Below are 144,179 nucleotides of genomic sequence, written 5' to 3' on the forward strand. Positions count from 1 at the left end.
GTAAGTAGAGACAAGTTTGTGAAGGGCTTTCAATGCCATCCTGTAAGTTCAAATTTTATGCATCAAGTAATATTCTTCCATCCACACATTATCTCCTCCTGTGGCATACAGGCACCAAGATTTAGCCCTACATTACTACAAACACTGTAGTACCGTATCCAAAGTACTGTTCAGCTTAGGTGAGGGAAGAGAGGGGAGGTTTTAGTTATGTCTCTGCTGTTTGATAAGATACCAACTTAGGGAGGTGGATTGTTTACAATGTTGACTCAATAAGTTGAGTCAACTTATTTTTCCTAGGTTGCAGGGATGGGAAAGCTGACAACTTTTGGTTGCCTCCTTAAATACGGAGTAAAGCTTGTTTGGGTATGCACTGAGGTTGCCCACGGGACTAGGGAACATCTCAGATGGCCGGGGCAACTCTGGTTCTTGTTGCACAGAAGGTCTGAAGAGGCAAGACCACGCACTAGAACCCAGTGCCTTTCAATATTTGAGGTGCCTATGTAGGCATCACCTGGAGATCTTGTTAAAATGCAGATACTGATTCAGCAGATCTGAGGTGGTGCATTTCTAACACGTTCCCAGAGGATGCAGATGCTGCGGGCGCACTTTGAAACAAGGTACCGGGGGACGTCCAGAACGCGTTAGCGGAAGACAGAGGCCTGTTGGCCATTATCCCTGAAGGAAGAGGGACACTTGCAGTCCTTACGGGAAGGCCCTTCTGAAGTCCCCCAGAGAGGGGGACGGTGAGGGTGTGGGGACAAAGAGAAGGACGGCCCGGGCACAGCTGGGAAGGTGGCAGCGGGGGAGGGCGGAGGCGCCGAGGTGCGTCAGGTACGAGTGTTCCGGTGATGGCGGGCCCGCGCCGCACACGGCCTCGGGCCGCGGCGCATCTCCTCCCGCCCGCGGCGCGATTTCTGCTCTTTCGGCCCTCGGCGGCTCCCATCGCGGCTCCCGGGAGCGGAGCGGAGACGGCGGCGGCCGGTGGCTCCAGCGCGCGGGCGGGCGCACACCCACCCCACCGGCCCCGGCGCTCCGGCTCCCGGAAGCGGAAGGGGAGCGCGGCCCGGCCTGGGCGACGGCGGCGCCGGCGCCGGAGGAGGAGGAGGAGGAGGGGGAAGAGCGGCTGGCGGCCGCGAGAGCAGCAGCGGCGGCGAGAGGCGAGCCTGCTGGCGCCGGTGAGTGTGTGCAGGCGCGGGGCCGACGCGGCCGCCCCCACCCCCCCTCCGGCCCCCGCCCCGCCGGGCCCCCGCCGCCGCCGCCCGCCTCCCGCCGCCCTCACCTGGCTGCGCTGCCGCCCCGCGCCCTGCCCTTCCCCGCACCTGCCCCAGGCACCTGCGCCCCCCACTCCATCCCCCCCGCCCCCGCTCCGAACCCGGCTCGCCCGGGGCCCGGCGGGTCTCAGAGCGGCTCCCCCTTCCAGAACTGGGGGTGGGGGTGGGTTCCTGCTCTAGCCGAGGTGATTTGGGGTGGGTTTTTTTTTGCTTTTGCTTTTTAATTTATTAAATCTGTGCCCCGAGTTTCTCGCCTGTGAACCACAGTTTTCCTCTCTGCACGGATCCCGGGTTTATCTCTGTTATCGCAGCCTTTCATTCATTTCCAGATCACCGGCGCGAGGCTGCAGAGGACTAGCAGGAGCAGAAAGAGTTTGCTCCCTTATTGACCTTCTGCCTCCCTCCTCCCAGATCCAGGAGTGATTCTGAGAAAATGGCTTATGGATGGCAGCAGTTTGCACTTGTTACCATTTACTATAATAAATAGGTTGCTGGATTTTAAGTGGAGAGTCCATTTAAAAGTTGTGGTTTCTCAAGCTATATTTGGGTCACATTTTAAAATCCCTTGTGAGTCAGTGGAGGATGTCTGTATCTCTAGGGCCGAGCGAACCTGACCGGTTATTACTTGAAAATATTGCAGTTATAGCAGTCCATAAAAGTACAAGAGGAAAAAAAAATTAAGGTCATTGTGGGTGGGTCATAAATCATAGTGTAAAGTTACAGCCTAAAAGACTACTAGGGATAATGAAGTATACGTTAAAAAAGGTGATGTGTCAGATGGATCCTCAGCCTAGGATGCTAATATGTATGTATCCTTAAAAAAAAAATTTCACTACCTTCCTTGTAAAAATAATAATAATGACGAACAGTAATAGTTATTACTTGATGACTGCTTGGTATGTGTCTTCCTTGGCTTTTTGTGCAATGTCTTGTTAAATCCTCCCATTTCTTTAGATTTTACTTATTTTACAGATAAAATCCAGAGCGGTGTTTTATGTTGCTTTAGTTGTTCAACCTCTTAATGGCAAAAAGATTTTTGAGGAAGAGATGAGGTGAGAAATCAATTGGAAAGAAAGAACCAAATGAGATATAGTGTAGTGGAAAGAAAAACTAGATTCTAGACCCACTGCTGTCACAGTCTAGCTGTAGGGTCATGGATAGGTCAGTGATCCACCCTGTGTTCTCATCTATACAACCAAGGAGTTAGGCTAATTTCTTTAAGGCTCATCTTAGCTTTTCCATACGTATTTGGCATGTGCTACGTTTGTAACTAATTTAAAACCCTTTAACATGTTAAGAGTACATTTTAAACATATACCTGAAGAAGTATTAGGAAAATTATATCAAAATATAACAAAAAATGTATATTTCTATACTTTTGGAATAGTTTTGGTGTAGAATTCCTCAATTTGAATTCCTCACTTTGGATGTAAACCGATGGGATCGTAATTAGGTCCCTTCAAACCGTGGTGATTTCTGTTAAATGTAAAATACTTTAGAAGCTGTAGTTGGAATAAAAGAAATAGAGCATATTTTAAACAAAATGATGGTAACGGTGTCACACTGCCTACCTATCTCTGGGGTGTTTTATTTAATACAAATGTAGGTAAATGCACACATTGTAACCATCAGCTTAACAGGTAGATTCTAAAGAAGGAGTGATCAGTGTGAATCATGACATTTTTACTTATTTGCCCACTGCCTGATTTCTTTAATCCATAGGGACTGATTCAGAACCTGTGGAAAAGTGCATGGATAAAATCATGCCCTGTATTAGTGAAGAAACTAATTGAGAAGTCTAGTATTGTCTCCGTGGAGGTTTTTTTCTGGGATTGTAATTGAGTGTGAGTCAATGCAATCTTTTTCAGCGTAGAAGGCTACATAATGGTAGTATCAGTATTAACAGGTATAACAGGGAAGGCAGAAGAAAATCTACCTTTATTACCAGGGAGTTTTTCCTAAAGCTGAGTTTTACTTTTATATTAAGGCATGAAGGAATTTTATATTGCTTTAGTAAAACATTAGGTCTCAGATTCAGTTTTTCAAGTGCACTAAATATAAATGGCATTTTAACATCTAGTAGAATAATCAGTGCACTTATAGCTCTTATTAAAGCTGAAAAATGTTTGAACTATTTTGTATCAGTGAAAAATACAGGTAAGAGGCAAGAATAAATGGAAAAAACCCTCTTTATTGTCAGCATAGTGGCTTTTTTTCGTTATGAATCATTGGTAAATTTATGTAATGTATGGTTATTAACATAATAAAAAAAAGAATCATTGGTAAATTAAATAAACCTAGTTATTCACAGGTGTGAAGTAGCACTGCTCTCATCGGTAGCTACCTCGCCGGAAATATCTTAGGGTGATAGTGGTTTATTTACTTACTTCCCTCTTTTGATGTACCCTAGGGAAAAGACGTGACCTCTTCAAAGGTTTTCTTCTGCCTTGAGGCCTCCTCTTGCCCTGTGCTTTACCTCGGAGGTAGATTTACCTCATCCCATTTAAGAAGCTGACTGGGCATCTGCTCTCTTCACCTACTGTTGATGCTTCCACAAAAGGGCATGTTGGGTAAAAATGAGTATTTTGCCACTCGCTGATTAGTTTTATGTTAGTTCCAACTTTAACGTGCTCGGGTGTGATCTCAGCCAGCCTTCTGATTTTAAGCCTTTTATCCATAATTATGGAATGAATAACTTTACCTCCTGTAGGATTTTCAGCTTCAAGCAAGACGGAGTAATGATTTCTTTCAGTATTATTGTTCTTAAACTGTGCCTGCTTTGGTAAAGCCTGGTGTGAAGGAAATCTGATTTAGTATTCTCTCTCTTTTTTTTTTTTTTTTCAATTTGTTTTGGTGGAAGTGGGTACTAGAGGTAGGTAGCTAGTTTCCCTTTCCCCTTGGAAGAACGTGTCAGGTTCGTGTCCAGGAAACGCCAGAGCCTCTTCATTTCTGGCTTTTACTTTATCTGAAGGTTTTTCCTTGTGCTGTGTTTGAAGCAAAGGTTATCTGTTGCCTTCTGTCCCTACTCTACATTCAACTTTAGTTCTTGCCTTTCCTGACTCTCTCCCACAACATCCCTGCCTTCCTCAGTGAAGATTCCAACGTAGACATTTTATACTGACTGAAGCAGTATTTGGTACCTTTAATTCATATCATCCCACACCTTCCAAGCTATTTTTATTTTCTGTTAGGGAATTCCGATGAAGTGTGTCACTGCAGTGCAATATTTTTAATAGAGGTATTAATTTACATTTATTTTTCACTCATGAAGCAGGTACACAGAGGAGCAATGTCTTATGTTCAGTTTTGCCTAGAATGTAGAGTTTTTTTTTTTTTTTTTTTGGATGTAGTGATTTAAAGGCTTGTTCTAGAAGTGGGTTCTTGAAACCATTGATGGTGCAAGTATGTTCTGCTTTGACACTTTGCCCACCCACATTTTCACGAAGTCTTCCTGGAGAACTCAGCATTGAGTCAAAATTCCCTACTTTCATTGTGTATTTTTCATTAGCTTCTGCAATCAGGTCCTGATTTGCTCGCAACCGTGTTTTAGTCCTTAACTTACCAGCCCTTCTGCTTTTCCTTGAAAGATTTTGGTTTACAGGTTTTAGTTCAGTCCGTCTATTTTAGATCAAATCTCTATTTTCAGTTTTCTGCTTGAAGAGACCCCATGCCAACACGTGCAAATAAAACTTCCCTCTGTGCTCATAGTATGATAGCAGCTGAAAGGCTGGGCTGTGGGAGGTTTCTCATCCCTGACAAGTGTTCTCAGACTTTAGTGTTAGAGGAAGTAGAGCTGGGGTGTGGTTAAATTGTATCACGACTTTAAAGATAGGGACCCAGAAACACTGTTTGATTCTGGAGTTTGCAGGATTAGATGTAAAATTTACCTTTGTCTCTCTTCCTCTCCTATCCCCCACTCCCCTTTAAAGTTACTATTTTGGGAGTTGCTTTTCATTTGTCAGGCAGTTTCTCATTTAAGCATGACAACAATTCCAGGAGTTATTTTTATCACCATTTTACAGATGGCTAAACGGAAGCTTGAAAAGAAACGGCAGCTTGGAGGCTGTGTCATAATTTGAATGTGGCTCTCTTTTTTTCATATCCCCACAAGATTAATTTCCTACTCTGTTGAAATAAACTGAATACCTATGTGATACTTTAAAAATTGAACTACCCCCTTGGCTAATTATTAGAGACAGCTACAGCCTGATATATTTTTAATCTTTTTAAATTTATATATATATATACTTAAATGATTTATTTATTTTAGAGAGAGAGAGAGAGAGCAGGAGCAAGGGGAGGGGCAAAGAGAGTGTGGAGCGTGATTCATGGCCTATCCCAGGAGCCTGAGATCATGACCTGAGCCGAAATCAAGAGTCAGCTGCCTAATCATCTGAGCTACCCAGGTGCCCCGGTAGCTTGGTATCTGAGGTAGAATTATTTATATTGGCCAATTTTCAGAGTAGATAACGTCAGAAGTTTAAATATGTTTAAAAGTATATAATTATAACTTCATTTTAAGGTGCAATTAGAAGTTTAAATTTTATATATCCATATATTAACTGTTTTGGGAACTTTGTGGAATTTTTTTTTTTTTTTTTTTGGTTTGCCCTGTGAATTGTTGATTATATTCTCTCAGACATAACAATGTTAAAAATATTTAATGGTCTTATGACCTTTTATAGTTACAAAACTTTGGATATTCTTCGTTATCCCAAATTTACATGGAGTTTTAAGCCTAGCATTGTTTCTGTACCTCATAGGTGAGATTTGATTCCATGATGTCGGTGATGCTGCTGAATTTGATAAAATGGGCATCCCGTTGTAAATGCTATGCTTCAGTGTAGCTCTAATAACTGAAAATGTAAAGTAGGAGTTTTCCTTGAGTCCAAGCCAGTGAGTGACCGGGGTTTGACTCATAGACGTTTGACTTGGGCTATTACCTAATAATACTGACAGGAAGTACTGTTTTGCTGAGACATCAGGAAGCCACCCTGGAGACATCGCCATAGCAGGTTATTGACTTTGGCTGTCTCAGACATTTTGTTGTACTGCATTTAATTCTGCTTGTGATTTTTTTCTAGAAGAAGAAGATGAATTCATTCATTTGCTATTAGAGTAGCAGCTCCTGTACTTTGTCATTCCATATTTTGTCCCTAAGAAATCAAAGGTGCAGGCAAGGAAAGCACTGTAAATTAGCTTAGAAAGTTAGAGTAGAAACACATCACATTTGACAGTCCAACAATCAGGGCCATAGAAAAATTGACGCTGGGAGAAAATCCAATTAAAGAAGTGTATAAGGGGAATGAAAATGTAATGCTAAGGATTTTGATACATTTCTCACATCCTTAGTATGTAATACTTTCCTTTTGCTGTGGTGAACAGTATGCTTAAGAAACTCGTAACTTGTCCTTCATTTCCTGTCTCGGAGAATGGTACCACCCTTCACGTAGTCCCTAAGCCAGAAACCTGCAGTCTGCCCTTTGCTTCCAATTGATCACCAAGTCCTGTCAGTTTTCCTCACTAAATTCTTAATCTGCCCCTTTCCAGCATGTCTTCTGTCCTAAGTATTTCTTCTTTACCCCTGTTCCCCCACACTCCCCTTACAAGTCACTACTGTTTGGTCTTCCCACATGCCCTCATTTCTCACCTGGCTAACCAGTAAGCCTAGCTTGTTTTGTGTAGTCCGTCTTGGAGCGTTATCCATCCACCCAGGTCCATCCTTCATGGTGTTGCTGTTCTTTCCAAAATGTGAACTTCATCATGGCATCCTTCCGCCTAAAATCCTGCAGTGGTTTTCCACTGTGTTCAGTGCAAAGTCCAAACTCATTAGCATAGTTTAACAGTGTTTTTCCCTCTTAGATTACTCTTTTTGTTGTGGGTCATGGAATCCCTTTAGTGGGCTGTGACCAACATCTATTTTTATTAAAATGAACTAGGATAAAATAGAATAACAGTATCAGAGTACATCACATGTAGTAAGGGCAAATATTTCATTAAACTTTTTCAATGATGTATTTCATTTAGTGAGTATAGAACATTCTCATATCATATATTTCTGTATGTACTTGGTAATGTTACGAAGTATATTTCTTAGAGGTGGGTGTATTCAAAAGGTTAAACATGTTTTATCCCATTCTTCCATATGCAATGACTAGTAATTTCAGTTTGCTTAGGGTTTTCTCTGCCTGCTTCTATACTTTTGCATATTTCGCTCCCTTGTTCAGAAGAGGCTCATTCGTTGACTAGCTAACTCACAGGTTTCACTCTCTCCAGAAACCTTTTCCTGATGGCAACTCACCATAGGAAATACCTTTTGTACTACAACCTAGTATGCACGTAAATATTCCCATAACTGAAAAAAGTTCCATGAGCCAATACCCTTCCTATATGAGATGCATTCCTGCCGTCTTGCCCTCTATCTCACCTTGTCTTACAAAGGTATTGATCTGGTCTGTTTACTAATCTGTCTTCACTGAGGACGGGGCTCATCTCTTTTTTATCTGTATCCTGTGCAAAAGCATAGCATATAGTCAATAGATGCTAAGTGAATTAATAAAATACATAATCAGTGTATATGTTATCTGGAACTCTTTATTATTGTTTAAGCTTGGACTGTAGAAACTAACTTTTATGGTTGATTCTCTTAATGGTTCATTACAGGAGGATAGCTTTTTTCCTTAAAATATTTTAAACTAAAACTTGCTTCTATTTTAAGCTCTTTAGTTTATGTTTATCAACTGTGATGGGACAGTTCCAGCCTCACATCTTGATAGACATTACATTGCATTTTGTCCCATCAGTCATCTCAGAATCTGTTGTCATTTTGTGATTTGTGGTCAGGAAGTTTGATGAAGCCCAAATGTTGGACATACAATACTAATTTGATTTTATGGGAACTGGGTGGTTTCAAAAGAGAGAACTTTCCTGTATAATGGTAATCAAATGCAGATTTTGGGGGGATGTGGTAGGATATGAAAACACAAAATCAGGTGGAGTTGGATCATCTTATTTTTGAATTTAAAACTTTTGTAATTGACATTTTCACAGAATATTTAGTGGCTTACAATTTTTATCTTTGTAAGAGATCATTATTTGTTAAACCATTAATAGATTCTCATGGAGAACTGTTATTGAGGAGAGATCCATTTGTTGGGATGTAACTAAAAAAGGAATGAATCAAGATAAAACCTCTAAATGCAAGCACCAGAAAAATTACAACACATCTTGGTGAATTTGCAAGTGGTAAGTCTACATTTAATTTTACATGGGAATATGTTTCTGTATTATGTGGCATAGGATCCTTAAAGTCTTATTTTTAGATGCATTTAACTGTTATCCATTTGCAAAAAAAGATAATTGTAGTTACATTATGTTTATTTAAAATTTTTCATATTAAATTTTAACTAGACATTTCTTAAATAAGAAATGTCTTTTTCCATAGAGAAAAATAATCTGTAAGTAATACAGATTTCAGGAACACAGATCTGATGTGGCTTTACAGCTGATGCTTCTACACTGCATTTTAAAAAATACTAATTTTAAATGCACTTAATATTAGGGTAATAAATATAGCGATAAAGAGAGCTTAAATTAAACATCTTGTGTACAAGGTTGTAGTGTCTAATCAGAACCCCTAGGCAATCTTTATTTTTCAGTTGGTTGAAAAGAATTTAGAAGTACGTATGTTTATTAATAAACTTAGAAGAACACATAATCCATACGTGAGATGTGAAAGCTTTCTTTGCACTGCTCTATCCTTCCTCAGCCCAGTGATAACCAGTCATGTTAACAGTTTGATGGGTATGTTTTCTTCTATACTTTTTTTCCCTGTACATATATAGAAATTACTAATACATGTTTTTTTAATAAAAAAAAGCATGTTATACAAACTTTTCTGTAATTTGCTTCCCCCTGCAACATTTAATTATGAAAATTTTAAACAGAAGAGTTAAAAAAATGTTATGGTGTAACATCTGAATACCTATCACCTAGATTCTACAACTAATATTTTATTAAACTTCATGACATGCTCAACCATCTCTCTGTCCATCCTTCAATCCACTTTATTTTTTTTGGATCCGTTTCATAGTAAATTGCAGACGTTAGTACATTTCCTCCTTCCGCCCCCTCCCTGATACTTCAGCCTACATATCATTAGCTAGAGTTCACTGTTGGTTTATAGGGTTTTTTAAAAGGTATATTTACATACCATGAAATGCACCGTTCTTAAGTGTACATTTGCCGACTTTCGACAAATTCACAACCTGTGTCTCAAATTCCTATCAAGATAGAGATCTTTATGAGGGAACCAGAATGTTCCCTTATACCTTTTCCTAGTCTCTCATTATCCTCCTCTCCAGGAAACCACTGTTAAGCTTTTTCTCATAACCTCCTTTCTTTCATTCAACACTACGTGTGGGTAGCCCTATGCAGATTTAGATCTACCTCCTTTCTCTTTCTCTCTCTCTCTCTTTCTTTCTTTCTTTCTTTATTTCTTTCTAATTGCAGTAGCTTGGAAATAACTCTACACCTTGGATGTCTTATAATTTGTTTGGTCATTCCTCTCCCTCTTCATGAGCACTGATGTTGTGCCCAATTTTTATGATTACAAAAAGCACTGTGTGGAACACCTTGAATGTACATGTACCTCCACACTCTAATGAGTACTTTGGTAGCTCTTACTAGAGGTAAAACTGCTGGGTCAAATAGTTTGTCAAAGGGTCAGAGAGTTTGACTTTTTAATAGCTACTGCTACATTGCCATCTAAAGATGATTGTATCAGTGTACATGCATCGCAGTAATGGGTGGGAGTATCTTTTTCTCTGTGCTCTCTCATCACTGGGTAATCTTTCCAAAATTTTGTGAGTACAAAGGATGAAAAAACATACCTAGTTATTTCACATTTTCCTAATCAGTAATGATTAGCCATTAAATTTTTTTTCTTTCTGAATTGCTTCTCTGTGTATTTCTTTTGTATGCCTCTTACCAGTCAGATGTTGTAATGTTTTTTAAAAGGGATACTTTGTCTTTTACCTTTGTTTTTGGTATGTTTTAGGCTTCAGAAATTTTAATCTTTATGTGGTCTTGTTTGTGAAGGTCTTGTTTGTGAAGGTCTTCCTCATTTTGAGGTTATAAAACCACTTGCTATTTTCTTGTACTAGTTTTGCTTTGTATTTGGAATTTAGAAGAGGAAAATCACCGTGAACTGAGGTGGCAGGAAAAATTTCATCTGGAGAATGAGATTCAAATTGACCTTGAAGTGTGAATTGAATTTAAATAGAGTAAGCAAAATGGTAGGGACATTTCAGATAGGAGGAATGAGAGAGGGAATGTTTTTTTCATATTCATGGAACATTCGTAAGACTACTGGCTGAGGTGGAGAGTCATATAAAATTAAGTTTAGCGAGAACATTTGGCTCGATTTCTTGTAAATTATCTTGGCTAATTTTTATCATTTTCTAAAAGCTGCATTTTGATTGTATAGTTTTCGGTCCTATAATAGTTTTCCATCCCTTTCTTTTCATAGTGATTCGAGTTTTCTTCCTGAAGAAAATACATGGTAAAATTTAGTGGCCTAAAATGGCAAGAAAGGAAAGGTCGTTTCCTCCTAGAATAGTTTGGATACTGTAAATATTTATGTAGTCTAGTTTATTAAGAGTTGAATGATATCTTTAAAAAAAAAGTTGGTGCTGTAGTAATTTACATCATTAATGAAGTTAGTCACGGCACTCAAGTAGAGTTACCAGATAGCAATCTTAAAAAATGTTGAAGTACCAGTATGTCCACTAGTTACATCAAAGTTTGAGTTATGAACTCACCTTTTAATATACAAATTAGCATGTTAGAATCTCTGGCTAATGAAAGTATTTTACAAATGCCACCCTTAGGACCGAGTAGCAGCGCTGTGTTCAGTTTGGTTGTGGCTCAGGATGTGTAATAGTTTCTGTTCAGCCATAAGCCACGCCTGGGAGATATTAACTGAGTGGAGTGATCCCTACCACTCTACCAGGTACGTGTTTCTGGTTGTAATCTGATTTGGAGCTCTTCGAGGACTACTGTTTGCTTCTCTACAGTCTAGCCATAAAGCTTATGTGGCACCAATTTTCACTCACCAGGTATTTAAAAAACAATTCAACATCTTATTTACTCATTGTTTTATTTTTCTATTCTTTGCTTGCTTTTCCTTGGGGATGCTTTTTGTTTTAGAGCCTGTTGTCTATATCTGCTCACATGCAGGAAAATCAGACACCCTTAACTATGCTTTTCGGTATCTAGTATTCTTCAGTTGTGAGGAATCTCCGAAGAAGAACTTGTTATTCTCTGGTAGAGGAGGATACAAATAGAGTTCAGAAACATGAATGAGTGATACTTCTGCTGCTTGTTTGAATGCTTTTCTAATATTAATAAATTTAGAAATAAGTAATGAAATTACTCTGTTCTCTGTGATGATTGGAATTCATAATCTGTTTTTCAGTCCTGTCTGGAACTGAAACATTACAAGAAAGAAGGTACATGGAGTTAATAATATTGAACATGTTGAGAGACAGAGCCTTCTGTCATTTCTTTTGGCACTTGATGGTTGGCAAGACTGTAAAAAAAACATTCTTTTTAATGTTTCTCATTTTAGCTATGTAGACAGCTTATCATTTGTATTTGAGCTCCTTTAGTTTTTAAAACAATGATACCCAGTAAATTAAATAGCATACTTTATCCTCTGTGACTTTCCTCCCTTTAATGATACTGATAGGTCTTGTAATTTTCTAATTAAAAGGTAATGAAGTTCAACTTTTACTTTTTTAAAGGCCTAGGCACTATTCCTATTTTAAAATTCGTACATAAGTACTAATTTAGACCATATCTGATTTAAACAGTTGGGTGGTGTTGCGTTTGAGTTCTTGTCTTTTTTTTTTCTGCTGCTCCAGTATTTGCATGTTCTAAGGATGATAGGATCAGGGTATTACTTTAAAATTAGCTAATCCTAAATCTTTTTTTTTTCTTTCTTTGTTCCGGTAGCTTTGTAGCTTTAAAGAACATTGGCAGGGCCTCTAAGGGACCGCACCCTGAGGCTCTCCAACTGATGATAGTGAGGGATAGAAGATGAAACTCTCCGAGTCCTTCTGGACTCTTTCCTCTGTAACCCCTAATATCCAGTCAGTCAGTAAAACATACTGGTTGATTGTAACTGTTTCCTCAGTTGATCTCTTCTAAAACCTAATTTTGGCTTTTGTCTTTCCTTAGCTTAACTGATCTTTAATTTTATCCTCGACACCAGAGCTTCAATACTTTATTTAAAGTATAAATCTCATTATGTTAACTTCTTGCATCAGTAGCTTTCCAATGCCAAAGAATGAAGTCTTAGCATTCTAACGTGGCATCTTAATGTCTTTCTCACCCCTCACTCTCCACTGTGAGCTTCATGACTTATGATGGCAATTTGTAATACCTCCTACAATTTTTACTCTTGTATACCTCCTGCTCTTCCTTCTGTTTACAGTATTGTTGTCACTTTTCTTTGCTTGGATAACTTTTGCTTGTCTTTTAAAGCTGAACTCAGATTTCACCACCTAGAGGAAGTCTTGCCCTGATTTAACGAGTCCTGATCCTCCTCCTTCTGGTGACATCTTGTCCACATCTCTGGTACTTAACAAGTTGTATTAAACCCATTTTTCTGACTCTTTTCCCCAGTAGACTGTTAGTTACTTTAAGCAAAGACCACATCTCATTCATCATTGTATCTATAATAACTGGTGTGTTAATGGCGGCTCCGTGAATAAATTTGTTGAACTGCATTCAACTCATTGCCCTAACATGGAAGTCTTAGGGAAGCTTTTGGATCAGTGGTTTCTAGATACCAGTGTGCTCTATCAGAGAAACCTGGGGAACATTTTAAAACATTTTATTGGTTTTTGAGCTGTTATTCCATAAAGAATTATGATTCAGTAGATCTGGAATGGGACCTGAGAATAACATTTTTAAAAAGCTCCTCAGTTGATTCCGGTTAGCTTACAGGTTTGAGAAACACTGTCCTAGTTTGTTATTGTATTATTCCATTTTATTTTATGTAAAAGGTGCCCCCTTGACCTTATAATTTCCTGTTTAAGCCTTATAAATTATATCTACGAAGGTAGGCATATATCTTAAATCACCTTTTTTGGTACCATAAATATAGAAGTATCAACTTTAAGTGTCTCACTGGAAGGTCGATTAGCATTTTGTTAACACTCAGTGAAAAAACTCCATTTAAACAGTAGTCTTCTTGAATTGATAGTAGTAAGATTAGTTGGGCTTTGTTCTGTGAATTTAAATATTTTTGGCAATTTGTGATTATGTTCCGCTTTTTATTTTCCAAAATGATTAGGCATTGTATTGTGGTTTAAAATTAAAATCAAACAGATCTTAAGTGTACAGCACAGTGAATTTTTACACATGTATATACCCATGAAACACCACCCAGGTCAAGATGGAGAACAATTCTAGCCCCTCAGAGTTTCCCTTATGTTCCCCTCCCACCACAAGAGGACGGACCACTGTTTTGACTTGTATGACCATCAGTTAGTCTAATGATTAAAACTACTAAAAAATTTTGCATGTATCTTTTGATATGTGTCATTTCTCTTGGGTTTACACATGGAATTGCTGGGTTAAGGACAGACTTGTGTTTAGCTTCAGAAGGTATTGCTAATTTATCCTCTGTGATAGCAATTCATAGTAAAAATTGGAATTAAATGATTTGAAGCCTCTGATGAAGTTTGAATATCTTGAAACTTCTCTTTGTTTTGCAATGTGTTTCATTTTGTCAAAAATATCCAAAGAAAACTCGGCGTCATTTTATAGTTGCCAGTAATATAGTTTTGTTTCAGTCAAATAATTTTTTCTACGTGAGTAATTTTTTTCTTTGTCACCTCTCCTTAGGACTGTCTTTCCTTGTGGGTTGGCACGCAGTTGTAGGACTGCAGAATGGGTCTCCGGATTCACTTTGTTGTTGACCCACATGGTTGGTGCTGCATGGGTTTGATTGTCTTTGTCTGGTTATACAATATTGTTTTAATTCCCAAAATTGTCCTCTTTCCTCACTATGAAGAAGGACATATTCCAGGCATATTAATAATAAGTAAGTTCCTGATCTTTATTTCTTTATACAATTAGTTTTCTCATTGTGAATATTTTTGGAGTATAGTAGTATAGTATCACTATGATAACTTTTCTTTTAATATTATCGGCACTATTAATATTAAGTTACTTACTAAATTAGGGAAGTTTTAAAAAAGACTGGCTTTTATAGATTTTGCAGGGTTGGGTAAATGTAGCATCTCCATAGCTCTGCAAAATATATACAGGTCGTTTTGTTTAAACCGAAACTGGCACAGTAGTGCTATTTTGTGTGTGTCTGTGTGCATTTTTAATGTTTCTATTATGTACTTATTTCAAATGTGGAAGGAGTTTTAAGAATGAAGATGATATACATTACTGAGAAATGAGACTTTCATGATGCAAAAATTACTAATTATGACATTGATTACGATAACACTTTGAACTTCTGGATAATCATTTTCTGCTGTCGTTCATTTGGTGATGGCTTGCTTATGATTAAAAGAATAAGATTGAAATGATATATTTTACATGTATGTGGCATTTAGAGTTTCCTTGTACGTTATGTCATTTTGGCCTCACAAGGGCTGTGGGAAATATCTCTGTTATGCAAGTGGTAAAACTGACCAGTACCATGCAGTCATTCCTGGAGTTAGCACTCAAACTGAGTTTCCTCTTACTGGTGCAGGGCCTCCCCCCTCCCCCGCCAAATGCCTATCTTTTTTATTCATTTTAAAAGGTAGAATTATAATGAATGAACCTGTTTTTCCTTACTGCTATTTTTCTAGTTATTCTTTTAGAAACTCAAAATTTCTAGATTCTTTATTTTCACATTACATCAATATCTTAAGCTTTATTAAAAGGAGCAATTGAATATCTCTAACTCAAAGTAATTTTGGAGATAGCCAGTTAGAGGTAATGGAAAAGTTTAATTGTAGAATGGGTTTTAAAATGCTGCTTTGATTCTGTCAAATATAGTACATGTAGTAATGAAAAGGGAGCCCATTCATTTATGCCATTATTGACAGGGAACCTCTGTTAATAAAAAATCTGATTTATAACAAGTTTATCAGTTATTATGCAAAATAATATTTAAGTTAATATGTACGAGATAGTCCTCTTGGCAGTAGTATTTGATGAGTGAAGTGAATATTTAATTATTTTATTTAATCATTTAATTTTTCCATTTTAGTTTTGAAAATTACTTATTCTGATGGCATTAATTAAAACATGCTTTTAAACTTTGAATATGCTTTTTGATAAAGTGTTTTGAAGAATAAATGACAGATTTTATTTACTTAACTTTCTTATTTATTTCAAAGTGTTCTATGGCATTGCCGTATTTTGTCTGGTTGCTTTAGTGAGGGCCTCATTTACTGATCCAGGAAGACTCCCCGAGAACCCTAAGATTCCACACGGAGGTATGGCACTCTTCAGATTGATCACTTTTGCTCTCTCGGCATTATTACCTTTGTGAATGTATTTTATAGCCTTTAGTATGTATTCATTATATATGTTCTCTAACACCACTCTCAAGTCTTTTCTCCGATGTTTCCTTTCTAGACTTCTTATTTTTTTTTATTATTATGTTATGTTAATCACCATACATTACATCATTAGTTTTTGATGTAGTGTTCCATGATTCATTGTTTGTGCATAACACCCAGTGCTCCACGCAGAATGTGTCCTCCTTAATACCCATCACCAGGCTAACCCATCCCCCCACCCCCTCCCCTCTAGAACCCTCAGTTTGTTTTTCAGAGTCCATCGTCTCTCCTGGTTCGTCTCCCCCTCCGATTCCCCCCCCTTCATTCTTCCCCTCTTGCTATCTTCTTCTTTTTTCTTTTTTCATATAATGTATTATTTTATTTAAAATCTCAAATCCCAGCTGACTCCTGGTATCCCCCACTCTCTTCCTCTTTGTAGTTTACTTGTTTTTCTTGTCTCCCACTCTAGACCTATATAGCCTCTGTGAGGGTGTTGATTTTTTGTTTTGTTTTCTTCGTTCAGTGCTGTATCCTTAGTGCCCATCTCTGTCACTTAGTAGATGCTGGGTAAATGCTTGTTGAATGATACATAAGTACCTGATATATTTTTATTTAATAAAGGGATCTTTTTGATGGTCCCCTCTCTTGGTGATATTATAAATTACAAATAGAATATTGCTTAGAGTAAATATTTGTAGTCTAATGATACTATTGCCTATATTTTTCCAAATTCTAACAATTCAGTGAAAAATTTGAAAGCTTTTTATTTTAGTGTCAATTGAAGGTAGTTTTGGGTCACCTTATTGCACAATAACCATTTGAACCACAAAAATGAATTGAAAATGTATTGCTTGTTTTATTACATGCCAGGTATAGTAAACCTCAGGAACTCTCTTTCCTCAGTTTCACTTTCGGATCATTTGTTCTATAAGCTTTGAGAACTCTCTGTACTTTCTTCTAAGGAGACATTCCTATGACTTCGTTGGGCATTAGAGAATCAGAACACTTTCTATAGTACTACAGTGTTTTCCAACCTTGCTGACATTAGAGTCACCAAGGGAGCTTTTAAAAATCTCAGTGTCCTGGGGCGCCTGGGTGGTTCAGTTGTTGAGCATCTGCCTTTGGCTCAGGTCATGGTCCCAGGGTCCTGGGATCGAGCCCCCCATTGGGCTCCCCGCTCTGCGGGAAGCCTGCTTCTCCCTCTCCTACTTCCCCTGCTTGTGTTGTCTCTCTCACTGTGTCTCTCTCTGTCAAATAAATAAATAATTAAAAAAAACAACTCAGTGTCCTGATCCCAATCCCATATTAATTAAATCATAATGTATGTAGGTAGGAGCCAGATATCAGCATTTTTCAAAGATTCCAGGTGATTCCAGTGTGTAAAAAATTGGGGAACCTATTAATTCCTTCTGAAATTAGATTAGTGGCAAGTCACTAAGGGAGTGAGTCTCCCTTGAGTTCCTGAATGTTGTTTTTTGAGACCCATCATTTAGGGACATACGTGGCCTTGCAAGTTTAATGATTAAATGGGAATGATAAGACACTGATGTTTATGTGACTGTAGAAGTTTCTCAGAACTGTGTCGAGTATTTCATTTCTGTTCACTTAGAGAAGCAGCATCACTGTTAGTTTTTGTGTGTGTTTGGGCGGGGGGTGATGGGTGGCAGTCTGCAGTTTGTACGGAATCTCTTTTCTCAACTAACCTAACCCAAAGAAAGGCTCTCTAACACATTGGTGGATGTATTGCCTCCTTCATTTCTAAAGCCCAGTGTTTCTAGAGAATTAGGGAAGTAACCTTTTCCTAACTCAGGACCATGTTGTGATAAGCACTGGGTTGTATACGCAACTAATGAATCATTGAACACTACGTCAAAAACTTAATGTTGTACTATATGCTGGCTAATTGAACATAAAAAAAAAGGACCCATTTCTGATAAAATCTTTAGTGTGCAGTGGTCACTCAGATGCCTACATGTATTAGATACTGCAAATCAGTGAAAGGGGCCAAGAAAGAACTATTTCATATTGAAAATCTCATATCCAAAGGCAGTAGCTGCAGTGAAATTGTCACGTAGTCCCGGTATTCATAGATCTTACAATTTTTAAAGAGAAAACAGAGAATTACAGTTTTTAAGAGAACTTTTGTGATTTAAAAAAATTAACAAAAAAATTAAACCTTTAAAAACATTGGTTTTAAGTGAATACTAAAGAAGTTGTGTCTGTAGGCCTAACTGAATCTGCATTAAACCACCGTGTTACCTTTAGCTTATAGACCCTAGTGATGGAAGACTCCATGGTATCTTGCTGCTGTTTGGATGTCTGCATTCTTTATGATCTCAGTTGGCATCTGGCCTAGTTTTCTTCACTGAGTCCCGAAGACTTAACCTTTTGCCCAACTGAAAAAAAAAAAAAACAACAACCACATTCATTTATTGTATTTTAGTATTTCCAAAGTCTTTTACTATCTCCTATCATTTGATCCTTATGGTAATTGCATGAGGTAGGTAGACTGAATAATCAAGTGTAGATTGTCCTCTGTAGGTCACAGAGCAGGTTGCTGTGACACCCAAATACTTGGCTCCCTCATCTTTTTTACCATGCATCTATATAGAGGTTAATAATTTTAGCCCTTTATTCACCTTTGCTCTGATTCTGGGGAAAATTGAAGTCATCATGTGCCTCGTGATGCTGATTATTTTGTAAATATGGTTTTAACTTAGTAAAAAATAAAATTTTAAGAGTAAAAAAAAATAGCATGACTGGAGAGTTGGGGCTATAAGAAGTGACATTTATTCATCACTGTTTTAAGGTTGAGCAGTTTCATATAATTGAATTCTTTAGGAAAGGAAACTTAAGCCCCTAATACTTTTGATTTTAACCATGTTTTAATTGAATTACTCTGAAATATTTTACATGACTTTCTGTTTTTTTTTATAATAGATTTTAGATAAATTTAGTATCTATGTGACCTGCCAAATATATGAGGCAGTTTGAATATAAGAGGAGGTTCTGCTGTCCCACACAAAGATCCCCAGAATTTGACTTTTATAAACTTTTGGGGATGTAGATGAAATAGTCAAGTGAAATCATTAAATGTCTATTTATATTATTCATATTAATCCCATGCATGCTTGAAATATAGAAATATTACTTTATGTCATTTTCAAGTTTTATGAAATGATTTTATTCAGTCTCTTAACTTTAAAAAAAAAAACAGCTTTATTGAGTATAAATCACATGCCATATGATTCACCCATTTCAGATGTACAATTTATGGCTTTTAGTATGTCCACAGAGTTGTGCAACTGTTACCACAATCAATTTTATGAATGTATGTACGTATGTATGTAGGCTCTACGTCCAACATGGGGCTTGAACTAATCCAGAGATAAGAGTTGCATGCTCTATTGACTGAGCCAGCCAGGCATCCCACCCCAATCAATTTTAGAACATTTTCTTTCTTTCTTCCTTTCTTCCTTCCTTCCTCCTTTCCTTTCCTTTCCTTTCCTTTCCTTTCCTTTCCTTTCCTTTCCTTTCTTTTTCTTTTTCTTTTTCTCTTTCTTTTTCTCTTTCTTTCTTTTCTTTCTTTTCTTTCTTTCTTTTCTTTCTTTCTTTTCTTTCTTTTCTTTCTTTCTTTTCTTTCTTTCTTTTCTTTCTTTCTTTTCTTTCTTTTCTTTCTTTCTTTCCTTTCTTTCCTTCCTTCCTTCCTTCCTTTCTTCCTTCCTTTCTTCCTTCCTTTCTTCCTTCCTTCCTTCCTTCCTTCCTTCCTTCCTTCCTTTCTTTTCTTTTCTTTTCTTTTCTTTTTTCTTTTCTTTTCTTTTCTTTCTTTTCTTTTCTTTTTTCAGATTTTATTTATTTATTTGACAGAGAGAGAGAGCACAAGTAGGGGGAATGGCAGGCAGAGGGAGAAGCAGGCTCCCGCTGAGCAGGGAGGTGGTTACGAGGCTTGGTCCCAGGACCCTGGGATCATGACCTGAGCCCAAGGCAGACGTTTAACCGACTGAACCACCCAGGTGCCCCTAGAACATTTTCATCATCAAGCTCTTAACTTACATGTTTGACTTCAGTGTTTTTTGTCATCATTGGAGCCATTTTGAGTAGAATCACCCTGTTACAGAGCAAAATCTTCCAAGTTTAAAAAAAAATGTAGTGTGTTTAAAATTTGTGTGATAACGTCCGTTGAAATTGTAACCTGAGTGGTAGGGACACGTGCTATTAATGCTCAGGGTCATGTTTTCACTTGTAGTTTTGCGCCCCTCCCCATTTCTTACATTGCTTTTTAAAGGAGATCTGTTAGAGACTTACTACCATTTATTTTCTACATTGGCAAGTGATTCTGTCAGGGAACCTCTGTGAAGAGCCAAACGTATTGATTTTCATAGTTTCAAGTTATATTTTTCTCCCTAAAACATTACTTTGTGGTTTGAAATACAGTAATTGAGAAGACCTAATAAGTCTTTTAAAAGTCTTACTTAGAAGGTGATTCCTTTCTTTCTGAGGGATAAATAAAACAAAACCAAATCTTGCTTTTTTGTTTATTCATGCATTTACAGCATTAAGGGGATCCATGCAACACAGTGGCATACTGTTTACCTAAGTTACTTACTTAGGTGTACCCAGGCATTTATGGGGTTTGTCTTCTTTTCTTTGTGTTTTGATTTTTTTTCTTTAAAAAAGTCACTTTTCTATTTTCCTTTCTTTTAAAATTTTTCTTTGCTTTAAAAAAAGTCAGTTGTCAATTTTTCTATAGCTACCATAAATTAGCAGTTGAATTCTCTCTCCCATGGGCTTTTTTTTTTTTAATTTAAAATTTTTATTTTCATCACTTACAGATGGTATTTTGCCTTCTGATTCCCCCCCCCCCCCCACAGGCTTTTATTTTATATTAGATGCTAGTACAAAAGTCTTCAGACATTAGAATATGTCAGTCACCAAGGTCACATTTGGAAAAGAGCAAGAAATGGTTTCTAGATACGTAGGGTAGGTTAAGATGGATGGATTTTTTTTTTCTTGTTATATGAGGCAAAAACATAGAGGATACTTTAAATTTCTAGGTATTTAAAATAGTGATTTTTTTTCTTTGTTCTCTAAACATATAGGTGTGTGTGTGTGTGTGTGTGAAAATGTGAGATTTCAAAGCTATTTTAGATACTTGTATAATATCTTAAGTTTAGCCAAGGAATGGCTCAAGCTCTTTCTTTAAACAAATTTGTGATCCAGACCATAGATTGGCAAACTCTTCTTTACGGTACAGGTCCAGATAGTAAATATTTTCAGCTTTATAGACTCGTACAGTCTCTGTCACAGCCCCTCAGCTCTGCCATTGCAACCCAAAAGCAGCCATAGATAAAACATAAATGAATGGGTGTTCATTTGAACTGTGTTCAAATAAAACTTTTATGTATGGACACTGGAATTTGAATTTCAGGATTTTTACATATCACACATTCTTATTTTCAATTGTTGAAAATTGTAAAAACCATTCTTAGCTCATGAGAACAGGTGGTGGCCTGGATTTGCCTATGAACTGTAGTTTGCCACCCCGTGATCTAGACTACACAATTACAGGCTTTCTCTCACTATAACCAAATGCTGCCTTCTTTTCTGAGGACACAACATTTCAAGTGTGAAATAAAGAATTTTACTCTCTAGAATATCATATGCTGAAATGTATTTTTATATTTATTTATAAATATATTTTATACCATATATTTATACCATATTTATATTTTAAGGCACTGGTTTTTAAAAAAACTAAAGTTTTTCTGTTGTCTTTTAATGAAAATTGGCTCATCAGGGGGAGTCTGCTTCCTGCTCCATTCCTTGCAGTATGTGAATTCAGAGTTTTAATGTTGGGATGTTTGGGAGCATCTCGCTAAGTGGGAAAAGAGTAATCTGCTTGTGACATTGTATTGTGCTACATATGAAATGAGTTTTTGTTTCAGTTACAGTTAAATAATACTAATTTAACCATCTAAATTAAACTTTAATGTTGCTTTCTCACATAAGTTTTTATTAAAATAAGAACTGTAAGTAAGAAATGAAAGAGGATCTTAACTCTAGGAAACAAACTGAAGGTTGCTGGAGGGTAGGTGGGTGGGGGAGATGGGGTAACTGGCTGATGGGCGTTAAGGAAGGCACGTGATGTGATGAATACTGGGTGTGATATGCAACTGATGAATCACTAAATTCTACCCCTGAAACTAATAATATAGTATATGTTAACTAAGTTGAATTTAAATAAAGAATTAAAAAAATGAAATTTTAAATGCAAAAGTCAATTTCTCACCTTTAATATTATTGGAACAATTAAGTTGATATTATTATTGATTTCTTCTATAGCAGAATGTTTTCCTAATACTTCACTATATAAAATTCCAGTATATTGATTTTACTCCTGGTCATTAAATTAAATTAATGGAATTAAAATAAGGTATCTTTTAGAAAATTGAATACTGCCTACTATTATCTTCTTTTACTTATATTTAAAATCTTTAATTTTAAATTTTTAAAAATTCATACTTTAGCAGGCATTTAGTGACCACCTACTGTGTGCCAGGGTCATACTTTGCATATATGAATATTCACTCAATTTTACTATTACTATGCCCATGCTTTTAACAAGGTTAGTGTAGTTTAAATGTAAGTGATGGAAGGTTTAAGAATTTTGTAAAAGTAAAATTCCATTTCAACAAATGTTAAAGAGATACATTCTGTATAATAAAGCAGTTGTCTTGATAGATGACTTTCATATAGTTCTCATAGGTCTGATTAGAAAAATTTATAGTGAAAATAAATGACTTTTTATTTCTGTAAACTTAATGTTTTTAGCACAAAACTTAAATGTGTGCTCTTTAATTACAAGGTAGAGGAAATTGCTACTTGGTTGTAAGAAAGAGTTTTGTAAAGAACTCCCTTATTTCCATTAAATAATAATTTTCTTGTAATCATCTTTACTTCTGAAATCATCCTAATACCTCCTATACCATGTGAAACACAAAATTTTCCTACCCTCTCCCATAAACACTCCTAAATGAATTCACTGATATTAAAAATATAAAATGGTTAGGGGGTGGGAATGCTATCTCTGTTTTTCTAATGAGTTTATAGGATTGATTTTTTTTTTTAAGCTTTTATTCATTTGAGCGAGTGAGAGAGAGAGAGAGAGTGCGTGCGTGAGCACAAGCTGGGGGAGGGGCAGAGGGAGAAGGAGAAGCCGACTTCCCGCTGAGCAGGGAGTCAGATGGATGTGGGCTGGATCCCAGGACCCTGAGATCATGACCTGAGCCAAAGGCAGATGCTCAACCGACTGAGCCACCCAGTTGCCCCTATAGGATTGATTTTTGACTTCTTAATCAATGAAACTAGGATTCAGAATTATTTCTTCTTTAGAGTCTTTAGTAAAATTCCTAGAAATTAATTTGTACATAAAATTCTGTTTTAATATAATAATTTGGTTGTGCTTTCGGGATTTGTCATTAAATTTCACTTATAGCAGGTATGTCCATAACCCGAATACATTATTTTCTATCCCTTAGTTTGACTATTAATGGTGTCTTACTATTACAGTGTTTAAAATTAGAAATGTATAGAATAAGACATGAATAGAATAGAGAAGCAATATTTATGGCAAATTCTTTTACAGTGAAGATGTAGAAGAAGAAAAATCTTGGACATATATATCGAAGACCTCCTATAAAATCTAAACTGTTGTTGCTAAATTTCAACATTACTCATTTGCCTTTATTAAGTGGATTTTAATTTCCTTCTCTAGAACGGGAGTTCTGGGAATTATGTAACAAATGTAATTTGATGAGACCAAAGCGTTCCCATCACTGTAGCCGCTGTGGCCACTGTGTTAGGAGAATGGATCATCACTGTCCATGGTAAGAAACTTATGATTTACTTTTGAAAAAAAAATAGTGAAAAATAAATCTTAGTACGTAGCAGATTTAAATAAAAGTTATATTAAAATCATGCAGTTTTCAAAAATCCTTCAGTAAGGATACTGTCAGGTTCTGTCAGGTTCTATCAACTGCCAAAGTCATTTTTGCACAGAGATCCTATCTTTTCTAACAAAGAGTATTTGAGCAGAAAATTGACATTCAGTGTCAATGCACCCAGGTGTACAAGAGAACTAAGGTTGTATTAAATGAGGCAATGTGTGTAAAGCATTGTAGTGTAGCATCTGACACATAAAAAGCACTTAAATAGTAGCTGTTATTGTCTCTAACTGTAGTAAATGGTATACATTGCATTGTTGATATTTCCCTTTCCAGTTGTTTAATTAAAGAATAACACATCTCAGATACTCTGATAACCTCATTTCTCCTCCTGTAAGCTTTTTTCAATATTATGTATTGGACGCAGGTATTAAGATTCCCTGCAAGCTGGATGTAAGTGGCAGTTAGCTGATTCTCCTGAACTGGCAACATTTTCGGTCAATAGGGGGCTCTCTTGTAATATTTTTAAAAACAGTTCTGTTGAGAAATAGAATTTTGAAAACAAATGCTGTGAGAATTCTGCATTGTATCTCATTTCAAAGCTGTCACAAAAATCTGTGAACAAGATATTGTATTTAATTCTGTTTTCCTAGCATGAGATCTCTGTATAAATATTTAAACTAGTATAGTGTAGCACTTTGTAAATATATCTAAATACATATATATTTATGTTTGTACACACATACATGCACATATACAGAGTTAACTGCATAATAGGCTTCTTAAATTTATAACTGCATTTATCTATAGTTGACTCAGTGGTGGTGTTTAGCTTTGCTGGATGATGCTGACCAATTTAGAGTTCCCCATATTTTCTGATAACTTACTCTGATAGCACAAGTTAGTATTTGCAGACTTTTAGTGAAAATTTGATTTTTACCATAAACTGATTATTTAAACAGAAGGTAATTTCCCGAGATTAGGAAAAATAAAAGCGTTTTAGATAAAAGCACTTTGTTACTATATAAAAAAAGTTTAAAATTGTCTAAGTCCATTAATGGGATAGTATAGTGTATAATATATAGCCGATGTTTAAAAAATGTGCCTTGAATTTAAACAGATTAATTCTCAAGTGATTTTCTAAACCTGAGTGATCTGCTTACAGTTACAATAGTAATACATTAAAAAACAAAAGGCTAGGTAAAATACGTATTATTAGGCAAGTAGTAACCACACTGAAAAACTCAATTGTATAACCTTTTTTTAGAGTAATGTTTCTGATTAAGAATATAATAAATGTTCATGTTACGGTTGGATTTTGATACTTCCTTTTAAAAGAATGCAAGAGTTTAAGCTTAAAAAATAATCAACCAGGAGATGTTATGGTACTGTGGAGATTAGCGACATTCTTTCTTTATTTTTAAGGAATAAAGATTAACTTGGTGACAAAAAATATGCTATTAATCTAAATTCTAAGATTGGGCGGTGAGCTCTGTTTGTTGGCCTCTTCCATGGTTTTCAGCTTCTCAGAGTACTTGTGGGAAGAAAAGTAGAAGTAGAAGGAGGTGGAGGTAGGGTAGGACGGTAGACCAGAGGCCTTAAACAGATCGAGGGACTTTCGTGATTGAATTCCTTAATAGGGCATTGCCGAGGTAGTCAGAGGGTGAGGGAAATAGACAGTGTGAATTGGAAGCAAGGAAATTTTTTGATATTTCCAGAAACTGCATTATCTTAACTGCCTAACAGCTTTAGATTTGGAGGTCAGTTCTCAGATCACCTGGAGATTTTCTCTCTTTCTGGCTTCCTGAGTAGTTTGTTATTGAGAGAACTCTTACATATAGACTGAGTACCTTTGCATTTCTCAAAGCTCTCTGGTTAAGAATGCCATCATTAAAGCGGGGCGGGGGGAGTCAAGGAGGATGGGACAAGGTTAAGTCCATGAAGCCATAGCTGTTGGAGAGTATGTTTGAGTGCACATGTGAACACACTTCTGTGAAGGCCCTGCTTGCAAGTCGCAAAACACAGGAACTTTCGTGTTTACAAAGCATGAGCTCTTACGTTTAGGGAATGCCTCTTTGAGTTTTGCATTTACTTCTATGTCTGATTTAAAAAAAAATAGTTAATGATACACCTTTGAAACAACAGTTTGTTAGGAATTGAACCAGCTATATCTTTTTTTCCCGAACAATGGCAGTATAATGCTATAGGGAAATGAAAACATTTGTGCAAGCTAAGTTCTAGTTTTGAACTAGGGTTTTCTGCGGGAATTATAAAATATTCTGAAAATTTGGAACACTAAAATTTTCAGCCTGCATCAGCCTTGAAAATTTTAGGATTACCACGTTAATTATTTTTCCTAGCTATGATTCACTGTTGTCATGGTGGAAGTGTAGCTCTAAGAATTTGTAAATACTTGTGGATATATATTTATTTTCAGCGACCAAGGATAGAATGGAAAAGTAAGACAAATCGGGAGTGCTTAGCAGTAAGGTCAGAGTGGCAGTTTTCAGTCTTCTTACTTCGAATCATTCAAATTGCTCTCCACAGCTGGGATGCTGTAATGGAAGAGCAATATCTAGAAGAAAGTTCTTGTTCTCTTGGCTACTGTCGCTTCCTCTGGCAAGTGTCTTCACTCCTTTGTTCCCGTTTCCATACCAATGAAACGAGGAGACTGCCATCTGCTCTTCCTGCCACACCGGGTGGTTGTGAGTTGAAGACCGATCGCATCCATGGACTTCCGTTGTGAAGTAGAAAGGGCTTTCCAAATGTGAGGTGGCATATTTAGCGTATAGCTGTTCCTGTGTGCTGTTGGCTTGTAGGTTGAAGTGCCATTAGCATAGCTCCGTAAAGTCAAGCATATATGAAGTTGTTTGTGTTTATTTTCAGTTTTCCCGATCCTGACGTGAACATCTTATTAAAGTTTAAAATACCGTTTCTGTTTTCCTTTTTTCTCCAGGATTAACAATTGTGTGGGTGAAGACAATCATTGGCTTTTTCTGCAGTTGTGTTTCTACACAGAACTTCTTACTTCCTACGCACTGATGTTTTCTTTCTGCCACTATTATTACTTTCTTCCAGTAAAAAAGCGTAACTTGGTAAGAAATGATTATAGCCACTAATGTTAGAACGACGGTAGCATACAGTTATTAACATGTGGTTCCTTTACGTGCAGAAGATTGAAAACAAAAAACAACAAAAGTAAACGCCAAACTTGGTTAATTTTAAAATATATTGGGATTGAGAAAGTAGACCTTCATCTGACGTTCCCTTTTAACCAAATCCATTTATGATTATATATTAGGGTTGAGTGACTTTCTTGAAAAAGCAACATGTTAAATCTTTCGGTATATATGTTTTGGTTTAAAAATACCTACAACAATGAGAGAGTAAGTGAAAAATGCTAACTTCTTGTTTCCTTTCAGGAATAAAAATAGACTTAATTTTTTAAAGGTTCTCAAAGGAATGTTAAGTTTTTGAGAAAAGGGACTTTTCTCCCCTGACTTTTAACAATGAAAAGAAGAATTTGCAGGGTTCTTTAAAAAGTTGTTGTTATATATACTGTTGGAAACAGTGCTTTTCCCATTTTGTACAGGAATAACAATAGATCTTAGTTAAGACTTGTCCCAGATTGGTGATGTTAGGGGTGGTTATGGGAGTAAGAGCAGTGGCAAGTTTTCAGTACTTGACTATATACGTATCAACACCATGCTGTTGGGCATGCTGTGGGCATGTTGTTTCCATTCTCACTTTAATGCACACAACAACCACATGAGGTGCGGTACACTTTTCCTCCACTTTTATAGATGAGCAAAGAGACTAATAGAGGTTAAATAGGTAGCTCCTGAAGGCACAAAGCTAGTAATTATTCAACTGATTTTAGTTGTAGAGCTGGGATTTGAATCTGATCATGTGTTTTTGAATCTTCTGTGTTTTGTGTGTACAGTTGATATTCAGTCTGATCTTGTGCATTATTTGGACTTGGATTTTGTTTTTGAAATACCGTGTGTGTGTGCGTGTGTGTGTGTATAAGTCAGAGAAAGAGGCAGACAGGCAGACGGAATGGAAAGAAAGCATGCACAAGAGTGCCTGTGTGTGTGTGTGTGTGTGTGTGTGTGTGTGTGGAAGGAGGGTAGAGTGGGAGCAAGTGAAGAAAGACCAGAATCCTTGATGGAGAAGGGGGATTTTTCTTTCCTATTTGTATCATTTTATACTGTTTAAATCTTAAAAATAACAATCTCAGTGGTGGCACATATAATTAAATTTTGGAGTAAGGGAGTGAAGGGCCTTTCTAAAGAATAAGGTTGTTAAGTTCTGTGTCTTTAGGTCATTTTTGTATATATGATCTTTTTTTTTTTTTTAAATTTATTTATTTCAGACAGAGAGAGAGAGAGGGAATGCATGAGGGGGAGGAGCAGAGAGAGAGGGAGAGAGGACCAAGCACACTCCTCCCTGAGCACAGAGCCTGATGCAGGGTTTGATCTCATGACCCTGAGATCACGACCTGAGCTGAAACTAAGAGTTGGATGCTTAACCAACTGCACCACCCAGGCGCCCCTATATATGATCACTTTGTATAAGTAAAAGAGGATATTTGCTGTTGTTGCTTGGCTGTGTATATTAGTTTGGTCTTGTGATGATTATGCTTATTAAATAAAGATTGAGCAATTAAAATTAGATACTAATAACTGAAAAAAGTTTAAAAGGGAGAAGTTTAAATATGGATGTTTGACATTTTCACACTGAGAATTTAGTGCACGCTAGTACTGTAGTTTTAGAAATGTTTTATCTGAGGGCTCCTGGGTGGCTCAGATGGTTAAGCGTCTGCCTTCGGCTCAGGTCATGATCCCAGCCAGGGTCCTGGAATCGAGTCCCGCATCAGGCTCCCTGCTCCTTGGGAGACTGCTTCTCCCTCTGCCTCTCTCTCACTCTCTCTCTCTCTCTCTGTCTCTCATGAATAAGTAAATAAAATCTTAAAAAAAAAGTTTTATCTGATTTATAGATTAATTTCTGATATAATTGGCATTATAGTTAGAAGATGTAAAAGGTTGAACGTATTCCCGCAAGAGTAACCTGTTTCAAATAATGGGGCCTAATAAGAAAAGCATTAAAATAAAATTGCCCAGTAAGATTAAGGTCATACTTTTTTAAGGAGAGAGAGAGATACAATTGGTGATGTTAATGAAACTTAATGGAGGTTCTCTAGGAGGAAGTGCATTGTAGTATAGTGAAGGGATTGGCAATTTGACCCTCCACCTGTTTTTATTAATAAAGTTATATTGAAACAAAGCTACTCTCATTTGTTTCCATGTTGTCTACAGTTGCTTTTGGGCTACAATAGCACAGTTAAGTAGTTTTGACAGGGTCATATGGCCCGAAAAACCTAAAATATTAACTCTCTGGCTCTTTATATTGAGTTTGCCAACCCTGGTAATAGAATGATCTTGGCTTTATAAACAGACACCCCTAGGATCAAGGCCTGGCTTTTGTTTTTATATGTATAACCTTTGACACCAGGTTTAACCATTCTGAATTACAATGTTCTCTTCTGGAAAATGTGAATAATAAGAGATTAAATGAGATAACACATGTGAAAGTATCTGATATGTAATAGATGTTCAGTTTATGTTACGTTTGACTTTATAAAAGCTCTCAGAAGGAGAAAACAGCTTTTCTTTGACCTATTAATTTTTTTTAAAGGTGATAATATTTGAATCCTTAGAAATATATATATAAATATTATATATTATATGATTTTATTAAATATATATTTACGTGCATACTGAATGTTGACAAAACACCAGCAGAATAGTAAATGTTTAAGAGATTGGGGCGCTTGGGTGGTTCAGTGGGTTAAGGGTCTGCCTTTGGCTCAAGTCATGATCCCAAAGTCCTGGGATTGAGCCCCACATTGGGCTCCCTGCTCAGCGGGGAGTCTCCTTCTCCCTCTCCCTGTCTCCTCCCCCTGCTCATGCTGTCTCTGTCTCTCTCCCTTTCTCAAATAAATAAATAAAATCTTTAAAAAAAATAAATGGAATTGTTTTCTTAAATCTCTTTCTGATAGTTTGTTATTAGTGTATAGATACACAACTGATATTTGTATATTGATTTTGTATCCTGCAACTTTACTGAATTAATTCACTAGTTCTGACAGTTTTTAGTGGTCTTTAAGTTTTCTGTATATATCATGTCATCTGCAAAGGACAGTTTTACTTCTTTTCTAATTTGGATGCCTTTTATTTTTTGTCTTGCCTTATTGCTCTGACTGGCAGTACTAAGTTGAATAAAGGTGGTGAAAATGGGCATTCTTGTCTTGTTCCTGATCCTACAGGACAAGCTTTCAGCTTTTTATTATTGAGTATGATGTTCCTCTGGGCTTGTCATATATGGCTTTTATTATGTTGAGATATGTTCCTTCTACGCCTAATTTAAGACTTTTTATCATGAATGGATGTTGAATTTTGTAGAATGCTTTTTCTCCATCTGTTGAGATGATCATGATTCTTTCTTTTTTACCATTCTACTAATGTGGTGTATCACATTGATTGTTTTGCAGATATTGAACCATTCTTGTATCCCTGGAATAAAACCTACTTGATCATGGTGTATGATTTTTTTAATGTATTGTTGAATTCAGTTTACTAATATTTTGTAGAGGATTTTTACATCTATGTTCATTAGGGATTTTGTCCTGTGATTTTCTTTTCTTCTAATGTTGTCTGATTTTGGTATTAGGTTAATGCATGTCTTGTAAAATGATTTTGAATGCAGTGTAGCTGCTTCTGCTTGCTTTTGGTTTCCACTTACATGGAATATCTTTTTCCATCTTTTCACTTGCAGTCTGTTTGTCCTTAAAGCTGAAGTGAATCACTCGTAGGCACCATATTGTTGAGGGTTTTTTCTTTAATCCATTCAGCCATTCTTTGTTTTTGATTGGAGAGTTTAGTCCATTTACATTTAAAATAATTATTGATAGGCATGCACTTAATATTGCCATTTCGTTAATTGTCTTCTGGCAATTTTATAATTCTTTGTTCCTTCTTCTCTTGCTCTCTTCCTTTGTGATTTGATGATTTTCTATAGTTGTGTTGTGTAGGAATTGCTCAGCTAGTTTATGGATTTCTTTCAAAGAGAATTGTTCCATATGTAGCAGTAGATTCAGTGTGTCTGTAAAAAGAGTTGAGTTCAGGAGCCTTGTATGTCACCACCTTGGACTGGAATTCCTTTTCTTTTCTTTTTTTTTGGTCTTTGTACTTTAGCAGTTATTCTGTGATGTGCTTCATTGCTTTCTTTGCATTTTTCCTCTTTGAGAGAGTTTATATAATTTCTTGAATCTCTGGCTTGATGACATTCTTAAGTTATAAACATTTCTTGGCCTATGTTACTTCAAATATTCCTTCTGTCAAACTTTTCTTTTGCATTTCTGATATTCTGATTTTATGTACATGATTTCTTTTTTTTTTTCTTGATGCTTCAGAGTGGATATTTTCTACTGACCTTTATTCTGGTTTACTGATCAGCTCTTCTGTCTAATCTGTCAAACCTTCTACTGAGTTACTCAGTTCTATTTTTCACTTTCAAAATTTTCATTGATAACTTTTTCATAGATCACTTCTTTAGTGAAATTCTCCCATTTGTCATCCATACTTTTGAGCATTTTAATTAAAGTTATTTTAATGTCTCTGTCTGTCAATTTCAGTATTGAGATCTACTTATGGGTCTGTTTCTGTTGACTTTTTTTTCTGTCTCTCTTAGTTTCCAGATAGTCAGTCCTTTCTTCTGACACATCTGATAGGTTTTGTTGGATACCAGGCAATTTCTATGACCAACTGTAGATAAGCTGGTTGATTTTTTTTTTTTCAAGATATGATTTACTCCTTTTTTTGGATAGGCAATAAAGAGAAGGCTCATCTTGATCCAACCAAGGGTTTGTATGACAAATATTCCTAAGGTTAAATAACAGAACATTGGTCTTAATATAGCATTTCCTTTGAACATGACATTTATTAACATTTATTGAAGTTTTGTAAGGATTTATGATTACTGGGCTTTGTCTTTGTGAAGGACTACTTTCAGTTTTCCTTCTCTTATGATGTAACCCTTCATGAGTCTCAGCTGAAAAATTTAGGTGTTTACTGTGGATCGTGCCTTTTCCTTGTTCTTTCCCCAACTCTGTGAGATTACAGACAGTTCCGAGCCTCTGCTTGTGCTTGACCTTTCATACCGGGTATGAATTGACAAGTGCCTTATGGTAAAAAGCAGTGCAGAATGTAGGACTCACCTTAGTGCGTTTCTGTGCTCTTGGATCTTGGCCCTCTAAGCCTTAGCTAGTTTGGCTACTTCCCAGTTGTCTTTAGTCAGTTGTTTATTTATTAATTAATTGGATTTTATGTGGCTTTTAGTAGTGTTCTTATTGAGGGGCATCTCATAAAACTTTCCCCCAACAGATGACATTGGCAGTAGCATTTTGTTTAAAAATCTTTCCAAGTGATTTTTTTTTTCCAAAGATTTACTTATTTTAGAGAGAGAGAGAGTGAGCAGGGGAAGGGGCAGAGGGAGAGAATATCCAAGCAGATTCCCACTAAGCTCAGGCTCCATTCGGGGCTTGATCTCAGGAGCCATGAGATCAGGACCTGCGCTGAAAATGGGAGTCGGATGCTTAACCGACTGAGCCACCCAGATGCCCCACTTCCCAAGTGATTCTAATCTGTGTTGCCTAACTTTGCAACTCCAGGAGGCAACACTCATGTCATAGTCTATAGAAAAGGTATCCTATGGAGTTGTGTAGAAAGTGCAGCTCTAGCCATAGGGTTTGAGAACTGTTGTGCTGTAGGAAATGAGGCTTGGGATGGACTTTAATATAGGTAGAGATTAACCAGATGAGATGGAGGCAGTCGTTGGACAAGAGAACAACTAAAGGTTAGAGGCAATCATTGAAATAATTGGTTTTAAGGTCAAATCTGTTCTAAAATACTAATATACTGTCTAGCAAATATTTCTAAGGTGAAATAGAACCTTGCTCTTACTGTAGCAGTTCTTTTAATGACAACATTTACTGTATTTTTTTATAAGGTAGAAAATACAAGTAATTTCAGTACAAAAGTCACCATTGTTACCATTGACACTTAAAAAAAATGTTTTGTCATGGAATATTCTTCAAACAGCCCTGCCCCCTCAATTTTTTCCCAAGTTTTTGCCTGTGTCTTTTTTATTTTTCTCTAAAACAAACAAAACTATAACCAGCTCTTCCCTTTGTGTGGAAAGCTCGCCAGATAGTGTCAGAAACATGTTAATTCACATTGTTACCCTTTCAGTTATTTGAGATATGAAATAAAGATCCCCAGATGTCCCTGATTATCTTTGGCGATTGTATTAATGATGACTCTGCATCTTTCTTGTAGAGATATTAGCACAATTAAGGGATGCCATGGACTTTGACCAGGTTCTTCTGTCATTCAAAGGAAGTGAAAAAGCTTTAGTCTGTGTTCTTTATACCCTCTCAGGTTGGTAGATGGCAGCATAGTATCTTTTCTAGCCAAATTCTAAGGCCAAGTGCTTGTTCCCTGGGTGGGAAGAGAAAGTGTTAACAACTCTTCCTTCAGTTTTTGTTTCTTTTGTTTGTTTGTTTTTAAGGTAAGAGCGTTTATTCATTAAACAAAAGAAGAAATGGATTGCCATTTAAACTTTGCTGTAATGGCACTCAGCCTGTATTCAGTAGAAAACTGGTATATTTTCGTTAAGCTCAAGGAAAAGAGAGAGAAAGCAAGCTGTTCACAAACTGGGAAGTAAAGGGCTTGGGACCCTGATTTGCTTCCATTTCTCTTCTCTTAGCTTCCTCTTGTCAGGTCTTTCTGGGCTGGATTGTTTTAACCGCTTTGCAGTTGCCCCCCCCCCCTTTTTAGAGTAACTTAATACTTTTTAAAAAATTTCTTCTTATTTTTTACTTTCAAAATATCCACCTATCATGAACTTTCAAGGATTTATATATTTTTACTATGTGAGATTTTGAGGAAATATTTCACATATCCTTTAATGAGGGAAGGAGACGTATAGGAGATAAGGAATTTATTCATCACAAATCAATGCCCAAAATAAGGATATATTTTTAAGCTGTAGATATTGATATATATTCTAAGTTTTATACTAAAGGCCTACAGACCTAAAATGAATAAGTATTACTATCTTCTTTGTAAACAGTCACTAAAATAATCTCAAGAGTCTCAGTATAAAACAAAAATACATAAATGGAAAAACTGTAGAAACTTAATAGGTATCTTTCTAAATAAACATGGATAACTTAAGCATTTTTAGTTAGAATCACAGAATCCAAAATCAGTAAAGATCATAGGCTTTGAGATATTTGAATAAGTTTTTCAAATGTTAGATGTCAGTTTAGTTTGACCATCATTTGTATTTATCATGCCAATATAATGTTAAATTTTACTTTTTAAAACCCTTCTTGAAACTAATGTCTTATTTTAAGTAGTTACCGGGATGAAATCATTTTAAAGATTTTAAGACTTTAATTGGCAGTGATTTGGCATTTTAAATTAATAAAATAAATGGATATTAAAGAAAATTTTCATTGACCAAGGTCCATATTTGACTATTTTCCGCATAGTTATTTTAAGTATTTATAAGCAAATGCCTAGTCATTTGGTCTATTTTTAAAGTATAATAATGTATTTCATTTTATTGTTTGCTAGCTTACCAAAAGTAATAGTAGAAAATTATAGCTGTAAAATTAAATATGAAGGAAGGTATCACTTTACCTAGTATGCTTTTAAAAATTTATTATTCATGGATTCATGAATATATCATTAGTCATATTTTTCATGAATTTTACTTTCTGTTATTCTTGATCTGTAAGCATTTGATTAGTGGAAAATGCCAACTCATTTAAAATACCTCTGAGAGGATAAGTAGTATGGTTCCCATTGTACAGAGAAGGTGACTAAGAGTCAGAGAGGCCCCAAACTTGTCTAGTTACCACTTGGCAGAGCTATGATTTTGACCCATTTCTGTCTGTCCCTGAGTCAGTGTTCTTTCCATACTACCAAGATGCTATTGTACTTTTTGTATTTTTCCCTAGAGTGATTTTTTTTTTTTTTAAACAATATTATGGTCGCATTGTTAATTTAAAAAAAAATACAGATTTTAAAGAAATGCTAAAGCATCACAAAAATCTGTGTTTTAGGGAAAGCTCATTGAATCTCCTGATTGGTGAATTCATACTTTTGCTGTTTTCATTTTTCACTGAGGCAACCTGTTTTTAGTAGCTCATCTAATATGAAGACTGTCAAAATAGACCTTATTAAAGGCATTATAGTGGTTTAAATATTTTTAAAAATATGTACTTGCTGGCAATCTCATATTGTAGGGAATACTGTCTCTCTAGGTGAGAAAATCGGAGGTGGTTTTCTTTTTGAAATAAAGAATTCATAGCTAGTAGTATAGAGATTTTGTAGCTAATCATTTGTGTCATACCACGTTTGTTCTAAAGTGACATCTTTTAAATTGTTTTTACATGAAGTGGATTCAGATAATTTGTAATTGATTCTTACATACCTGTTTTTTTGTGAAGGCCAAAAACCAATATATTAACTGCATTTAAGGCTATAGGGAGAGTGGCAGAAGGGGGAAGGAAGGGAGAGAATTTCAAAAAGTACGTGCTGCCAATATTCAGAAGAGGAAAATAAATAATGTTTAGCAGTCCAGCCAACTCTTCAGCTAGGAAGATACATTATTATTATTCCAACTAACTCATATCTAATAGCGTTGCTAAGGATTTGATGTCAGATATAACAATGCCACGGAATTAGTTGTGTAGCTTTTTGGCTAACAAAGAATAGAAATAACCAGAAGCTTTGATTGGAGGTAGCTTCGAATGTTGGTAAATCTCTATTCTTTCTATATAATCAATCTTTAAAAGTATTTCAGACTTTACTCAATAACCTCTGTTTTTTGGTATTTATAAAGTCATTCATTTATTTATCACGGTCACTTTAGAATGGATAGAATCACTGAAATATGTATTTAACTTTTTGGATTTGGGAGAAAAATAGTTGAGAATAGGCAAGAATAGTGTGGAATTAAGAAAAAATGAAATGAAAATTATTTTTAATGCTAATATGGTGGTAATTTGGCGTTTTTATGCGTGTATCCTGAAATGGTGGTGGAGATATCATCCCTTGGTAATTTTTTTTCCTTGAAAGTAGTGGTGTCAGATATATAATTAGTTTATATTTGTAGAAAAAGAAACAGTTTAAGAATACCCTATTATTGGGACACCTGGGTGGCTCAATTGGTTAAGTGTCCTGACTCTTGATTTCAGCTCAGGTCTCCATCTCAGGGTCCTGAGTTCAAAAAAACCCAAAAAGAATACCCTATTATTCTAACAATTGTCAGTTGAATGTGTCAGTATATCCCAGTGCTTTTAGTGATGGATAGAACATGGAAACATTATAATAAGTCTTGACCTTGCCCTGCAATACCAGGTCTCCTGAATATATGTCTTCAGTAAATTTGTTTATATAGCTAATTATTTATGAATATTACAGCATTAAGCATAAAAGATTTAGCAGTTTTTATTTCTCTCTGAGAATGGTTCAGTCACTTTGAGTTTAAATGGTTACAGCCTGGAAGCAATTTTATTGTCTCGCTCATTTTTTTTTTTTATTTTAAGATTGAGTGATTGATTTTAGAGTGAGAGAAAGAGTGCACGGGCCTGGGGAGGGGCATAGGGAGAAGGAGAATCTCAAGCAGGTTCTGCACCCAGGGCTTGATCTCATGACCCCAAGATGATGATCTGAGCCAAAATCAAGAGTCAGACACTTAATTGACTGGGCCACTCAGGTGGCCATCTCACTCATCTTTGACCGAACATCATAAGTTAAATGGTAAGTATAGCAAGAAAACATGGTATCTTTTTTTTTTAATTCCTCCAGTTTTTCTAGAGTTTTTACTACTGAAATATGGGAAGGCAGACAAAATGGTTTTTCTAAAATATTTTACCCTCAGCCATGAAACTGGCAGTCAGGTGCCAGTGCAGTTTGCTCCCTAAGAAAACTGCAATTATATCTTTATCAAAATTTAATGTGTCATCCTGAACCCTCAATGATAGCCATTAGTTAAGTGTGATTGATGATTTTTTTTTCATTTAGAACATTAATTTCCATTAGAATTTAACAAAACTGAAAAAATGCATTTTACTTGGGGGCTGGACGTGAGAGAGGGATGTACAGAATAGTCCTATAACTTCTTTGGGATATTATGATCAAACTTAAACTAAGGCTCATTCCAAAATGTTCTGATAACCATACAGATGTAACAGGATTTTATTTTATGCAAGAGTAATTGCCGCAGGAATCTTAACTTCAGCATGTGAAGTTGGTTTTGAAGCCATTTTGAAAATTCAAATCTGTATGCTTTAGATATCTCCATTGTGATATAAGCTATTTCATTTTTGAAAAATAGAGGGAACCAAATCCCTTCCAGCAGTGCAGTGGGGGAGGGAGGGAGATTTTGTCCCTCAGAGGACATTGGTCATGTCAGGAGACATTTTTTTGGTTGTCACAGATCTGGGGAGTGCTTCAGGCATCTAGTGGGTAGAGGGCAGGGATGCTGCTAAATATCCTACAAGGCATAGGGTAGTCTCCCCAACGGAGAGTGATTTAGCCCAAAGTATCAACCGTGCTGAGGTTGAGAAACTTTTTAGTAAGAGGAAGATCATAAATACCTCAGATCTTGTTAATTTTCAGATTAGTCTCATAAAAACACAGAAAACTACTTGAAATAATGGCTTATAAATAAAGATTGCTTCCTACTGATGCTATAAAAACTTACATTTTATAATAATGTAAAATTTTATTTGTGAAACATGTTTATTTTATTTTTTTTTAAGATTTTATTTATTTGAGAGAGAGAGAATGAGAGCCAGAGAGCACGAGAAGGAAGAGGGTCAGAGGAAGAAGCAGACTCCCTGCTGAGCAGGGAGCCCGATGTGGGACTCGATCCCGGGACTCTAGGATCATGACCTGAGCCAAAGGCAGTCGCTTAACCAACTGAGCCACCCAGGCGCCCAAAGCATGTTTGTTTTAAAAAATTACTAAAAACACTCATTTAGCCATTTAACAAATATTTGTTGGGTGTCTATTGTGTGCACTGTTCCCTAATCTAGGCTCTGAGGATGCAGCAGTGAATAAAACCCAAGTTCTTGCATTAAGGAGGTTATATTCTAATTGGAGGAGACAGGCAATAAACAGATATATAACATGCAAAAAAGTATTATTAAGTGTAATACAGTTGGGTAAGGGATAGAGATTAATGATTGATAATACAGTCAGAGAAGGCCTTTCTCAATAGTGACGCTTGAGCAGAGACCTCGAACTCAAGCAAGTCACTGATATTGGGAGGGAGAGCATTCCAGTGAGAGGAAAGAACCCGTGCCAAGTCCCCCTGGGGTGGGAGTGCACTTGATATTGTCAAGGAGCAGTAAGAAGACCAATCTACCTTGAGTGGAGCAAGTTGGGGAGAAGGTAGGAGGAGCTGAATTGAAAGCAGTGAGGGATGGAATTGGAGGTTAGAGATGGGTTCTTTTTTTAGGATGTTTGTGGTCAGGACTTTGGAAGGTTTTGAGCAGAGTTACACAAACTCATTTACATTTTAGAAAGAAAACTGATGGGAAATAAATTGAGGGAGGACAAGCATGGCAGCAGTAAGACTAGTTGCGAGACTATTAAAATGTAGTCCAAACATGAGATGATTATGGGAGTGGTGGAAGTGTTGAGAAGTGGGCCATTATAGTTTGAAGAGCTAAAGGATTTGGTGATGTTTGGATGTGGGGTATGAGGTAAAGTGTGACAAGTCGAAGATGATTGCAAGGTTTCATGGCCTGAACAACTGGAAGAATAGACATATCACCTCCTGAGATGGAGAAGCCTGGAGGAAGAGTTGGTTTTAGGAGGAAGTTAACGATTTTTGGTTTAATGTATTTACTTTGAGATGCCTATTCCATATCTAAGAAGAGATGTTAACTAGACAGATGCAGGGATCAATTTCAGTGGAGTGATGTGAGCTATAATCTATGCACTTTCAGCATAAAGATGCTATTTAAGGCCATGGGATTTGATAGGAGATTTTCTAGGGAGTAAGTACACATAGAGAAGAAAAGAGGTCTGAAGACCAACCCAGGGCACTCTTGAATTTTAGAAGACAGAAAGATGAGGAGGAATCAGAAAGGTGACTAAGAAGGAGCAGCCAGTGAACCAGGAGAAGAGTGGTGAAAGAGAGGGTCAAGGAAGTTGATGGTGTACTGAGGGGAAGTTATAGCAGTGTACTGTGGCGTATAAACAGGGAGTCAAGCGAAAGTATTGGGGGAAGACAGTAATAGGTAGTGAAATGGTGGTTGCGTCAACAGATTGGAGGTCCCACTGACGTTGAGAATTTGTTAGCATTGATGGCCTACAGGGAGTTAGGCTCCAAAGGTAGGAGGTAGGTATTCAGAGTGTGCTGTGCTTGAATTTGCATTTATGTAACGGGTACAGTTATAGGAAACGGTATTATCTAGGATTTAATCAAAGAATTTGGATCGAGGGGCGCCCGGGTGGTTCATTAGTTAAGCATCTGCCTTCGGCTCAGGTCATGATCCCAGGGTCCTGGGAACAAGCCGCGCATCGAGCTCCCTGCTCAGTGGGAAGCCTGCTTCTCCCTCTTCCACTCCCCCTGCTTGTGTTCCCTCTCTCGCTCTGTCTCTCTCTGTCAAATAAATAAAATTAAAAAAATAAAAAATTGGATTGATTTTAGATTAGGATAGAAGATAAAATTGTTGAAAGAAATGAGTTCAAGGAATTCACAGACACAAGTATTAATTAGAAGACTTACTTGCTAGATCGTAAGTGGCCAGATTCAACTCTTGGCTTATTTTCATTTAGCTTGCATCAAGAGGTGATGCCCCCACTGCTCTCTAGTTTTATAACATTTTGGAAGTTTAATTGATAGCATTACAAAAGATTGCCAGATAGGAATGTAGGAGTATTATTCCGTGCAGGCACCCCTCTCTTCCTCTGTTGGTTTGTGGTGTGTGTGTGTGTGTGTGTGTGTGTGTGTGTGTGTGTGTGTGTGTGTGTGTGTGTACATGTTGCCTGTGTGTTTCTTTTTCTGTGTTTATCTACACTATTGCATGTGTACAGCAGTCTCTATAGGCAGGGCTCTGCATCTTCACATGTTGTGGGGAGGAGACTCTGCTCTTTTGTCTAGCGTTCTTCCTCTTTTTCATTGATTCATTCAGTAAATACTTACTGAGTACCTGCTGTGAGCTAGAATTGGTTCTAGGTTCCAGGGACTCATCATTGAACAAAAAGGCAGAAGTCCTCATCCTCAAGAAATGTACCTCCTGGGGGGCGCCTGGGTGGCTCAGTCATTGGGCATCTGCCTTCAGCTCAGGTCATGATCCCAGGGTCCTGGGATCGAGCCCCGCATTGGGCTCCCTGCTCAGCGGGAAGCCTGCTTCTCCCTCTCCCACTCCCCCTGCTTGTATTCCCTCTCTCGCTGTCTCTCTCTGTCAAAAAATAAATAAAATCTTAAAAAAAAAAAAAGAAATGTACCTCCTGCTGAGCGAGTACATGTACATATTCCGGCAGGAAGTACATAAAGAAATAGATATATATTGGGTGGAGGTAGGTACTAGGGAAAGAAATAAAATAGACCAAGGAGATAAGGAATGCTGGGAGTTTCTGTAGTTTGGTCAAGGAAAAACAAGCAAATAGGCTCCAATAAAAATAAGCAAATTGGGTCTCTAATAAGGTGGTATTTAAGCAGAGACCTGAAGAAAGTGAGGAAGCAAACATGGGTATCTGGGGAAAGAATTTGCCAGGAAGAACAAATGTAACAGCCCTGATGTGGGAGTTTGCTTGATGTGTTCAAGAAATAGCAAGGAGATCAATATGGTGGGATCGGAGTGGCCCAGGAAGAAAGCGGTAGATGGGATCACAGAGCAGTGGGACTCCTCCTCTCTCCTTTTTTCCTTCTGTCTCATATCCTTTCCTATAACTTATTTGACATTTTTTGTCTCTCCTTTCATAGGCCATATGTAACCAAATTTTATTTTCCACTTTGTTATATGTATTTTAAAAGAGTTTTGTTTCTATTTATGAAATCAAAGTATTTTTATATTGTATTTTTCAAGGTCACAACTTTCTTCTCAAGTGTAGTTTAATTTTTTGTACCTTCTATATTGTAAAACACAGAGGAGTGTACACAAATAAAAACAAACAGCCCAGTGAATTATCACAAATCCTCTTTGAGCAATTCTTATAAGATTTATTCTTTTTGTTATTAGACATAGTTCCTTTTCATTGTAATGAATATCACTATAAATTTATTCATGGTGCAGTTGACCCTTGAGCAGCACAGGGGTTAGGGGAGCCGACCCCCTGTGCAGTTGAAAATTCATGTATAACTTTGACTCCCCCAAAACTTCACTACTGATAGTCTTACTGTTGACTGACAGCCTGAGCAATGACATAGTCGGTTAACACATATTTTGTATAGGTATTATATACTGTATTCTTACAATGAAGTAAGCTAGAGAAAAGAAAATGTTATTAATAAAAGCATAAGGAAAAGAAAATACATGTATAATATAGGGGAAAAAATCTGGATATAAGTAGACTGGTGCCAGTCAAACCAATATTGTTCAAGGGTCAACTGTATTTCATTTAATTTAAGACTATCCATTCTATTGATGGACATTTACATTATTTCCAGTTTGGGGCTGTTAGAGATGATGGTGCCAGAAAGCAGCCTTGTTCATGTCTCTCCTGTATATGTGCATGTATTTCCCTTGACTTATAGCTAGAAGTGATAGTGTTCAAAGGATATATCTGTGTTCCTTTAGATACTGTTATACAGTTTTCCAAAGTGGTCCTATGAATTTAAACCCCCACTAGTAGAGAATATAAGTTCAGAGTACTTCACAGCCCCACTAATACTCGTTCAGGTCTTCTTTTTTCTTTTTTTAAACATTTATTTGAGAGAGACAGAGATAGAGAGAGCATGAGTGGGAAGGAGGGGGAGAAGCAGACTCCCTGCGGAGCAGGGAGCCCGCTACAGGGCTCAATCCCAGGACCCTGGGATCATGACCTGAGCCAAAGGCAGCCGCTCAGTGGACTGAGCCACCCAGGCGCCCCTCGTTCAGGTCTTCTTAAAGTTAGCCATTTTGCTGGAGATGAGCAGTACTTGATTGTGTTCTCATTTGCATTTCTCCAATGACTAATGGTATTGAGCCCCTTTTCATATGTTTACTGACCACATGAAGAGCCTATTTTACACAGTGTGCCTGTGTAAGTATTTTGCCTATTTGGTGGTGGTGGTGGTGGTGGTGGGGTGGTTATTTGACTTTTTTTTTTTTTTGGTAATTGTAGGGCATTTTAGATTTGAACTCTTTTTTGAGTATGTATAATAAATATCGTCTGCTCTCTAGTTTACCTTTTCTCTGTTGATGGTATTTTTTGATTAACAGAAGTTTTTAATTTAAATGTACTTATCAGTCTTTTCCTTTTTGGTTAGTGTTTTTTGGGTTCAATTTAAGAAGTCTTTTTCTGTCCCCAAATCATCAATATAATTCTCCTACGTTGTCTTCCAAGTATTATATTTTTTTACATTTCCACCTGGAATTGATTTTTGTGTCTCTCATGAGATATGAATCAGGGTTTCATTTTTTTTTTCCACAGATGGATAGCCAGTTGATTTAGCACCATTTATTAAAAAGATAATTCTTTCTACTCTGCAGTGCCATCTTTGTCAGAAACCAAGCCATATATGTGTGTATCTGTTTCTGGTTCTTTGCTAGTCCGTTGGTCTATTTGTCTGTCCTTGTGGTTGTACCATGTCATAACTATAGTTTTATAGCAAATCTTGTTATCCAGTGGAGACTCTTCTTTTTTTCATTATTTTTGCTCCCTTGGGAGCCTTTTTAGACATTTTCTCCCCTTCCCTCTATGAAATTAAACACTAAGGAATAAGATTTTGTCAGGTAGGTTTGATTTGTGTATGGCCACAAAACTATTGAAATAGGTGATTTTTTTTCCCCCGGGAAGAACCAATTTTCTCCCTCCTTGGGGGCCATATTACCTATATTGAGAATGCATGCAGTAAGCCAAACCCTCCCACCTTTTTCTTTTTATATAGGAGTGGTATGTATTCGTTGTGTTTTGTTCATTCCTATGAAATTTAGAAACAGCTTACTTAGCAATTTGTACAAATCAAAGCAAAGTAAAATTAAAGAGAAACTGCTATCAATAGACTATATGCTGTGCTGGTGGGGGATTTTTATTGGGATTGTATTAATTTTATACATCAGTTTGGAGAGTTGAATATCTTTAACAGTACTGAGTTTCCTGATCATAAGTATAGCTCTAAGAAGAAAATTGCTTCAGGAAGGAATTGGAACCAGGATGAGTTCTATAACCATGAGTGAGTAGTTAAAACTTCTGCAAAGCATATTCACAGATTTACCAGTGAGTTCTGGCTCTATCAAATATGAAAGGAAACAATAATTCTAGTCTTATACAAACTCTTTTTAAAAAGAACAGAAAAAGAGGGAACCCTCCCCAGCTCATTTTATGTGTACAGCATATGCTGAATATATAACTTATCAAAGATAATGAAGAATGAAAGGAAACTATAGTCTGATTATGATCATAGATAAACAACTTCTGCACAAAATATTGGCAAACTGAATCTGGATATATATGTAACCAGCCTGATCAAGTTGAGTTTATCTTAGACATGAAAGGCAGTTTTTACATTAGAAAATCAGTGTTGTTATCACATTAACAGATTAGAAAAAAAAATCTTGTGTATGCCGACAACCGTTTAGACAATGAAATTAATAGCAAAACCATTTATAATAGAATTAAGAAACAGGAAGTTCCTGAATTAAATATGGCCAAAAAAGTATAAGACCTCTGGGGGGAAAATATGAAGCTTAATAGAGAAAATATGTGTGTGTGTGTGTGTGTGTGTGTGTGTGTGTATCTGATTGTGTACTGTAACTTGAAAGACTTAATTAAAATTTTTCTGGAAATACACATGGATATCCATATAGTAAAAATAAATTCAGACCCCTGTATTTCACTGTGCGCAAAAAGAATAAACATCAATTCCAGGTGGATTAGTGACCTAAATCGGAAAGGCAAAGCTACAGAGCTTTTAAAGGCTTTGGATGATAATATAGAAAAATGCCATTATTACCTCAGGATTGGGAAAGGTTTTTTAAACAGGAAATAAAAAGCACTAAAGGAAAAGATTGATAAATTGGTCTACATTAAATTGAAGCCCTTGGAGTTATCAAAATATGCCATAAAGAAAGTGAAACGGTAGACTCAGAGTAGAAGGTATCTGCAATATACAACTAAAACTTGGTAATATCCAAATGGTATGAAGAATGAGTAACCTTTACCTTCAGGGTAGGGATGAGGGAGAGAATGTGATGGGGAAGGAATGCACAGATGAAAGCTCTGTATGCTGTCAAATGTTCTCATTCTTGAGAGGGTGGTGTTACTTTTCTCTAAACTGAACTTACATCTTATGCATTTCCTGGATATAAGCACATTTCTTAACAAGAAATGGGGAAAATGAAAATGATAAAGGAATACAGTTGTTATATCCATTTGCTAGGGCTGCCATAACAAAATGCTACAGACTGGAAGGCTTACACAACAGAAACTCATTTTCTTGTGGTGCTGGAGGCTGGAAGTCGAAGAGCAAGTCAGCAGGTTGGGTTTCTCTGGACACCTCTGTCCCAGGCTTGCAGATGGGCCACCTTGTTGCTGTGTCCTCACCTGGTCTTTCCTCTGTGCTTGAGCTGTGTCTTGTGTTTCTCAGTTTCCTCTTATAGGGACACCAGTCAGATTGGATTAGTGCCAGCCCTAAGGGACTTGTTTTAACTTAGTCTCCTCCTTAAAGGCCCTGTCTCCAAATACAGTCACATTCTGAGGTACTAGGAATTAGGACTTCAACATAATGGGTTTTGAGGGAGACACATTCAGCCATAACGCTGAATATGTAGGAAAGATCTCGAATAGCAAAAGGGTTCTTGTGATTTGGATAAAGTTTTCCAAGCGAATCTTTAGATCCCAAAAGTGCTACATCGAAAAAAATGTAAAGTGAAGATGTTGTGCTCTGAAGAACTTTGCTAAATGACCAAGATTTGGATTTAGTACTGAAGATGTTCAATATGTGTGTGTAATCTTGGAATGCAGTTATGTTTTGAAAATGTTAAGAGTGATAAAAAGAAATTTCTCAAAGTATTTTACTGTTTTACACGAATACTCTTAAATATAAGTGTGCAACCTGGTGAATAAATGTAATATTAGAATTAGATCTTACAGTCTCATCATCCTCAACATTTATAAATTCTAGGTGGCAAAATTTGTTTAAGAGCTTTTCACTGGGAGAAGAGAAGATGCTTTTTATTTGGTCATATATGGTATATTTTCTACACCAAGCTCTACTATTACACCAAAAGTGCATTTCTTTTTTTTTTTTTTTAAAGATTTTATTTATTTATTTGACAGAGAGAGACAGTGAGAGAGAGAACCCAAGCAGGGGGAGTGGGAGAGGGAGAAGCAGGCTTCCCACTGAGCAGGGAGCCCAGTGTGGGGCTCCATCCCAGGACCCTGGGACCATGACCTGAGCCGAAGGCAGACGCTTAACGACTGAGCCACCCAGGCGACCCCCATATGTGCATTGCTGAAATTCACCCTACTCTGTAAAATTATGCAGTGAAAACCACAGAGCTTATGGGAAGATGGAGGCACAACACTCAGAAACTTTGTCAGTGACACTCAAAAGGGTCAGAACCTAATACTATCAGCAGCACGGTTTCACACATGTTAAATAGTTGAGAAATACATAAATACGATACCAAACTTGACACTTTACCTTAAAAGAGACCTGCCATGTTGTTGTGGCAGTGGGCAAGAGATGGGTTACAGTAAGTGATGTGCTGGGAAGTAACAGAAGGAGAGTCATCTGAAATCGGAAAGGTGTAATAGCAGATGTGGATGAGTGAGGCTTCTAACACAGAGGATCAGTTGTGGTAGTCGATAGGTGTTCGGGTGTACGCATGTGTTTTGTGTATTCCCAGAAGCCTTAATTTAGCTGGGTTCAGTTTTCTGTGTTCATCTAGGGTTTCTTGCAGATGAAATCACAATAAGCAAACACAGAATTCTTGCTATGCTCAAGTTGTTTAATGTATGGACCACGTTGGAACAAATTTGTCTTTTCAAACAGCATTATAGCAGAACTTACTGCACTTAATTTTTTTTAACTTTTTTATTATGTTAATCACTATACATTACATCATTAGTTTTTGATGTAGTATTCCATGATTCATTGTTTGCGTATAACACCCAGTGCTCCATTCTGCACTTAATTTCTTGTATCATGCATGGCTCCATCTTTTCATCTTTACATGATTGGTAAGGACTCTAGACTCTTTTCACTGAGCATTTGAAATGACTGCCTAATATCTGACTGCTATACAGCACCGTAAGTGTCTTGGTGGAGTTTAAGTTTTTCCAAGCCAATGAATTGAGCGGTTTGGGCATAGACTCAGATTTCTGCTTGAGTCTGGTGGATAGTCACTGTGATACATCGAAAAGCATCAGTTCTGGGCGCCTGGGTGGCTCAGATGGTTAAGCGTCTGCCTTCGGCTCAGGTCATGATCCCAGGGTCCTGGGATCGAGTCCCGCATCGGGCTCCCTGCTCCTTGGGAGCCTGCTTCTCCCTCTGCCTCTCTCTCTCTCTCTCTGTCTGTCTCTCATGAATAAATAAATAAAATCTTCGAAAAGCATCAGTTCTTTTGTTTTAAGCAAGCTCATTATGTTCAGTGACCTCCCTGTTTTTCATGTTGCTACCAGGATACCTTTAAGCCTTAACCTGAATCACTGTTAAAAAAGCATGTGGGTGGTTATGTTTTGGGGGTCCTTCCCATTCATCTGTTGCTTCTGTCCACTGTGGAAGTGTTATTGCAGAGTTTAGCCGCTGTAGGTTTCCAGAACTCCGTGTCACTCCTCTAGTCTGTCTGCTTGGTAACAGAGTAAATGAAATGCTTCTTGTTTGCCTGTCTTTCCACCACTTTCTTGGGTTCACTTTTAAGACACTCATTTTTATGCCCTGAGACAGGAAATCAGCTTTCCCTCACAGCATTTACATGTCTCCTTCCTGTCTAGGCATTGCTTGATGTTTCTACAGTCTTCTGCATATATCCCTGGTAGAACATAGATCACACTGTTTCGGAGTTTCATAAAATTGGGTTCTCTCTCTAAATAAGCTGCAGTTTTTTTCAGGGTATGGACCATATCTTTCTCATTTTTACTTTTCTATTACTTAGCGCAGTGCTTGGCGGTGGTGTTTGAGTGGGTGGATGGATGGATGGATGAAGTAGGCTTAAAGAGAACGTGTCCACACTATCCTATCATTAATATTTCCCCCTTATTTTGACTAAGTCACATAATCTCTGGGTATCTTGGTCACCTGAACTTTAATACTATGAGTCATGCTTGTGCATTCAAACTCTTTAGCAGTATAATAATAAAATTTCCTTTTGTGTAACCAAAGATTATATATGTTTTGTTTGTGTTTTCTGGAGGTTTCTGTTTTGTTTTTTGGTTTTTGCTACAAACAGTAAGTGTGGCTAATTTGCAACTTTAGGATTGGGGTTTTTCGACACAAGAGTAGTAAAAATCCTATTTTTTGGCTTGCTACTATGAATTAAAAACAATTATTTTTGAAATTTTCAAATATTTATATAGTGATTAAGTGGAATAAACTCAAAAGGGGGAGAGTATTTTTTTAAGAAAATAAGGGGCGGTGTTATGGGTTAATTCTTGATGGTTACTGCAATTATAAGTAACTTTTCAATTTGTTTTTAAGTCTGTCTTCTCTCTTCTTATAGGACCTCTTTGTTGTTAGACATGAATTGGCCATAATGAGACTAGCTGCCTTTATGGGCATTACTATGTTAGTTGGAATAACTGGACTTTTTTATACTCAACTAATTGGCATCATCACAGTAAGTATATTTTTTAATGTAATGTATTTATGAACACATTTGCTAATTATGAACTTAATTCTAAGAAGTGACAAAAAGTTTAGAAATGAAAGGAGAAAATTACCACATAGTCATTTATATATTTTCATTTCCATATGCCTGTGTAATTTTAACATAGTTAGAATCAGTGTATAGAGTATATATTCAGTTTTGCATCCTGCTTTTAAAAATTGGCATATTTCCATATGCCTACAGACTCCATGTTTACAGTTTTTAATAGTTGGATATACTCTGTTTAGTGAACATACCATATTAACACTTTGCCTTTTGATCAGCATCTAGTGTGTAATCTTTTTTTCTATATTACAAATAACACTACTTTGACCATCTCTTTTTCCTCTTTAAACAATTTAAGACTATTTAAGATAAAATCCAAAAAATGGAGGTGCTGGTTAGAAACACTTTATTAGTGATTGGGTCTTATTTATTTATTTTTTTGCATGTATTTATTAGCCAAATGGGATTTATCACAACAGAGAAGTTCAAAAAGTGAGAAAAATTATATTGAGTAAGGATTTAAAAGTTTGATAATATTCTACATTGTAGAAGATGTAGGCTAAGGTTTTCTCATACATCGTCGATGGTGGTAAATTGGCATAACCTTTTTGAAGGGTTGTCAGTGTGTATTAAACCTTAAAAGGCACAGTCATTTTGATCAACCTCTACACATTTGTTTTGTAGAAACTGTTTATTGACGTGTGTAAATAATCATGTGTGTTATAAAAGATCCCCATTATATTATGTATAGCATATGTATTGTGTATGTAAGCATAAGTGTTTACCAGAATATGTTCAGTGAAAACAATGTATAGTGAGAAAAAAATGTTATCAAAACTTACTATAAAGTAACAGTAATCAAGAAAGTGTGCTACTGGCACAAGGATACACATATAAATGACAATAGAATTGAAAGTTCAGAGATATATGTATGTGAATATAGTTAACTAATTTTCAACAACGGTGCCAAAACTATTCAACGGGGGAAAGAAAAGTCTTTTCAATAAATGCTGCTGGGATAACTAGATATACACATGCAAAAGAATAAAGTTGGACCCTTACCTCACACCATATACATAAATTAACTCAAAATGGATCATAGACCTAAATGAGGATCTAAAATGATAGAACTCTTAGAAGAAAACATAGGAGTAAATTTTGGAGTAGGAAATAATATCTTAGATATGACACCAAAAGTGCAAACAACCAAGAAAAAAATGGATAAATAAAACTATAAACTTTTGTGCTTCAAAGTACAAGATCAAAAAGGTAAAAAGGCAGCTCATGGAATGGGAGAAAATATTTGTAAATCCTATATCTGATAAAGGGCTTTTATATCTAGGATAGAGAACTCCTGTAACTCAGTACTAAAAAAAAAAACCCTAATTAAAACACGGCCAAAGGATATGAATGCACATTCATTCAAATAGGTTATACCAATGGACAACAAATACGTGAAAAGATGCTCAACATCATTGGTTATCAGGGCAATAAAAATCAAAACCATGATGAGGTACCACTTCACACACACTAGGATGGCTGTAATAAAAAAAGATGGTAACATAAGATTGGTCAGGACGTAGAGGAATCAGAACCCTCACACACTGCTAGTAGGGATGGAAAACAGTGCAGACAGATAACAGTCTGGCAGTTCTTTAAAAAGTTAAACATGGAATGATCATTTCATTCAGCAGTTCCACTCCTAGGTATATACCCAAGAGAAATGAAACGTATGTCCGTGCAAATATTTGTACATGAATATTTATAGCAACATTATTCATACAAAATAACCTCAAACTGGGAGCAATCCAGGTGTCCGTTAGCTGATGAACGGATATACAAAATGTGGAATATCCACATAGTGGGTCTTATTCTGCCATAAAAAGAAGTAAAGGACTGATACATGCTGTAACATAGATGAACCTTGAAAACGTTATGCTAAGTGAAAGAGACCAGTCACAAAAGGCCCTGTATTTGTGATTCCATTTATATGAAATGTCCAGAATAGGCAAGTCTGTAGAAACAGAAAGGAGATGAGGGGTTGCCTAGGGGTGGGGAGCTAGATACAGGTAGTGGTGACAAGCCTCTGAATAAAACTGGAAGAATGCAGTCAGAAATGGAGGGAAAACATATTTCTTGTATAACCTATGTTTGCATACTTTATAAGGTACTCATAATAACCTTTCCTCCCTAGGTTTTATAAGAAAAACATTAAACACACAGGAAATTTTAAATTTACGGTGAATTACGACCACAATTAACATTAGAATACTTGCTTTATCATGTCAAACTGTCTATCAATCTATTACGTGTTTCAATAACATATCAAAATAAATTGCAGGCAGCAAATTGTTCACCATGCAAATCATTAATAGAGCTCAATGCTTGTTTACATTTTTTTTCCCTTCATGTTCTTATTGGCTGTTCATGGAATGTATAATGTCTGTTTAAATTATTTTTGTTACTCAGCTTGAAATATTTTCTAATATCTCATGACTTCTCTAATGATGATAAATAACATGGTATTAATAATAGTGGTGAAGATGAGAGTAGGTCTTTGCCTAAAATCTTTTCTCTACTTTTATACTAATTCATAATTACTTTATAGTCTGTCTATAAGTCATGTCAGAATTGCCAGATTATACTTGCATTTTTTGAATTTTCACTTTTGGATTTACCAAAATCATTGGTATATATTTGTATCTCCTGGAATAAGAATTCTCAGATTTTTTTCGATTTCTCATGATGAATGACTGGAAATGGACATTTGGGACATTGCTGCTAAGAGTACAAGTTACTTATAAGGGCTGTTGGGGTTTATAGCTGGGGGCAGCAATTTCCTTCTCACCCAGCAACCTCAGAAGCTTCAGAGAGAGGAGTTTGGCAGCAAAAGCTTCAAAATCTTTAAGAATCCCTGCTCTAAAATTTGAGTGTTCACTTCTGAGTTGACCCTAAAATTATTTATTGAATTTCTTGGTTTTTAAAAGATGTGTAATACCAGATTCTGTTCTGACTCTATTCCATATTGCCAACATGTTAATAGTTTTCAAATTGCAGGATTTTTTATTTTGCTATAATACTGAACAGCATTTCATTGTCTTAAGATGGGGAGGTTGGTTCTGATGTTTTGCTATTTCTAAAACTAAGTAGAAACCACGTTTGTTCTATAATGCTTTCTCTAAAACTTTCATTCCTTTCTGTATATATATAGTGTCCTCTCAGAATACTCTGTACTAGACAGTTCTGATGTCTGTAGAAATTATACATTCGTAAAACATTCAAAAACGAATGCAGTGTTAGGGGAAAGTATACCTTTGTTAGTCCAGTCTTTGCTCACTCTACTTCCTCTTGAATCCAAGTGCTTTGAACAATTACAGCAAATTTCAATTCCATTTACCTGGGCTTTCATAGTGACCTTCTATCATCACTCTTTTTGGATTAAAAAAAAAAATTCTTTTAAGGTTTCCAGAGTGCACTCCTCCTCACATTGATTTAAGGCTCTTTAAGGCTTAATTATTTAAGGTTGTTAAACCTCAGTATTAATTTTAAATCCAATGAATTATTAGTATTTAAATAAAATAAAATATATTTTAATTAAGTTAAAAATATAGAGATTTTGCTTACTTTTTTTAAATACAGTATGCTTGCTGTTTTCATTTTATGAAAAAAATCAGACTGTCCACAGGAAATTTCACACCTGGGCATGTTTCGGTCATAATTTGAATCCATGCATCTCTCACAATGTGAAAGAAGTGATGAATTTGTTAGGTAGCATAAGAAAGAAAAAAAAAAAGCATAAGAAAGAAAATTTCTCTTAACACTGCATTCTTTTTTGAATGTTTTGCAAATGTATAATTTCTACAGACATCAGAACTGTCTAGTACACAATAAATTTAATCCTTCCACTGAAGTCTTCCTCCTTCCCCTATTCCTGCACCCAAAGACCAGGAGGCATTTTGGGAAAACACTGGTAGGGGTATTATTTCATTATATAAACTATGTCATTACATAACTTGAATATAGACCTATTAGACAACAAACAGGCAAAACAAATGCTGTCTTTTTTAGGTTTAGATTGAGGCTTTGAGGAAGCAGCACACCCATTTTCAGTAATTTTTCTCCCATTATTCTTGGAATAAATAAATCATTTCTCTCCACTTGAGAGGGAAGATCCTGTCTTCTTATTGATAGTAGAAGGTAACAGGATAATCACAGTGACGACTATCTGATATTTCAGATTTAAGCAAGAGCAGATTATCTGTGACCCAGATAAAATAACTAGAAATTAAATTTAAAAACGGGATTTCTAATCTCATTTCCAAGGTTAAAAGATCTCAACTCAACCAGATGTTTCTGTGGAATAGACTAATCTTAAACCCAATTTTAAAGGATTACCTTTGATTACTTTTAGATTTAATTTTAGACATATGTTTAAATATATGTTTGTACATTTTTACTAAAATTAATATTGAAGTTAAAATGTTTCCAAAGCAACCTGCTTTGAAGTATTCTTTATTTAGGGAACAGATTATTCTAATTACTCCTTACTTAGCCTGCTTAGCCTTTTTCTGTTTGTTTCCGAATGAAATGGATAGTGATGTTATTAATGTAATTGATGTTGTCAGAATTTCTCATTGAGCAGTAGTTCACACACAGCCAAGAATAATGTCCATTCTGATGAGCACCAATACTAATGGTGCTGGATGACTGTGTTAGTCATGTTTTCAGTCCCTGGGCTTGGGGAGAGTTCATCAAGAAGCGCTGTAACAGCTGGTACAGTGCCTTCTGGTGAGCTTCTGACAGTGAGCTATTGTGTACCGTGACAGTGCTCTGACAGTTTATCTAGATTTTGTATACAGGCATTTTTGTTTTCTGGGCACCGTGGAGTTGATATAATAGCTTAAGCTTTTGATGGAGTCTCTGGAGCATAGTGCTTTTCTCAGTTGTGGTGAGGTTGAGGGTAGAGTGGGGAAAATGTATTTAGCTGTGGTTTTCTGCTTTAAATTCGCAAAGAAAAAAAATTGAGTTTTTGCATTTGGTCTCACAGGTACTATTGTTGGACTCTACTCGAATTACTAAAGATAGCTTGAAGTAAAGCTTTTCAAATTAAAAGGAGGAAAACATCCCTCCCCACCACATACTGACTCATGATTACTTAAATAAATACAGAAAGAATCACAAATGCAGGGGTGACTTAATTTTAACTTGGTTATCTTATGCAATGAAAAGTATCTTATGTTCAAAATGTTCAATTAGTTTAAATGAGATTATCTATTAAATAGCATTCTCATTAATCAGACAATTAGTGGGCTTACCTGCCTTTTAATATGTACCCAGAAATATAGTCCTGAGATTATTAATCCTTATAATTAAATTTTGCCGAGTATCCCACTGAATCAATGTGGTGAATTAACATCATTCAGTACAGTCTCTGTACAAATTATGTTTGGTTTACTCAACTCCCAAATCAGCATTGCAAATATGGAAATCATTGCTAATTATGCTGAGCCCAGCTCACTTAACATTTTTATGAAGGGTGCTCTGTATGGCATTTTCTTTTCTTTCCTGAATTATATTTTTTGTTTAAGAAAAACAAAACGTATTTCTAATAGAATAATTCTAGTTGTAATATTTTATGAAATATCTTTTCAGTGGCTTTTAAAAACCTAGAAAAATCATTAAGATTTTAAGTGCCATTTCTTATATGCTTTTAATATTATACACAAATATTGGCTAATTAATATTTCTTTGAACTTTGAATATGTAGAGAACCTTATAGTACCTAGGTTCCCCTTTGCCAAAGAATTAATAAGTTACGTTGCATAGTAATATAAAAGCATTCTTTTAAAAAATGCCTGCTAGCATCAAATTTATTATGTGTGGGATTGGATTGCTCTTTGGCATAAACTTGTTCCTTTGTGAAAAATCTATTTATGTTGTGTCATCTCTCTGGCTCAATGTCATAACCTCCTTGTATTTTTGATAAAATTACAAGTAATTACAAACTATTTAAATCTATTGCTAGAAGTTCTTCCATAGGAATACTGCATTTTAATTTTCTCAAAGCATTACTGATTGCTTGAATGATTAAATCGATGCTTTTTTTAGTAAAGAAGCTAAACATGTAAGAGTTTTCATTTTACTTGCATTTTTACCCAAACATTCATTTTATTTTCTCATGTTCTGAATCTACATGAATTTTTTATCTGACTTTAAAACATTACCATAGGATTGGAGAAAATACTGAATCCTATATTTATAGTTAACTTGTAGATCTTTCTCATAACAATTCATATACTTCTCTGTCACATTTTGTCAGTGTATTAGTTACTCCCTGAATCTTAGCCAGAGAGGCACATCAGCCCATCTTACCAGTATACTGGTAACCAAAAATCTTATTGAAAGTATAATTTTGTATTAAAAATGTTTAAGAGTAGTTGACCTGGAGTGTTGATTGGGAACATAGTTTCCAGCTGTTTCATACGTTTAGGTTAAGGCTGACTTAAACAATGTGTTATTGTATGTAACCATTCTCTCTGGCATTCTCTGTGTATTTCTGTTGGGTTATCTTGTATACTTGACTGCTTTCACTAGACTGTAAGCTCCTTGATGCTAAGGATTGTGTTATCATAGGTCCGTAGTAAATTTTTGATAGATGGATAAATGAGTAAATGAATCCTGGCTTATGTGCATAGTACTTATTTTTTTCAACCGAATTGTGAGCCCCTTGTGGACATTGGATTTATCTGTGTAGTCTCCCGTTGTCCTTGTCATTTTATCTTTCATTATAAAATCCACCTTTTAGAAGTTATATTCTGATGTAATTGAGATACTGTATCTCTAAGCCCTCTCAAAAAAAGAGTATAGTAGGAAGCAATATCAATAAAAAGCATAGCAGGCAATATCAGTAAAAAGTAGGACTGCCATTTATTGAGGAGTTATTAAGGGTTCTAACATATATTAACTCATTTAATGCTACCAAAATCTATGAGTAAGGAGTTATTATTTGGAAAACTGAGATACAGAGTTTTAGTAACTTTCCCATGGTTTTATATAGCCAGAAAGTGGCTTGATGAAGAGAAGTACAGGAATTATTTTGGAAAGAGATTTTCAGTGACTATACATAAAAGCTCTACAGCTTTCTCACTTTGGTTCCATGACTGATTAAATGTTTATGTGAACTCCAGGTCTCCAATAAAAGAAAATAGCTGGTCCTCTGTTGGAGATAGATGCTTAAAAAACCAATTATTTCAAATGAGTATAGTGAGTCCTGGCTTCAAAGGAGGAGAGAGAGCTGTGATTAACAGGAAATGTTCTCTCTTTGGATTGCAACAAAAAAATTAAGGAATCATGCTAGTTATGTCCATGTTCAGTGAGTTTCGTGCTGCGAACATATATTGAGTACCCACTTGACACAACATATGCTGCTGGGTGCTATGGAAAATAACAAAGCTGCTGTCCCTACATTGATAACAGGTGCTAGGAAGTCAAGCAAAAGTCTGTCTTAGAATTAATAGACATTAGTAATAGATAAAACAGGTATATAATCTCTAGTTGTGAAAAAAAGTTCCTGAGCATTTTTTTTAACTCCAGATTAAATCAACAGAATCACTGAATAAGGTATGTGCAACAGAGTAAAGTAAGAATAAAGAGTGATAGGCAGTCATCGAGGTTAGATTGGACTGTCTTTGTGATGGAATGCTCTTAACTTGCATCAGGTTTTCAGTTTGGCAGGTCTAGAAACTCCATTTTGAAAACGTTTCCAGAGTTAGATCCAGAGGCAGTGACTCTTAATTTCAGACTCCAAAGCGATAGTCGTATAAACCAGATTGACTGTTTATTCTCTTATGTGCAGTAGTCAGGTGTGCCAAAAGGACTTCCCAGCACATTCTTTCTCCTGTACAACAACATATATGGCAGTGTTGCTTGGTGAACTCAAAGCAGGATGAGTCAGTTGGATGGATTGTATCATCAAGCTGTCTATTCCAAGAGGGCTAGATTCTCAAGACTGTTAACCAGGAAATGTCTGGTGATAAATTCTTGCTCTCTGGTTCCCACTCCTCCTAATTTTTCTAACAGACAATAAGTAGTTTCCTCTCCCTTTCTGTTAGGAACACGCCCCCCCCCCCCATTCCAGATATAATCTTATTAGTTAGGATATTTTAACTTATCTTCTTAGACTGAACCTGAAAGATCATTTCTTAGGGTAAGATCAGCCAGCAGGAGAAGATAAAGTATCAGTTGATAAAATAGGCAAGGCCCATGTAGGTCTTGCTGTTTCCGGTTTATTCTTTTTTAGAAAATAAACTTTCAGTTTTTAAAATAAGAAAGCAGGGGCGCGTGGGTGGCTCAGTTGGTTAAGCGTCCAACTCTTGATTTTGGCTCAGGTCATGATCTCAGGGCTGTGAGGTCGAGTCCCACATTGGGCTCTGTGCTGGGTGTGGAGCCTGCTTAAGATTCTCTCTCCCTCTTCCTCTGCCCCTGCCCAGTGGCTTGCATGTGCTCGCGCTCTCTCTCTAAAAATAAAATAGGAAGGGATTTTCATATATCTCTTAGTTAGGCAGATGGATGGAAGTCTTAGATATTTTGGTCATTAGACCCATCATCGTGACATAAATATTTTTCTGGAGGTAAATTATCCTGATTATAGACAACATACTATAAACACTTTGTTTCTTATCATTCTTTGAAGGACGAATTTTTCTGGATAGCTGAGTTTTATGTATAACTGAGGATTTATAAATTGTATTTATACTCCTTAAAGATGGCAAGTATCTTTATTGGTCATTTCCTGATGGTCACTAAAGGTATTGAGTCTTTTATGCTGAATGAAATTATCTGCACCAAAACCTATTTTAATTATTTTTAGTGTGTTTCTTTCTAAAATAGTCCACATTTCCCTGCTTTGCAACATATGCAAAAAACGTATATTAAACCTCATTTGCCACTTTGGGCACTAACTTGTGGTTTTTCAGTGTTCTGCCATTAGTAACCCTCTCTCCTCCTCTGGTTTGCAGTTCCTGTTGTATTTACTAATGTGATAGCATGTTGACTTGTGTTGTTTCTGAGCACGTTCTATAAGTGCCAAGGACGTGTTTGTGCCATGTTTGACTATTCAAATACAATTTGTATTTTTTTTCTTATAACAGTATTCTTGATAGTTGAGTTTCAGAGAGATAAGCATTTGCTATTTCTAGAGGGGACAAAAAAAGCCTTTCCTGGCTAGCCTTACAAATCCTGTTCATAAAGTCATGGTAAACATCACATTCTTTGATAGAATAACCATCTGTTTATAATGACTTAACAGGTACTATTCTCCTTATTTCTTGAACCAGATTCTGGAAAGATGTCAAAAGCACTTGGAAGTAAAAGCTTTTCCCACATGAAGTCTAAATCCAAAGTCTTTGAAGTTGATTCTTTTATTGCCACAAATAAGTACCTCAAAGTTTTAATCAAATTGTAAATTTATGCATAGCAAAAATTTACTATAATACTAGGTGTACTAGTCTGACTTTGTAGTTGTCTTTCTTACCCCGACATAGTTTGTATTATCCACAACTGTGATTTGAAGCCATTTACTTGCATGTCCTAAGAGCACTTACAGACCTCTGTCCTGTCTTTTCCTTTGCCTGGTTGCACAAGCTGCCTTCATTGTTTGGGGGCAATGTGTCGCCCATCAGTGCTAAGAACCGTTCAGATTACTTCATTCACTTTCTGTACAGATGTGGAACTGAGGCTCCACTTTCCTCTAAGCCCATAACCAATGTTCTCATGTATTTGCAGACTGTGTTGTCACAAAGTAAAACGTTATTTTGAGGAAATAATGCAACAGAACTGAGAAAAGTTAATTATAAATAGACTTGTCATTGGACACCATGAATTTCAAAGCCTGATAGGAAAACTAATGAATATGGAATATGTGGCTAATCTACAATCTTGTCACAAATTCCCAGGAAATATGGAAATGAAACACTGCTGTCGGTGACTTTGTCATCTAACAAAATAGATTTATTTTCTCGTATGTGGGCTGTTCATACATTAAGAACTTAATAGTGTGAGCTGTTGATGTAACTGCTGTAAGGAGAAATTTTTAAAGTCAAAGTGTTTTTTTTATTACTACCATTGGAAGAGAGTCTGCAACCGAAGTTCTTGGGATTGGAGTTGCCATCTCAGATATCTGCATGAATCATAGTTCTGTTTAGTAACAGTGTAGTCCGCCTGTCATATGTGAGCAAGCTCTTCAAGTAGAGGATAAGAGGAGGAAAACTTCTGTCACGTCCTTCATATATTTAAAAGAACATATTTTCTTTTGTAGTACTTTGAAATGTGTTTAAAATGTAAATATATGTCTAAAATAAGATTGTGTGATTTGTGTTTTGATTTTTCTGGCTATTAACCATCACAGCTTCTCAGCCTAGCGATGGATTTTCTCTTAATGTAAATGAAACCAGCATGTCTAAAAACTGTCTTCTCTTTGTTGAATTGTTTCGCTTACATATTTGTGTTAGAGCTTTATAGAAAACATATAATAAGAAATTGTATTATTATGAAGTTACTGATTTTTCTGTTAAAAAAATAGTTTCATTTTACTTTTCAGAGTAATCGATGCTGTAATATGGCAGATGCATAGATTGCCTTGTTGGATTTGTGTTTGTTTATAGAAATCCAGAACCAGTAGCCCTCTTTGCCTCTTGGCAGTTTTCTGTTCATTAGTGCCTTTAATTCGTCATTTTGATATTTATTTTTTAATGCATATTCACTGACAGTTGAATTAAAAATAAATCGTAAACTTTTAAAAGAATTATCAAAGAAAGCAAGTGTAATAGAAGGTTATATTTTAATAAAGTGAGACTCCTACAATTTTTGTGAGGTTTTGTAATTGAATAATTTTTTTGGCACAGTGTAATGTTCATTCTGTTTTTGTCAAGGTGATTTCAGCAATGTATGTGGTAATTTAAAATTCTTAGTACCTGTATGTAAACTGCTTAAATCTTTAGAATATTCTCTGAATATGATGAAAAGCCTCATAAAGTAGATATAGGATAAAGCCTTGATAACTTTGTTCCATCTGAGTATAATTTTTCTTTAATTTTCGATAGGATACAACATCTATTGAAAAGATGTCAAACTGTTGTGAAGAAATGTAAGTATAAACGTGAAGTCTGTAGTACTTTTTATTTAAAACTGGAAAGAGTGGGCCACATTTGAAAAATGTGTGCATGCAGTGGAAAGATAACATAATGATGGCTTTTACTCGGGGCCCTGTCTTAAGGCCTGAGCTAGACAAGCATAATCCAGTCTTCCAGTAGGGGTCTTCAAGCCATGATAGTTTTCAAACAAAATAAGTACTGATCCTTCTTGTTCCTTGTCTAACTAAAGTAAGTTAAATTATTTGTCCCGAAAGTACATCAAAAGAGATTTGCTACTGTGTTGTTGACACACATTCTGTTAATCCCGAGATTCTCCTCTGCTTCAAAAGTTGCCCTAGGTTGATTGACGACACAGATACAATATCTGCTATCCGGAGTTAAAACTCAGCTGCATGCCATAATGAAAGAAAAGCTGTATTTGTGATGCTGGGACACAATTCATCAGAGTCCAGTAATGGATCCCCAGCCAACCTGTATTGTTTTAGCTGACTGAAGTACGCCGTGGGAGTGCTGTCTTTCACTAATAATGCTGTCTTCTGTAGATCGAGGCCCCGAAAGCCATGGCAGCAGACCTTCTCAGAAGTTTTTGGCACTCGTTGGAAGATCCTGTGGTTTATTCCTTTCAGGCAGAGGCAACCACTGCGAGTTCCCTACCACTTTGCCAATCACGTCTAAACAGATGGATGGTGGGCACAGATGGGTCCTCCATGCTGGAAATGCGTTACAGGTTTTCTGATAATAGAACTATGACAGTCTTCAAGTCAATTAAAATCCACCCACCAATCTTAGGCATCATAATGTGCCCCAGGCTTTATTTTAATAGTGATCTTGATCTGTTGTGGGACTAATACGAGATCTATATTTAAGTTTTAAAGCATGTTTACTTTCAAATTAGCTTTCCCCAGGGATTTCTTTAAATGCTTTTGTGATTAGACCCCAAAGGCAGTGATTGAAATAAAATAATTGTACATATTTTTTTTTAGTACCGACAATGTTACAGATTTTAATTTATGGGAAATTTCAGACGTTTATTTAGATTTTTTCACTCTTAAGCAGTACTAACCAAATTTGAATTTAATTCTTCGGGTTTACAAAAGTTGATACATCTTATATTATATGTAAATTTTCTTTTTTCAAATACATCATAATTTAAATAGCAGTACTGCCTTTTATATGTGCTGCAGGATTTTCTTAATGCAGTATGGAATTGAACAACAACAAAAAACCAAAAACAACAACAGAAAAAGGGCAGTGTTTTCTTAGAAGTAGCTCTCTAATGTTTTCTGTTTTTCTCTCTGCCAAAAACGAATTAAAAACACCACTAAAATAAAACACCAACTACCTACCTTATTTTAAAGGGAAGGTGAATTTTTTTCCATATTAACTTTCCCACTTCTTTTCCCTGTACTGATGTAATTATTGGTTGTTGTTAAAGTAATTGCTCCAAGGCAGAATTTTTGACCACACGGGCATGTATTCTGTTTTACCCTAAGATTTTGATGAGCAAAAGGGTAGAGAATTTGCAGTAATTCCCCAGGTACCTTTTCCAGTACAGTTATATTAGAATGCATATGTTTTTAAAATGCTAGTGTACTACATAGTGTACAATGTACAATATAAGGAGGAATATTGTGCTTTTACAACACACACGTGGATATATATACTTTTTACTTTTATTTACCTACTAGTCGGTCCAAAATTACACATTGAAGGTTTATATGTAATAGATATTGGCCAACTAAGTAATGAAATTTTATTTATAGGAAGTTGCTAGTAAAAGTAAGTAACCTTTGTGTACCTATAATCACCCAAATTGAAATGAAATTTTAATCGGCCAACTGTAAATTTGGATTGAGAGACCTTTTGTTAGTAGCTAATGTTAAGAAATGACCTTACAACAAGAAAACGTAATTATCTATATTTATCATTAGCTTATACAAATTTAAGTTGCAATGGGGATGGTCTCTTGGAAAGCATAGAAGATTTGTGTGAAAAGACATTTAGCATGCTTTGAAAAATTCAGCTTTTACATTTTTTTCCATTAGAATACTGCAAAATCCATATATGTTTTTAGAAAATGTATGTACTCACAGTCTTTGCCTTGAAGAGAAGATTGAAGGGGTCTGCTGTTCTTGGAGCATATCAATATTTTCCTTTTAGTTAGTTTTGAGAGTCAGGAGTCACACCTGAGAAATCATGAAACCGAACATTTCCATTGTCATCCAGTTAACTATACTGTAGTTAGTTCTTTCAGGAATTGTAAATATCTTCTAAGATAATTGAATAAGCTGTTCTCAGAGATATAAATACCATGTCTTTTATGTTCTGACTGCTGCAGTGCTTTATTAAAAATTTAGAAGTGGCAGATGAAAATATTTATTGGTGCTGATAAGATGCATAGGAAATTTAATACGAGAAGTAAGTATATTTATAGAGCTTAATGAACCACAAAATTAGTATGTTCATGTCAGGCAATTGGGTTGGGTTTTGTACAAGCTAACATATTGACCAAATTCGGTCTGGTGACAGAACTGTTATAGGGAAGTAATGTGTAGATACATAGATGGGTATCAGTCAGATGCCTTATGCTGTATACATTCCTGTCAAATGAGAACCTTGAGAGAAAGCAAAGCCAACTCTAGACCCCCCACTAAAGAGTTTTATGGACATACTTATACTTCATATAGTAGCAGTAGCTACCTTAAAGGTACACACCTGGGAGGTCCTCAGTGCCAGCCTCTGCCTCAGCAGTGAGAGCCAGAGGTGGTCTCTTTCCCGCTCCAAAGGTGGTTTTTGTTTTTCCTAGATACACCACTTCTAGGCACATTTTCTTCCGTTCTTTCTCTTTACCCTCGGTCCTGATCCCGCTACTTGATTCCTCTAAGTTACTGGCATACGAACTGATACACTCGGCGAGGCATATATTTATTCTGTTTGAATGGCAGAAATGCTATATATCGATCTATTTATATAAGAATCTGTATTAAAGCATATCTCTACATATACTTACGCTGTAACTTTCAGTATTCCCAAGTTAGCACACCTAACCGGGTTTATAATTCTTGTGCCAGGACTTGAAGAAACCAACTGGCAATTTCCTAGGGAGTGCATGAAGTCTAGTTGTGTTCCGGCTGCGCCCTCTTTTGGCTAATTGGGGTAATTATACTGGCTCTAGAGATTTACTGCACCACAATTAATTGTATAGCCTAATTCTGAACATGCCAGAACTTAGGGGGAGTGTATGTACAAAAATGTAAGGGTTTATGAAAATCAGTGTGTTCCAGTTTATCATGGCAACGTCTAGTTCATATAAGTGTGATAACTAGTTTGCTTCATTCATGTATATTCTTATTTTTTTTTTTTTACTCTCCATTAGAAATTTCTATCAGATCAGGATAAACAAATGTAAACCACCTCATGAATTTTATTTTAAACCTTTACTTTGGCAGATTAAGTCCTTAGAATTAGGAAAGCCATTACCTAAAATGACCAGTTTATTACAAACCACAGAAACTTATTGTAGTTACATCAGCAAGCAAGTACCTAATGTGTTTTAATGAATATAGAAAAAAATACGTTTAGTTTTTTTAATCTCAGTTTTGGAATGACTTTTGTTTTTTTGACTGATTCTACTGCGTTGAAAAAAATAAGAGATTAATAATTCTTTCTGTACTTTTCTTCATTCTTTTTTAACTCTCCTATTCAGAGTTATAGCTGTAACTTTAGTAGTCTTTGTGTTATGTATTTTGGATAGCCGTGAAAATAAGTAATGATGTTGAGCATTAGAAAATAGTTATGAGCAGTGGGATTACTGATGTGATCTGTTTGTTGGAAGAAATATTTCCTTACAAACATTCCATTTTGTTTTAAGCAAAATATATGTTAAAGGATGCTTTACATCAGCCAAGTTTGTAGTTGGGCTTCTGGAAATGAAAGATTTTTAGCTAGATGCTCTAGCTTACACCTCTCAAACAATTATATTTGTTGTTGTTCTCTTCTGCAAACAAACATGTTTATGGGCCCAAGATTGCAGGCAAAAAGTGACTGAGTTCAGAATCCCTCAAACAGTAGGCATTCGGTTAAAGAGCTTTTGGTACTTTGTAACTAAGACATATAGTTTTAAAATATGTGAAGGTGTTCATTATAAGAAAAATACTATTTTGCTTAAGAGTTGTATTAAAAATATTTGTGGTTAACATAAGAGATAGCTGTATTTAACATTTTAGTTAATGTATTAATCTCTTTTCACAGAGGAAAGCATAGTTTACTTTTAATAGTAATGGAATTAGAGCACATAAACATAGATAATGTTCAGTATAACAACTAAGCTAAAAGTTCTGTCAGACTGAACATCAGTGAATTTTTGTTAATGCTTAGAGGTATTTTTCTCTAAGGATGCTGGCTAGTTATAAATATTCATCATCAGGCTTTTTCAAGTCACTTCATAAAAGTAATTACTTGAAGGTGTGTTTCACCCAAAAGGATATATTATTTCTTGAGTGCTAATCATAAAGACTTAGGTTAGAATAACACTTTCAACCAGGAAATGTGAAGTAATTTAGACTATGGCCACACAATTTTCTATGTATTAGACCAGAGGGCAGTTTGAGTGTTCTCACATATGTTGCTATAAAATCAGTGTGTCCAGCCCTGGTTTACAATGGCATTCATGTTAACAGAGCTGCTAGTCTCTGCCTGGACTTTTTTCTAGTCTCTAACTATTTCCCTTGTACTTGATGTATTATCAATAGATTATCCAACTCAAGTTTACTAAACTATTGCTGCTTCATTAAATAAATTTTTGACATCACCTCTAATATATGTAGATATACCTAGAATTTATTTGGGAAAGCTTATACTTACAAGTGTTAAATAATTTACTAATAGATACAAGTATTAGATTGTTTACCCAACCTACTCTTGCTTTTGAAAATATAAGTATTGGCAAATGTAGTTAGTCATATACATTTAGTATAGTCTACTTGTTAGTGTTATTAACCATATGATTAACAGTTGAATGAGTATTATTTAATGTCCACATTTGTTACCTTTTACTCTAAGAATCATCCTCAATTTATCTATAAATCAAAAATTTCATTATGCTCTGAATTTAGCCGTTCTCAATTGAATTCTAGAATATCCTATAGTAGAATGTGAGGAAGTAATAGGAGCCACTTGCTTAAAGTAGTTTGACCCCATGTTGTTATTTTATACATCAACCAGTATTTGACATTTCTGCTGCCTTTGGGACGATGATGGCTTAATTTCAGGAAAGTGTTTTCTCTGATGTCTCCTTTCATTATCGTTGTGCAATTTTTAACAACAAAATTTACTTCATTTTTGTCTGTTCTTCAGATGTTGTAATACTTCCTGCTAGTGCTGATTTGAAACAGAAATAACAGTGGTATTTACAGTTCTTCAGTTGTTGATATTGCCACCATTTTCCATTATCATTATATATATTTTTAATATTGTATGTCGTTTTCCCCTTGTTCACCATAGAGGGCAGGTACAAATGAGTAGTGAGTAGCCAAAATTGGATAGAGAGAGCAGGGGCATTTACAAGGATGGAGAGGAGGCTAGACAGGACATGGATAAGCAGCATCTCAGCAACAGGGTTGATGGGCTACAGTCTCTGTGACATCAGGAAACTCCCCCTGGCTGCAGTCATTTGAGCCTTATCTCTTGTTGATACCATTTTACTGTAAGGGTTGCTACTGCACGTAAGCATTTAGTTAAGAGTCATTTTATTTATATTGCTGATTCTCATCAGTTGGCTAGATGCCTTTGAGAAGTGATTTTAAATTTTAAATATCATAATTATATAGCATAGGCTCACCTGAAGTGTTATGAATAACGTGAAAGGTGCAGCTGTTGAATGCAGAGGAGAAATGAATAGGTTGCCGAAAGTTTGAAAAGACCGGGTCCTTTTTTACAAGCCTCCTGTTGCAGAGAAAGGATACTAAGTATTCTAGTAAATTTTGTCACCAGAGGAAAAATCAGCAATTTGTGTATAGAGGATGACTTTCACTTTAAAATGTGGTCTGTTTTGGAGTTCTTGATTCCCCGAAGGTCACCTAACCTATTGGTATCATAAATACCTGTCACATGTGATGTGGTGCTCACCACAGTCATTCACCACTTGGATCTTTGTGGTATTGATAGCTTTATGTATGAACAAAGATGTGGACAAAAGAGCAACAACAGAAGGTGTGTTTCTTTTTGTGGTTTTGCTTGCCTGTTTGACTAAGTACAGGGTTTAACTGCATAGGCTGTTAACTAAAGGGCACGATGGTCTGCATGTTGCAACTCTGTGCTCTTGCCAGTGTGCATCGGGTGATCTTTTAACCTACTGGTGCCTGAAGTTAGCAGTTTACAACCTCAACAACTAAAACATCCTGGTGCTACTAACTTTAGCATTGAGTGACATTTTTAATTCCTGTACCAAAGAGTTAACTTTTTTTTTTTTTAATTTTTGGTTGACTGAGACTTCTCTCATCCTTGTGAACAGTGTTCCTAAGAACAATTTTGACGAACACATCTTTGTTTTTGCACACTGCTGCCGCCACTTAATTGGTTTTAAATGTCTCCCATTTGGAATTTTTTTTTTTATAGTTTGGCATATTAGTATGGTTTTTCGTTCTGCATTTTAATATAGATTGGCTACTTTAAAAGGTAGTTTAATAGATTGAGGTTACAAAAGATAATTGAACACTTTTCACAGGATTTTTTAATTTTGTTTTTCTTTCTGCAGGAGTCAGTGAAAACTAATAAGAACTCTCCTTTTATTTCTATAAATGAGCTATATAGCTTATTGAGCCCTTTTAATGAATGCTGAAACAAAATGCTAAAATGAAAAGTTAAGGGTCCATTCTGATTATAAGTGAAGAATCCCGCGTCCGTGTTATGTGTGAGGATGGGGGGGTATGTAACCCTTAGTGGGACTAAACAATGATGTTGCCATTTGTCTCTTTTGCAAATAAAGATAAAATTAAAGAACACCTTTAAAGATATATATGTGTATACACACACATACACACACTTTCCCAAGAGGAAATGCAGATGTACCTTGATTTAAAAGCAAAACTACTAATAGAAAATTGAACTTCACCAAAACACACACAAAAAAGAAGTCTGGAGGTTGTTACTCACTTAACATAAAAGTTAGAATAAGGTTATTTTAAAAGCTAATTCTGCTTAGTGGTTCATTTTACCAAAAAAAAGGCCGGGGGGGGTGGAGAAAATACCCTTTAGAAATACTTGTGATTGTCCCAATGTCCTACTGCTGTGTATACTAGTCTGGTTCCTTATTTTTTTCCACAAATTTTCAAGACACTACCTTAGTGTCCTTAAAACTGCAACTGAAATGGTTAAAATTTCTGGCAAGAAGATAACCATTCATGTACTGGAAAAGTAGACAATCACATTTGAGAATGTTTTGCATTGTTTTCAATCAACTGAAGATGTCTCCTTGAATGTAGATACGCTATATGGTTTTGCAGTGATTTCTGAATGGAAAAAAAGAATCAAGTCTGTAACTTAAATGAAATATGACTTAGGATCATTTGAATTATATATAGAAATATGTATGTACATGCCATTCGAGGTAAAAGGGAAATTTGTAAGCAAAATGGAAAGAAGCAACAGTATGTCTCTCTCTAATTGTCAACAATATATTTCCTAGATTCTGTTGCTGCAATGTTGGTTCTGAGTCTTTTGGCTTGTTTATGTATTATTTAAATTAATGTGGCTGAGTGCAGTTACTTGTTCAAGTTATTGGTAGTGGATAGTTCACCACTCTCTGTTGTCCTCCAGAGATGAATATTAAAAAGAAGTTCTACTTCAGCATAGGTAGAATGAAGCAACTAAGATGACATGATGGGGAGAATTTCCTCCACAATCAGAGATACTCAGACAAGTGAGTTGCAAGTCTAACGTGGTGGGGACGATGGAATAGGGGGCGGTGGGGTAGGCTTTGGGAGACCTGAGCACGGATGACCATGCTTGTATGGGCTGTGTGTCCCCAGAGTAGGCTTTTTAAAAAATCTGACTGGCAAGATTGATGAATGGGCAAAATCTGTAATATCTGGGGACTCATGTCAACCTCTAATTGTGTCTAATGTTCTATCCCTACAATAAAAGACTTTTAATAGTGGTGTGTTCCAAGTGCCATATAAAGATCCTGTTTTTAAATATGTCAGGTATGTTTTCATTCAGTGCATATGTTTAAAGCGGAGGGCTGTTCTGCTGCATTGTCTATTTTACCTTGTCTGGTCCCTCAAGAGCATTTAAAGAAAATCTTCACTAACATTTCTAGTACTAAGGGTAAAAAGGAAAATAATGGTTGAGAGATATGAGACTAGATTGAAAAGAGGGAGGAAGATGACAAGCAGGAGCCATGTATCTGAGATATACTTGTTTAAATGAAAAGTCTACACTGGTTCTTAAAATGAAAAACCATGTATCTACCTTAACAATTTTTTTAAAAAATACATTTTAGTGATTTAATTTTTATTCATGTAATATTTGTTTTTCTTTGCAGATTGTTTTTAATTTAAATTGTGGAATTTTTACTTCTCTTGAAATGTATTATGTACTGTATTTTTAGAAATCTTATTTTTAAATAAATATTTTTTAAAAACCTAGGACTGTTTTTCTCCCCCACCTCTTTATTTATTAAAAACAACCCAAATTCTAGGTTCTAGCACCAAGAGTGTGTGATAGGCCATTTCTTTTAGTTTAATGCAATTTGGACAGGTATTCCTAATTAGTAGCCCTTTTAGGATATTGTTCTACCATAGTCTCAAAATTCATTACACATCAAGGAGAACTAGGTATACATACCAGGACTGAAACTGACAAACACAGTATTCACAGTCAGACATTTTTGTCTTAGAGATGACCCAAATGGCTAGATTCAGTCACCCAATTTATTTACCATTTATTGTGCCAGACACCATCTTATAGAAATATTTTTTTCTTTGAGGAATAATTGACATAACATGCAGAAAGTTTATGCATGTAGGCATTTTAGAGCTAGGGATATTGGATTACTTAAAGCCTTTGTTCCCATGGAGTTATAATCTAAGAGTTTATAGATAGCTTTTTGTTGACAAATTTCCTGAGTCTCAACTAACTGCTCTATTGGCACATGCAAGAAGTCACAAAGGAGAAGTGTATATTCATGAATATAAATTGGTCAAAAATACCATCTGAAAAGACAAAGCAGTTTGTCTTAGAAACTGAAGGAATATGAACTGCCCTGAGACGGAAAGATACAGGCTTAACTTTATTTTTAAAATTCTTAAGTTTTTATTATCAGAAAAGTTATGCTGATAAATATTCTGGGTTTACACTTAAATGACTTGGTAGAATTGCAGATAAAACTAAAATTGCTGCATTGGCAAATGAAAGCAAATTCTGTTACACTCTGACAAACTCAAGGATTCTAAAACTTTAATCTTTCTTTTTCAGTTTCCTTTGCTCTAATTCTAAGCCACATTTATAAAAATTGTGCTTCCTTGGTGATGATAAACTGTAACGATTCTCTATCTTTTTGGTCCTAGGACTCCTTTAACACTCATAAAAATTATTGCAGGCCTCAAAGAGTTTTTGTTTATGTAGCTTGTCTTAATCACTATTGACTGTTATTAAAAATTAAAACAGAAGTATTTTAAATGCTTATTTATTCATTGGGATAGCAATAGTATACTCATTGCATGTTAATATAAGTAATGTATTTTTAGAGACTTGAGTTTACATATTTTTTTGGAAAACTTTAATATCTGCCTTCATAAAAGAAATTTGAGGCATGCCTGGCTAGCTCAATCAGTTAAGCATCTGCCTTCGGTTCAGGTCATGATCCCAGGGTCCTGGGATCGAGTCCTGCATCAGGCTCCCTGCTCAGCGGGGACTCTGCTTCTCCCTCTCCCTCTGCCGCTCCCCTGGCTTGTGCTCTTTCTCTGACAAATAAATAAATAAAATCTTTTAAAAAACATTTGAAATCGCATACTGTTTCTGCATTTAATCTGTTGCATTGTTATTTGGTTGAAGTATCTAGAGAAGTCTGGTCTCATGCAAGTAGTATAGTTGTGAAAAAGATGAATATTTTAATAGTTTTTTCAAGTGGCTGCATATTCTTCTTTGATACTACACAAAAACTCAACAATTGATGGTTTCTTAAAAGTTTACTTGCAATGTGGAACCAGAAAGAAAACAAAACTTTTTTTGAAGTTTTTAATTCCAGTTAGTTAATATACAGTGTTCTATTAGTTTCAGGTGTGCAATATAGTGATTCAATAATTCTGTACATCACCCAGTGCTCATCACAAGTGCACTCCTTAATCCCCATCAGCTATTTCACCCAGCCCCCGCTTACCTCCCATCTGGTAACCATCAGTTTGTCTGTTTATGTCCAATGCCCATTTCTTAAGTGGATTATTTGTTTCTTGGGTGTTGAGTTTTATAGGTTCTTTATATATTTTGGATACTAATCCTTTATTAGATATGTCATTTGCAAACATTTTCTCCCATTCCAAAGATTGCCTTTTAGTTTTGTTGATTGTTTACTGTGCAGAAAACTTTTATTTTGATGAAGTCCTAATAGCTCATTTTTTGCTTATGTTTCCCTTGCTTAGGAGACATATCTAGAAAAATGTTGCTGTGGCCGATGTCAGAGAAATTACTGCCTGTGTTCTCTTCTAGGATCTTTATGGTTTCAGGGCTCATGTTTAGGTCTTCAATCCATTTTGAATTTATTTTTGTGTTTGGTGTAAGAAAGTGGTCCAGTTTCATTCTTCTGCATGTGGCTGTCCACTTTTCCCAGCACCATTTGTTGAAGAGACTGTCTTTTTCCCATAGGATATTCTTTCCTGCTTTGTCGAAGATTGTCTTATTTCTGCGTTTTCTGTTCTCTTCTATTGATCTATGTGTCTCTTTCTGTACCAGTACCATACTGTTTTGATTACTGAAGCTTTGTAATATAACTTGAAGTCTGGAATTGTGATGCCTCCAGCTTTGCCTTTCGTTTTCAAGATTGCTTTGGCTATTCAGGGTCTTTTGTGGTTCCATACAAATTTTAGTATTGTTTGGTCTATTTCTGTGAAAAATGCGGTTGGTATTTTGATAGGGATTGTACTGAATGTGTAGATTGGGTAGTATAGACTTTTTTTTTTAAGATTCTATTTATTTATTTGACAGAGAGACGCAGGGAGAGAGGGAACACAAGCAGGGGGAGTGGGAGAGGGAGAAGCAGGCTTCCCGCCGAGCAGGGAGCCCGATGAGGGGCTTGATCCCACAAGACCTGAGCGGAAGGCAGACACAACGACTGAGCTACCCAGGCGCCCCTGGGTAGTATAGACATTTTAACATTATTTGTTCTGCCAGTCCATGAGCATGGAATGTCTTTCCGATTCTTTGTGTCATCTTCAGTTTCTTTCATCTGTATTTTATAGTTTTCAGAGTGCAGGTCTTTCATCTCTTTGCTTAGATTTGTTCCTAGGCATCTTATTATTTTTGGTGCGGTTGTAATTGGGGTTGTTTTCTTAATTTCTCTTTCTGCTGCTTCATTATTGGTGCATAGAAATGCAACAGATTTGTGTACATTGATTTTGTATCCTGTGACTTTACTGAATTCATTTATCAGTTCTAGCAGTTTTTTTTTGGTGGAGTCTTTTGGGTTTTCTATATATAGTATCCTGTCGTCTGCAAATAGTGAAAATTTTACTTTTTCCTTACTGATTTGGATGCCTTTTATTTCTTTTTGTTGTCTGATTGCTGTGGGTAGGACTTCCAGTCCTATTTTGAATAGAAGTGGTGAGAGTGGACATCCTTGTCTTATTCCTGATCTTAGGTGAAAAGCTCTCAGTTTTTCCCCAGTAAGGATGATGTTGGAGGTGGGTTTTTCATATATGGCCTTTATTATGTTGGGGTATTTTCTCCCTCAATCTACTTTGTTGAGGATTTTTTTTTTATCATGAATGGATGTTGTACTTTGTCAGATGCTTTTTCTGCATCTTTTGAAGTGATCATATGGTTCTTATCCTTTCTTTTGTTGATGTGCTATATCACGTTGATTGATTTGTATATGTTGAACCAACTTTGCAACCCGGGAATAAATCCCACTTGATCTGGTTTTGCAATCAGGGTAATGCTGAGTTCATACAATGAATTTGGAAGTTTTCCTTCCTTTTCTGTTTTTTGGAATAGTTTAAGAAGAATAGGTTTTAATTCTTCTTTAAATGTTTGGTAGAATTTGCCTGTGAAACCATCTGGTCTTGGACTTCTGTTTATTGGGAGTTTTTCGATTACTGAATCTATATATTTGCTGGCTATCAGTGTGTTCAAATTTTCCATTTCTTCCTGTTTCAGTTTTGGTAGTTTATGTTTCTAGGAATTTATCCATTTCTTCTAGGTTGTCCAATTTTTGGCATGTAGTTTTTCATAATAGTCTCTTATAATCGTTTGTATTTCTGTGCTGTTGGTTGTTACTTCTCCGCTCATTTGTGATTTTATGTATTTGAGTCTTTTTGCTTTCATAAGTCTGCTGGCTGCTTTATCCTTCAGGCCCAAATTCTGCAGAAGTTCTTTTTCCCTGTTATAGGCAGTGTTTGGTCCCTGGTGTGTTTTAACTAGGTGTGCTCTGGTCTGCTTATGAAATGAGAACTGTTGTCACTCGCTGCTGGAACCGAGGCTCCGCAAAGCTCGGGAGGCGCAGGTGTAGGGTCCAGGAGATGCGGTGTAGATGGGGGTTTGGGCTGGTCTTCTGAGGGAGGGGGTCTGCCACACAGGGACTGAGAGGCAAGTGTGACTGGGAAGGGCAATTCTTCCAGAATTTGTGTGTGTGGGTGGGGGGTGCTTGGTGTAAGAAACTAGGTATCGCGTGTCTGCACTGAACTTATTCCCATAGGTGTTTCTGTGCTTATGCTGAGGAGCAGGGGAAGGAAGTGGCACCTGCCAGCTCCTTTGTTCCTAGGGAGTCTCTCCGTGAAGGCTGCCTCTCTGGGACATGCTCTGAGATGAACAAATGACGTCCCCACTGTGTGGCCAAGGCACTCTTCAGATGGCTCTTTCCACACTGTATGCCTGCGAGCTGTTTGCCCTGCCTTCTCTTCAAGAACAGCTCCAGTGCTCCTTGGCTCTATCCAAGCCAAGCTGGTTGACCTTTAAACCTCCAGGCTTTGAGCCCCAAGAACTCTGCGAAATTCAGACCGTCTCACTTTCTAAGCGAATTGCTATTTGGACTCATTTTCTCTGTGTGCTCCCCTGGGTGTCGGGTCTGTCCTTTGCCCTTCTCTGCAAGTGCAGTTCCCTCCCCACCGCAGAGGCCATGATCTGTTTCCCAAACCGAATCTGTGCATTTCCCACCCTCTTCAGTGTGGTCTCTTCTCTACCTTTGGTTGGGGAGTTTCTTCTGTCAGTCTTCACGTTGATTATCTGGGATATTTAGGATGATGTGATAGTGATCTAGTTGTATTCATGGGATGAAAAGAGCCTAGGGTCCTCCTATCACACCACCATCTTCCAGACTCTCCCCAAGAAACTTTTCATATTTTGTTACATTAAAATCCACTGGTCTCTTTTTTCCCTTTGGAAAGTTCTCTTAACCCTACATGATTTTGTGATAGCATTCATTGGTCATTTGGAAAATACTGAAATCATGCAGATCTTCCAAGTGTTGACATATTTCATTCTATAAAATTAAATTAGATTAAATTAAAAAAAAACTTGATAGTACCACTGGCCTTGTCAGAAAAGTAAGTACTGGAAAGCTGTTAAACTCATAATAATACATTACATTTTTTAAAATTCTAATTTTTATCTGAAAACTTGTATTTTATTATTTGTAACCACATACTGTCGGTAGTTTTCCTTGAAGGGACAGGATCACTTTGCTTAGTTTTGAAAAAAAAATGTGAAATACCTACATCTAAAAGAGCATAGTCTTTCAAATAAAAAAAATAGTGTTCCATGCAAAAATGGCTAGTTCAGCTTGCAACTCAAACAGTTGCACCAGTGCTTTTCCTCAAGAATAACAATCATACTTTGAAATGCAGGTGAAATCCTTTATGTGTACCTCCCGTGTTGTCAAATGGAATATTACAAAAGTACTCCAAGATTTAATAAAATTAATCATTTTTACTGATTCACCAAGGATACTTTAAAGTGAAGCTGGCTTATTCTCCTTTTTAAGCAAAGTTTATCTGAATCTACTTAATTTGGCTCTGTTTAGGGAAGAAAGCAATGGAGGAAGATAGGGTAGAATATTATGCATTTGAGACTCAAGTTCATTTACTCTGTATTTGATAAGTGAAAAGGAACAGGAGCTGCTTAAACAGAATTTGCATTGGTATATTCCTGCTTTTGAAACACCTAAAATATAGCATCCTTAAAGATTTAACATCTATTTAGTCCTGTTATAAAAAGACAAAAACTCAAAATGCATGATAGTATCATATTGCAAAACCATTTGAGAAGCTGCCAGATACTGTAGATGAACAAATCCATACAAATGCTTCTCTAGGCTGACCAATTACCCATATGAGCAGCAATTATATTAGCGTGCAAGGGCAATTGGAAGGAAAATTAGACCCTGTGGACATCCAGCTGAGCAAACAGGACTGAGGAAGGATAGAGGATGTGTTTGAAATTAAAAAAAAATACATCTAAGCTAACTTAAAAAAATATTTGTATCAGTTGCAGCATATTCTTTACATGTTCTCTGGTTGCTTAGTATTTTTCAAATTAGCTCTATTCTACAAACAAAACAAAAATGCCTCTGCTTAGATCAAAAGCCCAAATAGCAATGTGTTTTGCATGTAAAAAATGCCAGAATAATTCAGGAAATAGAGAACTTGGAATCTACAAATCCAAACATTCAGATGCTACCATACATATGCACACACAATTGTGGCATGGTCTGGATTATATTTATCCTTCTTAATACTGCAATTCACTATTTTTTTATTTTTATTTATTTTTTTAAAGATTTTATTTATTTGACAGAGAGAGACACAGCGAGAGAGGGAACACAAGCGGGGGAGTGTGAAAGGGAGAAGCAGGCTCCCTGCTGAGCCAGGAGCCCTATGTGGGCCTCGATCCCAAGACCCTGGGATCATGACCTGAGCCGAAGGCAGACGCTTAACGACTGAGCCACGCAGGCGCCCCTGAAATTCACTATTTTTTAAAAGATTTTATTTATTTTATATATATAGAGAGAGCGCACAAGCAGGGGAAGGAGCAGACAGGGAGAGAGAGGGAGAGGGAAAGAATCTCAAGCAGATTCTGCACTGAGCGTGGAGCCTGACACAGGGCTCAATCTCATTACCCTAAAATCGTGACCTGAGCCGAAACCAAGAGTCGGAGATTAACTGGCTGAGCCACCCAGGAGCCCCTGAAATTTATTATTTTTATAACTAAAAGTGTTCCCTACTTCTTAAGATTCATGGCAAAGACTGATTGAAAATTTAATATGATGTGGAGCTTTTATAGTTTCACACTGAAACTATGGGTGGCTAATCCTTGATGAGTAAGTAATGACCATCACACTAATGAAAGTTGTTCCATAAATTGTATAAGCTGTGTAACTGTAGGCCAGATAGCCTCATTCCTTTGAGCAGGTTTGTACTTTAATGGCAGCTAGAAATAACGGATATCAAAGTTTTTTGGGTGGTCAATACTTCTTATAACTTGATTTCTGATTTAGAGAGTTCTTAAATGTTTGAAAGCATCTCAAATATTCTCAATATGGAAAAGTACCCACAGTGCAGAAAATAACAATCCATCCAAAGTGCTCTAATTTTTGCCATTCATTTTCCATGTGCATTTTTTTATTTTTGAAAAATCTCAATAATTTGGGTGATCACTGTGGTAGGGAAGCTCTAAGAGGGCATCCAGTCAGCCTCACTTCTTGGTATTCAAGTCCTTGTAGAATCTCCTTTCTCCTTACAGAGGTAAACATTATTATAAAATCTATTATTCCAGTTGTGTTTTTATACTTGTATATGTGTAAACATGAAAAATATTTTATTCTTTGGTCAATTTCTTAAATTACATAAACCTCCCCACAGCAATCCCTGTCTTTCATCTCTGCTATTTCTTTCTCCACAGCATTTATCACCACTGGGAACAAAATGTGAAAAATCCTCACTCTCACTCTCCTCCCAAAGGTAGCTACTGACAATACTTTGGTGTCAATCCTTCCTTAGCCCTTCCTTCACATAAATATATACATATATTTATCACATGCATGGTTGGTTTGGTTTTCAAGGGAGATTTCTACTAACTCTTGTGTGATTTGAATTTCTAACTTAATATGTCTTGTGATCATCCACATCAAGACATATAGTCTATTGCATTCTTTTTTAACTTTTCTGTAGATTTCACCATAGCAGTTTCCTATAATTTATTTGACTTTGCCTCTACAATGAACATCAACTATATTCCTTTATTTTTTTTTTTGCTATTAGTAATAATGCTACAGTAAACACATTTGTACAATATCTTTGTGCCCCTTTGCTATTATTTCTTTAGGTAGATGTCTAGAAGTGAAATTGACAAATCAAAGGATGTGCTTATTTTTAATTTTGATAGGAAATATCAAATTACCTTCCAAAATTCTTTAATTTATACACAACCTCACTTGATACCATTAATCTTTAAGGTTTTTGTCAATCTAGTAGAGGTGAGTGCTCATTTTTTTCTCTCTTCTCCAGATTCCGTACTTATGAAGTTTGCGTGGGTTGTTTACTTCTCCTTATTGAATGTTATTCTCTGTATTTTCTGGGATATTATCTTTTTAAATTTATTCAGTGTGTTTCTAAATTTTAGCTCAGTCTCTTGTTTTTCTTTATAGTGATTTTTCCTGTAACTATTGCTGTGTAACAACCCCAAACTTAGTGACATAAAAGAACCAACCATTCTTTTATGGTCACAGATTCTGTGGGTCAAGAATTCAGAAAGGACACAGCAGTTTTTCTCTGTTTCATGGTGTCTGGGCCTCAGAAAGACTTGAACACTATGAAGGAGTCTATCACTGGAGATTGCAATTAACTAAAGCCTCAATTTACTCACATGTCTGATGGTAGATACTGGCTATCAACTGGAGCCTAGCTGGGGCTGTCATCAAGAACACCTCCATGGGCCTTTCCATATGTCTCGAGCTTCCTCACAGCATGGTGGATGGGTTCCATAAGAGAGTGGCTCAACAGAAACAGGCAGAAGCTATATCATTTTTGGTTCCTAGCCTCAGGACTCATAAAGCCTGCTCAGAATCAATGAAAGAGAATTTAGATTCTAGCTATTGGGAAGAGTGTCAAAGTCACATTTCACAGGAAAAAGCATCTTAGTTGGGAGATACTGTTGAGGACATCTATGGAAACAAAACTTGCCACAATCATTGTCTTATGGAAGAAGTAAATTATCTTGAAATTTAGGGGCTCCTGGGAGGCTCAGTCGTTTAAGCGTCTGCCTTCAGCTCAGGTTATAATCTCAGGGTCCTGGGATGGAGCCCCACATCAGACTCCCTGCTCAACAGGGAGTCTGCTTCTCCCTCTCCCTCTGCCGCTCCCCCTGCTTGTGCTCTCTCGCTCTGTCAAATAAATAAAGAAAATCTTTTAAAAAAATTTATAATCTTGAAATTTATCATTTTCCTTAAGACTTCTGGGTTTTATCTTATGTTTTAAAAAGGCTTTCCTAAATGAAGTTTACATATTTCTCTTTATTTTTCAAAAAAAGTTAATAATGTTGCCTTTTTGTATTATGCTGCTAAATCCATTTAGAGTTTATGAATATAAACTCCAATTAACTTTAATTTTTGTAAACTTCAAAGTTTTTTATATACTTCTATAAACTTTTTTTTGTAATAAATGTGTAGTGGGAGACTAAGTTTAAATTTTTTAGGTGTACAAAATGTCACCAACACATTTTTTTTTTTGCATAGCTTATTTTTTCATATCTGATTTGTAAGGTCGCTGGTGTTCTAGGAGGTATGTTGTATGCATTTAATTCTTCTAATTAATTACTGTTAAAAATTTCAGAAGCATTCACCAATATTTTTCTAATTGTAAACTTTATGTAAGGAATACCCCCACCCATTTGAGACAAAAACTTCTCATATTTTTGTTTTCCAGAACTTCACATAAATGGAATTATACATATACAGTATGTTCTCTTTTTTTAAAAAAAAGACAAGCTTCTGCTCAGCATAACGTTTTTAAGATTCATTCGTGTTTTATCAGTTGCTTTTTCTGTTGTTGCTTTTGTATGAGTAATCTTCAATGTGTTATCTATTCTACTTCCTGAAACAGTTATGAAGGATTGGTATTGTTTCTTTAAATATTTGATAAGGGGCACCTGGGTGGCTCAGTTGGTTAAGCATCTGCCTTCGGCTCAGGTCATGATCTTGGGGTCCTGGAATCGAGCCCCGCATCAGGCTCCCTGCTCAGTGGGGAGTCTGCTTTGCCCTCTCTCTCTGCCCCTCCCCCCTGCTCATGCTCTCTCTTAAATAAATAAACTCTTAAGAAAATATATTTGATAAATTTCACCAGTGAAGATAAATGGACCTGGGCTTTTCTTTGCTGGAAGATTTTTAATTAACTCATTCAATTTGTTAACTTGTTATAGGTCTATTCAGGTTCTTCCATTTCTTCTTAGTTTGGGGAATTTATGTCTTTGTAGGAATTTGTCTATTTCATCCCAGTTGTCTAATTTGTTGGCACAAACTTGTTCATAGTATTCCCTTAGAAGCCTTTTAATTTCTGTAGTGTCAGTAGTGATGTTCCCTTTTTCATTCCTAGTTTTGCTAATGGGCTTCCTTTTTTTGTTTTGTTAGTCTACTTTAAGGTTTGGCAATATTGTGATCTTTTCAAATGACGTACTTTTGTTTTCATCAATTTTCTCTATTTTTGTTTTCTATGCAAGTGTTTAGAAATTTCTCAAATTTATTTCTACTGTAGGTTTCTACTTTAATTCCACTGTCATTGAAAAATACAGTTTCTCAATTATTTTAATTTATTGAGATTTATTTTTTTGTCCTAGCATGTGATGTCTCTTGAAGAATGTTACAAGTGTGTTTGAAAAGAAGGTGTATCCTCCTGCTGGTTTGGAGTAGTGTTCTATAACTGTCACTTATGGCAAGTTGGTTAATATGTTTTTCCAAATCTTCTATATCTGTAGTGGCTTTCTGTCTAGTTCTTCTCTTAATTATTGAGATTAGAATATTACAATTTCTAAATACTGTTGAATTGTATATTTGTTCTTTTAATTCTTTATTTTTTGCTTCATGTATTTTACGACTCTCTTGTTAGACGGGTATAGATTTGTAATTGCTAGAGATTTCTGGTTGTACACCATACTGTTTGGTTTATAACATAGATTTTATATATAACATATATAGATTATATATATGTATGAATATGGATTATACATACACACAATTGCACAAAGGAAGAGAAGAAATAGACTTATCCTGGGACAAAGTTTCTGTATCTTGCTGGAATTAAGTTAGTGTTAATTCATAATAGATAGTAGTGAGTTACAATGGAGATTCTAATCAGTGAAGTAACCACTAAGAAAATAATCCAATAAAATATAATTTAAAATCAGTAGAGGAATTAAAATGGTACACTAAAAATATATATTTAAGACAAAGAAGGCAGTAGGAGAGGAATAGAAGGGAAAGAAGATATAGAAAACAAGTAGTAAAATGATATATATAAATCCAATTATATCAATAATCACTTAAATGTAAATAGAATAAAAACTCCAATCAAAATGTACAGATGGTCAGACTGGATAAAAAAAGCAAGATCCAACTATACACTGTCTACAAGTGATAAAAGACATAAGTAGACTGAAAATAAAAGGATTATAAAAGATAGACCATGCAAGGAGTAATCAGAGAGAGCTAGAATAGCTGTAATGATATTGGACAAAAGAGATTTTATACCAAGAAATGGTACTAGAGACAAAGAGGGATGTTTTATAAAAGAGGTGTACTGAGTAGTCATGATTTAATAATATTGGTAAGTTTTACTGCTTCATGAAGGTTTTCTCAAGTGGGACTGACTTTTTTTCCCTGCAGATTTAATGAGGATGAACAATACAATGATTACTAATACAGTGTGTTGTTCTGTCTTGATTTCTGCTAAAGGGCCATAGACCATGGATTTAGAACTGCTGATTTAGACCATTTTTACTTAACGTATTTATCATTATGGTTGTGTTGAAATCTAACATCTAGCTATTTTTTAAAAAATTATTTGTCCTATCTATTCTCTTTCTGTTTTCCTGCCTGTTTTGGATTAATTTAGTATTTCTGTAATACTCCATTGTATTCCCACTATTGGTTTATTAACTATACCTCTTTTAATCTTTTAATGGTTTCTCTCAGAACTACAATATGCCTCTTTAACTTTCCAGTCTATTTTCAGATATTATTATTCCATTTCATGTATAAAGCAAAAATCATATAACATTTTGTTTCCATTTTCCTCTTCTTTCCTTTTGAATGTTGATGTCATATATTTACTGGTACATGTGTTACAAAGCTCACAATAACATTGTTATTACTTTTCTCTCACCAGACAATTATCTTTTAAAGAAATTTAAAAATAGGAAAAATATTTTTAAAATTTGCCCATCTGCTTACCATTTCTGGTGCTTTTCAATCCTTTTTTTAGATCTTGGTTTTATGTATATCTTTTTCCTTCTGTCTGAGAATTTCCTTTTACATTTCTTGTGATTCAGGCCTGCTGGTAATGAATTCATTCAACTTTTGTTTGTCTGGAAAAGTTTTATTTCACCTTCATTTTTGAAGGACATTTTTGTTGAATATAGAATTCTAGGGTGGAGGAATTTCTTACCTCACTTTTCTAGTCCATCATTTTCTGACATGCATATTTTCTGGTGAGAAGTTTGTTGTAGGTCTTCATTTTTGCCGCCTCTACTCAATGTATCATTTTTTTTCTCTTGCTCTGTCTCATTTAATGGTCCCTTTATCTGTGGTGTTCAGCATTTTAATTATGATGTGTCTTGGTGTGGTTTTCTTTGTGGTTATCCTATGTGGGTTTATTGAACACCTTAAATCTATGAATTTCTTCTTTTCATAAATTTTTTTTAAAACTTTGGCCATTATATCTTAGAATATTTTGTCTACCCCATCACTTTTAAATATATGCTATAACACTTGACTTTGTTCCACAGGTTACTGAGGCTAATTTCTCTGTTTCTTTGTTTTAGTATTCTATCTGTCCTTCTGTTTGAAAAGTTTCAATTTTGATGTTTCAAGTTCCTGGGCTTTTCTTCTATAGTCTCTAAGCTACTTTTAATTCCATATAATGAATTTTTCATTTTAGATCTATTTTTTATTTCTAGAATTTATATTTGGTTCTTTGTATCATACATTTATCTTTTTATGGGGTACATGTTTTCCTTTAAATATTTAAGCATGATTATGATAGCTGTGTTTTAAACGGTCTGTGTTTAGACTTGTCTGTTAATTCCATCATTTCTGACATTTTTGCATCTGTTTTTATTGACTAACTTTTTTCCTCATTATGAGTTACATGTTCTTGCTTTTCATGTGTCTAGTAATGTTTGGTTAGATATTGGACCTTCTGAATTTGACACTTTTGAGTGGTAGATATTCTTGCCCATCTTTAAGAGTGTTAGACTTTGTTGTGATGGGCAGTTAAATGACTTGCTGACCAGTTTGATCCTTTCAAGGCCCAATTCACCATCTTTTCCCACTCACTTCCTAGAACCCAAAGAACGCAGATACTCAGCTGGCCTGGTGCCTTGCCAACTTTTAGAGGAAAGATTATTAATCTCTTGGTTAATGAAAAACAGGGGTGTTGGAAACCCCCAAACTTAGCTAGAATTTCTTTTAGGATTTCCCTTCCTTAGTTTCAAGGAGAACAAATGTCAGTTACCCTCCTCCATGGGGAAGGGAGGGTGGGTGTTGCCTCTTTCTCTGAATATTCACCCAGAGGCCACACTTGCCTGCCAGTTCTGCCTTTATATCAATTGGGGTACTAGAGTTTGAGGTGGGGAAGACAGAAATAAGCACCTCTCAGTAAACCTAGGACATTTGGGGCCATTACTTACTCCATTTGTTACGATTCCAGGAGAATGGGGAAAATTCTGTTTTACAATGACAATAGTAATAGCCAGAAACTCTGCTACTGGTAGCTAGCAATTACAGGATACTTACTTTATGCCATACATGGTGCTGAGGGCTTTATGGGCATTAGCTTCTCGAATCCTTAGAACAAGCCTCTGAAATTGTCCCCCTGATTTCATCTTTATAGACGAGAATATGAAGGTCCCTCAGCTATTAAATGGCGGGGCCAAAATTCAGATCTAGAGTCTGCATTTTCTTTTCTTTTTTTTCAAAATGTTTTATTTATTTATTCATGAAAGTCAGAGAGAGAGAGAGAGAGAGGGGCAGAGGCAGAGGGAGAAGCAGGCTCCTCGCCTAGCAGGGAGCGCGATGCGGGACTTGATCCCAGGACCCTGGGATCATGACCTGAGCCAAAGGCAGACGCTTAACCATCTGAGCCACCCAGGCGCCCCTAGAATCTGCATTTTCTAACCACTAGTGCTATTTTCCCCCAGACTGTGCATTTGGCTGTTGTTGTCAGTGATGCTATTGCAAGTTTCCATCTTTGGTTGTATCTTCGTATGTATCAATGGGAGAAATCGCTGGGAAGCACTGGTGCTGTTAGAAGCCCTTTTCAACCAACAGTCTCATTCTTCCTTTGGAGTCTTTTTAACTTTAGGATTCTGTGATTTAGACATAAATAATAAATATGGTTTAGCAGAGGGTCATAAAACACTCATTGATTTACTGCCAACTTTACTCTAGGTCCTCGTTTCTTTGATTCTCTTAGGGAATAACTACCTCTTTGGGAATGAATTTCCCCATGTGGATTTGAATTAATTCCCTCAGGCCACACAATTGTAATCTGGAAGAGTTCATTTAGCAAATGGCACCCAGCTTTTCTCACCCTGGTTTGCCAAAGACAGTGTGAGGCTTTGTTTGAACACAGGCAACGGTTCTGGACAGCAGATGTTTGCAAATACCATTTGTTTAATTGCTTAGGCACTTGATAATATATTTTTCTCCTAAGCTGTGGGAAACACATCCTTTATCAGCTTTAAAACAGAGTGCAACTTTGGAGGGCCATTCTGTCTGTCTTTTTTCCTTGTGCATTGGTCCAGACGGATTGAGTGAACAAAAAGAAGAGAAAGGGGAAGCTGTTGGCAGTTACCCTCGACTTTGCCTCTTATTGCTAGCAGCAGCGATATAGAAATGAGTACCCTTTCCCATCCCACTCCCCACCCTCTGAAATAAACCAGAAAGACACTCACAACTCACAAGCTGAGAAAACAGTCAAGAAGAAGGCTCACATGGCAGCAGTCCTCCCTAGCAGCACATCTTGCTGCATCCGCAGTTAGTCAGTGTCTGGGTTCTGGCACTTTCCCAGGGACCTGGCATCGCCTTATGGCTGCCATCAGCTCTAATGGGACGCGTATGCGGGCGCAGTAAGAGTGCCGGGCATGGCCTTTCCTTCTGTGCACAGTGACTTCAGGCTCTTCTGTGGAAGCTTTGACACTTGCACCTTTGAGGATATGGGCGTGGGGTCAGTTGGTGTAGGTTTCAGATGCATTGCTGGTCTTAGATGAGGCCCACAATAGGAAATGAGGTTCTCCAGAGCCTTCTCCCATGATGTCGTGTAGCCACAGACTCTTCCTGCCTAGAATCAGTGTGCCAAGCCTTAGCCCTGTTCTCTTCCACCCTTAAAGAATTCCCAGAGATGCCTCCCAAACCATATACAGCCAGAACTCACTTGGAGGGTTTGAGTCAGTCTGTCTTGATCTGGACTTGAGAATCTGCATCCATGTATCAATCCAGTGATTCAGATCGTATAGCTAAGGTTGAGAATCCCTACCTTAGTGCTTTCTAAACTGGGGCACTAAATGCATCATTTGTATGTAACAGTAACAAGGAAATTCTGTAGAGCCAAGGTTCTTAATCCCAGCTCTGGCACTTGTTAGCCGTGTGATCTTGCACAGTTAACCTTTCTGTGCCTTATTTTCATAATCTCTGACATGGGAATGATAATTGTACTTACACATGTGGTGGTTGGAGGATCAGATAAATTAGCACATGCAAAACCCTTAGAATACAGTCCCTCAATACGTTGTTGTATGTGTAAACTTATTTGGAAGAAGAAAATGGCCATATATTTGCTTTGAGGCTTGTTTGGTTTGAATCTGGTTGGAAATTGCTTTGTTCTACATCTGCCTGACCATCACCACGTCTGAGCATAAAGAGAGCTATGGAGCTGTAGAGCTACTTTGTGGTGCCAGATTTTCCCTTTAATTCTTGCTGTAATTTTTGTCTCTCTTACGAACTTTTTCAGAGAATCCAGTTTTAATAAAGAGTTAATTATATATTTTAAATCTCTGAGGTGATTTACTTTTGGCTTCTTCGGGACTCAGCCTGTTAGCCAGATAAGGCACTAATCCCCTGTGAAAAATACACATATTCTGGGCACATATTCAGTATTTTTTTATTTGTGAAGATTTTTATTTATTTATTTGAGAGACACACACACACACAGAGAGAGAGAGCATGAGTGTGGGGAGGGGCAGAGGGAGAGGGAGAAGCAGGTTCCCCACTGAGCATAGAGCCCCACATGGGACTTGATCCCAGGCTGCTGAAATCATGACCTGAGCCAAAGTCAGATGCTTAACTGACTGAGCCACCCAGATGCCCCACATACTCAGTATTTTTAAGTTCAGTTAACTTCAACAAATATTTGATATGTTTATACCGGGCGCGAGGCACTTTTGGGAAAGGGAGGAAATAAGAGAAAGGAATCTGACATTTATTAAGCAGCTGCTTTATGCCAAATACTGTACTAAGAACTTTATAATCACCTCATCTAATGTTTGTGGTTGCTTTAGTTAGCTGTGTTTTATAGATAAGGGAACGGGGACTTCATAGAATTCATTGACCTAGTATTTGAGAAAATCCAAGGCTCTGCCATTACTACTTTTCCATACCACCTGAGAAGGTTCAAAGATGAGGGTGGAACAGGATCATACCTTATTTATACAGCATGTTATTGCTTATAATCCTATGCACACCTACATTGTGCACAAGGACTCAGATCCCAGAGCGGCTCACTGTCGTGTATTCCATGTTACTTTCACAGAGCTGATAATCACCTGCGTTTGGGGGTTACTTGATGCTAAGGGAGTGCTTTTGTCTTACCTCGCAGGATTGTTGCAACAACGCCATGAGGGAAGTAATAACAATCATAATGATGGACAATATTTAATAAGAACTTATCATCCAGGTCAGCCTGCCTCTGAAGCCCAAGGTCTTAATCACCATTACACTATCTCATTATCTGCATTTTATGAATGAGGATACCAAGGTTCAAAGGAGCTATGTGACAGCTGGACTGAGAATCAAGCCCCTCTCTTCTGATGACATGTTTGTGATCAGTCTAGTAAAGAGGACTAAACAGGTATACAAACAACTATACTACAAGGCAGAATATGAAAGGAAATAGGAAAATGACAGGTGTGCAGTCTGGTGGGGTAAGGAGAGGCTTATGACGGAAGCGAATGGAGTCTAATAAGATGACTAAGATTTCTAGAAACAGAAATAACCAGGAAGGATATTTGATATGAATCCAAGAAAATGAGTAGAAGTAAAAAACATGGAATATCCAGAAAACAACAGATACACTGATATAAATTCACCATAGGATGAGGTACACATAAAGGGTGCTGGAAGACTGGGTTAGAAAACTATGCGTGCTTGAATGCAGGAAGGGTTTGCTCTTACATTGTTGGAGACTGGGGAGCCATTGAATGTTTTTGAGCATGGAAAGTGTCATGATCAAAGCCACAATAGGAAGATCATTGTGGCGGAGAACACTGAGACCAGGAAAAGGCCGTTATAATAGTTGTTAGTATAGAAGGAGGATCTGACCCAGTATCGGAAGTGTGGGAAGGGAGAATTCAGGAAAACATTGCCATGGAGAGTTGGCAGAACTTCCTGACTGTCCAGATGCTGGGGCCACAGAGAGGGAGGCAGCAAATATAGTTCTATGTTGGCATCTAGGTCCCTAAAAGAACTGTGTTGCCGTACATGAAAACAGGGAATTAAGAAAGAAGAGCTAATTTAGAACCGGGGGGGGGTGGTGGTGGTAATTATCTCAGTTGGAAATAGGGCACTTTGGAGTGCAGGCAGGTTATTAAAGTTGAAATACGTCAACCTGCATAGAAAGTGATGCAACCAAATACTTTAGTTGAAGGAGGCATTCAAACGAAGGTGATCATGGGTTAGGTCATGGAGACAGCAGGTGCAAAAAGAGAGGCAAGGCCCAACCTTTGGAAATTCCTACACTGAGAAGGCAGACGGGTGCTGAGGAGCTCTTAGAGGAGGTAAGGAAGTAAGCAGAAAGGCAGAGGGAGAACGAAGTTCGAAGACAAGGAAACCAAAGATGGGAGTGTCTAGAAAAAAGAAATGACTAACAGTAGGGAAATGGGACAAAGAAGCTGAAATCAGAAACAAGATCCTAAGAGCAGGTTTGATTCCAGAGTGGTGGTGAGTAGAGAGGGGTGGGTGGTAAGGGAGCCTAGACGACAGGGTTAAGAAGTGAGTGTACTAGATCAGGCAGAATGAATGGGCCGCTAACTCTCCCACGAAATTTGTTAACGAAAGTCAAGAGACAAGATCAACTCACTCCTGTTTTGGAATGTCACTTGGCATAATGCACGCAAGTCAAGGAGGGGCGGTGGGTAGTAACTTTTTGTATATGGATCTGCATTTTTAGGGGATTTGGAGAACATTTTTTAAAAAGTGTTGGGAACCAACATGAGAGAGACTTCTATAAGGCAGTTATTCTAAAGAGGATGGATAAAAAAATACAATATCACAGGATGGAAATGAACTTGCAACTTAAGAAGAGATCACAACTTTGGTTTTTATACAACATTCCACTAATAATTAGAGAGAAAACTACAGCCTCTGGGAGAAAAAAAAATTCAAATCATTTCCAACCCAGAGACCGAGTTTCTGAAAACAGCTAGTAATGCACCTGGCTACACATGGTCCTTATCTTGTAGATAAACAAGACAGCTTCCTCAGAGAGACACAGTATTCAGTGTTCTCTTAGTAAATGCTTCATTTCAAAGCCTTCATCTCATATCTCCCAACAGATTACAACAAAAGGACAACATTCTTTTGTTTTCCCTTATTATTTTTTGCAAGTTATTTTTGCATGTTACAGTGATGGTCAGATTAAAGTGGGCCCTTTTAAAAACACTCAGTGAATATTGGACTATTTGAAGAGGATACACAGACCTTCAGTTCATAAGCTGTATAGATGTAATAACTCTCTCATGTGCTCTGGAGTAAAACCAGGTTGCACAAGGAAGAGACTATGATTCCAGATGGTCCATACTTACCTCTGACCTTGAAAGACAGACAGACAGACAGACAGACAGACACACACACACACACACACACACACACACAAGCTAAAATAGTACAGTTAGTGAATCATTCCTATTTTTCTAACTGAGGTACCAAGACCTACTCTTCTTGGGGTAAATGGAAGTCTTGTTTTAAAAATGATTTTGGCACATGGCTGCCTTTAGATGGGTTTGTCTCTCTTTCTGTACATAACTAAGAAGCAGGAAACCAATAAAACGCTCATTACTTACTTACTTACTGTCTATTTCAGGCCCTTACAACTTAAGAGACCCCATTTGCCCTATTCTTAAATGTTCCTTCTATTTAGAAAATTTTAGAATTGAAACAGTCACTTCATTAATTTTAATGTAATTTTTAATAAAACTGTATTACAGAAGACCTCCCAAAAGAAAGAAAAACATTACCTATAACTGTATTCTAAGACTGTGATCTTTATTTTGATGTATGTCCATCAGTCTTTTTGGCTATGCGTATTTTTATATAATTTTATTACAATGCAATTTTGCATTTTCTTCACGTAATTTTATGTCTGAAGCAACTATTCAGTGTCCTTGCTTCATCTCAGGGACTAACACAAAGATTCCCTTCCTTATCAAGTAAGGCTACCAGGAGACTGGTATTTACCAATTCTTCTCTCTTGAGGGAGAGAACTAGTGTTGGTTAGATCTTAGTCCAGTTGTATGCTGTTTGCATTTCTTTTAGTTCCTTAAAAACAAAGAGACGACATCATTGTCCAGAAGACCTGCTTGCCTCTCCTTCGACAATGTGAGAGTTCTTTCACCTTTGGGAAGTCTGAAAATAAAAAGTACATTCTCACTTTCCTATATCATCAGTTCCCTGCTTACTGTGCCCATTATCCTGCACTTCCTAAAAACTGCTTTGCAACCAGAACTATCACTCACTTCAGTATTAACCTAGAATCATGCCAGGGATACAGGGTTTCTAGTGAGGATGACAAATCAGGTGTCCATTTCGATTCCACATCAATTGGCAGTGGTTGGATAGGAACGTGCAGTGTATTTCCTCTTAGTAGGGAAGTGCCATGATTATTTAGCAATGTCTGCCTCAAAGGGTGGGGAGGAGGTTATAGCACCCATGCCTAATGTTTGCCTAAATCAGAGAAAGATTTATTTAAAATCTACTATATGCCATATACTCTGCCTCCACCATATGATACATTCCTCATAGCACTGCTAGGAGACAGACACCATTTTCCCATGTGGGCAATGGGAAGACAGGAGCACAAAAGTGAGGGGTTCACCTGAAATCAGAAATCAGGGAAATAAAATTACCTCAGAGGGTGAGGCTGTGAAATCAGCACAAAGTGAAATGTGGGGAAGGAACTTAAAACTTTCTGCTAAAGAAACTTGTCAGACTGGTTCCCAGGAGAGCAGTATGGTTGCTTGCCAATAACCATATCTAATGATGAAGCGTATTTTAAAAAAAGATTGCCAATCAGAAGAGGATTTGATTAATAATGGAAGCTTAACTCAGTGGGTGTCACTGAGTCAAATATAGGCTGTACATTCCCAAGCAGGACCTTTCAGTTAGTTATATTCAGCAAACGTTTATTGAATGTCTCCCGTGGGCCGTGCATTATACCGGTTGCTGGACACGCAAAGGTAACTAAGATACAGTACTTGCCCTCAAGAAGCTCACAGTTGATTGGAGGTAATGGACACAAAAACAGGTAATTAAAACAACTGCACAAGGTTAGAGATTTGCTTGTGTATTCGAAAGTCTGGAGGGAAAGCATGCACCCCATCTGGGAGGAAATGGCGAGGTTTTCTGGAGGAGGGGATATTTGAGATGAGACTTAAGGCAGCTTCTCAAACTACCCATAGTCAAGGGCTCATTTTTTTTCCCTCTTTTTAATTTCCAATTTGCTAGGTAAATACAATAAAAATGGATGACTAGACCAGTAAAATTAAAAAGTACAAGCCCAATTTTGTTATTAGAGTACACTGATATATAATCACTCTAGCATATTACTATAAAAGTTTCTAAATGTTTACTTTTAACCTCCAGCCTTACCTCATTTCACTGGTTAAAAAACCCAACAAAACAGTTCAGAGCCTGGAGTGGCCTCGTATCGAAGGATAAGTAGGCATCAGCCACCAGCTGGGGAGGGAAGCAGGTGGTGGGGGGCATAGCCTAAGCAGGGACAGGGCTACAAGGCTTCCGGAGTTCAGGGTGGGGTAGGGGGTGACATGGAAGCACTGCGCAAATTCTCTGGGCCACTCAAGGGACTCAAGGGACTCTTCCTTACCCCTGGCCCATGCGGGCTCTGCTTGCAAACCCCCTCCAGCCCTGTGCCTTTGGTCTCTTTCTTTCTCTCCTTCAAGCTGTGCATTCTTCTCATCTCCTTCCAAACCTAGAACATCGACTTTTCTGGGACCAGGAGACAAAACGAAAGAGGGGGTAGGCATGATCAGGGGAATTGCTCCATTTTCCTTCTTCTTGGTTCTGGTCGGAGAACACTTCAAATTCTTACTCTTAACATTCCCAAGCGTACAAAGCACATAGGATTTTATGTAGAAATGGAACTGATGAATTTGAATCTGTTAAATTCAAATTCAAGAGTTAAAGGAGTCAGGGGTCAGTCTCACATTTTAATTTTCTGAACCTAAGACCTGGAAAGGGAATGGAGTGTTTTTAAAAGGTAAATGAACTTAAAAAAAAAACAGGGGGTAACTTTGTAACGTGTAATTTTTTTCATTGCCCCAGCATCACTCATGCTCATTATGACATCTTGTCATAGCCTCAATTAGAGCAATTTCTAACTCAGAACTTTAGAATTGGCTTCAGTGAAGCTTCTGTGTGTGGTTTGGATGAACTGGCTTTCCTAGTTTCAGAAGGCTGTTTATGTGAATGATATACTGAATACGACTGGCATTAAACTCGGTTATAAACAAAGCAAGTGATGCTTGTGTTGAACTATCCAGGGACTCAAAGCAACAAATGGATGGGCCGAAGAAGTCATGAGGGAAAATCTACAGATTCAACTCTGTTTTTTTTTTTCATTTTTAATTTTTTTTATTATGTTCAGTTAGCCACTGTATAGTACATCATGAGTTTTTGATGTAGTGTTCAACAACTCATTAGTTGCGTATAACACCCAGTGCTCATCACCTCACATGCCCTCCTCAATACCCATCACCCTGTTACTCTGTTTTTAAAATGAAAACTTTCTATTATATTAAAAACATCAAAGCCAAAATGAAACAGAAAACCAACAGGAAAAAATATTTATAACTACATTGAGAAAGGACTAATATCTATGTTAAATAAATAAACAAACATAATATCTATGTTATATAAATCACTTATATACATTAATGAGAAAAACACCAAGAATACAATAGATAAATGAGTAGAGGGTGTGAGAACCCAGAACGGACATTAGATAAAAGTGGAAATTGTAAGGTAAAAATGTTTTGTTTGTTTATTTGTTTTAAGATTTTATTTATTTATTTATATATTTAACAGAGAGAGAGCAAAAGTAGGCAGAGTGGCAGTCAGAGGGAGAAGCAGGCTCCCCGCAGAGCAGGGAGCCGGATGCAGGGCTCCATCTCAGGACCCTGGGATCATGATCTGAGCTGAAGGCAGATGCTTAACGGACTGAGCCACCCAGGTGCCCTGGTAAAAATGTTTTTAAATGTTAATAAAATTAAATTAGAAAAGAATTCTAATCCCTAATGATGATTCTGACTAACACACTGTTGCACTACTCTGAGCAGCGTAAACATTTGAGGGAGTTGAAAGCCATTGGGCAGATCCAGACCCTGTAATTCATGCCTGTGTGACCATCTATGGCAAATAAATAGCTTATCTATAGGAAACCGTTTTTCAAAAGGAAAAATATACACTGTATGTACATAATACCATTGTAGCATTGATTAAAAAACCAACATGTCCAATAACAAGAGAATGAGCTATTAAATTATGGCATATTCACAGGATGAAATAGAAGTACAACACCCTAAAAATAATTATGAAGATCATAATTCACCAGCTTACTACTCTCATCAGAGAAAATAATTTGTGGCTTAAAATATCACAGAATAAGTCAATGTAAATTTTTATTGTGCTATGATTAAATGATATTAAATGGGTATGCCTAACAATAATAACTGGAAGAGAAAATAGAAGGCTGCAATAAGTAGCTGTTTCATTGAAGTGCAATGCTGTTTAAACTCCCTTCCTTTCTTTCTCCTCCCCATCCCCACCTGCTTTCTTTCATGTGTTAAATAATATGTTGGTGTGACCTCTCAAAAGCAGGCTTCCATTTGTCCTGATTTCTACACTTAAATTTCTTTTATAACTGGATATGTTTTTACAGGTCAAGCTAAATTGTTTTTAGGAACAAGCCTAATTATAAACTGATAAATGAAAAAATAAATAAAATGGTGAAGAAAAGAAGAAAAGTTTGCCTTATGAATTGGTTGTCCACTCCCCACCCCTCACGTATGGGAACATCCTCTGAGTGCACTGCACTAAAGGAAGGATTTCCTACGGACCTCAGAAAACCTAAAGCCTAATAGAAAGGAGGATGGACAGTTAAACAGGTAATGTTACAGATAAAATGTGGCTAAAGGCATGAATGTGTTCTTATCACTGTGTTTATTCATGAATGTTTCAATAAACTAGTCCTATGAACACAACTGTGTGAAACCATGTAAAGTAGAGCCATGAACTTGCTTGCGAGATGGAGAAGTTGTAAAGAAGAGAGGACATTTAGTAAGTTTTGTTGATTTAAAAAAATAATAAATTTTTATTCTAACAACATAGTGCATGTATATAATTTAATATGTCTAATAGTTGTGGGGCGCCTGGGTGGCACGATCGGTTGAGCTTCTGACTCTTGGCTTCAGCTCAGGTAGTGATTTTAGAGTTGTCAGATTGAGGCCCCTGTTGGGTTCTGAGCTCAGCACAGATTGTGCTTAAGACTCTCTCTCCCTCTGCCCCTCCCCACTGTGCTTTCTCTGTCTCTAAATAAATAAATGAATGATAAATCTTAAAAAAATAATATGTCTAGTAGGGCACCTGGGTGGCTCAGTTGGTTAAGGTCTGCCTTCAGCTCAGGTCATGATCCCAGGGTCCTGAGATCGAGTCCCGCATCGGGCTCCCTGCTCTGGCGGGGAGCGTGCTTGTCCCTCTGCCTCTCCCTCCCTCTCTCTCTGTCTCTCATGAATAAATAAATAAAATCTTTAAAAAATATATGTCTAGTAGTTTTACAAAGTTTTTCATGAAATCAGACAAGCCCGGAGTCCCACTCGTAAGAGACAACTATTCCTAGCACTCTTCAGTTCTAGTTCTGCTACCAATATATTTCTAAATAATATGTTTATGACAATATTTCTTAATTTTTTCCAAGTTAGTGGTGTGTGTTGACTTATGTCTATGGAAACGTGGATTTGGCTTTCTTATCACATGACCTCCATCTCATCTTATCCGCCTCCCATCTCATTGACTGGATGCCGGTTTTGTTGCTGTCTGTCATTGTAGAGACTTTGTTCAGAGGTCTCTGGACCGTGGCAGTTGGTTCCTGGATAAAGTTGCCTAGAACAATCTGTATGGAAGGGCTAGACTGGTGGCTTCCCTTTGGGGGAATCAGGCCGGTATCTTGTCATTTTCTGGGCAGCTCATAAATGTCAATATTTTTATAGTGTCTCTTTTGGGTTGTCCAATTTCCCTAAAGAGGAGTCTTACAGTCTCTTGCTTGGGATGCATAAAACTGGTGGCCAGCTTTCTCAAAGCAAAGTTGGGCAAGCAGCTGGGAGGCTCCCCTTCTAGCTTGGGAATCTCATCTTCTAGTGTGTAGATTTCCCCTTAACCCTTGGTGCCCTGACATAAGCTGTGCTTGGTCTTTCTAAACCCAGAGTTCCTCAGGCTTAGCCTCTCTAGGATTAAATCGCAGGGCTTCTGGGTGGAGAGGGTATTTACCTGGCTGTGTGGGGAGGGTAAGTAGATCCAGGGGTCAGCAACTTCTTGTACATTCAATGAATACTGTTTTCAGCCTGTCCCACCCTGCCTTCCATGGTATCCAGGCCCCTGTTTCCTGAGTCCTCTGGGTTCTGCAATGAGATCCACTTTGTTACTTGGCTCCCCCACCCTGCAGGCCCTCAGCCATTTCTGGTCTGCTAAGTTGGGCACCATACATCTGCTTTCCACATTCCAAAGATTTGTTGAAATGCTTTATCACCTGTCAGCTTCTCTACTCTTTGTCCTTGTGGCTTTATGCATCTTTATAAAAAAAATCCTTTTTTTAAAAAAAGATTTATTTATTTTAGCTGGGAGAGAGGGAAGGGAAGAGGAGAGGAAGAATCTCAAACAGACTCCCCACTGAGCATGGAGCCCGATGGGGGGCTCGATCTCACGACCCCGAGATCATGACCCGAGCTGAAATCCAGAGTCAGACACTTAGCCGACTGAGCCACCCAGTTGCCCCATACTTAAAAATCCTTTTCATATCCTTTTAGTAAGTTTTCATGAGGGAGCAGGGAAATTGCATCTTCAATTGGTCCCTTTTAACTTGGAGCCATAAGTTATACTTTGAAGGACGATTTAAGGGTGAAGACATGGGGGCATGAAAAAGGCATTTTTAGGTAAAGGAAAGCAAGGCCACAAACATGGGCTCTGAAAGGGTATGGTATCATGTTTGGGAAATGGGGGTCACGGTTGGCTGGAGTGTAGGGTGTACTGGATGGGAGGGTGGGGTGGGCTGAGGCAGGTAGACAAGGCATCTATGGTAGACTGGTTGCAAAAATGGCCCAAATTATTTTTCTCCCTCAATGCACAGTCCTTACAATGTGACTTTGCAGCTTCTTCCATTAAGGGGGAGAGTCTAGGCCCCAACCTCAGAATCCGGGTCGGCCTTGTGGTGACTTTGGTCAATAGAATGTGGCAGCAGTGATGATGTACAGTTCACCCTAGGCCACAAGGGGGCTTGCATCTCCCACTCACCATCTTGGAATGTGCCTAGGTGCCATGAGAACAAAATACGTTAGCCTATGGGAGGATGAGAGTCATGTGACCCACCTCACTTCACCCCACCCAGTCCCCAAAGCAGCCACTCAACTGACTTCTAGCTGACTGCATGGACAAGGGACCCCAGCTGAGACCAGAAAAAGCACCCAACAGAGACATGTCTGAGGGTCCAGCAACTTAGTGGTTCAAAATTCTGAGCTAAATATGGTTGTTCTCAGTGATGATGTTTTTGGGTGGTTTGTGACTCAACTAGAGCTAATTGATGATACGCCCAAGTAGATGAAGAGGCATCGTGAGGCCAGGAAGAAACTACTGGTTAGAATTACAGGATCAGATTCTAGTTCTTCTTTTGCTACTAACTAGTTCTGTGTCTTTGGGCCAGTCACTTAATCTTAGCCCTGCCATCTAATTAAAGACCCTGGAAGGTAGACCACATAAGTGGTTGTCAAGCTTCTTTGCAAAGTAAGCCACCCAAGAGCTTGTTAAAAAGAGCCATTCTGTCCCCAATCTTATAAGATGGAAAACAACTATAATTTTATTTAGTTCCCTGGTGACTTGGATAAAGCCAGGCCAGCAGGTGTCTCACACACCACTGTACCATGAGATCGTCAGAGTGTCTTCCAGGCTGAAAATGGCGGCGAGCTGCCCTCCCTTCAGCGGGTTTTGCTGTGGCTTTAGATGCTTGTCCACCAGGGTGCCTAGGTTCCTTCCTCCCACGGGGCGGCGTCTCTCTTCGACCACCCACCCTTCAGCCCACTCTGCTCCCACAGGCTCAGACGGCTGCCTACAGCTCCCCATCTCCCCCTTCAGCGGCCAACAGTTCAGAGCTCTTCAAGAACTCTTCATTCTTCAGGAAAACGGTCATTCCCCCTGAACTGCCTTTATTCCTCAGCCTTAAAGCGAAACCCATTCAGCATTCTCAGGCCCTTCAAATCACTGGTTCCACGGTCCTTTGAATTCTCTGATAGACAATGGAAGGTTTCCAGTGTTCTTTGGTTTCCAGTGTCTGGTGACTGGTGGCCCATGCCGTGTCACACCCTGTTCCATCAGCTGTTGTCTTAGGTTCTGTGAATCCATGTTTTAAAAAGACCTCAGTCTTCTGCCCCTTGACATCACTCATTTCCCATCTGGAATGCTCTTCTCACAGGCCCACGTCTCCCAAACTAGGGTGTCTCCTGGGTAACCGTTTTACCATGGATACCAGTGGTTCTAGCTCTCAAATCGAATAACAAGCCTTGGTCTAAGGCTTCCTGTCATTTATTCTCAAATCACATTTCGCATGTGTGGTCGGGGGAGGGGGAAGGAGAAGGAAGACTTTCCATAAACTGCATCCATATTGTATACTCCCCCTCCTATCCTAGAAAAAAAAATGATCTCAGGACATCAGACAAAAGCTGTAAGGCAGATGGCAAAACCAAAGTGGTTCCCAGCCTTAGGACAACGGGTGGGGTTTGCAAGAGGCAGGGCTCCTGGGAGCTTGGGGAGAAGAGACACCCTTTGTCATCCTGGATGGCCCTTCAGTCTGACGGCATCTGGTCCTAAATGCTCCCCTTCTTTCTGGATTCCCTTCTGCACCAGGAGTCAGCTCCTCCAGGGGACAGTGATTAGCAAAGCTGAACAATTTGCAGATTGGTTCTACATCTTATTTAGGATTTAAAAACTAGTGGGGGTCAATACTGTTAATTTAACACTTTTTATTGTAAAGCTAGGGTGATTTATTCGATAATGCACATGTGGCACTTGGCGGCTTGTAGCCACTCACCGTGTACTCAGCCAGCAGGGCTCAAATATATAACTTGTTAACTTCATTTCTTTGAAATACAATATTCTAGCAATCAACCTGGCTTTTTTTCATACTTGAAAATAAACAACTCTGTTTCTTCATTGTTTGGCCATGAGTTAAGGTTCTGTCTCACTCACGGATCTTTGGATAGATCTTTGCTAGCAATTTGAAGATGAGCCAGCCTTGTTTCAGATCAGATGGTCCCTTTCATGGTCTCTTACACTTGTCTTGGGATGGCCTCCAGATTCCGTGTCACTCATCCTATCACAAGCTCGGTGGCAGTAGGGCCCGCGGGGTCTCAGTGTCCACATGCGGCCCCATGGCATGAGCACTTCCCCGTGTTGGGAGAATTGAGTTCTACATGGGGCTGGACAGTGACTGGGCTGAGTGACCCAAGACAATTCTTTTCACCTCCCTGCCTCTCTTGTTCCTTATTCTATATAAGGGTGCAGCACAAATGGTCCCTAGAGCTCTTTCAACGCTGACATTGTGAACACATTTGTGATTACTATTTCAGTCCTTCAGTAGCCGGCGAGGAGAGTAGACTCTGAGTAATCATCCAGAGTTCCTGACTGACTGATGGAATTGAGGTTGGTATCGGGTTCCCTCACCCTCCGATCAGTCCCGGGTACTAATTCTTAACTGCAGAGGGAAACATTGAGACCTTCTGTTTCTGATTCAAAAGAATCTCAACACTTGATAACATTCATCGTTCATACTCCAAATGCCAGCATGAGCTTGGGAGTTCATTTTTCTCATCTGATCCTCAATCTATGAGGACATCAGAGCAATGGTTAGCATTTTTGTTTGACAGAAAAGGAAAATCAGGTCTTGCCGCTCTAAGTCACTTGTCCAGAGTCATGTGGCTGGTGATGGTGAAATTGGCTTCGAATTTGGGCTTTGCACTTTTCACTGGGGCTCTTTACACCATAACTAAAATCCCTGCAAAATGAAAGGCTCCCAGCCATACACCTTTCTCAGACAAACACAGGGGTCTCTCTGTGCCAGGCTGCATGCTGGGAACACAGGGTGACCCAGGCATCAGGGGCTTGGGGGCAAGGACGGGAGTAAGATGGATCTGTGCCATGTGAATCAGCTACCTCAAGTTCGGAGTTCGGGCTTTAGGACCATAAATGCATTCTTCACTGGATTTTCTCCTCCATCTCAGTCTCTCCTTTATCCAATACCAAAAGAAAATTAGCTCAGAATGGCACTGCCCCTCTGAGTGTGTTCTCCAAGGCAGCATGGTCCAAAGGAAAGAAAACATGAGCCACATGTATGATTTAAAGTTTTCCAGCCGCATATTTAAAAAGTACAAAGAGGTAGGTAAAATCAGTGATATGTTTTATTTAAGCCCATAGAGCCAAAAATGTTATCCTTTCAGCATGCAGTCAATACAAAACTTATTGAGACATTTTACATTCTTTTCTGTGAAATAGGGGGTATCTTTTAACTTTTCCCAGCACACTTCATTTCGGACCAGTCACTTTTCCCGTCCTCAGTCGGTGCCTTTGGCTAGAGGCCGCCACGTTGGATGGTGTGCTCCACTGGGTCGGCCTCAGGGAACAGCCTCCTAAGGCAGCATAGCGGGGCTCTCACCACCTGTCCCCCCGCTGTTGGGCGCCCCACTGTAAGGAGTCCTGGACTCCTGCTCTGATGATGCTCTGGGGGAGAAGCTGCACCATCCCTCCTGTTGCTGGTTGATCAGCCACAGGGAGTCCTTGGCCTTCCTCGGGTTCCAGCCCCCAGCAGGCCTCCTTTCCTTATGGTGAAATGTGACCACGGCCTGAGCCTGGCTGGCAGGCGCCCCTCACAGCAAACCCCCATTTGCAGCCCTCATGAATTGCTCTTTCTTTCCCCGGCACACAGAAACCATTTCCCTGCCTGCTCTTACCCCTGTAGCAGCACCACCCCGCCCAGCGGAGGGAGCTACACAAGGCTCCCTTTGTCTCTTGGCTTGGGGCTCTACAATGTACCCGCTTTCCATAAAAGCCTTACCCTGAAAAGCCACATTTTTGTCTCTTTTCTTCCTTTCCCATTTTTACAGAACCAAACAATCAAACCTTCACTTTCGCCATTTAACCTTGCAAAATATGAGCAGGTTTCGACTTCGGAAGTGGGTCTGAGAGCTCCCCGGCGGCTCCCTGCCCAGGGTTTGGCTTTCTGAGAGGAGAGCTAGCTAGGAGCCGGGCATCCATTCTGAAGGCTCCAGAAATCCCTTTATGATGCCTCGTGGTCATTTGGGGACCCTCTGTTATCCTCTATTTCTTACTGCGATCTTTTCCTAACCTCGGGGCAGTGGTGTCCTTTAAAGAAATGGGTTTTGATAAAAACTGTGCCGTTTAGGTAATTCAAAGAAAATCAGGAAGCCCGAGCTTAAGGGGAGAGACACAAATGCCATCCCTGAGGATGAGAGGCGCCAGCGTGTGTGCCCAAAAAAGTGGAGCCATTCCCCCCTTCCCTGCCCCACCTCAGGGAACCTGCTCCCCAGGTTCTTGTAACTTGTTTTCTTATTTTAAATCCAGAAACCTTGCGTTTGCTGCACATCAGGGCAGCTGGAACCTGCCTCAAACGGTTGTCTGACATTGTCCTAGGTGCACCTTACAAAACAACACTCAGCACAAGGCAGCCCTGTGGAGAACATGGAACCAACCGGCTGGGCCATTCGGAGGCCTCTTCCAGGGTCTTTGGACACAGGATACTTTTAACTTAGGCGCCTGGAACTTTTACTTTTGGGAGAGAGCCTTGGTATTATTGAAACCAGTTTTCCTCTGGAGGAAATAATGTTTTTTTACTCCTTTCCTTCGCCCCGTCCCCATCTGATTGACTCCAGACTCAACACTCTCTAGGACTTTGCTGCAGAGAGACTGCGTTTCCATTCAGTGACCACGGATTGAGTGTTTACGCCTTGCCACCTGCCGCCAATAAGACTAAGTAGGAGAGAGGCAGAGAGGCCCAGGAGAGGCTCTACCCTTACAGCCCTCACCAGCGCTGAAGGGGAAACTTTTATCTCCACTCTGTAATCATCATTGCCCTCGGAATCTGTAGATCGGGGGCTGGCAAATGATGGCCTGATGGGTAAGTTTGGCCATTTATTTGTTTGCTTTTTAATAAGATTGTGGTAAAATATACTCAACATAAAATCCACCATCTTATCCCTCCTTCCCTCCCTCCCTTCCTTCCTTCCTTCCATCCTTCCTTCCTTCCTTCTTACTTTCTTTTGAGAGAGAGACTCTTAAACAGGTTCCACACCCAGTGTGGAGCCCAATGTGGGGCTCGATCTCACAACCTGAGCCAAAATCAAGAGTTGGACACTTAACCGACTGAGCCACCCAGGCACCCCTAAAGATTTTTTTTTTTTTTTTTAGTAGGCTCCACACCCAGCAGGGAGCCCAGTGCGGGACTTGAACTCATGACACTGAGATCAAGACCTGAGCCAAAATCAAGAGCCAGACGCTAATCTACTGAGCCCCAGAGGTGCCCCCATCTTCCCCATTTCTAAGTGTACAGTTCAGCGATGTTAAGTACATTCTCAGTGTTGTGCAACCAGTCTCCAGAACACCTTTTATCTTGTAGAACTGACACTCTGTACCCACTGAACAACCCCCCGTTTCCCCTCCCCCCGGTTCCTGGCAACCAACATGCTACTTTCTGTTTCTATGAATTTGACTACTCTACGTACTTGATATAAGTGGAATCATACAGTATTTGTCTTTTTGTCACTAGCCTATTTCACTTAGCATACTGTGCTCAAAGGTTCATCCATGTTGTAGCATGCTCTGAATATGGGTGTACAGATATTTCTTTAAGACGCTGTGTTCTATTCTTTTGGATATACACCCAGAAGTGGGATTGCCGGATCATATGTTAATTCTATATGTAATTTTTTGAGGACCTGCCAAACTGTTTTCCAACTGGCTAAACCCTTTTACAACCTCACTAACAGTGCTCAAGCCTTACAATTTCTCCACAATTTTGCCAACCATGCGTTTTCTGTATTTTTGATGGGAACCATCCCTAATGAGAGTGAGGTGGTATGTCATTGTGGTTTTGATTTTCATTTCCCTAATGATTAGTGATATTGAGCTTTCATATGCTTATTGGCCGTTTGTACATCTTTTTTTTTTTTTTTTTTTTTTTTTTGGTAGCAGTGTCTATTCAAGTCCTTTACCCATTTTTTAATCAAGTTGTGCCAGTAGCCTGGTTTTGGAAATGAAGCTTTATTGGAACTCACCCATTCATTTGCATTTTGTCTGTGGCTGTTTTCTGAGCTACCACCACAAAGACCATATGGCCCACAAAGTCTAAAATATTTACTATCTGGTACTTTACAGATAGTTTGCCAGTTTGCCAACCCCAGCTTTAGAGAATTGACAATTGACTATGAAAGTGTCCTTCCTCTTGTTGAAAATGCATAGATGGTATACATAGCAGCTCACACATAATTCCACAAATGATAACTTTCACAAACATCAATATGTGGGGTCACATAAATGTTAAAGAAGAGGAAAATAAGACTTAGATTTTTGTTCCTAGCCAACTCTTATTCTCATGTCCGTTGGCAGTGGCTTGAAGCTATTTTTACTCTCCTCAGATACCCTTAACCTTAAAACCTTCACTCACTTTTCAGAAATGACCTTGCCTCCCACTTCACAGGAGGAAGAATAATGTAGCAGAGAGATGAGGTTCTTCAAGCTCATTCCCTACCAAATTTAACAGCTTTCGTCCTTGGTTTCTGTCTCAGAGGGACTACTACCTCTACCTGGGCTCACAGTCCCACCTCATCCTACTTTCTCTGAAAGGTCCATCAGGCATCCTCTCTCCTTATATGTTTAGTCTTTCTATTTTCTAGCTCATTCCCCTATGCTTTCAAACAATGCTTACTTCCCTGAATAAATAAATCTATCATCTATCTATCTATCATCTATCTATCCACCTATCTGACATCTATCTATCATCTGTCAGTCATCTCTCCAGCTTGTCTTTCCGTCAGGTTGCCACTCTCTATGAGAACTTTTGGTTTTGGTAGCAAATGTCAAAGCAACCTGAGTTTGAGCAAACAGAAGGGTTGATTGAAGGACCCTGGGATGGCCTAGAGAACTGAAGGGAAAGCCAAAAGGGCTGAGCAACCAGGCTTCAGGAAGGACAGACTTGAGGAGCTCAGGTGCCTGGAGGTCTAGAACTTAGCGACTCCCAAGGTTGTTCCATAGGACTCCCTATCTCTCTATTGCTTTTCTCTGCTTTTTGTCTGTGTGGCTTCAATCACTCAGACTGTATTTCTCCACCACGCGGGAGACATGGCTCTGGGCATCTCTTAGGAGAATCTCTTTTCAGCATTGCCACCAGAAGAGAAACAATCAACTTTTCTTAGTTCCTGTTTAATAATCCCCAGAGAGGGGCTCCAATCAGCCTTTCTTGAGCCATGTGTCACCCTACAGTGGGTACCATGATTGCAACATTCTTTCAACCGTGTGGACAGAACAGATCTCCAAATGAAGGCAGGTATGTTTTTTTTAAATTTTTTATTGTTATGTTAATCACCATACATCATTAGTTTTGATGTAGTGTTCCATGATTCATTGTTTGTGCATAACACCCAGTGCTCCACGCAGAACGTGCCCTCTTTAATACCCATCACCAGGCTAACCCATCCCCCTACCCTCCTCCCCTCTAGAACCCTCAGTTTGTTTTTCAGAGTCCATCGTCTCTCATGGTTCGTCTCTCCCTCTGACTTACTCCCCTTCATTCTTCCCCTCCTGCTATCTTCTTCTTCTTTTTTTTTTCTTAACATATCTTGCATTATTTGTTTCAGAAGTACTGATCTGTGATTCAACAGTCTTGCACAATTCACAGCACTCACCATAGCACATACCCTCCCCAATGTCTATCACCCAGCCACCCCCTCCCTCCCACCCCCCACCACTCCAGCAACACTCAGTTTGTTTCCTGGGATTAAGAATTCCTCATATCAGTGAGGTCATATGATACATGTCTTTCTCTGATTGACTTATTTGACTCAGCATAACGCCCTCCAGTTCCATCCATGTCGTTGCAAATGGCAAGATCTCATTCCTTTTGATGGTTGCATAATATTCCATTGTGTATATATACCACCGCTTCTTCATCCATTCATCTGTTGATGGACATCTTGGCTCTTTCCACCGTTTGGCTATTGTGGACATTGCTGCTATAAACATCGGGGTGCACGTACCCCTTCGGATTCCTACATTTGTATCTTTGGGGTAAATACCCAGTAGTGCAATTGCTGGATCGTATGGTAGCTCTATTTTCAACTGTTTGAGGAACCTCCATACTGTTTTCCAGAGTAGTGAAGGCAGGTATGTTTAACTAAAAGAAAGGAAGGGCACCGGGCAGTGAAAATGGATTTTCACAATACTCTCTATTTTCCTACTTCCTTTTTCTACCAAATTTCTTCAAGGCATTGTCATACTTTCTGTATCTATTGAATCAACTGGCATTTATTCAGGCTCCTGTCATTACCCTTCCATCACTGCATATGCCTTGTTAAGGTCACTGATATCTTCATTCTTGTCCTTGACTTCTCTCTGGGACTTTTGACCTGGTGGAACCCTCCTTCCTTCTCAAAACCCTCATCTGTTGTGACTTCAGTGGTGCCATCCTCACTTAGTTCCCCTACTCTCCTTTTGACATTTCAGTGTCTTTGTTGGCCCTTGCCCAGCTGATTATTTCTTCGAAATTTTTATTCTCCAGGACAGTTCTTTGCCCTGATTTATATTACACACTTCCTTTAGGCATTGTGCTGACCTCCTGAGGCTCTGCTTACCACATATAAACGAGGAACTCCCAAATCTATCTTCTGTTTCTTTCTCCATCCTGATCTCCCGATTGGCATTTACAAGTTCTTCCTCTAGATGTCCCTTTGGCATTTCAGATGTGTACAGAAACAGACTCACCATTTTTTTTCTCCCTGGCCTTCCCTGTAGAGACTTCCCTCTCCTTCTGAAGATCCATTTTAGTTAATGGTACCACCATCTCCCAATCTGCTAGGCCAGGAACCTGGGTTCCTCACTTTGCCTTCTTCATTTCCCATATAGCCAAGAGAATTCCACCTCATACATATCACTTGGATCCATGTTCTCTCAATGCCCACATTCTCTGGTTTGGTTCTGAAAGTCATCATTTCTTGCGAGGCCTATTGCAAGAGTTCACAAATTGACTTCCCTCCTTTTAAACTTTTCCTACTCCCTATGGGATCTTTTATTGTGTGTGTGTAAATAAAAAAAATATATAATTCAATTATGTAGTTAATATATATTTAATTATATAATATAACATATATAATAGAACATAGATTTAATTATAACATATAATTTTTATTATATACTTATAACTAGTTTTTCCAGAATACAACTTGATCTTGCTACTCCTTTGCTTAAAAACTTGCACCTTTTCCTTGCTTTCTGAAGCCCTGTACAGTGGGCTCAACTAAAACTCATCCCTCCTTGCAGCCCTTGATTCAAACACTTCAAACTGAACCCCACTTTCTTCATGCCTTTAAATATATTTAATGTTTATTTATATTAAATTTATACATGTGCATAGTTTTTATAGTGAAAAAAATCCTGCTTTACAAGATTTATTGTGAAAAACAGTAACCTCTGCCTGTGCTCCTTCCCAGAGCAGCCATTTTCAGCTCTTTTAACTGTTTCTTTTGGGTTGCCTCCATATTTCTAAATAACATGATTGTCTGTTTTGATTTTTCAGATTGAATATTCTTACCTTTATTTCTGCCCTCTCCTGCCTTCCCAACTCACACACATATACTTTCCCTTCTACATCCTCTCACTGTAGTTATATCATACTCTTGATAGATACATATTTAGACTTTCCATTAACATAACTATATGAATATTTCTCACAGCTGAGCCATGTTATATATTGTGACTACATTTACTTTTTGAACAACTTTCTATTTTCTCTGGAGTTAGTAATTGCCACGATTTTTAAATTGTTTACTTTTCTATATAGCAATCAGTGATTCAGTCCTAAGCTCATTGGCAGAAGTTAAAATATGTTCTCAATATATTCACACATGCCAGTAATCCATTTGTTTTATTTATATTTTTGGACTTAATCTTCCTGAACCATTCTGTCTCCTCAACTGATTTTTCAGTTTGGGGGAAGTAGACATGAGGTTAGGGGAAAGCACTGAGAAACAAAATATATACATCACTCTGACATTCGGAGGAAAGAGAAAACACTTTCCCCCAAATGTAATCCCCATTTACTTTAGTTTAAAAAAAATCATCAGTTTATTTCCTACGTCACAGTATTGCATGTCCCCTTGGGCTGTTTGTGTTGAGGTTTGCTCTCTGACTGGTTCATGTTCACTTACATGCAGCCTTCGTCATCAATATATGATGGGATGATAACAATGTTAGTGATGATGACAGTGGTTCTACAGAAGACGGTGACCAAACATCTCCAAATGATCTCCGTTTCATCTTGCAAAGGAAGGAGAGTGGTCACAGAACAGGAGCAAATCAGCAGTGGTGATTTCTTCCCTATGGAGCTGCAGATTATGCTCTGAGGAGCCACATAGCTCTTCATCGGAACACAGGTGCACATATAAAATGTTCCTGTCAGAACAGCCTACATTTCTCCAGTGTTTACAGCTTGCCAGGTGCTGTGCCTGCATTTTCTCACTTAATCCACACAGCATCCCTATGAGTTTGTACGGTTAGGACTCCCATTTGGCAGAGGAGGAGATGCTGCCCAAAGTCAAACAACTAGTATTTGTGGGACTTGGGAGTTGAGCCCAAGAAGTCTGACACTAGAGCCCCACTCCTCTCTCTGTGCCTTACTGCTCTAGATCTTAGAAGTGATATACGGGGGCTGGTACCAACCAATGGAATAACAAATGATTGAAGTGAGTACCAAAGGTGTGTGGAAGAACAGTGTGCCAACTACTTTGTGAGAATTGGACCACTGGGATCTTCTTATGTTCATCTCGATGTCCTTGGGAGTGCCCTGTGTATATTTGCTGAATTTCATTGAGTAGAACATCTCGTTTCCACAAATATGCCAGCATATGTTCTCTCTATGAAAAAGGAAGAAAGGGCAATGTTTTCAGCAATACCTACAAGGTTCTGCAGGGTCAGAGCTAGCTTTTTGCTTGGTCTCACCTTTAGACTTAGCATTATGTGTTCTGTTTATTAAATCTTGTCATTCCCTTACCTCCCACTCCCCACCTGTGTGCTTTGTTAACACTGTTCCGCTGCCACGAAATCCCTTTCTCCCCATCTCCACCTAGGAAACACCTATTCACCCTTAGGATAGTTTAGATATCACTTCCTCAAGGGACACTTTCCATGACTTTTGCAGAGAATTCCTTCTCCGTGTTCTACAAGGTTGCGATTTATCTTGCCTCCAGTATAACCTGTCCTTAGGCTCTCTATACCAGTATTTAATACAGTGCGTGGCTTTCTGATGGCATTTAGTAAAAGCTTTTTGAATTAATAAACAAATGTTGAACAGGTAAATATCCTGATTTAAACCCACTCTCAAATTCTCCAGAACCACTTTTCCTGGATAAGAAATTTTTCCAGAACTGTTCCCTCCATGGTTTGCTTTATCCTATCTTCATTTTTTTGTTATTTATTAAACATACTGTAAATGGAAAGTGGCTGACCTTAATTTCTGACTATTTTTATTATACCCAACTGAGTGCAAATATTCCACTCCACGACTTTGTTATTTTTCAATGTTCAACATACATATTACTCATAAAAATGTGACTTCCTGCTTTATTTCCAGTGTAACACATGAGGGTTCCATAAAATTTACTGGAGAAAATGAAATGTAGTGCAGACAGGAGATTTTATCTATTCATATGGCTCCCCACTGTCGACTCATATCATGTAATTCCACTTAGCACTTCTGGGCCCATTTCCTTCAAAGTACTTTCCAAGCATTACCTAAGTGATGTTGTATAGGCGAGCAGGATGGGATGCCAGGAACTCAAGCCGTAAATGCACAATGGTTAAACACAGTTCTGAGGAAATTAGATTTTAGACTTGGAAAGAAATATGGTCCTGACGCTAATACCCTGTCTCCATTCAAATGACCAAACCTCCACCTCCCCTCTGACATGTCCTGTATGAGGACAAGGGGGATATTATATTAAATGGAAGGGAGACTGAGCAGTGGTATTGCAAAGATATGAAAAGCTATAATCGCCACATTAAAAAACGTGGATTTTTTTTCAAGATTGTCGAAAAAAGAACTGCCATCACTTCATAATCAAGACATCGTATACCACACCTGGAAAAGCCAGTAACAGTTCAGGAACAACCATGTTTTTAATGTAAGACTCACAATCACTATTTCATGAGTGCCTACTATGTATCAGGTGTTTTGCATACGGCATTGTTAATCCTTTTCCTAAAACTGAAAACAAGGTTGCGATTCTGCACAATTGAAGAGTTTTGCCCAGTTCAGTCTTTAGGATCCCTTTTAACTTCAATCTAGGAGGATTCTCCTACGTCAAAAGGACACCTTTTAGAAAATGCCACCAAGTAGAGAAAAAGACCTGGGGCTAAATATTGTGCTCACAGAATGAAGGTTTCTAGACTTAGATTTTCAAACTCATGGAAATCTCTGGAAGGGTCAAATTAATATGGCTATGACCAGTGGGGAGTGGGACTACAAGGTATTGAGAGAGGGGTGGCTTTCAGTTAGTAGCTTATAGATCTCTGCATCACTTGCAGGTTTTTTTTTTTACAATAAGCATGTAGTAATTTAGGAATTTCAAAATATTATAATGGGAAAATGTATACATGTTTTTTGTTGTTGTTGTTGTTGTTTTTTTATAATTCAGGTCCTGTTTTCACATGTTGCTTCTCCACCCAGTCCGGTGTCATCATACATCTGAGGAGTAATTCTTTGGCTCTTCCTGCAGGCAGGAACGCGCTCTGTCTAGTTCATCCCTGTGTCTAGCAGCTGCGCAGTGCCTAGTGAGAGCTCCATCATTATTGGTTGAATGAATGAGTTCTGTAAAGGAATCCTAAATTTTCTGTTTTCCTTCCCATGACCATATCATCAGTTAAAAAATTCTAGTTGTCTTCAGACCAACATGGTGTTTTGGTGCCTGTGTTTGCATTAGCGTTTAAGATGGTGCTTGCAACAAATGATCTAGGCTACTGAGAAAAGGAAACTAGGCAACTGTTGGATGCGTAAATGATGTGTGTGTGCTGAGCTAAGGTCAACAGCACTGGATCAGGCTGTGGAGTTATGACTACACAGACATCACGAGACCCTTCCTCATATTGCTGGGCCAGCTCCAAGCACCTGCCCATCGCTGTCAGGACCACGTGATGAAGACGACTGGTAGACCAGTGATTTCATGTCACATTAATATTGTTAATTTGATTTTCATGGGGTTTGCATTTCAGTTTTAACTTTCAGCTTCACAGTGATATAAAAGCCATGAGCAATATTTAGTCTTGCTTGTGCCTATATTTAAGAAATTTTATAATAAAAATGATTTAAGTCCAACCCTGAGGGTCTGTCAATTTTTTTAAAGGAATTACATTGAAGAAATGCGAGTTCAAATTGTTATTGAAACTATTAAACCAGAAAAAACCAAGGACAGAGTCCTATAACATTAATCTTGAACTATTAATCCACAGCTGGGGGTATATGTGGTCCAACAAGCAAAAATACACGTAATAACTGTTACCCACGCTGGGCAGTGACCTCATCCACAGGATAGAATCACAGACTTCATCTACTGTTTATCAAAATCAAGACACATGGTGTCTTGGGCCACCTCCTCACCCATTGGTCTAGTGATCCTGTTAGTTGTTCATGGAACAGATATTTACCAAGAGCGCACTGGGAATCAGACCCTTTTCTGGCAGCTCAGGCTCTCAGTCACTGGGGCTGACAGTTGGTACAGTCCTTCCCAACAACTCCTCAGACCTCCACCTGGTGGGGCTCTACTGTTTATTTATACTATTTACTCAACTGCATGGAGTTTTTGTCATTATCCATCAGTTACCACAACTAGGGAACCAGAAGCAAGCCATATGCTGTTTCTGCCTGTTTTGAGACTTGAATTCTACTATGCGAAGTTCCCACTGTGTTCTTTGGACCTCACTCCTTAGGTCAAGTGGAATGCCAAGCATTACTCCGCTCACTGGGCTTTTTCTCCCTGCTCAGTTTCTTTCTCCACTGGGCCCAGGAGACTGGTGATTTTGCTTGAGTTTATCTATGTAATTAATATGACTTCTATTACCTCCCTCTTCTGCCAGTTTAGCCTTCTGAGTAGCCCTGACCCCAGCATAAGATATCTGATGTATGTAGATAAGTAAAAATGTGTTGTAAAAATGATATCGAGTTGAAAGAGTAGGAAATAAGATTGTATATAAATGCTGATTACAGCCAAGTGAAATATATGCATACATTCTAAAAAGATTTGAGAAGAAAATTGTTATTGTATATTATTATTAATAAATTACATTGAGTTCGGTGTTTATTACATTTTTTCCATTGAACTTGAGAATAATTAAAATTAACAAATAAAGGTAACTAACTGGATTTTGGGGCCCCTGGGTGGCTCAGTTAGGCACCTGACTCTTGATTTCATCCAGGTCATGATCTCAGGGTTGTGAGAGCAAGCCCCATGTTGGACGCTGGGCGTGGAGCTTGCTTAAGATTCTCTCTCCCTAGGGGCGCCTGGGTGGCTCAGTCCTTAAGCGTCCTCTTTCGGCTCAGGTCATGATCCCAGGGTCCTGGGAGTGAGCCCCGAATCGGGCTCCCTGCTCAGCGAGGAGTCTGCTTCTCCCTCTCCCACTCCCCCTGCTTGTGTTCCCTCTCTCACTGTCTCTCTCTGTGTCAATAAATAAATAAATAATCTTAAAAAAAAGAAGATTCTCTCTCCCTCTGCCTCTCCCCTCCCTCTAAAAATACAAAAACAAAACAGTAATTGGATTTAGTCAACATGATGTTTTTTTGTGAACATACGATGGCTCTAAAGTTTTCACAACTTTTTCTAAGTTCTCACAAGAAGATGAATGTTATCAACCTCAAACTACAGCACAGTCACTCTTAAAGTTACCTTTCTCCTCCCTTTAAAAAAAAATGGTGGGGGAGGTCATATACTTTGCCCAGCGTTTTAGAACCTCTAATACTCTCCATGACATCTCAAAAGGACAAAAAAAAAAAAAAAAAAGGCTGGTGGTGACTCTGAATTTCATATTCTCCACCTCTTTCAGTACCCTTGAAATATTTGTTAGGGCTGGGATAATTCTTTGGGCTTTGCCTTCTTCTTCATGATGTTTGTCTTACCTTCTTTGGGAATTAGGATTTGCATCTAGAAAAGAAAAAGAGGGTTAGATGAGATTATCACTAGTTTACCTTCCAGGTCTAAACTATTACATTAGGAGCAACAATGTAGTACACATAAATGTGAAAAGGTCTATCAGATGTAAATAGAGTATAAAATAATTGAAGTTGGAATAATATATACATATATATTTAACTAGGAGTGGTATAATAGAGTGGTTATTTTTGTTGTGTATAACCAACATGACTTTGATTTGACTTGATTTTTTAAAAGAATTATTCATTTATTTGAGAGAGAGCAAGAGCAGGGGTAGAGGGGCAGAGGGAGAGGGAAAGGGAGAAGCAGACCCCGCTGGGCAGGGAGCCTGATGCGGGACTTGATTCCAGGACTGACTGAGCCACCCAGGAGCCTATGACTTTGATTTCTGAAACAAAGAACACTTGAAAATATGTCTTAAAAAGTAAGATATAGCGAGAGTTAAATTTATCTGCCTAATTTATTTTCAATGTTCCTGTGTTCCACTAAGGGACTATGTATTAGCCAGTCACAAAAGAACAGATTAAACTGAAACACTTAAACACCCGCACTTAAACGCGAGGTACCAGAGTCCTTAACTCGTTGACAGAAAGTAGAAGGGGGAGGAGGGAAGGCAAGATGGCAGAGGAGTAGGAGACCTGGATTTCGTCTGGTCTCAGGAATTGAGCTGCATAGGGATCAAACCATTCTGAACACCTACGAACTCAACAGGAGATCGAAGAGAAGAATAGCAGCAACTCTCTGAACAGAGAAGCGACCACTTACTGGAAGGTAGGACGTGCGGAGACGTGACTCCGAGGCGATATTCGGGAGGATAGAGGGCGGGGGAGGGTGCCTCCGTCGGCCGCTTCTGGCAAGTGCTAGAGCCGCAGAGCACAAAATCGGAACTTTTAGAAGTCGGCTCCACTGAGGGACGTTGCTCCAGTGGCTAAGCTGAGGATGGAACCCTCGTGGGACAGTGTGGTCACAGGACCTTCGGGGTCACAGAAAGACCGGGGGTGCCTGAGTGCGGCAGAGCTCCCAGGTATCAGAGCGGGGAAGCCGGCTGCAGAGACAGAGCCGAGGCGCAGGCTCTCAGCTCGGGGTTGCCATAAACCGTGATCTGCGGCCCAGTCGGGCCACTCCTCCTCCAGCAGGGACCCAACAAGCGGCAGATCCGGGGAGACTCCCCTTCCTCCCGTGGGAGGAGTGGCGCGGGAGCGCACCGCAGGGATCTGCTGGGTTTGGAGACTCCAGACGGGGTCGGGTGCCAGAGATAGAAATGCTCGGTCACAGGCCGGGTGAGCACGGAGTGTGGCCGGAGACCGGGGAGACGGGAGTGATTCACTGCTTTTCTCTGGGGGCGCACTGAGGAGCGGGGCCCTGGGTTCTCGGCTCCTCTGGGGCGGATATTGGGAGGCCGCCATTTTCACCCTGGTCCTCCAAAGCTGTACCGAGAGCTTGCAGGGAACAAAAGCTCCCGAGAGCAAACCAGAGCGGCTTGCTTAGCCCAGCCCGACAAGGGCGGGGCAATTCCGCCTCTGGCAAAGACATTTGAGAACCACGGCAACAGGCCCCTCCCCTAGAAGATCACCATGAACAGCCAGCCAAGACCCAGTTTACCGATCAATGAGAACGGCAAAACTCCAGCGCTAGGGGAATACTGCACGTAGAATTCATGGCTTTTTTACCATGATTCTTTAGTCTTTCAAAGTTAATTTTTTTAACTGTCTTTTTTTTTTAATTTTTCTTTTTCCCTTTTTCAACCAACATCTTATCAATCCCTTTTTTTAAAAAACATTTTTATTTTTCATTTTTAGAGTCATATTCTATCCCTTCATAGTAGTTACACTTATTTTTGGCATATATATATATATATATATATATATAAGTTGTTCTCTCTTTAAAATTTTGAGATACAGTTTCTTCTAACAGATGAAAATATACCCTAAATCTCTAGTGTATGGCTTTGTTCTAGTCTCCTGCCTGATCACATTCTCTCCCTTTTTTCTTTTCTTTTTTTTTAAATCCTCTTCTTTTGTTTTTCCAAACAACTTCTTATCAATTCCTTCTATAAACTTTTTTATAATTTTCATCTTTACAGTCATATTCCATCCCTTCATCGTATAAAACCTTATTTTGGTACATATATAGGTTTTTCTTTCTTTAAAATTTTGGGAGGCACTTTCTTCTAACAGACCAAAATACACCCAAAATCTAGTGTGTGGCACTGATCTATGCACCTGCCTGATCGTATTTGATCATATTCTGTTTTTTTCGGTTTTGTTCTGTTTTTGTTTGTTTTCATCTTTCTCTTTTTCTCTTTTTTTTTCCTCTTTCTTTTTTGTTTCTTTCCCTTTCATTTCCCCTGGTTTCAGGTCTTTTCTGATTTCTTTAGAGTATATTTTCTGGGGACGTTGTTAACCTGTTAGTATTTTGTTCTCTCATTCATCTATTCTCCTCTGGACAAAATGACAAGACAGAAAAAATCACCTCAACAAAAAGAACAAGAGGTAGTACCGACTGCCAGGGACCTACTCAATATGGACATTAGTACGATGTCGGACCTAGAGTTCAGAAGGATGATTTTAAAGATACTAGCTGGGCTTGAAAAAAGCATGGAAGTTATTAGAGAAACCCTTTCTGGAGAAATAAAAGAACTAAAATCTAACCAAGTCGAAATAAAAAGGCTATTCATGAGGTGCAATCAAAAATGGGGGCACTAACTGCTAGGATAAATGAGGCAGAAGAGAGAATCAGCGATATAGAAGACCAAATGATAGAAAATAAAGAAGCTGAGAAAAAGAGAGAGAAACAACTACTGAATCACGAGGGCAGAATTCGAGAGATAAGCGATGCCATAAGACGAAACAACATTAGAATAACTGGGATCCCAGAAGAAGAAGAAAGAGAGAGAGGGGCAGAAGGTATATGGAGCAAATTATAGCAGAAAACTTCCCTAATGTGGGGAAGGAAACAGGCATTAAAATCCAGGAGGCACAGAGAACCCCTCTCAAAATCAACAAAAATAGGTCAACACCCCAACATCTAATAGTAAAACCCCAATGTTTATAGCAGCAATGTCCACAATAGGCAAACTGTGGAAAGAGCCAAGATGTCCATCGACAGATGAATGGATAAAGAAGCGGTGGTATATATACACAATGGAATATTATGCAGCCATCAAAAGGAATGAGATCTTGCCATTTGCAACAACGTGGATGGAACTGGAGGGTGTTATGCTGAGTGAAATAAGTCAATCAGAGAAAGACATGTATCATATGACCTCACTGATATGAGGAATTCTTAATCTCAGGAAACAAACTGAGGGTTGCTGGAGTGGGGGTGGGGCGGGACGGATGGGGTGGCTGGGGGACAGACATTGGGGAGGGTATGTGGTATGGTGAGTGCTGTGAATTGTGCAAGACTGTTGAAGCACAGACCTGTGCCTCTGAAACAAATAATACATTATATGTTAAAAAGAAAAAAAAAGAAGATATCAGGAGGGGCAGAATGAAGGGGGGGAAATCAGAGGGGGAGACGAGCCATGAGAGACGATGGACTCTGGAAAGCAAACTGAAGGTTCTAGAGGGGAAGGTGGTGGGGGGATGGGTTAGCTTGGTGATGGGTATTAAAGAGGGCACGTATTGAATGGAGCACTGGGTGTTCTACGCAAACAATGAATCATGGAACTGTACATCAAAAACTAATAATGTAATGTATGGTGATTAACATAACAATAAAAAATTTAAAGAGGAAAAAAAGAAAGAATGGGGAGGGGCAAGGGGAATGGGGAGTTACTGTTTAATGGGTACAGAGTTTTAGTTTTGCAACATGAAAGACTATTGTGAATGGATGGTGGCAATCGTTGCATAAAAATGAGAATATACTTAATGTCACTGAACTGTACACTTAAAAATGATTAAGACAGTGAATTTTGTGTTCTGTGTTTTTTACCACAAATAAGAAACAATGTACGTATTATTCAAATGCAGAGAAGTCTGTTTCACTCTATATATTGATAACATTCTTAAAAATAAAATGCCTAGAAAGAAAATTAATGAGAACTTACGGAATCTAAGTGAAGGAAAGCTTAAAACTTTACACAAAATATAAAATTGAATAATTAGAGATATGTGTGTAGTTCTAAGCAGGAAGATACAAGTGTAAAACTGCTGACTGTATCAAAAATCTATAAATCTGGGGCGCCTGGGTGGCTCAGTCGGTTAAGCGTCTGCCTTCGGCTCAGGTCATGATCCCAGGGTCCTGGGATCGAGTCCTGCATCGGGCTCCCTGCTCAGTGGGGAGTCTGCTTCTCCCTCTGCCTCTGAAATTCCCCCTGCTTGTGTGCTCTCTCTCTCTCAAACAAGTTAGTAAGAATAAAGTACTGAAAGAAAATTTGGGAAATAATTTTTCGTAAGAGTGGAATGAAATGAAAGGACTTTAGAATAAGAATGGTAACTTCAGTATTGTGCTGATTTACTCATCTTTCGGTTGATTTAGTTATTTAGTTTTTTTATTTGCCCCTTCATTCATTCCATTATTTAATTAACATTTACTGTGCAACATGATACCATGATACCAGGCGTTGAGCTCTTATTACTACAAGTCTAGTTGATTAGAGATACCGCAATTGTGGCAGTAGGAATCTACAGCTTAAAATGTTCCCTTACTGAACGAGTTCCCTTCTACAAATTGATCCCACAGCAGTAATCAGGAACATGTGCAGAGAAGTAGTTAAAAGGATATTTAGTGTAGCCCTTTTGGAGGATGGCAAAATGGCAAAGAGTCCTCCCTCCTTATACGTACATCACCTGTAATGTGACACTGCGGATTCTCCCACCAAGCCAGGGGGGTTATTTCTACATCCCTTGAATCTGGGTTGGATGTGTGACTTGGAATAGCCAGCAAGATTTTAGTGAATGTATTGGAAGCAGAGGCTTGAAAAGCACTTGCACTTCGGGGCTTGCCACCTGAGACCCTGAGGCCACCATGTGGAGAAGTCGAGGCTAGCCCCCTGGAGGATGAGAGACTGTGTGGAGAGAGGCCCTGCCATTTCAGCTGTACCAGCTCTCCCAGTTTCCTCAAAGAATTGTGAGCTTAAGAAAAAGGGTTGTTTGGGGCACCTGGGTGGCTCAGTTGGTTAAGCGTCTGACTCAGATCTCAGGGCTCATGAAATTGAGCCCTACATCGGGCTCCACACTGGGCATGGAGCCTGCTTAAGATTCTCTCTCTCCCTTTGCCTCCTCCAAACTGCAATCTCTCTCTCTCTGTCCCTGCTACACCCCCTCTTAAAAAAAAAAAAAAAGAAAAGAAAAAGGGTTATTGTTGTAAGCTATTAAGTTTTGGGGTGGCTTGTTATACAGTGGAAGCCAATTGATAAGGCATTCTTTGTAATCGCTAAAAAACAATCTACTTATATGTCTGACAGGAGACCGGTTAAATGAAATCTCATTCATTCATACAATGAAATATGAGAGTGCCATTTAGAATGATGTGGTTGTATATTCACTGACATGGGAAGCTATCCTTGATGCATTGTTAAGTGAAAAAAGAAAATTATAAAACAGCACGTGGAATATGATCATTTTTTTGTGTAAAAAAAAAAAAAAAAGCCCAAACAAACTATGAATGTGTCTGGCGGATTATCCTCTAATGTTAACAGTGGTTATTTCTGATTTTTAAAATTAATTCTTTGCATATGTGTATTGTTTCATTTGTCTACCTAGATGAAAAGAGATACTAATGAGGGTTTGGGGGAATAGTTATGGAAGAGATACCAAATGCAGTCTGATTTCTATAGGTAATAGTTGAATTAGCTAACTTTTCAAAAAGCCATTGTCTGTGTATATGCCTTGGTCCTCACTCTGGGCTCTCACCTTTCTCCCCTCACCTCGGCTTTGGGAACCGCCCCGTGGGTCCCTGCTCCTGGGCTCCCCTTCCTGTCTTACCCCTTTTCTGCTTTCCTGCAGGTGGCCTCCATGAAACATTCATTATAATTTTATTCTTTGCTTCTGTTACAGTGCCTTTCTCTCTCTACTCGGGTTCCCATGCAGGATCTGTGTTTGCGGATGAAACCCGAGAGCACTTGGCTACAGACACACTTTTGTCTTCTCAGTAAGCCAAGTAACACGAGAACCCGGGGGACGGAATGAACGTTACGAAGTGCACCAGGAGGGCGCTGATACGGAAGGTGGGAGACGCAGTGTCAGTGATGGGGGGAAGGCTTTCAGGTTCAGTGTCAAAAAAGAATGCAATGAGAACCCACTGCCCTGCCCACTCTTCCAGATACCCGCTTGGTATTTGTATTAGGGCTTTTACTGTGGAGCTGAAGGTTCTTTCCAGAGTGCTTTTGAAATTCCGACTCATCTTGAGGTAGGTGACAACCTCTTCTCACTGATGGAAATATGGAGTACCAAAACGACTAGGTGATCTCTCTTAAGGCAGAGGAAAACCTAGTGTTAAACCCCGTCATCTGATTACGACCAGTGGTCCACGGACTTTAAGCCTCCACAAATAGACACTCAGAAAGGAATGGTGTGACAACGCAGCAGGCATTTCTACAAGTAAAATGATAATTTGCTATTAAACATTTACAACCCCAGAGAATAAAAAAGTAATGATTAATGGACTTAGACCCGGGAAAATAATGTTAGTATTTGTTTACATTTCTACCTACCTGCCTCTTTCTTCATCCATCCTTCCCTGTGTCTACACATCATGGAAACACATTTTTACAATTTTTAAAATATTTTTATTTTTAAAAAATATTTATTTACTTGTTTGAGAGAGAGAGAGAGAGAGTGGGTGCAAGAGGGGGAGAGAATCTCAAGCAGACTCCCCACTGGGCACAGAGCCCGACATGGGGCTCAATCCCAGGACCCTGAGATCATGACCTGAGCTGAAATCAAGAATCGCATGCTTGATAGACTGAGCCATCCAGGTGCCCTGAAACACATTTTTTTTTTTAAGTGCGTTTACATAAGTAAAGGCACTGTGTCTATAAGGCCTTTTGGGGCAGTTTCTGAGCCTTTGTTTTGCCAAAAACTCAAGCAAAATGCTGTGATGCAGTATAATTACGTGGTTTTGTGAGCTTCAAGATAGTTTTTATATTTTTAATTGGTTCAGTCTCATGTTTTCCCTAATGATTACAAATGATTTGAGGCTTGGTGCTATGAAATCTACTTAGTGGAAGGTAATCCTGCCTTGGTAGGCATTCACTGTGCCTGGGGGGTAGAAAGAGTGTTTTCGTACATTATCAGTGTGAGTGGTTGCACTGAAAATAAACTGCAGCAACTCTGAACGGTGGGTGTGTGCTAATCCATAATTACAGTCGAACCACTTTCTTGGAGTAACCAAAGATTTATTTACTTTGGGTTCTTTAATACCATGCAGTAAGTAGGTAAGTAAGGAAATAAATTCCTCAAGCTATATAAAATCAGACTAAAGCACATTTCTCTTGAACATGCCCTCTAAAATCTGTGCACAAGTCAGTTATTAGGAATTCCTATCTTACTTTCTCTTTTTAACCACATAGAAATTGTCTTGAAGCTCTGGTGAACTCCACTTATTATTGCTCATTCCCAGCACCCCCTCCACAGGAGAGAAGGTTGGAGGCTGAATTACCACTATGAGGGGCTGGGGGCTGGTAGTACTTAAACTCAAAAAGGGAATGGTGTGCCAGTTTACTAAATCAAATTCATGCTTTCATGTATGATATGCAGAAACTACTTGCTTATCCAACAGATCTTTATTACCTATTATGTACCAAGAGCTGTTCTAGGGGCGCCTGGGTGACTCAGCAGGTTAAGCATCCAACTCTTGGTTTCCGCTCAGGTCATGATCTCTCATTCGCGAGATTGAGCCCGGCATCAGGCTCTGTGTTCAGTGCAGAGTCTGCTTTGGATTCTCTCTCCCTTTCCATCCAGCTCATGAATGTGTGTTCTCTCTTTCAAATAAATAAAGTCTTTAAAAAAAAACAAAACTGTTCTAGGTTCTCTGGATGCATCTTCCCGAGACGTGGGTCAACAAACATATCTGCATTGCAGTGTGACAATTATTTGGTCAACTTTGGCCGAAGAAGATGATAGAAGTCTTCAGAGAAGAAATAACGATTGTAGACACAGAGGTTTCCAACACAGGCATTGGAGCAGACAGACCTGGATGTAAATGGCGCTTCTGCAGAGAAATCACTCCATGACCTTGGGCAGGTTTACTCATCAGCACTCAGCTTTAGTTTCCTTGGCAGTAGAAATATAAATAATACTAGTGAGGAAAACATGTAAGAAGCTTAGAGCAAATTCCTGGTACATAGTACGTTCTCATTAAATGACAGTTCTCAGCATCATCATTACTACTCACCACCCTCCCTGTGCAGATGAGCCTGTGGAGGAGTCAATTATCCCAGTTCACACAGCCATTAGGAGAAGTCATAGGAGCAGAAGCACAGTCTTCAGACTGTCAGTTCTAGTTCCTTCCATTACACAATGGTACCTGGGAGGCTGACACCACCGAGAAGCCAGCCTTCTTCTGGCATCCTTAAGGCTTTGTTTGGGCTGTGCCCCTCTGTGTGACAACAAACCAATGGCCACGTTCCCTTTGTACTTGTAGAAATGACATTTCCCTGGTGGGGCAGGAGGTTGCTATTCTTTCTCTGTGAATTTGATCTGAGATGGACCAAGTAGAAGAATTAGAGAAGGAGGAAGAAGGATGACATGCGGAAAGGCAGCAGTACCAGAGAGAAAGCTCTTCATCTCGAGCCATGGACAAGAAAACCCAATGGAAATTTGGCCTCTTGTCTCTGAAGCACCTCAAACAAAGCAGTGTTGGGTCATCTTTCTCCTCCACCACATTGCTTTGGGATGAGAATGGGCAGAGCAAAGGGGTCGCCTCTAAAACACAGACCTTAACAGTTCATGAAGGAGCAGTTCTGTCTAGAGTCCAGGGGCCCAGATGGTCCTTAAGAAAAGATCTGGCCGGGTGGTGGGGGGGAACAGTAAAGAAAGGGAGAGAAGGGAATTTTTTTCCACCCAAGTGCTTCTTCCTTTGCGGAAATTATAGTAAAATGCATAAATCAAAGACAAAATGGACCACTCTTGGCCCATTTGTGTGGAGTTCTTTGATAAGAGACCCTTGCTCCTGTCCAGAGCTCTAGAGTCCTCTGGGAGGAAGCAGAAAGGAGTGTGGTTGGGTTGGGTTTCTTGGGGATGTAAGGAGAGGGAGAAAGGAGGACTCTTGTCCCTCCTGCATCACACCGGAATACTGAGAGCTGAACCGCAGCTGGTAACATCCTGGCCTCCCTGGCAGAGACAGGCCACATCGACCTTATTCAGATGCCATCCTCCCAGGAAGTTAATATTTGTGCAACACTCTGCAGCTTCCTTATCTGGACCTCCTGATACTCCATGCAACTAGCAGGCGTGGAATAGCATCACTCTCCTACAGATAAGGGCCTTGCCCTTCAGAAAGGTTGAATGATATATGTGGTTGACAAAGCTGAGCCAGGGTTTGACTTGAGGTTCTATGCCCAGTTCCTTTTCCCGTATGGTCTACCCTGCTATAATGTATGTTTCTGTACACGTGGGTTCATTCACCTCAGTTGGTCAAAGGGAAACAATGTTGGGATAAGGAGAAGACTGTTTGCTTCATATGTATTTGATCCTGAGCAAAGAGACCTGGAACAATGAGAGTAGAAATTAGAATCTTTAGTGAGAGAGAGAAAAACAGCCTATGCTGCACTGACAGCAGGAGCCCCCATCTGATGTATTCTTATATATTCAAAATAGAAACTGGCCTCTGGGCTCCACCCCTCGCCTGCATGGCCTCCAGCTCACATAGGTTGCACTCCTTCCGTGCCCACTTTCATGGCGGCCCTGTCGGCTCACAACTCCACTTCTGGTTGTACTGTTTTGTCATTTGTCAGCTTTACTTCAATCTTCATCATTTCCACTCTGTTACTTTTGGGCTTTTTTTTTTTTTTTTTTCAATATGTAAGGTGACAGCCTCCAGCCATGCTGAGCTGCACACTGGGCAGTCCAAATGACCTCCCCAGCTACTGATGATTACTGCTTTGGTACGTGCTCTGCCCCAACCTTACGTTTCTCATTAGCCTTGTTACTTGATCTCTCAGCTTTGGATAAGGAATATGTATTCACTGTCCTAAACCCTTTATGCACATTATCACATGAGTTCATCCCAAGAATAAGTAATGTAAGATGAGTTCTATTATTGAGTTCCATTATTATTCCCATTTTATGGAAGAGAAAACCAACACTCTGAGAGGCTAAGTAACATCTCCAAGTGATGGAATTGGAGTGAAAGCCAAGGTCTGCCTGACTCCAGTCAGATGTGTGGTTAGTGGCTACCATATTAGCACAGCTCCAGACCATTCTGTTCTGCTCCCTTGTGTCAGTTCTCTGAGTTAATGGCATTACGGACCTATAATTTGTGAAATTTTAAAATAATGCCAAATGACCTGCCTATTGGAAATGCAGCATGGATATTCAGAGTCACAGAATGGTTGTTTTATAAGGGACCTCTTGTATTGTTCACATTTTTATGAAGTATGGTGTTAGGATTTAAAAGGATTTGAAAGGTGTTAGCACTCTACTTTCCCCATTTTTTCTCTCGGGGCCATACAGATGTGGTTAGCCTGAAAACGAGAAAACTAGGAGATATTATAATAGCAGAGTACAAATATCTGAATAACAGTTGTATGAGGAAAGACGACATTTCTATATGAGCAAAGGGGAAGAACAGGGAAGAGTGGAGGTGACCATGGGGACAACAATGGATAGAGCACCGTCAGCTCTATGGGAAGAGAGTGGAAGTTGGCTTGGAAGGCATTGGAGCTGTTCATGCAAAGTCTAGACAGCCACTTGGTGGGTGTGTTGTAAAGCCAACTCATGCACTGGGACATAACTGGCCTACAGTCTTGCATCCCCAAGAGTTGGTAAATTTGAAATGACAAAGTGTGTTTTTTAAACTTTGCATGATCGCCTTCTAAATGTAAATTCAGATTCAGTGCATATAGATTTTAGCACTGAAGTGAAGTTGTCTGTCTAGTCTAGATGTCCAGCATTCAGGCAAGAAGCTCCCTGGTGTGATGCCTATCATTGAGTAGAGCATGGGTTTCCACAGAAGAAGATAACATGCCTTCTTGGTTTATTTTGGAAACAGCCACCAAGGATTCTTTAGCCTTTGAATCGATGTCGGTGTTGTGATGTCAAGATCACAATACCAAAATGAAATCTGCATTTCAGAAGATGTGTCCTTGGTTTGTTATCAGTCCCTGGAAGAAGACCACGTGGCAATCTGAGAATTACTTCTTCTGGAAACAGCAACATGGGAAAGTGATAAAAGACCCAAAGACAGGAGGGTCCTGTTATTTTAATGTTAAGTACAAATCAGACCACAGTAGTCATTTGATAGTCTCAGGATGACTTGCTATACATTTTGGTTAGATGAGGTCAGTGCTCCTCAAATGTTAACATGTGTATGAATTATTATGGACTAAATTTTGTCCCTCCCCTATTCATATGTTGAAGTCCTAATCCCTAGTACTTCAGAGTGTGACTGTATTTGGAGACTGAGCCTTTAAAGATGCAATTAAATTAAAATGAGGCCGTAAGGGCAGGCCCGAATCCAATCTGACTAGCGTCCTTATAAGAAGAGGAGATTAGGATAAATGAGACACACCAGGGATGTTCACACGTAGGGAGCAGGCCTGTGAGGACCACTGAGAAGGCAAGCCTTTTACAAGCCAAGAAGAGAAGCCTCAGGAAACAACAGTCATGGCTAATGTCTTGATCTTGGACTTCCGGCCTTCGGACTATGAGAAAATAGATTACTGTGGTTTAAGCCTCCTACTCTGTGGTATTTTATTATAGAAGCCCTAGCAAACGAATATATGAATTACCCAGGGATCTTAAAATGCACATTCTGATCCAGGAGGTCTGGAGTAGAGCCTGAATCCGTATTTCTACAGCTTCCAGCTGCCGCTGCTGGTCCAGGGATGATGCTTTGAGTGGCAAGGAGCTAGGCTGTGTTGTGGCAATGATTTTACCCAGAAGTCACAATGGCTTAACAAAATAAAGTTTACTTCTTGCTATATATTTAGTGTGGGTGGGCTTGGGTGAGGGCACCCACATAGACATTCAGGAACTTTAAACTTAGACCACATGGACAATGGTTCTACTGCCCAGAATGCCATTTGTTGCCAAGTGAGGGATTTCTGCTTAAATCTCATTGACCAGAACTATCACTCGGCCTTGCCTAACTTCAGGAAGGCTGGGAAGTGTCATCTTCCTTATGATCAGAAATGAGAGGATACCCGGGTATCGGTGAGAGCTAGTAATTTCTATGACCCTTTCATTCTGACTTTACCCTTTCAGACGTTTCACTGCCATTCTACTCCCACCCCGAGTGGGAAGAGGAACTTACTTGAGTTTCCATTTGAGAAACAGAAAATGGTAGTATGTTTCCCCTTACAATCCACTAAACTATATTTTAAACAGATATTTAGGGAGGTGAACACAACCTATACTCTCAAGTTATTATTACAAGGTTCTCTTCCCCTTGTGATGATCTCTTTCAGAGACCATTCAAGATGTAAATCACTGAAAATGTTAAAGAGCTTATTATTATTCTTAGTCCACGTATTCTTCCATGACATTTTAGAAACATAAACTTACCTCCAGATTCCCATTTCCTTAGAGGTTTGGAAAATATTCCTAGAAGCTGTCTTTTAGGGAGTCAGGCTCCTTGCAAGTCTTTAAGGAACTCTAAAGTCTGGTTCACATAAAAGAAAAAGACGTTTGTAAGCAAGACAAGGGTTTGAGTCTGGGCTCTGACAGGGATCTCAGCAAGATGAGAAGCTTAGAAACCAGAGTAGGGAAGGGGTGGGACATGAAGGGATGGACAAGAGGTTCAGAGTACCACTTTATTATTTTTTTTTTTTTAGGTAGGCTTCACGCCCAGTGTGGAGCCCAGTATAGGGTTTGAACTCATGACCCTGAGATTAAGACCTGAGCTGAGACCAAGAGTCAGACGCTTAACTGACTGAGCCACCCAGGCGCTCCCAGAGTACCACTTTTTAAAGACTCCTCCCTAAAAGCAAGGAATAACAGTATCCTAGTCTAGGCCACAAAACAAGTCTCAATAAACTTAAAGGAACGAAATTATACACAGAGTGTGCTCAGACCACACTGTACTAAATTAAAAATCAACAAAAGTAAGCTATCTAGAAAATACCCAAGTATTTGTAAAGCTAAAAATAGACTAGCACATGGTGCATGAACTTAAAAATATTATAAGAGATTAGAAAATATTTAGAAATAAGTGATAATAAGAGAAAATATAGGGGCACCTGGGTGGCTCAGTCGTTAAGTGTCTGCCTTCAGCTCAGGTCATGATCCTAGGGTCCTGGAATCAAGCCCCACATCAGGCTTCTTGCTCAGCAGGGAGTCTGCTTCTCCCTCTGTCCCTTCCCACCCCTTATTCCTTCTCTCTCTCTCAAATAAATAAAATGTTTAAAAAAAAAGACAATATAACAAATTTTGCTGGATGCAGCTACAGCAGTGCTTTGAGGGAAATTTGTAGGTTCTGGTAACTGCATGAGAAATAATAAATGTATAAAATAAATGGTCTGTGGTCAACCTTAAATGATGAAGAAAAGAAGAGAAAATTAAACCCAAAGTTAATTTTTAAAAAGGAAATTCTAAAATAAGAGTGGAAGTAAATAGAAAACATGTGAGTAATAAAGGAAACCAACAAAGTCAGAGTTGGTTCTTTGAAAAGATTAATAAAATTGATTAAAAAAAAAAACTTCGTTACACAGATCAAGGGAAAGAGAGAAAAGGAGTTACTATTTTCAGAAATGAAAGAAGAGTTATCCTGACAGATCCCACTGACATTAAAACAATAATAAGAGGATAATATAAATTTATGCCAATTTGACAATTTAGATAAGATGGATACTTTTCTTTCTTTATTTTTTTTAAAGATTTTATTTATTTGACAGAGAGAGACACAGTGAGAGAGGGAACACAAGCAGGGGGAGTGGGAGAAGGAGCAGCAGGCTTCCCGCTGAGCAGGGAGCCCGATGCGGGGCTTGATCCCAGGACCGTGGGACCATGACCTGAGCCAAAAGGCAGACGCTTAATGACTGAGCCACCCAGGCGCCCCAAGATGGATACTTTGCTTTAGAACATATTTTTTCAAAACTGACACAGTAAGGTAAAAAATCTGAATAGCCTGTAGCTACTAAAGATACTGAATTCATTATTTAAAACTTTTCCAGAAACAAAGCTCCAGGGTCAGAAGACTTCACTGGTGAATTCTATCAAACATTTAAGGAAGAAATAACACCATCATCACACAGTGTCTTTTCAAAAGATAGGGAGGAAGAGAACACATCTCAGCTCATTTAATGAGTCTAGCATTACATGGATATCCAAAACAGACAAGGTGATTCCAAGAAAAGAAAACTACAGAAAATATCCCTTACGAATACAGACACAAAAGTCCTTAACAAAATATCAGCAAATCAAATCTAGCAATCTTGTGATCCAGGTTGATCACAAGAATGTAATTCTGGCTTAACATTCCCAAATTAATTATTAATTCACAACATTAAGAAATTAAAGGAGAAGAATTCTATGATCACCTCAATAGACACAGGAAAAGTTTGACAAAATACATCTCTCATGATTAAAAAAACCTCTCAGTAAACTAAGAGTAGAAAGGAATTTCTTCGATCTAGGTCACTATGAAAAACCTAGAACTAACATCCTGCTTAATAATGAAATATGGAGGCATTTCCATCTTAGAATGGGAACAAAGCAAGAACGTATTTCCTCACCACTATCATTCAACATTGTACATGGAGTCCACTGAAATAACAAAAGAAAAAAAAGACAATTTGGAAAGGAAGAGGTAGAACTCTTTCTTCACAGATGTCATGATTGTGTACAAAGAAAATACTAATAAATAAACTAACCACCCCCCAGACCCCACAAACAAAAATCTCACCAACTATAAGAATGAGCAAATTTAGCAAGGTTGCTGGAAATTGGAAGTTAATAATAAAAATCAATAGTATTTCTACAGTCTGGCAATGAACTATAGGAAAATAAAATGGCAAAATTTCATCTGCAACAGCATCCAAAAATATAAGATACCTTGAGAAAAATTTAAAGAAAGATATGCAAAAGCCTCTACATAGAAAACTACAAAACATTGCTGAGAAAAATTAAACAAAATCTAAATGAATGGAAATGTGTTACATACTAATGAATAGGAAGACTAAAGTCAATCCTGCCCAAAGTAACCTGTAGAATGAAATGCAGTTTGGTTTCACTGCAATCCTAATGAAAATCTAAACAGAAACTGACAAGCCAGTTATAAAGTTCATATGGAAATACAAAGGACCTACAATGACTAAAATATTCTTGAAAAAGAAAAACAAAATTGATAGACTTGTACTTCTTAAAAGTGACAATAATCAGGACAGCGTGGCATTGTGTAAAAGGATAGACAAATCTGGCAATGGAACAGACCAAATAGGCAAATAGAGGGTCCAGAGATTGGTCCACGTGAATTAGGCCAAATGATTTTTGCCAAAGGTACAAAAGCAATGCAATAGAGAATGGAAAGTCATTTCAACAAATGGTTCTGGAACAATAGGCTATCAATATGAAAAACAAAAACAAAAACCCCGATCCTTACCTCACACCATACACAAAAATTAATTTGAGATGGATCATACATCTAAACATAAAAACTCATATTATAATGCTTCTAGAAGAAAGCAGAAGAACACCTATGTGGCCCTTGGGTCAACAAAGTTTTCTTAGATAGGAAACAGAAAGTACTATCTGTGAGAAGAAAGACTGATATTTTGGACTTTATCAAAATTAAAAACATTATTATCAAAAAGAATAAGGAAGCTACAGACTGAGAGAAATATTCACAGTACAGGTATCCAGCAAAGAACTTGTATTCAGAATTTATGAAGGACTTCTACCTCTCAATAATGAAGAGAAATCAACTTAAAAATTGACATTAGACTTAGACACTTCACAAAGGAGGACGCTCAAATGGCCACATGAAAAAGGACTCAAAGCCATTAGTCATGCATATTATATACCAAATGAGATACCATTGCACATTTACCCAAAAGGCTAAAGTTAAAAAATCTGAGAACACCGAGGGTTGACGAGAATATGGAACAAGTGGAACTTTTGTATATTACTTGTAGGCATGTAAAATGGTAAGACCACTTTGGAAAATTCTATGGAAGTTTATTATTAAGTTAATTATACATCTATCCATGACCAAACAATTCCATTGCTTATTTACCCAAGAGAAATAAAAACATGCCCACAGGAATATTTGTCCATGAATGCTCAGAGCTTTTCTCATAACAGTCAGTACCTGGGAGCTCCCCAAATATCCACCAACAAGAGAATGGATAACAAATTGACGTGTATTCATACAATAGAATGTGATTCAGCAATCAAAAGCAACCGTAACATGGATAAATCACAAAAACATTATGTTGAGTGAAAGAACCAGGCACAAACGAGTAGATACTAGGTGATTCCACATATATGAATTGCTAGAAAGGTCACATGTAAATGGTGATAGAAATCAGAACAGTGGTTGTGTGTGGCTTGGGGGAAAGGAGGTGTACCTTGGAGAGAGCAATGGGGAGGTTTTCGGGGCATTGAAAATATTCTATATCTTAATAGGAATGGGAATTATACAGGTGGATGCAGTTGTAAAAACTCGTCACTTGGATTTGTACCATATGTAAACTATACCTCAATGAGATTTTTATTAAGATAAATAAATGGTAGCAGGAGCCCTATCTGTACATGTTATAGTCCTCTCGAGTGCATTGTAAAAGGAGGAGTTTGGGAGGGCCCTCAGCAGAACATTTTTGTCCTCAACTTCCTTAAGCTAGAACTGTTTTGGGAAAATGAAGAGCATGGTAGATTGAGGGTCTTTTCATCCTTCCTTCTTCCAGTCCCAGAAAGGGATCGCCTGTCAGCTGGTTCTAAGGGAAACTGGAACGTGAGACATACCAGCTTCTGAGACAAAAGCAGGGTGACCTACAGGAACAGTTATTGGTTTTAGAGTATCACAGAACTGATTTTGACTCCAGGCACCAACACTTACTCTGGGACAAATTTATTCTGGTCCCTGGCTTGCAATTTTGTAAAATGAAGAGGATTATTCTTGCCTTGAATGTTATGGTGAGGAATAGTGCCCAGCTCTCTTTGCTCACTTCCATAAAGTCATTCCCAATTTCCCTGACTCTTGCAAACCAACTGCCTTCCCAGTTACACATGGTCATAGTAATTCTCCTTTATTTTTTTTAAATTTTTTATTTATTTGTCAGAGAGAGAGAGAGAGCACAAGCAGAGGAAGTGGCAGGCCAAGGGAGAAGCAGGCTCCCCACTGAGCAAGAAGCTCGATTCGGGACTCGATCCCAGGACTCTGGGATCATGACCTGAGCCGAAGGAAGACGCTTAACGGACTAAGCCACCCAGGCATCCCAGTAATTCTCCTTTAAAGCACCCATCGTAGATGTAATTTTGTATTTACCTGTGTGAACATGATTAATGTTATCCCCCATTCCTACTACAAGCAACTCCAGCATAAGGAAAAGTGTGTATTTTTGCTCGCCAGCACCTAGTACGGGGCCTGGCACATGACAGGTGAGCAATAAATATTTGCTGGACAAATGAGGCCTGGCAAAAAGCAAGGGAAATCATGAAACTCTGGCCACCCTCCTACTCTTCCCTCTGTCCCTTAATCCAAATACACACCACTCACCCCAGACTGCCTTTGGGGGCCTCCTTTTCCCCTTTGTCATCTCCCTGAGTTTGTTAGTATCACTTTTATTCATCTTTAAAAAAAGATTTTATTTTACTTATATGAGACAGACAGAGAGAGAGAGAACATGAGTGGGGGGGGCAGAGGGAGAGGGAGAATGCGAAGCAGGCTCCCTGCTGAGCAGGTAACCCAACTTGGGGCTTGATCCCAGGAGCCTGGGATCATGACCTGAGCTGAAGGCAGACACTTAACCGACTGAGCCACCCGGACGCCCCTCACTTTTATTCATCTTAACAATGTATGTGCAGCAAAAAATAGGGCAGGGGAGCGGAAGGGGAAGGTGTTAGGGTTCAAGGAGATTTGTCTCTTAGTGGCGGCCTCAGAGAGATAACCCTTTCTCTGAAGCACCCCCGAAGTAGGAGACTTTATCACAGTGCTTAAGAAACCTGCACGTGTCTTTGTTTCTTTCCAAGAACTTTTACACCAGAAGGCACTCCAGGCCACCTATCACCGTTTCCCATCAAGGTTTGGGGGTTTCATGTTTATCTGTGTTATTCATATGTTGAACTTGCACCGGCCTGAACGTTCTTAGGAGCCTTAGTTGTGAAACTTGCGTATCTTTTGGCAAGGCTTGCCTTGTTAGAAAGGGGCAACATGGCAATATATTGTTACTTGGCCTTCGCTGCCACTTTTTTTTTTTTAATCTTATTCTCTGCCTTTTCTGAAAGCTCAAAGAGAGCGTATTATTATGATCCCATGGACTAGGAATGCTTCTAGCATCAGACAGTCCTCCATAGAGGATACATCTCTGGCATCAGTGTTCAAAAGCTCAAACATTTAGATGGGAATGTAATTACTTTTTTTTTTCAATTCCTCATTTTGAAATAATTATATATTCACAGGAAGTTGCAAAAAAAAAATAAAAGGTTCAGGGAAGACCCATGCAAACTTCACCTTACTTTTTGTTTGTAAATGCAATGTCAGAGCATTATAAAATTTCTAAGAGTATGAAAGCATCAGAAGTACAAGTTCCTCCCCATTGATAATCAAGTCAATATCCTTCTAACATATTTTCTATGCATAAATGAATATACAGACACAGTTGAGTTGTTGATCAGAAATGGGATCATGCTATCCATCAACCCCCTTTTCTTTACCCAGAATCTAAGTCAAAAATCTTCCCATTTCTGGGGCACCTGGGTGGCTCAGTTGGTTAAGCGACTGCCTTCCGCTCAGGTCATGATCCCGGGGTCCTGGGATCGAGTCCCGCGTCGGGCTCCCGGCTCAGCAGGGAGCCTGCTTCTCCCTCTGACCTTCTCCCCTCTCATGCTGTTTCTCTCTCGCTCGCTCTCTAATAAATAAATAAAATCTTAAAAAAAAAATCTTCCCATTTCTGTGGCCAGAGCTGCGCTCATTCTTGTAAACAGCTACATAAAAGAGAAAATATTTCAAACACTTAGGTTCAGAAAATGTGGCATTCTTTAGAAACTTGCTGGAGAAAAGTTAAAAAAAAAAAGTCATGTTGTAAGGGAAGCTCAGCCTCTGCTCCTGGTTTCAATCAAATGACTCTTCTCTGGAAACAAACACCTGTCTTTGGGAAAAGCTGCAGGTGGATCATTACTGGTATGACTCCAACTTTAATAACCGGTTGTTACCATTCTTTAAAGCACTCGGTCTCCTTGTTTGGGAGGTCTGCTACTTGTCTCAAAACGGCCTTTTGTTGAACATACTGAACAGAGCTGGGGCATTCCTTTGGGAGCCATTCAGGATGGGTGAGATCAGTTGAGGTCAGGGCATAAGGGCTGCGGTGGAAGGCGACCAGAAGCCATTGCGGCAGGGGGTGGGTAGCTGGGTCTTTACCAGTGTGCACACTCCCCACCATGGCATAGGCTTCCTTCCAAAGGAGATACCAAGTGGCCCCCGACCCCCTTCAGACAGCATCACCGAAGGGAGACAGTGAAGGTGGGGCACTGCGGAGGGTAGCTGGCTGTTGGATGGTCTTGGATACCGGAGATGTGGCCCGAGGGTCAGGAAACCCTCATGGTGCACAAGCTGGACCTGTCTCTTCTCTGCTGAGCTCAGATCAGGGGGCTCTGATGTGTGGGGATTGCGGTGTATGCTGACAGCTGCTGGGGCTGAGTGCACGCAGCTCCTAAAATGGCCATAGGTCTCTCCCTGAATCCTCAGAGACGGTGAAAAGCTGGGACTGCTTCACTCAGAGGAGAATCAGATTGATTTAGTACTTCTTTGCCCCATCCCACCTCACATGCTGCACATTCTCCCTGTTGCCCTCTTGCTTGCTGGGGAGCCCAGTGACTGGCTCCCTGAACTTCCCTGACCTGAACCTGGCCTTTTTCTGCCAGGTCTGGGTAAATTATCAGATAATGTGCCTGGCTATCCCAAACAGGTTCTTAAGGCTAATATTCTCTTCGGAATATTAGCTGGACTTGCCATTCTCCCATTTGCTTTCCACTTTGGATCCACCAGGCGTCCCCGTGGGGCCCTCTATCAGCCTGCACCTCAAGGCCTGCTCTTCTGTTTCCCTGTCAACTCTCAGCCCCATCACCACTGAGTTCAGTCGTCCTTTTGACAAAGATTTGTGTGTTTGTGTGCCAGCCTCTGGGCATGGGGGATGAGCAAACTCAGACTGTGTCACCCCTGCCCTCCTAGAGGGCATGGTTTAGGAAACTAAAGTCTTCCTCAGTTTCTCCAAGGCCTTCTCCCCGAGCCCAGTTCATCCCCCAGGGGGATGAAGTCCCCGGCACATTAGCAAAACCAAACAAGACAACAAACAAACAAAACCCCAACCCTAATGTGAATCCTCTCCCTCTTGCTGGTGGTATGAGGGGATGAAGCACTAGATGAAGAAGGGAGAGAGCAAAGGTTGAATTCTAGTGCTTCCATTGAGCATCTGTGTGTGAGGGGAGTCTCAGTTTCCTAATGACGAAGATGGGGGGCAGGGAACACAAACCCTGAAATTTACACTGATTTAATTAATTAATTAATTAGACAGAGAAAGCGAGTACACAAGCAGGCGGAGCAGCAGAGGGAGAGGGAGCAGCAGAGGGAGAGGGAGATCCCAGCTGAGCAAGGAGCCCGACGTGGGGCTTGATCCCAGGACCCTGAGCCGAAGGCAGACGCTTAACCGACAGAGCCACCCAGGCACCTCTACACTGATTTTAATAATATCTACAGCTTGGGATGGAGATTTATGCAGTCTTATTTCATCCTTGTGTCGAGGGAGGCTGTTTTCAATCCCCTTTTCAGGTAAAAAAAAAATACTGAGGTTCACAAAGTTTAGTAATTAGTTCCAGGCTGGACAGCTAACCAGTGGCAGACAAGGACCAGGGACTGACTCCCCACAGAGGGACTCTTCTCTCCACCACAATCTATTTCGCATTCTTTTTTTTTTTTAAGATTTTATTTATTTATTTGACAGAGAGACAGCGAGAGAGGGAACACAAGCAGGGGGAGTGGGAGGGGGGAAGCAGGCCTCCGGCTGAGCAGGGAGCCCAATGCGGGGCTCGATCTCAGGACCCTAGGATCATGACCCGAGCCGAAGGCAGATCCTCAACCGAATGAGCCACCCAAGCGCCCCGTATTATGCATTCTTGAGCACAGGGCTCACGCACTCAGCACAGCCCTCACTAGAATTGAACATCAAGGCCAGAAAGTTAACATTGAATATATCGCAATAAAATAGTTTCACAAAGTGATCCTCCAAATCGCATCTAAACTTGTAGGCTTCCGTGAGGAGGGATCATTCCCATCCATGGATCCCAATGGGAGGTGGGCCAACCCCACAGCCAGTGGGTGGGGGGATGGACTGGAAGCCCGGGAGAGCCCCCGGGAGGGTCACTGTGGGCAGAGTGGGCTTGGGGACCCTGCCAAGGGCTCTGGAGACCAGAAGCGCTTCATGTTTGCTTTCCCATTCTGTCCTTTCCTCTCTTTTACCCCCTCCTTATCTCTTTACCTAATTTTCACTGTTTTCTCTGGTTATCTTTATAGCTCTCTTTTTTACGTTTTTCTTTGTCTCTCTTTAAGTTATTTCTTCCTTCCCTGCTCTCATTCCCCCTTAATTATTAGCTGTATGATTTGGGTCAAATTACGGGCCTCAATTTCCTTATCTGTAAATAAAGCATAATGGCAATAACTACATATGTAGCTCTTATCCATCAGGTACTGTGTTAAGCACTTTACTTACAGTAACTGCTGGAATCCTCGTGTCAGTTATAAGGTACTTTATTAGTCCTAATTCCATTTTCCAGGTGAGAACACTGAGGCGCAGAGGCTAACCCACCTGCCTCTGGCCACACGACCAGTACGTAACAACTGGTCGTGTGGCCACAGGCTTCTGAGTCACAGCCGTTGAGCGCATCCATGCTGCTTGTCAAGGAGGGCAGGACTGTGAATCCTTGAAAGCAGCCTGGGGCGCATGGTAGGCTGTCTGCAAATATCCGTGTCCTCTCGCTCAGCTCAAGGCTGATCCCTGGTTTATTTGCCAAAGAGGGAGAAATCAAAGCACTTGGAGAACATAACTGAGCAACGATTGGTGGTTACTTTGGGCTAAAGAGCTGGCTTGTGACAAGATTTTGTTCTGCTGGGTGAGCTGTAGAACTTGGAAGCGGGGGGTGCTTGCTAGGTGGCTGAAGACACAGGAGGGGAGACTGGGAGTCCGGGAGAGAACACGGGGCAAGGGCAGGTGCTATGGAGAGAGGAATATGGGTGGTGGTGGTGGGGGGAAACCCCTGCGATTAGAGGTACATTAGGGCTGTAAGTCAGGCGGGATGTTAACACCTACCGAACTCCCCCCCAAAGCTTCCTCGTGAGTCATTAGTGCTTTTGGAGTTTAATTCATATTTTTTAACGTCAAGTTAGCCCTTAGCCCTGTATCAGGTGAGATGAGTTCCGCTAACGAAGCCAGTCACACCGGCTCCCTCCCATTTACAGACTAGGTCTGCCCGCGCAGAAGACCCCTGGCGGGGAGAGGTCAGCCCCTGGGCCTGCGTCCTGAATCCTTCCGCAGTTCGGGATTTGGCATCCGTTTCCTTTCCCGGCCGCCGGGGATTGCAGGTCACCGGTCCTCCGGGTCCCTCAGCCAGCAAGGGGAGTGCACAGGTCTGTGGTTTCTAGCGCCCTCGCTTTGTCCCCTCGGCTCCCACGTTTGTGTGCAAAATGCTGCAGGCTCTCTCTCACAGGCTTCTCCTTCCGCGGGCTTCGCTCGGTTTCTTTCATCCTTTCCCGCTAATCAGAGGCGGTGTCCCCGAAGTGACAATGACCACGGACACTCTGAGCAGAGACACCTGTGTCTTAGTCGCGCAATGGGCCAAGAGTTTCAGAAGGATTCCGAGCAGCAGGCAGCAGAGTGCTGGTGGGCTGAGCAGTGTTCTCAGACCAGCCCCAAGTCGGATTCCGCCCCGAAAGAGCCCCTGGGAGGCAGCGCAGCCGGAAAAGTAGTTGGGGTGGGGGGCCTCCTTCCGCCTAGAGCCACTGAGAGAGGTGGGCCGTGGCAGGAACTGATTGCACGGGAGAGGGAGGAAACCTCCAGGCCCACACAATTCCCCAAAAGATTGTTCTGGCATTGCATGCGAGGTCCGGGACTCCAGAGGGCTGCGGGGCCCATCCCTTCCCCTAACCCCGGCCACGGAAGCTAGGTTTCCTTTTGCCTGTCACAGCTTTGGGTGAAGGCATTTGGCACACGATCGAGACAAACGATCTCATTAATCTGTGCAGCCCCGATGGCTGCAGTGGGCTGCCCCGCACACAGTAGGCGCTAAGCTGTGCGGCTGTTAACCTGAGTAAATCCACACAGGAAACTATGATTACCATGAATGGGCTTATTATGCGATCATTGCTCAGAAGAAACAAAAAAATTACGAATAAGGTTTGAAGAATGGGGTGGAGAAAGAGGAGAGGGGAAGCATTGGGATCATGGGGGTTCTTGGAAGGAAGAGGCCAGGGTGGGGCATCCAGTCCCCTCCAGCACCCTCCCCACTCACCTGAGAATAAACCAAACAAACATGAGGGGACCCAGAGTCTCAGGCCATGAGAGGGTTCAGCCGCTTCTGTGAAGGGCAGGTTATTTTGCTGCCAGCCCAGAGTCAGGCCACCGTAAGCTCCCGTCCTGAGACAGTGGCTCATATGCCTCCCCAGTGAATATAAAAATACCCGCAGATGGAGCTCGTCCCAGCAGTGGCTTTTCATCTTTGGAGTTCACAGGCCGAAACGAGTTGCCTTTGCAGCCTCACACACACTGCACGCAGAGGAAAGAAATTGCCGGTAATACAGTAGTTTTTTTCCCTTCACTTTGGCTGAACCAAATAGGAGTTTGTCCTTTTAAATTGTCTGCAGCAAATGTAAATTCTAAGCCTAAAACTCTCATTCGGAGAGTGCTAGCCGTGCACACCGGCGAAAAAGGACGAAATGCCCTGAGGGGTCGCTGGGTGTTGAGGGGGGGGGGGTGCTCTAGGGGTCTGCCACGGGTAGAGTCTGCCCTGGCCTTTTTGTATGTCAGCAAAAGAAAAGGCAAGAATCTGTCTGTTCGTCCTAGCCTGGATTTCTAACTGTAGTGGCCTGACTCTAAGGCTCTCCCTGCAGGACTCAGATCTTTACTCTCTAGAAAAGACAGGCCCCTCAGAGCATGTGTTGGATGAGTAAACGGGAGTTCCTGCGTTTCTGCGTGTGCTGATGGCAAGAACTAGTTGTGAGTTGAGGATGAAGCAAAAATGATCGGGGCGGAGGAGAACACGAATTCCCTTCCAAGTGCGGGGCGGAGAGGGGTGTGAGGAATTCAGTCTAGAGTCGGGATTGGGAGCCAACGCTGCCCTCCCCTCCTCGTTGTTATCAGGTCCTGCCTCGATAATTCAGGCCGCAACACGTCCAGGCCATCTTCAGCGGGGAGCGAGCACCAGGCCTGCCGTCTCCTGATGAAGAAGCCGTTCTCCAGGCTGATTTATCCTTGCAGACGGCAGACCTCTTCTTGAACAGTGATTTCAAAGAGTTAAACTGCTTCCATATGTCCAGCATGGGAGTGGAGTTTGTAGCCTTTGGCAACCTTGGCTGAATCCAGCTGCAGCTGCTACCTGTGTGTTCCACTGCGTGTGTGTGTGCGCGCGCGTGCGCTCACACACACACACACACACACACACACACACACCCGCACGCCTGTGTGCAGTGACATCTGAACCATGTTCCGACCGTGTCAATGAAACTGTTATGTCTTTGTTGGGGGAGATATTAATTCTGAGCAATTACAGCTCCCTCTTTCCTCACTCCCTCCCACCCCCTCCCCTCCCTTCATCTGCTCAGCAAGGACCATGGACCATGTCAAACAATATACAACAGAGAAGAATGCAAATAAACTTTAGTCTGCATAGCCCAGCAAAGCAGTTAGCCGCCCACTTGCAAGATACTTAACTCTTGTACACATGATACACAAAGAACGCTAGCTACTTTCACCAATCCCTTTAGACCAAAAAAAAAAAAAAAAAAGGCAAAAGAACTGATCCTTGTCTTTCTATCTGTGAGGTTGCAGTTCCTCCTGCTAATAAAGAAGCTTTTCCCATGATGCAGTGTGATAAGGATTGGCCTACATGTAGTCCAGAAAGCCACCGCTGATGTGTCCTTGATTAGGTGTCTTATCTTCCATTGAGCTTCATCTGATGAAGACTGCTGACAGCATAATGGCTGGGAAAGCTTCGGACAGCTCCATAAAATGGCAGCTATGTTATGACATGTCAGCCAGGACCTGGTGGATGGTAAGTTTGGCGTGTTCACTTTTTTTTCCTCTCACCCTCCAAACCTCCCCCCTCCTTTCTCTTGAGCTCCTCCTTTATTGTTCCATGCACGTGTTATAAAGTTCCCTGCCTGCGGAAAGTTCAAGCTCAAGTTGTGGGAGCCTGGGGTGCCTTCGCACACCAGTGTGCTAGATAGGATTTCCCCGCTATTATGGCCAGGGACGTGGGCCTTTCTCTTTTTTTCTTTTTTTAAAAGGTAGTGTGAGTTTTTGTTCACTTTTTTTTTTTTTTTTTTAAGGAAAAACATAAGTGGTACAGTCGGCCCCAGGCTGGCTGCTATGAAATGTATGGAGGTGGGGCAGTCAGTAGGGGACTGGAGCCTTCTTGGCTAATTGTTCTTGCATTAGTCTTAAAACAGAGTAATGCACTTCTTTCTTTGGCTTCTCTGAATAATGATTTAGATAGTGTATTGTATCATGTTGTGTGCAGTTCCCTCATCAGTATGCGACTGTCCCCCACGCTTCGCCTTAATTTGGAATCCACCTCCCTTTCAATGAATACTGTAACTGGAGCAACCACTGATTACTATGCCACTCAGCGTAATTAAATTTAGTTAATGAGGATATGCATATTCAGTTCATTATTTTTCTTTGCTCCGGCAAATGTGTGTGGGTTTGTTGTTGCTGGGTTTTTTTTTAGCCCCATATTTGTCCAGCTGCAAATTTGGGGAAGAGGAAAAAAAGGCATAAAAATTCGGGATATCGATGAGTTCTATGATTCAACTTGAAAAATAATATCGAGAGGAGAGACGTTGTGACTTTCTCTCATCAGAACGCTGGGATTAAGAGGCCATAGTTTTGGGAGAGAAAACCTTTGCCATCAAAAAAGTGCTATGTGAAAATTTTCAGTCTACTGATTTTTGTTGTGGGGACAATGGTCTCTTGTAGGCAATAGTCGTGACATGAATGGGCAAACCTTTTGCAGGCAAGCCTTCCAGTATGAATATTAAATTCATCCTTGGGTTAATTCAGCTGAGCATTTATTTGTTTTTCTTCCTTTGCTTTGCTTTTCTTTCTTTCCTTTCTGCCCTTTTCATTTAAGTCTTGACTGCTTTTGCTTGTTCGCTTTGATAATTATTATGCTTATGACAAGGGCAGTTTTCTCACAATTAGTACAGTGTGAGACAATGGGTACTTTATTCTAGGTGGGGAGGGGTTTGGCCAGCCCCGGTGGTCAGCCCATCCCCAGTGCCCAGACAGAAGGCAGCGCCTTCCCATTTGTCCTGGCTTCTGGCTCTGCTAGGCAAGAGGGTTTCTGATTAATGTGTGAATTTCCTAAAAAGTAGAAGTTACGCTATTGCTCCTAGGCTCTTCCTGAGCGCCCAGTGTGCAGAGAGGCTTCACTGTACCTTGCAGTTCTTCTCGTGCGCGTTCTCATTAATGTGAGGTGTGTGAGCCTGCAGGAAAACTTTTCTGCCACTACTAGTTGCTGCTTTGAGTGCTCTGTTTCAGAAAGAAAGAAAAAAAAAAAAGGCCAGTTCCTCAAGGAGAGACAGACAAGCCTGCCTCCCTTCCCTTCTCTCTGGCTCTCAATCACTTTCTTCCAGTTGGAGTATATTTTATAAGTGATATAAACTCTACAGTGGCCGATTTTTGTTTATGATTCCATCTCTTGTTAGACTTCAGCACTGTGTGGGTACGTGGGTGCAATGAAGTCTTAAAATACTGGCAGATACTTGGAGAAAGATATGGCAGAATGTTTATATAAAAGATTTGCTTGATGCGACTGTACCAAGACTCGAAAGTGGTGTTTTAATAGTTACTCTGACTCTTAATGATCATTTTATGATGTTCCCAGAAGTAAGTTTTAAAATCAATATCTAGAATGAAACATGTTTTGTTGGGAAAAAGCAAAACATTTTACTCTGAATTTTTTTACTTAAAAACTGGGATCGATATGGGACAAGGAGATAACCCCTGTAAATATTTCACCATTAAATTTCATCAGTCTTGTACAGAAAGACCATAGCTTCCCAAGAGAAGCATGTTGTAAATACTATTGTTAAAGGTTTATGTAGGCTGATTATTCATTTTGAAAGATGATCTTTTATTGCCCGAGAAGATGCAGAATATATATATAAGCACAGGGTCAGAGGTAAAATATTAAGTAAAAAAACTTTGCATAAATTATTTTCATATTTAATCTTCATTAGGCTTACATGAGTGGTATGCATGTTTCTTATTAAGGAAAACTCAATTTTAATACACTCTGTTAATTTGGGAAAAACATCTAAGAGATTAATATTTAATGTGTCCTTGAAAACTTGGAATGACAGATGATCTGTGGAAAGTTTAATCAAAGTAATTCTTGCATCTCATCAGTAATATACTGGAAGAGAGAAGAAAAGTGTGTTGTGGCCACTTTACCACGATTCCATTGTTTTGGATTTCAGGAATATTTTTGAAAGGTGTTTTAAGGTTCTTACAAACTGGGTTTTGTGTGTGTGTGTGTGTGTGTGTGTGTGTGTGTGTGTGTGTGTGTGAGAGAGAGAGAGAGAGAGAGAGAGATTCTGCTCTCACTAGGACACTGCTCCTTTTATTTTTACAATTATTCTGGGGTTTCTGTGTAAGAAAGGATATTGCATCCTTATTTGGCTTAATCAAATGAAGTTTTAAGTAACCAAATCCTGAATGCGAAAGCTGCAGTGTTAAAGTCTCCGGCAATTGCTTCCTGACTTATTGTCTGTTTCACTTAGATTCTCTTATTGTGTGACAATGATCATAAATTCTACTTGACAGGGAAAAAACCCAAACAAGACGTAGTTGTCTAATTCTACATCTGTTTTCCTTCCTAGATAGGCATGTTTTAGTAAAACAGAGGGGAGGAAAAACATTTTATTGAGACAGCTAAAAATAAACAAGCCCAAAAAGAGTAAACTCATTGTGTGTGTGTGTGTGTGTGTGTTAAATATCATCTACATACATGCAGTTTTTTAAATGGTGCATCTTAGAGGTTTTACTTTAGATTATTTTGCATATTACTCCTTCAAGGAGAAAAATCATGTGAGCCATTTAAGTCACAGTTGGTTGGCTATATTTAGAGTTCTGTAGATGACCTTTCACAATATTTAAAAATACCACTTGGAATGTATGAAAGCTGCGTCTGGTAAATAGCACTATTTCATTAATGGCTATTGATGAGGCTGCATCGCTCCTTTGGAACCACTGAAAAATAAAACAACAAAAGCAATTTTTGGACTTTCCATTCTATTTTGCACTATTTATTTGTAGCTCTCTGTAGGACTTACTAGAACTTCTTTGTTAGCTATTTGGAACTTCAGGGTAACGGGTATTCACCAGACATTATTTTTTTCCCCTGAATTTCCTAAGTCTAATCCTTTGATCCCATCAGAACCAGGCCAGAACATTTGTAAATTTACCCTAATCGTGAAGGGCAATTATTTAAATATTAATCCACAAAATTTATCTGAAAAATGAATTGCTGGTCTCTGAGACTTGAGATCCTCAGTCTTATAAATATTAATCAAAATAAACAGGCAGATAAACGTAGAAATTCAACTAGATCTCATAGTGTCAAGGACACTAAGGTGCCTCTTGGTTGAACACTAGTCAGTCTACTCAATTGTAATGTACTTTTTATTTTTCTTGAAAGGAAATTTTTTGAGAAGTTGGTGTGTTAAAATACGGCACTTTTACATATGTTATTGTTTGTTTTTAGACAATATTAATAAGGTGACAAGTGCATCACTTGTTTGTTTTAAAAATAAAATTCTGTTCTCAATACAAAGTTGAATTAAATAATTTGACAACAAATGTCAATACAGCTACAACAAAATCGAAGAGATTGTTTTTACGGCAAATGTTTCTTTAAACATCTTTGAGAAGTTGAGGTGGACTTAGGTTTACAGGGAACTATTTTTAACTGAAAATCTGAAAATTAATCTATCTTCTTACAGATGCTGCCACTAGTGTATCTTAAAGGTCTGTATTTTATTTTACTTTACTATAAACAAAAGAGTTCCTAAACAGCATAAACCTAAATATATGCTAAAATATATTTGAGAAAACTCCTGTGTAGCCTAATGACCACATTTAGACTCCTGTGGTAATCTGAAAATCAAAATTCAATTCTTATTTAATTTCAAATTTTGTTTTATTTCCTTTAGAGGTATAATTGAATGTAGAAATGTAATTGAAACTAATAGACACCATATAGATAATAACCGCATCAACTAGTTGCCTGAAGATATTATGTCTATCCATTAAATATATTTCCAGAATTAGAAGCGATACAATTTATGCCTCACTCAACAAATTTTTGTTAAGAACTTATCATAGCCAGGCAGTGTTCTTGGTACAGGCACGACCAAAGCTATCTTTGTTCTGGAATCAAACCTATGTCCCAGTGTTATAGGCGGGGGGATACTCATTACATTAATGAAGGCTTCTAAATGATTTCTGTTTTCTCTATAATGTTGGGGAATGCATAGCTATTACATTTGCAGATTTGTCGCTGAGTGTCAAGGGTAGTTAATACCTCTTTTCGTTCATGGCTCATTGTCAAAGGCAGTTAACACTCTTTCTTAATCTTGTGAGTGAATTTTAACATTGCCATTACCAAAGCCAGTTTCTGTACAATTAATGACATTGGTAAAAACTAATGATTTATTACATATCAGTTCCTGAGTGAAAAAACAATAACAACGATGATGATGATGATGATGTCTAAGTGAAAAAAAAATGATTTCGACATCGGTAAATGATGTTACCACTTTTTTAATATTTCAAGTTTTGTCATAGACAGATTGCACTTTTTTCATTATGTGTCTTCCATACCTATATTCTTTAGTGATGCGTTTTCATTCATAATATCATTCTAGCATATTTAAATAAAATGAGCCATATGGCTGATGTGGTTCAATATATTAATATTCTTCCAAGATACTTTCTTATCTGGGAGTGCTTTCTATCTTATTTTTCCATGATTTATTTTCACTTGTGTGCTTGCCTAACAAAGGCAACATATAAACTTTGGATAAGGAAAATATCCTTTGGATCCCATCTTAATAAATAATTTTATTAGAGGGTAAGGAAACACAAGTGCCTGTCCATCCTCTCTTCCCAGTTCCTTTTGGAAACAAAGGGTCATGTTCTCAAGGAGTGTTATCTCTTCTATCTGTGGGAAAAGCTGGCGTTGATTTTCCAGTGTAGAGACTGATCAACAAAGAGAGCTATCAGATGCTCAGTCACTGAAACTACAGCGTATTTCTGAAACAGAGCGGGATGATGTCAGTCACTACCTTTGAGCATTTTAGAATTCCCCACGATTGTTACTTTGTGACATTTTCTGTACTATCATTTGTAATATGTATAATATGTATTCTGAGGGGCTGAGAAAGTGAACCTGGATATAGGAAAAGGTACTAGTGAAAATGTACAACCAGGCCAGCAAAAAAGAATTATATTCCTCTGTTGTATCGCAATGTGCAAAATAGGATAATGCACCTTTAGTGGAGAAGTTGTTTTCACCAGAAGTTCTGGTAAGGGATTTATGTAGTATTCTGTATTTCACTAGCTTTAAGCATTTTAAATCTTACTGCATTTTAAGCGCTTAAGCAAAGAGTCTGGAGAATAGAAAGTTATCAATCAGTGTTATGATAATTATTTTTTCAACTTAACACTTAGCATGCTTTGTAACGGGGCAGACTTAGCATATCATGTCATGGGCAGCTTTAATAACAATTTTCACTTCTCACTGTTCTCAAATAAATTTATCCCAGTACTTCTCTGAGAAATGACTTTATTCAGAAAGCAATTATTTTTTAACTTCCCACCACTATGTTCATTTTCTGAGGTTATAACATAATGGATATGTTTATGAGCATAGGGCTGAATCCTGGGAAATGTAGATTTGGTGACCTCTGGCAAATGAATCTGCGCCTCTCATGGCTGGTAGAGCCAGCTGAAAAGTGCCGATAATCATACTCATTACTAGTCATTCCAACCTGTCTTGAGGATGAATGAGACAGAGTCAGTGAGGCACCTGGTGAGTGCAGTGTAAATACGACACATACCCGGGAGGCCAGTATAAACTGTGACTATTCTACAGTCTCAGGTCTGAGCACTTAGTAGGCGCTCAAAAACATGGAGGGCAGATTAAGTGAATATAATTGTAGCATTTTCTATGGGGCTTTCATTATCACGTTGCCTTTTTGAATTCACGTAGACTTTATTTGTGGAAACTGCATACATTAAATGAATCCTAAAAATTCAGTATTTTCTGTTTCAAATTGTAGCAGATTCCTTGGGCACGTGGGTGGCTCAGTCACTTAAGCATCTGCCTTTGGCTCGGGTCATGATCTCAGGGTCCTGGGATCGAGTCCTTCGTCCAGCTCCCTGCTCAGCAGGGAGAAGCTCTGAAGCTCTGCTTCTGCCCCTGCTCGGGTGCTCTCTCTCTCTCAAATAAATAAAATCTTTAAAAAAACAAGTTGTAGCCGATTTCTTTCTCTTTTAAAAGATTTTATTTATTTATTTGGCAGAGAGAGAGTAGCAGAGGGAGAGGGAGAAGCAGACTCCCCGCTGAATAGGGAGCCTGACGCATGACTCGATCCCAGGACCCCAGGATCATGACCTGAGCTGAAGGCAGATGCTTAACCGACTGAGCCACCCAGGCGCCTTGTAGCAGATTTCTTAAAAGCAGAGCCTCCTTAGACTTAGTGAGAGTCAATAGCTAATGTTAATCATTAGCTTAATTTTAAACATCAAGTGCTATGATTTTAAGGGTTAAAAAAAAAAATCAAAGATTATGGAGGCCCTCCTATTCACCAGATGTTTGCCAGGTTCTTTGGGAGGTAACCTACATCCATCATTCTTTAGCACAGGACGATGCAATTGACATTATGGCCTCACTCTATAGAGGGCCACTGGACTCTGAGGATAAGCCATGTGCTGAAGTGTGTTCTCTAGTAAGAAGGGAAGGGGCAGAAGAACACGAAAAGCCGCCACATCTGAGGTGTGCCTGCTTCTCCCCCAGAACCCAGCCATCAGCTGTGCCATCCAATGACCTGGGCTATGACTCATGGTTTGTGGCCACGGTCAAGTGTTTTGCCCCTGCCTACTCTGCACCTGCCTGCCCTCCCGGCCCCTCCCAGCTTCAAGCCTGACCTCTTTCCGAGTCTCCGCTCTGTGTTCAGTGAGCTGCTTTGCTCACTCCCAAGCTGTGTCCGAGATTGTACCGCTCTAGGACTGGAGGTGGCTGAATTCTTTGGAAATGTGATTCCATTCATCTTTCCTTGAGACAATTAGATTCGCTATAGGCATAAGCCATCTGGGGGAAATTTTTTGGAAAGAAATTGGCAAGCAAAGCGTTTCCATTTTCAGGTTTTGATAATATCTGTTTACCTCATGGGGCTGTTGTGAGGCTCCAATGAGATAAAACATGATAAATGACTTGAAATCTGTAAAATGCAAAGCCAATCGAAGGTACATGTATTCTGATCTAGTGGTGTTAAACATGGATAGGTGAAGAAAAGCTTTCCAGAATTTTGCCAGTCTTCTGGAGCATGAGATAATGCTAAATTTCCACCAGGCAACATGGAAAATGTTGGCTGTCTAAGACTTTGTAGGATGCTCTTTGCAAATTCTACGGCTAACCTCAGAGGGATTAATCCTTCACATTAACAATGCACTGCTAGTTTTCCAACTTCCCAGACAAGAGCAGTGCTAACAGTGACCACATTTTGTACATTTAATGGGAAGGCAGGAAATAAGCAACATTTCCCAATGCCATCTGTACCATCTTGTAGTTCAATCCTTCATTTATTAATTTTTTAAATTTTTTAAAGATTTTATTTATTTATTTTTTTATTTGAGGGAGAAAGAGAGTGAGCAAGAGGGAGAGAGAGAGAGAGCACAAGCCAGGGGAGGGGCAGAGAAGGAGATTCCCCACTAAGCAGGGAGCCCCACGCGGGACTCAATCCCAGGATCCTGGGATCATGACCTGAGCCGAAGGCAGACACTTTAACCGACTGAGCCACCCAGGCACCCCCCCTTCATTTTTTTTTATTGATGTAAGTTTGCTTTTTCACTTGTACCACAAAAGACTCCTGTTGTAACAATTCTTTAATGAGGTTAGTATTTTAACCCACACTTAGTATGTATTATAATAGGTAAGATTTAGTTTATCACATAATATAATGGGCAGCATATTATGCTATTAATGGGATTTTTTTCTCTCTTTATTTTCAGGATTGTTAGAGGTAATAATATCACCAGTAACTGTTTGAATTGCAACACCCTGGCACCTTTGAAACATTTTTATACTGTATATAGGCTGTATGAATGTTCTGATACAAATGAACCTACTTTATTATATGACATTTGCAATTATGAATATAAGATTTGTGTTATGTTATTTAGTTGTTCAGCCAAAGTTATAAGCCCCAAGAGGATGGGGACCAGGTCTTGTTTACCAGCACTAGACAGTATTTTGTACATAAAAGGCCCTTAATAAATAATTGCCAAATTGCATCAAGACTATGGCTTTCCCATTTTGCTAGTGGAGACAGTGATCTCAGTGGGTACCCAGGCTGTGCATTGATCAGTGATGATGGGCTCCCAATCTGTGGTCCACATTATGAATCACCACCTGCCCTTTTCAAGATAAGACTTAAATGTGCTAGAAGCATGGAGGAATTATGATGAAATTAGCAGCAAAGTTTTAAGGCTGAGGGCTAGAGGGGGAAGAAAGCCCCATAGCAAAAGCAGCAAATTCAAATTTCCCTTCAAGCAGACAGGCTTATGGTCATTACCAAGTGCTAAGCAGCAGACGAATAATCCATCTTTGCCAGCAAGGATCATCCCCTGCTTTCTCAACTCTACCTTTATCACAGTGACTAAGACCTTTCAGGCATCTAGTAAGTTACCGAATTTGGAAAAGGCTAATGTGTTTGGGGGACAAGGGACCAAAGCAAGGTGACTTTGAAATAAGTGAGCTTTTTGTCCGTTTTCTTATTTTTGATGAAATCAGTTTCATTTCAGGAGGATTGATTATTTTTCCACTCGAAGCTTTCAGTGATTTTTCCATGTGTCTTCCCTAGATTGCAATGTTGGGAAAGGCCATGGTGGTGATTGGCATTTCAACAGTCAGTGTTTAGGTGAGGGCTCCAGAACACGCCAAGAATAACAGAAACCTAAAATGGAATGCGTACAATATGGAGGGACACACGTCCTTGGGAAAGAGAGAAAGAAGGTCCCCCAACAATGTTAGGAAGTAACTGCTTCTAAATGATCTCTTTGGAGAGAGCGAGAAAGTGAGAAATGCTATCTATTTGGACCAGGCTTTGTTTCAACTATATAAGTCGATGTCTGAGTGAAAAGTAAGACCCTGCTTCCCAGTGTCAGCGCTGAGTGTTCTGCAGCCCAATCTTCAGAGTCTGGAAGGCCACCCATCCTTACTCTCATGACCCCTTTTCCTTGGTGCTGTTATAAAAGTGAATTTGGAGGAGTATCCTTGAGGCCCTTGACAGATACTGAAGCCCTCTCAGCTAGATGCTGCCATTCATAAAACTGTACTCTCACATCTGATAGACACTAGTGAGACAGCAACTGGTTTAGCTTACTTCACCCTTCCATGCTTCTTTTCAGAGATTTTAATGTGAAATGACGATAGAGTGATGTGGGGGGAACATTGATTGTGGACCGCGACTTTTGCTCCTGACCCCCATTCCCTGCTACAACCAGCATCGGCTGTTCTTTCTTGCTTTGGGAGCAGAGCCTCTGGTTGAAGAGCAGGGAAAGATCTGTAGCCACAGATCTTACACGATGAGCAGTCTTCCCTTTGTCTTCCAGGCGTCTTCAGCTGCTCTTACAGAGTTTCGAGGTTAATGCT

The 144,179-nt window shown here is 38.8% G+C and overlaps 1 protein-coding gene across 9 annotated transcripts; it reads left to right on the forward strand.

The window, feature by feature from the left end:
• The first annotated feature begins 403 nt into the window (after positions 1-403).
• ZDHHC21 (zinc finger DHHC-type palmitoyltransferase 21) lies at positions 404-61,376 on the forward strand. 9 transcript variants are annotated; one of them, XM_027615380.2, is made up of 11 exons: positions 1,053-1,175; positions 1,601-2,323; positions 3,682-3,841; positions 8,385-8,516; positions 14,187-14,385; positions 15,686-15,784; positions 23,625-23,736; positions 26,750-26,888; positions 47,753-47,869; positions 59,005-59,048; positions 59,598-61,376. In XM_027615380.2, the coding sequence occupies exons 5-11, from the start codon at positions 14,232-14,234 to the stop codon at positions 59,728-59,730; spliced, it is 798 nt and encodes a 265-aa protein (XP_027471181.2). In that variant the 5' UTR covers positions 1,053-1,175; positions 1,601-2,323; positions 3,682-3,841; positions 8,385-8,516; positions 14,187-14,231; the 3' UTR covers positions 59,731-61,376. The 9 variants fall into 9 exon arrangements, with proteins under 9 accessions (XP_027471183.2, XP_027471187.2, XP_027471181.2 ...); XM_027615381.2 differs by having other exon boundaries at positions 1,601-2,076; XM_027615382.2 differs by lacking the exons at positions 1,053-1,175; positions 1,601-2,323 and adding an exon at positions 404-617.
• Positions 61,377-144,179: the final 82,803 nt, after the last annotated feature.

Source organism: Zalophus californianus, chromosome 13, assembly GCF_009762305.2.
Source record: "Zalophus californianus isolate mZalCal1 chromosome 13, mZalCal1.pri.v2, whole genome shotgun sequence".
Classification (NCBI taxonomy): Eukaryota; Metazoa; Chordata; class Mammalia; order Carnivora; family Otariidae; genus Zalophus; species Zalophus californianus.

What these genes read in the sequence shown, in the direction of transcription:
- ZDHHC21 (XM_027615382.2), top strand. Translation starts at nt 14,232, where the DNA reads ATGGGTCTCCGGATTCACTTTGTTGTTGACCCACATGGTTGGTGCTGC. An exon ending in TCCAGGCATATTAATAATAA is followed by an intron (nt 14,386 to 15,685) that starts GTAAGTTCCTGA and finishes TTTATTTCAAAG; the next exon opens with TGTTCTATGGCATTGCCGTA. An exon ending in CAGTAAAAAAGCGTAACTTG is followed by an intron (nt 26,889 to 47,752) that starts GTAAGAAATGAT and finishes CTCTTCTTATAG; the next exon opens with GACCTCTTTGTTGTTAGACA.